The sequence below is a fragment of the Parasteatoda tepidariorum genome, chromosome 11, assembly GCF_982258835.1.
Source record: "Parasteatoda tepidariorum strain Cologne lab strain chromosome 11, Ptep-v5.0, whole genome shotgun sequence".
In the NCBI taxonomy this organism is placed as follows: domain Eukaryota; kingdom Metazoa; phylum Arthropoda; class Arachnida; order Araneae; family Theridiidae; genus Parasteatoda; species Parasteatoda tepidariorum.
In genome coordinates, this window is record NC_141765.1 from 41,528,391 (window position 1) to 41,672,569 (window position 144,179).

Genomic DNA, 144,179 nt, shown 5'->3' on the forward strand with positions numbered 1-144,179 from the left:
ACTCGCCCGTTGGTGAGAGCTCCAGACAACAACCTCGACAGGTTTGTCAAATTCTTCACCCGATGCTTTGATCCACCACTACATCCGTTTTCCTCTGACACACATCCCGTCTGACAGGATGCTCTAGTCTCAAAATATACTTTATCTGTCTTCACAGGAAGCCCATTTCCCTCGACGCACTCGCTTTTTCCTCACACACAGGACGTGACATTCGTCCTACCGGATATTTTTGCACCTTATCGTCGAGTGCTTAAACTCTTTCACTTCCTGGTAATGCTAAAAAAACAGGATGTATTGCGGGAAATGCATCCGGTGGCGAGGAGAATTTTAAACGTTTCGACTGCGTCACAGGAAGTTTTGGAGGTCGCCCACATCCTGTCTGATGAGTATAAAAGACTCGACGCGCAGAGAGCAGTCATTATTATTCAGAATGAATCAAACTCAACTTGTCGATTTTATTCTCACCAATTCGTTCCGAGTGACCGACGAGGAGTGGGAGTCGCGCATCGATAACACCCCATGGCACATTTTGCCAGCCAAAATTTTCAAATTGTCTCCGCCGGTTGAAAGGCGCGATCCTGATTTCTTTTTTCTAAAGTATATGGATTTGGACCTTTTTAAACGGCGCCAACAATTCTGGAACTTTATTGACCATGAGGCTCAGATAACGTATTTACACGTGCCAATGCACTGGAAGGCATGGAGACTCTTTGGCATCCGATGGCTTCGGAAAATCGTCAAGACTTGGTGGGACAGACATTGGCTCTTGACTGAGGATCTGACGCATCGGGTAGCTATTGAGATTCTCCACTTTATCTACATGGCAAACGTTGAAAATAGATATTTGACGGAGCCAGCAGAATGCTCCATATGTTTATCTCGCATCATTTCCGGTGCAAAATTAAACTGTGGACACGAGTTTCACTCGAAATGTATTGGTGAGTGGGAAAAGAATATTAAAACTTGTCCCAATTGCCGACAGAAATTTTAAGGATTCAATTCTGGACTGAGTAAAAAAATGGGACGAGCTCCCCTTATTGGGAGCTCGTCCCATTTTTTTGCGACTCTAGACCCACCAAGGTTGGATTGTTGGCGTCTCGGATCTTGTGATACCCAGACGCATCAGCACCTGTTGTTTCGATTCACATTTTCTTTTCCATACGTCATCCTACTCCAGCGCCACGGGATGTCCGGCTCCAGCAGTATATAAGGAGCAGCCTCCAGAGCCAGAGCATCTCATTTTTTCAAACAAGCCTCGAGTCAACACATCCATAACCATGAGCCTGTGTGGATTTTTGCATCTGAATGGATATGTCCTCAACGAACGATTTCATGTGCGTGAGCTCGCTGCTGTATCGATTCACGAGAAAGAGCCACCTGTGCACGTGACTTTCAAGGTGGAGGATCTCCCTCGCAGCGTCTCAGACATCCAATCTGCCGATTTTATGCTAAAATGCCAGCATGGACTTTCCTTGATCACTGCACCCGACGAACCTGCCCAACCCCAAGATAATGTCCGGTTCACACTGTTGGCTATCTACTTGGCATTCAAGAGGTGGCATCCAGCTGGCGACTACCTTGGCATCAGTGGCTGTCCCTACACGGCGGACATTTTGAATCAAGTAGCCATTCCCTACATCACCAGTACCCGTTGGGCCACTCTGTGTGAGCTCGATCCCTTACCAACAGCCTGGAGGTCCTGCGGATGGCATTCCCCTTCAATGATTCACGAATGCAGCAAGGTAAAAGTGACAACTTTCCGGACTTGGTACGACGAAAACATGAAATGTTTATAAAGTGCTTATGCGTCACGGACTGGTTTCAACTCTGTATGTATTGGACTCTGGATAGACACTCTATGTAGTTTTGATTGTCATCAGTATATTCTTTAATAAAAAATGTTAAATTGGAAATTTGTGTTTGTCCATTCATTTCCAAAGTATGTTTAGAATTAAATGGTTAAATTATCAAACTGAGAGAATACAAGACTCGCTCCAAAAATATTTTGATAAGCTATGAGGATTGATACTCAAAGCTCACCTTAAATGTACAACGTTAAAATTCTAAAGTTGAGACCTTGATTAAATTCTAAAGTGGCGAGTCCCAAGAAATTCAAAGTTGAGAGTTGGAGGGCTTTAAGAAATTTTGACGAGTCTGAGATTATAAGACTAAACGCCTGGCTTTAAACTACAACGTTAAAAAAAAAAAAAAAAAAAAAAAAAAAAAAAAAAAAAAAATTTTTTTTTTTTTTTTTTTTTTTTTTTTTTTTTTTTTTTTTTTTTAACGATGTCAATTTAAGCCAAGCTCCCAGTATATATAGTTTACTTTTTGGAAATTAATTTTTTATTGAAAGCTCTCTCTCAACATGACTGAGGCAAATGTCTTGTTTCAATATGTGGCTCGTGTGGAACCCAATTTGTATCAACACATGCTGCACATGATTCAACCTCATAGCATAGAAGCTGTTATTCATCATTTCCAAAAGCATTTGGAAGCATCATTGCCCGACTTGCGAGTGTTGAATGAGCGACAAGATGCTATTCCCACACTGTGTTTTGAATTTGTAAAGGCCATCATCAAGCGATTCCCCACACCCGGTGATGCTTTCGGTATTCAACTCACGTGCCGAGTGACCAAAACAGAAACCCAAGGCACCTTGGACAGCAAACATTTACAATCTTGCTCTTCAGTGGAACCCATCTACCGCGTGGATAAAATGATGCTTTATGAACTGTATTGTTACATCAATCACGTTCAAATTTTTGAAATGGCCCCACGTCGTGGAGGATATGCGACGCTATTTACGCGTCATATAGATTTAATGGATCGTCTTCCCGAAGCTGGTTTGTTGGAAAGCAATGGTCCATTCAATCAAGCCAAAACTGCGGATGGTTCATTCAAATATTTGATACATTTTCCATACATTGTCGTTCAGGATAAAGTCTTGTATCATAAAACACCCCTCCCTTTGCTGCGTCGCCTCAACCGCGTGGAAGGGTTTTCGGATATTCGTCTCGTTTTTCAAAAATGTGGTTTGGTGAGTTATTTTTTCAACGTGGCTTGCGTGGCCAAACGCCAATTGATTACCAACGACGTGTATTACAAAGATGTCATGACCATTGTCAAGTACCAATGCCGAACGGGAGTTCCCCTCCCCCTGACCCGAGAAGGTTTAGCCAGACATCCAGAACGTTCCCCCATCGAAGTATTGAGTTTTGAGGCTCCCAAGAAAAACATGGCTCGTATTTGTACCGCGGCATCCAATGTCTATCCTGTGGAAAAGTCTGCCGACAAAATCTTGTTTGGTCAACAATTTAACGAGGGAACTAGTTTTTTTGCGTTAAGATCAGAGGTCGATCGATGCCTACAGCAAGACGTTGAAGCACGAGTGGAGACACCACTGAAAAAGTTTTGTAAATATACCCGTGAGGACTCTGATGCTGGACTCTGTACATCCAGAGGATCCACGCTATGACTCTCTACAAGCATCCACTCGTCGATGCTTGACTAGAATATCTAAAAAAAAAAAAAAAAAAAAAAAAAAAAAAAAAAAAAAAAAAAAAAAAAAATTTTTTTTTTTTTTTTTTTTTTTTTTTTTTTTTTTTTTTTTTAACGATGTTTAGGAGATGCGTTTTTTCCTCACCAACAGGACGTGACGTCTATTCCACCGGATATTTTTTTGTCATATCGACGAGCACTTCAACTCTTTCACTTCCTGTGGACAAGCCCAAACGGGATGTACTGTGAGACATGTATCCGGTCGCGAGGAGAATTTTAGACATTTTGATTGCGTCACAGGATGTTTTGGACGACACTCTAAAAACTGCTCCTTGCTGCTACTTTCAAAATCCCAGCGCACATCCTGTCTCACGGGTATAAAAGCCTCAGCCCGTGCAGAGCAGTCGTTCATATTCAGAATGACTCCTTCTGAAGTTGTCGAATTTATCCTCACTCATTCGTCCCGTGTGGTGGAAGAAGACCATTTTTCAGCACTCTGGGGTGAGAGCGCTTGGCAGATACTACCCTTCCCAATTTACGATTTGTCTGCGCCGGTTGAAAGGCAGGAGCCTGACATCGATTTGCTCTTGGCCATAGACTCCAATTTTCACAAACGGGACCTACAGTTTTTCAAGTTTATTGATTCTGATTTGCCGACCCGGTATTTGCACGTGCCAGGAGACTGGCGATGGAAGACGTGGCGATTTTTTGGTATCCGATGGCTCCAGAAAATCGTCAAGTTCTGGTGGAGAAAGCAATGGATCTTGAGTGAAGAACTGACGTGCCGAGTAGGCCTTGAGATTTTGAATTTCATTTACTGGCAAGATGTTCAACCTCTCCCTTTTCAGGAGCCAAAGGATTGCGCCATATGCCTCAGTCGTATAGTGACTGGTGTAAAATTGGACTGTGGACATTTTTTTCACGCGCAGTGTATTTACCGATGGAATAGGAGGCGTAGCACGTGCCCCATTTGCCGACAGGAATTTTAAGGATTTGATTCTAGACTTGAAAAAAAATGGGACGAGTTCCCGTAAAAAATGGGACGAGCTCCCCTAATTGGGAGCTCGTCCCATTTTTTACGACTCTAGTTATGCCAAGATTGAATTGTTTAGGTCTTGGATCTCGTGATACTCAAACGTACAGGTGCATGTTGCTCATATTCACATTGTCTTGGCTTTGAGAGAGTGTCCAAATTTTTCATCCAACAAAATTTGTAAGTTTTGAGGGCTCCAAAAATTCCAATGAGTGTACCAAGAAATTCTAAAGTTGGGAGCTCCAAGAAATTCTAAAGTTGGGAGCTCCATGAAATTCTAAAGTTGGGAGCTCCTAGAAATTCTAAAGTTGGGAGCTCCATGAAATTCTAAAGTTGGGAGCTCCATGAAATTCTAGAGTTGCGAGCTCCATGAAATTCTAGAGTTGAGAGCTCCATGAAATTCTAGAGTTGCGAGCTCCGAGAAATTCTAAACTTGCAAGTTGGAGGGCTTCAAGAAATTCTGACGAGTCTGAGATCATAAGCCTAAACGTCTAGCTTTAAACTACAACGTCAAAAAAAAAAAAAAAAAAAAAAAAAAAAAAAAAAAAAAAAAAAAAAAAAAAAAAATTTTTTTTTTTTTTTTTTTTTTTTTTTTTTTTTTTTTTTTTTTTTTTTTTTTTTTTTAACGAAGCTATTGACGTTTAAACTTGAGTAAGTATTATCTAACGTTGTGAGCTCCAAGAAATTCTAAAGTTGGGAGCTCCAAGAAATTCTAAAGTTGGGAGCTCCAAGAAATTCTAAAGTTGGGAGCTCCATGAAATTCTAAAGTTGGGAGCTCCATGAAATTCTAAAGTTGGGAGCTCCATGAAACTCTAGAGTTGCGAGCTCCGAGAAATTCTAAAGTTGCGAGCTCCGAGAAATTCTAAACTTGCAAGTTGGAGGGCTTCAAGAAACTCTGACGAGTCTGAGATCATAAGCCTAAACGTCTAGCTTTAAACTACAACGTAAAAAAAAAAAAAAAAAAAAAAAAAAAAAAAAAAAAAAAAAAAAAAAAAAAAAAAAAAAATTTTTTTTTTTTTTTTTTTTTTTTTTTTTTTTTTTTTTTTTTTAACGTAGCTATTGACGTTTGAACTTGAGTAAGTATTATCTAACGCTGTGAGCTCCAAGAAATTCTAAAGTTGGGAGCTCCAAGAAATTCTAAAGTTGGGAGCTCCAAGAAATTCTAAAGTTGGGAGCTCCATGAAATTCTAAAGTTGGGAGCTCCATGAAATTCTAAAGTTGGGAGCTCCATGAAATTCTAGAGTTGCGAGCTCCATGAAATTCTAGAGTTGAGAGCTCCGAGAAATTCTAAAGTTGCGAGCTCCGAGAAATTCTAAACTTGCAAGTTGGAGGGCTTCAAGAAATTCTGACGAGTCTGAGATCATAAGCCTAAACGTCTAGCTTTAAACTACAATGTCAAAAAAAAAAAAAAAAAAAAAAAAAAAAAAAAAAAAAAAAAAAAAAAAAAATTTTTTTTTTTTTTTTTTTTTTTTTTTTTTTTTTTTTTTTTTTTTTTTTTTTCATTGTCAATGACGTTTTAACAATAAAGCATTATTCTAAATTTGAGAGCTTCAAGAAATTTTTTGTTATGGTAGACAAGACAATCCTGCTCCGCGCTTGCCGTTAAATGGACAATTTTTAATCAAAGCATAAGATGGAGTGTCGCAATAAGGTGGGTCATTTGCTTTATGAATGTGACAAATTCCCTTCAAAGCCTCAGATGGACACTTTTCAGGCATTTTAAATGTCCTTCCTCTGAAGTTCATTACTAGATGAACAAATTTTCGAATAAATTGATCGTACGTGACATCTCCAACATCGTCATTAGGTTTGATTTCCACACAGTAATTGTCGTATCTTGCAATAAAGAGACATTCATTCCGTACCATGAGCTTGGATTTGAAGAACAGACGTAACCACCATACATGCATTGGTGGAAAAAAAACTCTTAGAAATTCCATCCATACACAAGTCGTAATGAGTTTGCACTCTTTTGTCAAAGTATTGAGAGGCTTAAATAAAATTTGATCGCCTGTTACAAGATAGTCTTGGATAAAGTTGTGAAATATAGGAATCACTTCATCTAAAAACATCTTTTCAAGATCTGAGACGTACCAATACAAATGTCCATCTCCTCCCACGGCACACGTCAACGGCGGCACTCTGGAATTGGCGTGCAGTTTGAAAAACATTGTAAGCAGATGCGACTATGAAAGAATTTGACTTGAGACAGAGTACATCAATAATGTGAATTGTGTGGACAAACCCTACATTATAAACCCTAATTTTAAAAAAAAAAAAAAAAAAAAAAAAAAAAATTTTTTTTTTTTTTTTTTTTTTTTTTTTTTTTTTTTTTTTTTTTTTTTTTTTTTTTTTTTTTTTTTTTTTACATTATTTGGAAGGATGAGACATTGTTCAATACAACTTTTTTTATTCATCTATTCAAAATGATTTACAGCATCAATGATATATTGGTTTAAAGTACATATTCAGGTAGCGTGAAATACCACCCACTACTGCAATCCAACGGTGACACTCTTCTCGACCACAAGACTCGCACATTCCGATGGGCGGCTCAGGCAAAGTATCCAGAGTCACAATCTTTATATCGTGGGCTGGATGATATTTCGGCCACCTGCTCAGGATGTCGCTCCATAATTTCCGTGTCGTGTCGTCTGGTAAGACGAGGGTCGTTGCGTTTAGGCTCGACAGTTTATCAAAGAGCTCCTGCTTCGGAATGGATCCGTCGCCCGACTTGCACACATAACCATTGGTGATTGTAAATCCATCCGAGCGCAAGCACAGGACTGCAAACGCATTTCTGTGTTGGTAACGGTAGTATTTGGGTGGTGGCTGAGCACGAGGCGTCTCCCTCCATCTCGAAGGATAGCGTTGGAAGGCAGACTGTCTAGAAAAATCCAATCTACGAGGTGTGCATGAGAACTTTGTCGGACGATGACGAGGCGTATAGAAATCTCTGGGACGCTTCCAGCCAGAGGGATCAGAGTTTGAATTTCTTGGACGCTCAGACATTCTTCGCCACGTGCCATGTTGGCTGGAATCGTGTATCCTCTCCGTAGACTTTGTCGAAATGGGTGGATCCACAGGAGTAGGAGTCATGGGTGGCGAGAATAGTGAAATAATTTCAGTGTCCTCTTCATTTTGGTCACGAGCATTGGCTTGCACTCGAGCCAATGTGGCTGTAAATTCACTATTGTCCTCATCAGTTGAAATGTATGGATGATTGCTGGCCATGATGCTATTCAGTCGTCCAATTTCCACAGGTCTTTGGGTTGTGATCAAGTCAAGCTAAGAGTTTTTTCAGACTTTATCTCCGGATGCTGGAGCAGCAACGAGTGATTTTCAACTGTGTGTGAGCGCCTTTTATACTCGCTGCTCAAAAATTTGAACCAATCACAAGCGACTTTTAAAGAGGCTGGTTCCAAGAAATTGGCAAGGTGTGACAGCTCCAAGAAATTTGCAAGTTTTGACAGCTCCAAAAAATTCTGATAAACTGAGATTCTCAAGACTCTACGCATGGTTTTAAATAGCAGCTAAAAAAAAAAAAAAAAAAAAAAAAAAAAAAAAAAAAAAAAAAAAAAAAAAAAATTTTTTTTTTTTTTTTTTTTTTTTTTTTTTTTTTTTTGAAGCTAAAAAAATTTTTTAAAGTTGTGTTTAGATTTTTCAAAGTCTATTTTCAAGGTCATCCAAGTGGCAAAAAAAATTCACTAGATCCACACTAGTGAGGGGATGATGGGGGGTACCATCATCCAACTTAAAACTAATTGTAAATCTAAAACTAATTCTAAACAACGCAAAATTTTCAAAGTCCATTTTCAAGGTCATCCAAACGGCAAAAAAAATTCACTAGATCCACACTAGTGAGGGGGATGAGGTACCATCATCCAACTTAAAACTAATCTAAATCTAAAACTAATCTAAATCTAAAACTAAAACTAAATCTAAAACTAAAACTAAATCTAAATCTAAATCTAAATCTAAAACTAAATCTAAACCTAAAACTAAATCTAAAACTAAATCTAAATCTAATCTAAATCTTAAACATTCTATCCATGGATAGGGTCATGATCAACACATAAGCTCCAAAAAAATATCTCATAGGGGGGTGCAAAACCCCTACGGAAACGCTACCTCGGTATTGCCAAAGCAACTCCGACCTGCAATATGTGCATCATAGCCGCCGTAGCGACTACGGGTTTTCTCGTTGGGCCGAAGCCCCTACGGGAACATGCTCTTCTCGATGACATCGTCGTGATGTCACCATCCTCCCTCTCTCCGCTGGACCGCAGAGTCTCCCTCTCTAATGAAACATTAGAGTTTTTAATTCAGCTATTTCTCTCGATTTTTTTAATTCAGCTATTTCTCTCGATTTTTTTTAATTCAGCTATTTCTCTCGATTTACTCCAATTTCTCTCGAATTCTTTAAGGCAACGCTTCTTCTGTCATCTCATGGCTGGAACATTCCATCGGGTCGTCTCCACCTGAAAAAAAAATACTTACCTGCTGGTCTGGACCTGAAAAAAATAAGCTCTCCTCATAGCTGCCGAAGCCACTACGGAAACGCTACCTCGGTATTGCCAAAGCAACTCCGACCTGCAATATGTGCATCATAGCCGCCGTAGCGACTACGGGTTCTCTCGTTGGGCCGAAACCCCTACGGGAACGCTACCTCGGTATTGCTAATGCAACTCCGACCTGCAATATGTGCATCATAGCCGCCGTAGCGACTACGGGTTTTCTCGTTGGGCCGAAGCCCCTACGGGAACATGCTCTTCTCGATGACATCGTCGTGATGTCACCATCCTCCCTCTCTCCGCTGGACCGCAGAGTCTCCCTCTCTAATGAAACATTAGAGTTTTTAATTCAGCTATTTCTCTCGATTTTTTTTAATTCAGCTATTTCTCTCGATTTTTTTTTAATTCAGCTATTTCTCTCGATTTACTCCAATTTCTCTCGATTTTTTTTAATTCAGCTATTTCTCTCGATTATCTCCAATTTCTCTCGAATTCTTTAAGGCAACGCTTCTTCTGTCATCTCATGGCTGGAACATTCCATCGGGTCCGGACCTGAAAAAAAAGCTAATCTCGTTACGACAGACGTCCACAGCTGAATAGGATTGTTTCATCCGAAAACTCAATTTGCGCAGCAAGCAAAGAGACATGCAAAGAGAAAGACATTATCCGCTTCCAGTTGGCCAGGCTAGTCGCAGATAATGTTGAAAAGGAGCACACACATGCAAAAGGTATAAGATAGAGAGTAGCAGCGGCAGCGGTCCCTGCGCACAATCCTATTCAGCTGTAGATTCATCCATCGTAACGAGATGACTGTAGAGGCTCTCCAGGGCTGGTGACTGCTTGCCAATACAGTGAAGATCCCAGATCTCACCAGCGCTTTTAAAGCCCAATCTCAAAAAAAAAAAAAAAAAAAAAAAAAAAAAAAAAATTTTTTTTTTTTTTTTTTTTTTTTTTTTTTTTTTTTTTTTTTGAGATTGGGCTTTAACTAGCCAGCGAGTACCCAGTCTCTTCACTCCTCATTCAGGATTTGAAAGTTCAAGAAGTATTTTGTCATCAATATCATTATTCAAAAGTTCTTCCTCGAGTCAAGACGTGTCTTCAATTGCTCCTGGTCGACGGCAAAGGCTGCAGATCGTTCCGGCAAATATCAGAGAGAGCTTCGGCAAGGCAGACGGCAATCGTCGGCCAGTCGTTCATCTAGTTCAGACTTGTAAATTTTTCAGGCATATCTTCTCAAGGTGGAGTCGCGGCTGCGACTGATTTCCAACGCTGAAGGAGCTCCTTTTAAACCCAATTTTGAAAAGTTTGAACCAATCAGAAGCGACTTTAGATTATATAAGAGATTGATAGTCAATCTATAATTTGAATGCTCCCGGGTCCATCGGACCCCCATGGGACATTATTTAAAATTCAAGCAAAGTATATCGTGTGGGGTATCAATAGATTTGTCTCGATGAGCTGAAAATTTTGCTGGCCCCCGGGGTCGGATGGACCCCCCATGGTACAATTTGAAAAATTCAAGCAAAGTATATCGTGTGGGGTATCAATAGATTCGTCTCGATGAGAAAAATATTTTGGTAGCACCCGGGGTTGGATGGACCCCCCATGGTACAATTTGAAAAATTCAAGCAAAGTATATCATGTGAGGTATCAATAGATTCGTCTCGACGAGTAAAAAATTTTGGTAGCACCCGGGTCCATCAGACCCCCCATGGATAAGAGTTGGAAAAAATTTTCTCAAAGCATATCATGTGGGGTATCAATAGATTCGTCTCGACGAAAAAAATATTTTGAGGGCCATGAGACCCCCCATGGAGCAGACTTGGGAAAAAATTTTCTCAAAGCATATCATGTGGGGTATCAATAAATTCGTCTCGATGAGAAAAATATTTTGGTAGCACCCGGGTCCATGAGACCCCCCATGGAGCAGAGTTGCAAAAAACAGTTTCGCAAAGTATATCATGTAGGGTATCATGTGGGGTATCAATAGATTCGTCTCGACGAGAAAAATATTTTGAGGGCCATGAGACCCCCCCTGGAGCAGAGTTGGGAAAAAATTTTCGCAAAGCATATCATGTGGGGTATCTATAGATTCGTCTCGACGAGTAAAAAATTTTGGTAGCACCCGGGTCCATCAGACCCCCCATGGATCAGAGTTGGAAAAAATTTTCGAAAAGTATATCATGTGGGGTATCAATAGATTCGTCTCGACGAAAAAAATATTTTGAGGGCCATGAGACCCCCCCTGGAGCACAGTTGGGAAAAAATTTTCGCAAAGCATATCATGTGGGGTATCAATAGATTCGTCTCGACGAGTAAAATATTTTGGTAGCACCCGGGTCCATCAGACCCCCCATGGAGCAGAGTTGGAAGAAACAGTTTCGCAAAGTATATCATGTAGGGTATCATGTGGGGTATCAATAGATTCGTCTCGACGAAAGAAATATTTTGAGGGCCATGAGACCCCCCATGGAGCAGAGTGGGGAAAAAATTTTCGCAAAGCATATCGTGTGGGGTATCTATAGATTCGTCTCGACGAGTAAAAAATTTTGGTAGCACCCGGGTCCATCAGACCCCCCATGGAGCAGAGTTGGAAAAACGTTTTTGTAAAGTATATCATGTAGGGTATCATGTGAGGTATCAAAAAATTTGTCTCGACGAGTAAAATATTTTGGTAGCACCCGGGTCCACGAGACCCCCCATGGAGCAGAGTTGGAAAAACATTTTCGCAAAGTAAATCATGTAGGGTATCATGTGAGGTATCAAACAATTTGTCTCGACGAGTAAAATATTTTGGTAGCACCCGGGTCCACGAGACCCCCATGGAGCAGAGTTGGATTTTACGCAAAGACTTTCCAACGAAATATATCGAGTGAGGTATCAAACAATCGATGAGTCTGCCTAGAATAACCTGGAGGAACCCCTCAGGGATTCACTCTACGATGACCCACTTCCAAAGGTTGCATTGGAAACGTGTCTGCCTCCTCCTGTCACAGGGGGTCCACTGAAAAAAGGTCTTTAACAAGGCGTCAATGGCGGGAGCCGTCAAACCAGACCCCAGATTCGGTTTGACGGCTCTCCACGGCTCTGCGCCTACTCGACACGCAGTCACTCGAAAAAATAGCTGAGCACCGTGACCCTTGCAAAATAAAATTGGAAACGCAAAACGACACAATAAATAGTCTCAAGCCTCGATTCTCACTGCTCTTTTGTCGTGACACCATGATTGGAAACGTTCTCACTGCCCTCTCGTGAAGCAGTCCATTGTGTATGTGAAATGGTCCCCAGAAAGCCCTGTCCAATGCATTTTCAAGGGGTCTGCACCCAAACGCCCAATGTTGGCGTTGTGTGTATTTTAAAAAAATGGGACGAGTCCCCAATGAGGGGGACTCGTCCCATTTTTTTAAAAAAAAAATGGCTTTTGACACAGAGTTAGATTTCGTGTCGGCAAAGGGGACATGTCCTGTGTGGACGCGTGCGCAACCAATTGTCCAGACACTGTGCGTGAAACACGTGCTGGCAACGAGTTGGATGAGGCATTTCCAACATTTCCTCCAAACAAATCGGGCAAGGCTCGGGTGGGGCGTAATACCAGCTTTCAAAAGGTAACGAGAACAGACAATTTCGAATTTCGCTGGCTAAGCGAATCCGCAAATCGTCTGTCAAGTTGTAGCCTTTCCTAAACCAGTCACACACAATATTCGACAACCATCTCATGCCGAAGCTATCAAAGCTCCGGTAAGCTGGGCTCAAGTGACTGACATTATTCTCGAAACGCAACTCTCGATCGAGAAATTGCTTAAAAGCACCCCTCACCTGCCTCACATCGGAATAGCCTTCCGGGTCGAGGAATCGAAGCACTGGATGCGCCTCGTCCCCCAATTCCACGACCTCTGGCTCTCCCATCAACAACACCTCCCGAGGAAAAGCATAGCATGGAAACACCTCATCGGGGGATTTGAGAACGAGATTTCTTACAATAAAAAGATTTGCCATTTTGAATCGACTCTATGTCAAAAAATATAACGGCTCCTCGGCGTGCAAGCCCTTTTTATAGACACACAGAGGGCGCTCCAGTCGTCCTGAAATGTTTTAGAAAATGCCACGTGACCTGAAAAGAATCACACGATGCATTTCCAGAAAGTCACGTGATGAGATCCACCTCACAGGATGCGTTTCCAAGAAATCGAGCGACAAAACACATCCGCCAGATGCACTTTTAGAAAATCACCGGATGCATTTCCAGGAAGTCGAGCGACACATCACATCCGCCAGATGCACTTTTAGAATATCACCGGATGTAATTCCAAGAAGTCGAGCGACAAAACACTTTCGCCAGATGCACTTTTAGAATATCACCGGATGTAATTCCAAGAAGTCGAGCGACAAAACACTTTCACCAGATGCACTTTTAGGATATCACGTGACAGGACATGGGAATTGTGATTGAAAGGTCAATGACCCAAGGTCATTAGAATGTTTGGATGATGCATGGAGAGATTGTCTCGAGACTCGAAGCTCGGGGGCTCAGCTGAAAAAAAAATTTTTTAAACCGGAAGTGGGCGTGGCCAAATGACAACTCAAAACTTGCATTTCGAAAATTTCAAATTTTGTCTCGACCCAAATTTTGCTGGACCCAAATCTGAGGCCGAGTGAAAAAAAATTTTTTATAAACCGGAAGTGGTGAAAAGATAAGTGTCTCAAGGCAAGGGTTTTCCAAAAAATGTCACGCGATTCCAAAGCCCATTTTCACCAAAAACCCGCATCCCAATACACGTCAAACCTATCCATTGTGTGACGCATCCAAAGCAATGCGTCCATTGGTCTACAGTCCAATCCATCCATTGGCATGTGACGCTCGATGGCCATCCCATTCAGTCTCGAGAAAATTTTTGCTCAACCCAAAATCTCCGGACGAGTGAAAAAAAAAAAAAAAAAAAAAAAAAAAAAAAAAAAAAAAAAAAAATTAACCGGAAGTGGGCGTGGCCAACAACTCAAAACTTGCATTTCGAAAATTTGAAATTTGTCTCGATCCAAATTTTGCTAGACCCCAGTCTGTGGCCTCGAGAAAATTTTTGCTCAACCCAAAATCTCCGGACGAGTGAAAAAAATTTTTTTTCAATTTTGTAGTTATAAAAAATATTCTAATTTTTAATTGAATAAAAAAATTCTTATTTGTAATTAAAAAATGCTCATACAGCAAACCTACCTAAATGCAAAGTGATTTGCAAAGTGAAAATTTTCATTTTTCTCATAATACACACCTTCAAAAACCCACAAAGCGTGGGAACCATCGTTTTAAACGATGAAATATAATAGATGGAAAAAATCCAACCCAAAAATCTGCTCTAGGATGTCAGATCCAAGTGCTATGGATTTCAGAACCCCCCCCCTCCATGGATGACACTGCACCTGTCCCGTGTCTCAAAAAAAAAAAAAAAAAAAAAAAAAAAAAAAAAAAAAAAAAAATTTTTTTTTTTTTTTTTTTTTTTTTTTTTTTTTTTTTTTTTTTTTTTTTTTTTTTTTTGAATTGTGGTATATCTAAGAGAGCGTCTTGATAATTTTCCATTCGAGTGAAAGCGTTTCAGCCGATTCCATTGCTCCATCACTGAGAAGCATTTGACTATTCTGATTCGTATTGGGTACATTTTGGACACCTCGTCAACATCAGTTTGAATTCAGATTTGAGATTGAAATTGTACTGGGGGTACCGATATTGGGACAAGCAAATCATCACCTGTCCACATTGCGTAAAAAAGGTTAAAAAGTTGTTATTTAAAGAGTATCGGGAGACTCATTGCCGTTCCGAACATGGTTTAAATGAAGAAACTGAATGCATTTTTTGCGGAAAATATACATTTTCAAATTCGACTCAAGACGACTTTCACAGAAAAGAATGCTTTGAATCGTTCAAAAAGAGGAATAGAAAAAGACAAAAAAAACGCTTCATCCACTCTGACAACGCCACTGCTGGAACCAGTGCTGCCTCTGCAATCGATTCTGTCGAAATCTCCACAGCCTCTGCAATCGATTCTGCCGCTCCCGATTTATGTGAATGTAAATCTTTTGACCCTTCATTATTACGTCGTAAACTTAAACATAGAGTCCTCGACACAGATTTACAAGAAGTTGGATTTTACGACAACTACCCCGGCGACTTTCGAGCATTGACCAACACGGGTTCCCTTTACCCGTTCAACGACGAAAGCAATTTGGGACGCGAGGCCGCGGCCCTGTTTCGAATGTATTTTTCCAAAGCGTGGACACTTTATCACGTGTTTATTCGATCCTACGCCTTTGCCAGTTTCAAACAAAAAATGTCCGTGTTTGACGAGGGTCAACTGGTGGTGTCGTCCTTTTGGTGCTTGTGCGATGGTTGCAAGATTGACATACGAAATACCATAAATCCTAATAAACTGCATCGCCACTTGATTGTGGCTGTTCAAGATCGAGCTGCCTACCTGAAGGTTTGGAGGTCGATTAAACAATCTCGTGCCAACGAGCGCTATTGCAAAGGACATAAAAAAATTGTTTCGCCCATGCATTTGGCCAATGCCATTCATTATGTATCGAGCGAAAAATCCCAATGCTCCGGATCCAAGAAGCCGGGCGACGGGCGACGCGGACATTTTTACATCAATCGCCCGTTACACGAGCATTCCGTCATGAACATGGCCAGTCTCTTCCGCCACGGCGTGATGACATGGCTAAAAGGAAAACTTCGCGATAAACTCGTACTGGATTGGAAGTGTGAAAAGTTTGGTTCAAATTACAAAACGTATCGCGTGAAAGTGTCTGAGATTATGACGCTTCCAAACTGTTGCATTCAATTGCGATGGGATTGGGCGCCTCATCCAGACGGAGATTACGGAGCGTATTGGTTCGAGAACGACGTAATGCGCGTCCAGCCCACGGGAGGTGAACCTACATTTTCGAATCACGCACAAGCCATGATGTTTCAGATTCAAAAGGGAAATTCCTTGCGCCAACGCATGGCAAATGCTTATTACACGTTGAGTAAACCACAAGCCCGTCAGATGAGTGTCGTGGAATACATGAGGGAGAAGCAAAGAGTGGAGATGGAACGAATCAATGCAGAAAACGTATCGGAAAAAAATGTATTGAAACGACGGATTGACCAGCTGCAGACGGAAATTGAAACACTTTTGCGAAAAATTGCCACTCAGGCTGAAGAAGTGGCAAATTTGAGAAGACAAGTCGCGTCAACAGTACACGTCACTGTCAATGTAGCTGCTGGTTCAACACCATCACCCTAGTACTACCAAAAAAAAAAAAAAAAAAAAAAAAAAAAAAAAAAAAAAAAAAAAAAAAAAAAAAAAAAAAAAAAAAAAAATTTTTTTTTTTTTTTTTTTTTTTTTTTTTTTTTTTTTTTTTTTTTTTTTTTTTGAGACACGGGACAGGTGCAGTGTCATCCATGGAGGGGGGGTTCTGAAATCCATAGCACTTGGATCTGACATCCTAGAGCAGATTTTTGGGTTGGATTTTTTCCATCTATTATATTTCATCGTTTAAAACGATGGTTCCCACGCTTTGTGGGTTTTTGAAGGTGTGTATTATGAGAAAAATGAAAATTTTCACTTTGCAAATCACTTTGCATTTAGGTAGGTTTGCTGTTTGAGCATTTTTTAATTACAAATAAGAATTTTTTTATTCAATTAAAAATTAGAATATTTTTTATAACTACAAAATTGAAAAAAAATTTTTTTCACTCGTCCGGAGATTTTGGGTTGAGCAAAAATTTTCTCGAGGCCACAGACTGGGGTCTAGCAAAATTTGGATCGAGACAAATTTCAAATTTTCGAAATGCAAGTTTTGAGTTGTTGGCCACGCCCACTTCCGGTTAATTTTTTTTTTTTTTTTTTTTTTTTTTTTTTTTTTTTTTCACTCGTCCGGAGATTTTGGGTTGAGCAAAAATTTTCTCGAGACTGAATGGGATGGCCATCGAGCGTCACATGCCAATGGATGGATTGGACTGTAGACCAATGGACGCATTGCTTTGGATGCGTCACACAATGGATAGGTTTGACGTGTATTGGGATGCGGGTTTTTGGTGAAAATGGGCTTTGGAATCGCGTGACATTTTTTGGAAAACCCTTGCCTTGAGACACTTATCTTTTCACCACTTCCGGTTTATAAAAAATTTTTTTTCACTCGGCCTCAGATTTGGGTCCAGCAAAATTTGGGTCGAGACAAAATTTGAAATTTTCGAAATGCAAGTTTTGAGTTGTCATTTGGCCACGCCCACTTCCGGTTTAAAAAATTTTTTTTTCAGCTGAGCCCCCGAGCTTCGAGTCTCGAGACAATCTCTCCATGCATCATCCAAACATTCTAATGACCTTGGGTCATTGACCTTTCAATCACAATTCCCATGTCCTGTCACGTGATATCCTAAAAGTGCATCTGGTGAAAGTGTTTTGTCGCTCGACTTCTTGGAATTACATCCGGTGACCTTCTAAAAGTGCATCTGGCGGATGTGATGTGTCGCTCGACTTCTTGGAATTACATCCGGTGATATTCTAAAAGTGCATCTGGCGGATGTGATGTGTCGCTCGACTTCCTGGAAATACATCCGGTGATATCCTAAAAGTGCATCTGGCGGATGTGTTTTGTCGCTCGATTTCTTGAAAGTGCATCCGGTGAGGTGAATCTCATCACGTGACTTTCTGGAAATGCATCGTCTTTTCAGGTCACGTGGCATTTTCTAAAACATTTCAGGACGACTGGAGCGCCCTCTGTGTGTCTATAAAAAGGGCTTGCACGCCGAGGAGCCGTTATATTTTTTGACATAGAGTCGATTCAAAATGGCAAATCTTTTTATTGTAAGAAATCTCGTTCTCAAATCCCCCGATGAGGTGTTTCCATGCTATGCTTTTCCTCGGGAGGTGTTGTTGATGGGAGAGCCAGAGGTCGTGGAATTGGGGGACGAGGCGCATCCAGTGCTTCGATTCCTCGACCCGGAAGGCTATTCCGATGTGAGGCAGGTGAGGGGTGCTTTTAAGCAATTTCTCGATCGAGAGTTGCGTTTCGAGAATAATGTCAGTCACTTGAGCCCAGCTTACCGGAGCTTTGATAGCTTCGGCATGAGATGGTTGTCGAATATTGTGTGTGACTGGTTTAGGAAAGGCTACAACTTGACAGACGATTTGCGGATTCGCTTAGCCAGCGAAATTCGAAATTGTCTGTTCTCGTTACCTTTTGAAAGCTGGTATTACGCCCCACCTGAGCCTTGCCCCATTTGTTTGGAGGAAATGTTGGAAATGCCTCATCCAACTCGTTGCCAGCACGTGTTTCACGCACAGTGTCTGGACAATTGGTTGCGCACGCGTCCACACAGGACATGTCCCCTTTGCCGACACGAAATCTAACTCTGTGTCAAAAGCCATTTTTTTTTAAAAAAATGGGACGAGTCCCCCTCATTGGGGACTCGTCCCATTTTTTTAAAATACACACAACGCCAACATTGGGCGTTTGGGTGCAGACCCCTTGAAAATGCATTGGACAGGGCTTTCTGGGGACCATTTCACATACACAATGGACTGCTTCACGAGAGGGCAGTGAGAACGTTTCCAATCATGGTGTCACGACAAAAGAGCAGTGAGAATCGAGGCTTGAGACTATTTATTGTGTCGTTTTGCGTTTCCAATTTTATTTTGCAAGGGTCACGGTGCTCAGCTATTTTTTCGAGTGACTGTACAGCTGCTATAAAGACACAACTTCAATGAAATTTTACTTGAACAAACTGCTCTCTAGAGGGCGTGGATATAGAGTAGAGCTAGTTACCAGTGATGTCAAAGTTTACCGTGACTTCCGTTTGGTGAAGTGATTGATCTTTCTACCGTCTTTTTCTATGACCAATACTCTCATGGCAAATAGCACGTTTAGATTTCTTGAAACTTGCTGCAGAATTTAATTCTTGTAAGCAAAAACCAATTTGTTTTACATCGTCACATTTCTATATAAATGTTTCCTTACTGATACACTCGCTTACTTTGATCAAAGTATTTTGACAAATAAACAAAGTATTTTGATAAACGCCAACAGATCTTCAAGGCGCATGCCTGAGTGTTATTCTGGAGTCAGGGTCTGACGAAACTAATCACTCTCTCGCAAGCTGGTCTCGAGTAAGTTTTTGTAAAATTATTTCTTTTAATTATGGGATTAATGGGGTATTATAATTTCAGTGTTTTTATTTCTTCAGATCACATATTTTTACTACATATCTCAGTGTAGTAGTGCAATGTTCGTTGAAAAATTTTACGAAGCCCCGGCTACTAGATTGGGGCTGTCATGGACAAATTATTAATACTGTTATTATCTTGCGTTATTCATAAATGATTTTTTTTTAAATTAACGATCTAATCTTCTAATAACTTATGTTTTGAATATAACATTTTTAAAACATTACACAAATCTCCGTGTCGAAAGAAAGCCTGCATATGCAGTCATCTTTCGTTTAATAAACACTGCAGCATTTATTATTCTAACACAAGCAAGAATTCCTAGTCGAGATCAGCGCCAAAAAGTCGCTTTTAGTTTGACGTTCAAGTAATATTTGATAGAATATAAATGGATAAAACTTGTATGTCGAATTTTGTGTGCTATGTGTTATAATCAATTTTACTAGTAATTAAAAATTTTCTTAGATGTAATCAATAGTTATTTTCTATTTTAGTAAATTTTAAAATAATTTTTTAAGTTACAACACAGCTAAATATAATGGGGAAAAGTGTTATTTCTATTCTTAAAAAAAAAAACTTAGTTTGTGAGCTTTCGAAAATAAATTTTTTAATTTCAAAAATTATATTTCTAGCAAACTTAAATATTAAACTTAGTTTGCCAACGGATAATCAAAAGTTATTATTAAGTTTTTTTGAGGAGAAAAAATCTATTTGACTCAAAATTAATATTACATTATCGATGCATAAAAAGGAGTAATTTTAACTTAAAAAAGCTTTCATTTTGATTTTTGTTAATGTTTGGCGATGTTTATATTTCAGACTAAAGAGGACTCTTTAAAAATTGCCTGTTACAACCAATTTACTCTTGTAAGTAGCTCTTCTATTTATTTAGATTGGGGAATATTTCTGTGCTGTGATCTGTCACGTCAACTACCATCGCCAAAGTGCCAAATTTTAGATTTGCAAATTTAAAAAAAAAAAAAAAAACACCTAAATGTTTGCCTGGGGGTATCTACAGTTTATACTTTTTGAGTTAGTCTTTTTCTTTAATGGTTTTTTTGTTTTGTTTTTGTTTCTCGTGGGCCGCTGCCCGGAAGTTGCCAAGACTTGGTGGTTATTCTGCCACAGATCATGATATGGAAATCTCTCCTTAGATTGCTCATTACTTTTATTGATTATGTAAAGGAGACACTTTTGTCTTTCTGTAGTTAGGTTTTACTATTTGTTGTAATAATCTGCTTCTGTTAAATCTATAAATTGAAATTTTATATAAAAAGTCACTTCATTTAACTTCTTTATGCGATCATAACAACTAATAGGCAATTTCACTGTAAAGTCAACCAGATGACCAAAATTTTAAACTGATTAGTTAGAAATTATAACTTTTAACTTATTAATATCAGTTTTCACTAAGCTATAGGCTGTTCAATGAATGGATACATCATTTTAAATTTTTAGTCACCACAAATAAATCTAAGTGCAATTTTTGTTTTTAAATCACATTAATAATAGAAAATTAAATAATAATTAAGGTAAACTGTATTAAAACAGGTTATTTTGTACAAATGTGCAGAAACTTTTCACAAATTGAGTTACAAAAAAATTCCCAAGATGCACTTTTGATATTTTATTCTCTACATCTAAATACATAATTAATTGTACTGTACCACTATTATTTAACATAATAAAATTACTTTTTCAGTTTAAAGCAAGATCAATACAAGACTATACAAGTTTCGCTTTTGTAGACTTATTTTGATTTTGAAAATAATAAATATCTTTATTGTAAATTTACAACTATTTTTATGACTGACACTATTTACGATCGGCACCACTGCTTTCCTTTTCCTTACATTGGTTTTCATCTCATATTTTTTTAATGAAGTGAAATGTGAATGAAACTTATATGGCTAAATATTCTTTTAGGTTGATTTTGGACTATTGTATTTCACCTCAGTAGCCCTGTAACAAAATTTTTCTGAGCTATCTGCGACTGAACTCTTCAGCACTAATATTTTCTGCAAGATATTTTTAATAATAACATGCATATATATTACTAATTTGAAATAACAAAAGCTCTGTGTTTATAAAAAAAACATAATATATACATATATATATATTAATTGAACATGTAATAGTTCTTTATTCTAATATTATGGGTGATATTCTTGAATTTTATTGAGAGATAATCGCACTCATTATTTCCTTCTTCGCTTTTTGTAAATAATCATCACAATAAAGAAAATAATTTAAAGCCATGAAATCCATTGTAGCAATTGCCGAAAGAAAGAATCATGTAAATCGAACACCTCAAATGCCAGTTTCGCTTCAAGATTAGGTTGTTGTAATTAATAATATCGTATTAAAATGTCGGATTAAAAACTAAGGAAAAATCAATAGAAATATCTGTCGAAAATTCGACACAATTATTACCTTAAAGAGTAAATACTCAAATGCACGATTGGAATTTTCCATATTGCTTAAAATGTATTGGGATATTTTAAAAACATGAAAATCAATATTCCTGAATGCCGAAAATACCATCGAAATATTACACAGATTTATGATACTATTGGCGTAAATTGAGCGTGTCAAAAAGTGATTATTGAAATGCATGATTCAAATATTACGTGTAAATTTCTGCAGAAAAGAAATTTTTTTGCTTTTCCAAAGAAAAATCTTTCTGCAAGAATTTTGTAACACTCTGCGACAATGTCGCCGTGTCGCTGCGATTCTGCCACGGGGCTCGGTAGCCTTATAAAATCTGCATAAATATATAATCTGCTTAACTATGTAACTGTTCATAGTTATTTATATTATGATTTTAAAATTGATTAATTCATTAATTTTAAAATTGATTAATTAATTAATTTTAAAATTGATTAATTAATTAATTTTAAAATTGATTAATTAATTTTTTTAAAATTTATTTTGAGGTAAGCGACTCAGTTTCAATTTTTTGAGAAACAGCCTCATTTAGAAATTTTTTAATCAATCATTTCACTTAGAAGAGCTTGAAAAGTGTACATATTTAGAGCAAAATTTTTTTTTTCATCTCCGGAATGCTTAGTAGTTATTTATTTTTTCATACATATATATATATAAACTGCTGTTTGTAGAAAATGCAACACCATGAAAGAATCATCAGAATCAAATGAAATTTAATGCAGAAACGACTTGTACTGATACAAATAAATGATGAAATTTTCAAAACAAAAGAAACAAATTAAGCGTCCGAAATCAGTATTTGGTGCAGCCACCACGCGCTGCAATAAGTGCTGCTATACGACCTGGCATGGAGTCAAACAGATGTTGAATATCTGCTTGAGGAAGAGAATTCCATATCGCTTGTATGCGCAACCAAAGTTCGTCTTTGGAAACTGCAGGACGCGGATCACGAGTGAGACGCCGACCAACCATATCCCACACGTGCTCAATAGGCGACATATCCGGCGAATAAGCAGGCCAAGGAAGAAGTTGCATGCGTTGTGCTGAACAGAAGTCTCTAACAGTCCGCTCAACATGTGGGCGTGCATTATCCTGCTGAAAGATAGCTCCAGGGATGCCTTGAAGGAAAGGAACGACTTCGGGCTGTAGCACTTCACGGACGTATCTGTTGCTATTGAGATTACCCTCAATTCGTATCAAATTGGATCGTCCATGATACGAAATCGCACCCCAGACCATAACTCCGGGTGTTCGACCACTATGTCGTTCAATAATACACTCAGGAAGGCAGCGTTGACCGGCATAACGTCTAACACGAACACGGCCATCATGGGTCCACAAATTGAAGCGTGATTCATCTGAAAAGACAACTTGGTGCCAATCAGCTCGCCAGTCTCTGTGCTCAAGAGCCCACTGCCGACGCAGCCGTCGATGATCCGCCGTGAGGGGAATCCTGTGTAATGGCACCCTTGCACGCAATCCACGGCGCAGCAGACGACGAATTGACGAAGCCGACAATTGTACACCTGTAGCAGTAGACCAATGTGCTGCCAGCTGCCTGGAGGAAGCTGTGCGATCATTCACCGCCATGCGCAGCAGGTGTCGATCATCGCGCTCTGACGTCACCTTCTGTCGTCCAGTGCCTGTTTTTCGAGTTGTTCGGTGCTCGTCGGTCCAAACTCGCATCACTGTGGAACTGTTCCGCTGCATACGAGCTGCTATAGCGCGATAGGAAAATCCTCCTTCTCGAAGGCCGATTATCCTCCCTCGTTCAAACTCCGTAAGTTGCTTGAATTTCTTATTCTTCCGTCGTGGAGGCATACTCAGGTCTCACTAAACGTTTGCCACTAACAAATAATCATAGACTATTTTCAACGTCCCGCTACAGCACTTTATTTATACGCTTTCAGCATCAATTCAGAGGGCGCTGCGCGCGCCACGCACGCGCGATGGCTCTGAAACTTTATTAATTTGCATAATATCCTATAATTGACATTTGCTGCGAATTTCATTTGATTCTGATGATTCCTTCATGGTGTTGCATTTTCTACAAACAGCAGTTTATATATATATAATTTTTTGGGTGGTCGACAACGCGACTTGGTCCTGTATTCAAAAACACTTGAGGTTAAGTACATGTTTATACTAAGGTTAGCAGTAATAATTGCTAAAGGGTTGCTATATACATTCAGATGTAAAGTACCAAACCTTGCTCATACAAACAAAGGTGTTGTTAAGGCTTACAGCACTGGGGAAAAACTTTTTGTACCTCCTGACATAATAATAAGTATGAATGATATAATGTTAGACTTAAGGTATTTTTTGGGATTGTTATAAGTTAAAATTCTGTAAAACTGATTTCATAAATTAAATTTTACATTAAATAAGATTTCACAGCTTTAAACCAATGTAACTGGACAACGTAAGAACATTAATCTGATTTGGCTTAAGTTTGAACAGTGTACATTACTAATGCATGTATTTTTTATAACACTTTTAAGATGTTTGTTTTCGATTTAAGGATAAGTGTTTGCTGTTTCTTATTGTCTTGCCAATTTGCAAAAAATTATTTAAAAAGTTATAAGCTTACATGCAAAGCCAACTACAATAATAATACACGTCCTATTAAATTCTTAGGTAAATAGGATAAACTATTGGGTCCTAATTAGGAACTGAAACTAGGGGGTGGGGTATTTAAAAGAGAGGAAATAAATTATTCTCGAATTCATTTTTAATTACTTTAATGTATTTAGCACTTTTTTAAGGCCATAACTGGGGATTGTCTTTCTAATCCCCCGCTTGATACGCCACTAAATACAAGTAAAACGTATTGTGATTAATATTGTCTGCATTGATACATCAAATCAAATAGATTGTAAAAACTATGAAATGATTAATTTTAGGTAGGTGATAAATATAGCAATAAAATTATTCTACCCGATCATTTTTTTTTCGTAGAAAAAATTGTTGTGAATATAGTAAAAAAATAGTCTTTTTTTCTTTTAATGTACAGTAACACATTTTTTAATAGATTTTTTTATTTATTGTATTTAAAAATTGTGAACTTTTCTACATTTATTTTCCATTTTTTCCCTATGTTATATAGAAAAAATAGAAACATTTTTAGAGTTTCTTTTTTTTTAAATTTAATTTATTCCTGGATTTTTAAAATTATTAGATTTAAGGAAATGTTGCTTAAGTATGAGTTGTATTTACATTGATGTTAATATACTAATTTTAATTTTGCACAGTTAAAATTAGTGATTTTTTTTTTTTTTACTAACTTTTACAAGATAGAAAATGTTATAAGACACATTTATCCACCTATTCCAACAAGAGACGGAAGACAATTTAAATTTTAAGAAGCTCTTTAATGAAAAAATTGTTTATAGTAGTGAGATAAATATTAAAGTAACTTTCAGTTTTTAAAATTATGTTAATTTATATTAAACCTAAAGAATTTACATCTGATACCAAATATTTTAGATCTGACACCAAAGTAAAAAATTTCATACTAATTATACATCATATTTTACGAGTAAAGAATTGCATTGAATTCTTTATTCAAATGTCAACATCAAAATTCAGACAAGTTTACTGTTAAATTGCTAACAAATTCCCAGAGTTAAGACAATTTGTACATGAGTAATTATTTTTTCCTTTCATGTGATTTACGTCATACAATAACAATTTAATCTGTTTAATATAAATTATTAGTTTTTATTAAACAAATTGTTTTTTGATAGGTTATGACGTATTAAATATGTGATATAAAAATTTGATAATTTCAAACATTTATTATTTAAGAGAGAATTTTTAAGAGAAATTGATCTTTAATTTTTACGTCCTCGTCCAACATCATGGAATTGCCCTTTTGTTATAAATGACATTAAACTTAGCTTTCAGTTGTCAGAGAGCAATCATAACTTGTTTTGTTGTTAGAAAACTAGTTGAATTTGGAGCATTTCAGTTATATGGAAAGTGATCAAAATATCTATTGGTGATAGGTCCTATTTAGGTTAATAAATTCTGATTGTTGTGGTCAGCAAACTATTGAAACTTGTATTGTAGGTAAGCATGGTGTAACAGTAGAGATTTCAATATTCTAGCTAGTCAGAAAGTAGTGGAAATTTTTATCGCTAGTTACCATTGTTACAAACACGAAAGCAGGTTAATTTTGTTAATAATACTTCTAGTCACAGATTTCGCCAACATTCTCAGGGGTAAATAAAATATAAAAAAGATAGTTATTTTTATTGGTTATTAACTGTATTTTTATACTGTATTGAATTTTTATATTCTCTATAAAAATTTGCTAAAGTAAGATATATGAATTTTCTTAGATGAATATTAATTGAGACCCATAATTATCACTAAATTTTTAACAAAAATTTATAAAGCATATTAGAAGACATTACAGAACACCCAGAAAATTTGAATAAAAAATTAGGTTTATATTTTATCGATATTATAATAAAATAATAGCTTTACTCTTTGAAGGGCAGGATATTTTTTCAAAATAATGCACCAGAATTGTCAATATTTTTTATGATTAGCTCTAAGATATTTTGGCTCTAAGATATTATACATGAAAAAATATGCGTTATTGTTTAAAACCACAGCCTTTCAAATAGTTAACTGAAAGATTTTGATTTAATTTGTTTCTACCAAAAAGATTCTCTGCAAAAAGTATGAATTTGCCAGTTCATTTTTATTTTTATTTATTTTATTAAGTTTATTTATTTTTGTTAACTTTAATTTTATTTAAGAAAAATATATTCTTTTTTTGTGTTGATATTCTTGATTACATTTAAGGAGCATCAAATTCTTTTAGGTGCTTAAGGCCTCGGAAGTTTTTAATCCGGCCCTGTGAACTGCTATAAACATTGAAAATGGTTATTAAAAAAAGATATTTCTTTATTTGCAAATTTAGTTATTTTGATTTGAGAGGCCAGAAAAGAAATACTAAGGCAATTTTTTATTAAAACATGTCCTTAATTTCAGGCAGACATTTGAAATATTAGAAAGATATTTGTTTATTCATTAGATTTAAATATAATTAACATTTTAAAATAATTAATGGTTAAAAAAAAAAACTAACTCTGGGTACCCCTTTACTCTTCCACATAATCTTAGGGTTCTGCAGAACACCATTTGGGACTTGCTGCTATAGTCAGCCATCTAAATGGGTAATGAATCATAAATCTAGAACTTTTAATATTCTTCCTTTGTAATTTGCCAAAATTCTTTTATTAAAATAATCTCCCTGGTAGTTTTTCATTCAATGATTTTACTCTTTTATATATACATGTAAGTAATCTAATCTACATACTTTGAAACTTGGTATGTGGTCACAAGTTTTCATTTGGCTTTAGCATTACTATCAATGTTTCATGAAACATTTCCTATATAGGATATTTTCTACTTCTCTCTTTATACATTATTTTAAAAATGTTCATTCATATTCAAATATTTAAAATTAATATACAAGTGGAAGCTTTTTAACTGAGAGTGGTAAAGAATAGAGAAAATTACTTCATATGAATATTTTACATCAACTTTAAACAATTAAGACAGTACAAATAATGAAGATAGATAATGAAGATAGACATCGACCGTATTTTAGTACATTTCTGAACGCATTCCAAATTAGATATTAATATTATGGTAGTTAGTTCATATATAACGCAGTAATATAATCGCAAGCAATTTTATCGCGGTAATTTTAACTCCGACTAATCAGATGACTATACAGCAAGAGCAGCTTTTTAAAACAACACACTTGAAAAACGCGCAAAATTCTACATTGTGAATGCACACTTACTGTTCTGGTACCTACCATAGGTATGTATATTCTATGGCCAAGCTACCAAAGAGTGTGTAAAAATAAGGTTGGCAGTACTGGTTCTTTCGTCGCATGACTGGGGAATTCATCGATCCGCTAAATACATACGTTGTATTGTGTCATAGACAACATTTTTGAAACATTTTTAATGTAATCGTTGAATTTTCACTTCGTGCAATTTGTTTGCGAGTTTTACGGTTGTGAATGAAAAGAGAGTTTTACAGTTTGTGTTTCAAAACTTACAAATTTAGAGCTAAGTATTGGATATTTATTTATAAAGACTGCAGAAGTGCTTCGGGCTTCGAGAAAATCGGTGAAACGACGAGTAAAAATCCGTGTAGTGTAAACTGAAGTTAAAATTACTATACGTAAGCTTTATTATTTTTTACATATTTTATTACCTAATACAGGACTTGACAAATGTGAAGTGCCGTTTTATTATTCAATTACTAACATATTTTATTTAATTTCAACGTTATCAAATATTATTAGTTTGGGTGTTTATTATTAAGAAGGAAATTCAATATGTTTGAGCTGCTAAGGTGAAAATTTCATTTCTGTTTTAAACCGAAAGATTATTTTTTTCAGGAACAAAATGTCGGAGGTACCCGTAAAGAAAAAACACCAAAGTGGTTCAGAAAAACGTAAAAAGCGGCAAGAGCAACAAAATAAGCTTAGTGAACAATTGAAGAAGACACAAAACCTTTTCAAACTCGGATTTAGTCGCGAATCAAACGAAAAAATATATTAGGAAGTTAGAAGACGGTAGGGGTGGGGGCCCGAGACGAGCATTGCCTAGGGGCTGCGGCATGCATAAGCCGGCCCTGGCCATAGGAGTAAAAAGTATGTTAGTATGACTTTATTTTTAAATAGATTGAAAACTTTTAAGCTTGGAAACTATATGGAACTCAAAACTGCATTAAAATTAGTACTTAAAGTGAGGATCGAGAAAATTTTAAAATATTTTTTTGTCTATCTAAATGCGAAGAATATTATGTAAAGAGAAACTTTGTACAGTACAGAACCTCTTATCCAGAAATCAGAATACTGGAAATCCAGAAAACCTGCACAAAATTCGATACATTTACCCGCCATTTAAAAAAAAAATTTTTTTTCCTCAAAAGATTTCAGAATTCTTTCTTTTTTAAAAGATGTTTACCATCATTTTAGAAATAATCATTAGTTCCCCACACTGTCAAAAGAAGTAAGAGTTTTTTAAAATTATTCTACTTATATATATATTTTATTAGTTGAGTTTGACAATAAAAAAAAACTGCTTTTGTAGCGATTCAGAAAACCGGAAAAATCAGTTATTTGGAATAGCGATGGTCCCGATTGTTCTGCATAATTGGCTCTCTACTGTAATACATTCCCATACATCTGAGCAGTGAAGGAGATGCTCTAGTCATGGAACTGGTCTTCTTCCCAAATGGCATATTGACGTGTTGTGATCACTAATTAGCTTAAGAAATGTTTTCTTTTTTCTTGAAAGTCCAAAAAAAAAAGTACTAGCAAAAGAATTTTTTCCTTGTATATCTTTAAGATTGCAATAATATATGTACTTGCGATGTATTGTTAAAGTGTGTGCATATATAGTTCTAACACTGTCCTTGTAAGATTCTTGCATACACCACTCCTTCTTGGAATGATGCGACCTGAAAAAAACAATTTCTGTCTCATAATAGAAATTTAGATTAATTCTGTTCTTTGTCAAAACATACTTTGAAGAATTTGGTAACTGGGAAGAAAAAGTTTCAGAGAAGCTTTTACAAAGCATTTAAAAAAAAATGGTAAATCAGTCACTCTGTTTAAAAACAAAAAGATTAATTTAGTATTTTGTAATCCTTGGGGGATAAAATTTAGTTAAATCAATTTAAGGAATGAATAAATTTTTTGCTTTCTAAATTTGTTACGTTTATTATGGTATGCCAGAGTTAAAAAAAGTCTAAGGATGGCATATCTGTTATTATTTGAAACACATTAGCAATTCATGTTTAGGACTGGGTGATGTTAAGATTTTGGCATTGTAATGTGTAGTCTTTTAACGTTGCTGTATTTTAATACATTGTGATGTTTTATTTTAAAAAATGTTTTGCATTATATTCCACATAGTTTTTAATTCTTGCACTTTTTGATTGCGTGATTAAGGAATTATATTCTTGCAATTAACTCAATCCTCAGTTTCCTAACAAAAAAGTGGAAAAATGCTATAAGTTTGTCTAATTAACAATTTTTTTAAAAAAAATTGATGATTCATATCAATGACGTAACATGCAAATAAAAATAAAATTAAAAAAAAAAGCAGTACTACCTAGACCAAAAGGGAGCATGCTCTAGAAATTAACCTGCCTCAGACTATGTCTTCAAAGGAGTAATTAAAAATCTGAAATCAAAATTGAAACTCACATTAAGCCAGCATTTATAAAAATCTTTATAAACAGAACAATGAAAACTTTGCTGAGAAACATTGAAATCTAAAGAACATCTGACTCCATAAGGCTCGTGTAACTTCCGAATCATTGCCCCTCTCAGCGAAGATTTAGTACATTACTTTTAACATTTAAAAAAAAGGAGTGTGTTATAAAGTAAAACAAAGTAAATTGACTAAAAAAAATATTAGTAAGTTGCAATTTTTTATGCATTTATTAAATGGAAAAAACATGGAAAGATAACAATAATCACTGCAGCAATCATTGTTTACTTAGAATCAGAAGAAAATGTTCTTGTACTTAAGTTGCTTAGTTTGACAATGTAAATTCCATAAATGCAGCCTAGAAAAACAATTTTTTTCCCTAGTCGGTAATATAAGACCTACTTTCAACATTTAAATTTGAGGTTAAGAATGACGATCCAAATTAAATGTTAAAAATTTCATATCATTTGAATGAAGAAAGTTTTTTCCGTAACTCAATGGTTCAAATCTTTACTAAGATCTGAAATCTGTGTTTTGAAAACGCTGGTGCTTGTGATCATAAATGTCTGATCGGAAGATATGTTCTTCACACACACACTTGAAACCATCAATAGTGAGAACAATGTTCTTCATCATATGTGTAAACATAAATTTCTATAATGTTTCAGGAAATATCACGCACATCATGGATAGATCGTATTTTCCAATGTTTGCCCAGTCCTATTCATGTTTATTTTTATTTATTTATTTATTTATTTTTTTTATAAAATGTATATTTTTCATTTAATAGGTATATCAACATACAGATATGAGACATATACTAACACTGGAACAGAAAGCAGCAATAAATTATATTGTATTCATTTGGAAATTTGTTGACAAAAGACCCTCAAAAAAAGACTCTTGGTACCCATGTGATGTACAAATGAGATCAGCATTGATAAAATTACGTAAGATAATTTCTGCATCCAAGTTACCCAAACCGTTGATGCAATATGTTTTGTCCCCAATAAACGATTATGATATGTTGGAAAAACACGCCTTTGATTTTTATGGTGATTTTGAAGATCATCCGTCCGAGTATTTAGAAACTTTTATTCATGATCTAGAAAGAAAATATATCGAAAAGAAACTTAAGCAAAAGAAAAACAAAAAGTGAAAAGATTTATTTTCATTTCTAAAAAGGACATGTGTTAATGCATTTCTCACCTAATATAAAATCTATTCTTCATTATTTCTGTTACATAATATTCAAATTTTGTGTGTTTGGCTTCAGCATAAAATTTAACAGTGGTATAGATCATTACCATTCATTTTATTATGCAGAGGAACCAGTACCATAATATAATAGCATTTATATGAATGCAATTATGTAAATATACTGCACTTTTAACTCTCGTATTTTTATAAAGTGTACCATATTTCCATTTGTTAAGGACTTCAGATCTTTAGTATGCATGAATTTCTGTTTTCATTTCTATTCTGAAATTTAATATCTTTAAATGTAGAAATAGCGACAAGATTTGTGCACAGATCAAAATTTTAATATTATTAAGTGAAGTGTTTTAATCACATGGTGAAATCTTCATTTTAAAATTGTGTGATTAAAGTCTTATTTTTTTTCCTTCTGAAGAAGGTAGAAAAAGAAGATATTTGCTAACTGTAATATTGTGCAAGATTTTTTTTTTATTGAACGGTTTCTCTAGTCTTTATACTGCTACCCCTTTTAGAATAAAGTTTTATAATTAACTTTTAAGAGCAATTGTTGTAAAATGCTATTTTAGTTTTTATTCCAAATTCAACAAGAATGTATGTAATGAACCAATTTGCCTACTACTGAAATATATTGCCCTAAAAACTTGCATGAAAGTGAGTTTCATATTTATAATAATAATCTGAAAGTTAATTTTATATTAACTTTGTACTGTTTTAAATTTTTAAAGATTTTAAAAACTTATTGTTCTGTTTTTACCCTGTGCAAAGTTTTAAAAAGAAAGTATTAGATAATGTTTCATATTGTGTATATTACTATGAAATAAAATTTCTAAAAATATTTATCTGGTTATGCAAAGTCTTACTTTCTTACTCATTACTGAAAGGTCACTGATTCTCTAGATCATAAACTAACTCTTTTGGGTCATTGCTTATTTTGAGAAACAAAAATTTTTCAACACCATCCCTGCAAAAAATTCATTCAGTCTTATTTTCAAAATTCCATACAGTGACCTTTTTTAAGGTTAAGTGCCACTGCCCGGTATTCCTTACACTTATGTTTTTTGAGGTTGATTTTTTGACATCAATATTCGGACCTTCCTAAAAATAGTGTCACTGCCTGATAACAGATTTTCACATAAGCATTTTTTTGTTAAAATATTATTCTCATGGCTCTCATAAAATAGCCAATGCCTTAATATTTCATTGAACATAAGCTCAAGCTGTTTGATATTATTTATGTGATATATTTCTAACCATGCAAAATTATTAAAAATATGCTGATATACTGATTTTTTACAATGGTCTCCTTTTTGCTAGATATGTTTCTAAATTACTACATTAACTTTATTATTACCTATACCTAACTATACATTAATTTCATTAATGCTGGGGATTTATTTTTTTATCATTTCTGTGAGCCTTAATTTTTATAATTGGTTGGCAAAATTTAATCCGTCACAAATTTATCCTCCATGAATTGCGAATCGCATATCGCAACACACATTAGCATGTACATTCTTCAAATCCTTCACCTAATGACTTTTATACACAATGCATCATGATTCATATTCCCCTGGTTTATACATCACTCATCATGATTCATATTCACATGATTTGGAAATCTGACATTATGATTAGTTTTGCTGACTGCAAAACAATACTATCACTTCAATCTGGTAATTTTTGTTCTACACAGTATTATTGTTAGACCAAAATTTAAATTATCTTGGAATGCTGTCAAAAAAAATATTTCTGAAGCTGCTAAAACAGGGATAAATTGCCAAATTTTAAATTTTTCTTCATTTTTTTTAACAAACCAAAAGCCTTTATTCCATAATATTTTCAACTTTTTTGCATGATAGATTAATTGGACCAAGATTTTCACAATTGATTCATTCATTGACATAAAAGGGGAATCTACAAGAAATTTGAAAAGGTCATCTTATTATTCATCCCCAAGATTTTATTCTATTTTGAGTTACAACTGCAGTTATTGACAGTTTCAGAGAAATAGCAATTTTCTAAATTCAAACCTGAAAGTCACTTTTTGTACAATAACGGATTAACAGCCTGTCATCTAGTTACTATCATCTTCATGCTTTACCATGCTGAAATGTGCATAACATATTTCCTAACATTCAAAGACTAAATTGTTATTTTATTTAACCTTTTTCTCAGTAAATAAAAATCAATAATATAATGGGTAATCTTTTTATACCACTAAGTGTGGAATAAGATTTATTTTTAGTGATTCCCTCTACATCTGCCTAGCATATTAGCATAGAATTCAAAAACTGTTATATGGTTGCTAAATGTTTTGATTTCATTAAAATTTGTTATTATTTCTCACACTTTCTTTTTTGGCAACACAGTTGAATGTGTTGACAAATTCTAAAGTTAAAGAAAGAGCCTTGGCAATAAATTAAAGCAATTAATAGCCAATACATGTTTTTTTTTTTTTTTAAATTTTCCTTGGCAAAAACTATTCCAACTTATACGAAACGCTTGAGCTTTTGAATTCTTGATGGACAGGGGTGCCCAGTGGGGCTTGGTCTGAATCACACCCTACAGGCCATTTTCAGAAATGTATTATTTTACTAGTTAATATGCATATTAAAAATGAATATAAATTTTTATTTTGATGAAACTTGTTTGCAAAATTTTTTATTTATTTATTATTTATCGAAAATAATTTGTCACTAAATTAGTTTATCTTCATCACTCTGAAGAATAGAATAATTGGACAAAGGAATAATAATATTCTAAATTGATTCATCCCTATATTTCTTTCGGCACTTTTTCCCAGGAACAACCCATTCTTCTTCAACTAGTGTTAATCATCATCTTCAAGATAAATATTCTACTTATAATGCCTTCCCCCAAGATCTTCAAAATTATTTCTTCATATGCATGAAAAAATATTAAAAAGTTTACAAGAAGTATTTTCACTCCCGACAAAAATTTTTGAAGAGTGAAACTCAAGCTCGATGCTTTAAATATGTGTTTAGATTCATATTGAAGTTTCAAACATGACAGCATTTGTTTCTTAGTTGGTGTAATTTCTTCTTGACAATTTTTGTGTTTCAGTTCAGTGGTCTCTTTCAAGGTGGCCACAGCAGGGAATTTCATCAATCTGAAAAAAATCAGGGAATTTAATTAAGATACTTAATAAGTCAGAGAAAATGAATTAATTTTAAATACACTCGAAGTCTAATATTTTTGCTAAAAAAATGGTCTTGTTAATAATTAAAAAAAAAAGCTTTCTTTTCAACTTTTAAAGCAAGTATCAGTATTTCATAATATCTTTTTTGCATGAGAATAAGGTATAACTGAAAAATTAATTATTTATGCCATTTGTTCATAGTTACAATAATCAAGGAAATTCGATAAAATCATTCTGCATAAGCTAGGGAATTTTTTTCTGAGTGTTTGTGGGCACTTGTATTTAGTGTTCCAGTAATTTTTAAATTCATTCATTGATTTTAAGAGTGTTAATTTTATTCTCTTTAAATCTTCATTTATTCAGTTCATTAATTTTATAAATTTGAAAGGCTGATTTTTTGTTAATGATTAATAATGATAAATTCTGCAGATTCATGGATTTCTTTTTTACAAATTATGAATTGCACATATTTTTTGAAAAAAGTGTGGTTTACGAATTTAATGGCACAATTTGTGATGGCCCAATTTACGAATCACTCATTGTAGTTTGCATTAAAGGGATTTATGAAAGACTTTTCAATTTGGTTTCTCTCATTGCATGTATTACAAATTGCAATTCATATTTCGGTCATTTATGAATCGCATCGAGATTTGTATTTGCACGATTTTCCTATCAACATCATAATTCTATAGTGCTGATTTACCCATTACCAATCATTAAAAAAAGTTTTTTTTGTTTATAGTTAGGTCATTTACGAATCGCATCATGATTTGTATTTGCACTATTTTCCTATCCACATAATTCTATAGTGTTGATTTACCCATTACCAATCATTAAAAAAGTTTTTTTTTTATAGTATTTAAAAGTTTTTTTTTTATAGTGTGTTATGTTTCTTTTTAAACTTTGGGTGTGAAAATAAGAAATATGAAGTTTCTAGTAGTTTGACAATGTAAATTCCATGGATGCAGCCGAGGAAATAAATTTTTTTCCTAGACGGTAATATAAAACCCATTTTCAGCATTAAAATTTGAGGTTAAGACTGATAATCAAAATTAAATGTTAAAAATTTAATTTCATTCGAAGGAGGAAATTTTTTTTATCACTCAACGGTTCAAATCTGTGCCAAGATCTGAAATCTGTCGGTGTTATGAAATGTAGGTATTTTTATTTCTTTAAATGATTTTGTTTGTAGTTATGGTTTCTAGTCATTTTATGCATGATATTAGATTAAAATAAAACCTCAGCTCTCATGGTTAGAATTTTCAAAATGGATATCATAGTTATAATTTTCTAAAAGAAATCATCAAATTTGTCTACAATCAATGAATATACAATAATGACTACTACATAGTTTTTTTTCTGCTTAAATTTCAGGTATTTTATCATTAAACTTGTTACAATAACCCATGAATAATATAAACTTTTATTTAAATAAAAATATAATAGGAACATACATGTATAAATACTAAAAGTGCGCATCTTTTTTTAAAGGAGAGCTACGGGAGAAAATAATTTAGTGTTCAAGGACACCAATGGCAATTAAGAAGAATTTAATTCATCCTTACGACAATAAGAATAATTTGTTTTAAGTTTTAATAGACAAAGCAGAACAATTTATCTACATTTACAAGGTATATGTAGATAAAGGTATATGGATAATATTTTGGAAGTATATAGATATAAATAGCTGTTTTGAGCTTGCCTTCTTGCGTTTACATTTAACAAAATAAGGTATACTTTATGAATACTTTAATATTTAAATTATTGCAAATTTAAAAAAAATATTTCTGCAGAAAGGAAATTTATTTTTTACTGTATACAAACTACATAATTTATACTTTCTAAATAAATTCTTGCGCTCTTTGTGCTTTTTACATGCTTTTTTTAGAAAAGAAAATTGTTTTAAATAAGTAGAAAAATTAAAGAATAAAGCATTTTGACTTTCTCAAATGAACTGGTATCTTGCATTTTAAAATTATACTCTCTCTCTCTCTCTCTCTATATATATATATATATATACATTACAATAATGGTGGAAAAGGCTGTTTTTTTTTTTTAAATTTCTCAAGAAATATTTTAAGGATTATTTTGTAACTTTCAAGGTAATTAGTACATGCATTTTTTCCTACTTAGAAATAAGATTTAAAACTTCCAGAGGTTCCAGGGACTGACAATAAATTTAAAAAAAAGTACTTTTGAATACCCTATGCCAGAAAATCAACAATAAGTTTGTTATTTATACCAATTACTTTGGTTGTTATTTGCAGTTACTGCATAAAATTTCATATACCTAACTTAAATGTTAATGCAGTCATGGACATTTTTATAAGATACCAATTTTTTTGTGTTGTGTTTTTCTGCTATAGCTTTAAAAATATTCAATATAATTAAACAAAATTTTTAGAGCAATTAAAAAATAATTACAAAATTTTTGTTATGGAATTAAAACAAGATTCAATGTGATTATTTAATGTAGTTCTTTTATATTGCGCATGCATGTAAAAAATCTTTTAAATTTTATAATAAATCATATTTGGCAACTAATAAAAAAAAATTTGTTTTGAATATCTTAAAGATTTCAAGAGTTTCAAGGAATTTTCTAAGTAGTTCTTGTACTTTTTAGATGATACATCATAAAGGATGGTTTTCTTTTGCTTGTTTTCTTTCTTTATACCATCACAGTTTGGTGTTTGGATAATTATTATAAGGTATTATCATTTGTTATTGAATTTTGTTTTATGATACAAAAAATGAAATTTGTGGAAAATTCCTTATCATTTTGAGCTTTCTTTAAAAAAAAAAAAAAAAAAAAAACTACTTAGAAAAATATACTAAACTTTTTTTCTAAATTTAAATATTTTTAAAGCTATAGTCATAAGATTAAAAATTTAATTTTTTATAACCGTGTTCATATCTCAAAAATATTCAAGTTATGTTTACGAAATTTTATGCAGTTTTTTGAAGTAACAAAGTAATTGGTACAAGCTTATTGCATGATTTTCTGGCATAGGGTGTAACAGAATGCTTGTTTTCTTTCATAATTTATTGTCAGTCCCTGAAATCTTTGAAATCTTTAACTTTTATTGCTAAGTATGAAAAATAGCATGTACTAATTACCTCTAAAGTTACAAAGTAATCTTCTAATTATTTTTTGAGAAATTTAAAAACTGAAATCTCTTCCATGTAGTGTATAATATGTATACATTATTATATAGAATTCTAACATTTGAACTACAATTTCATAGTTTTTGCACAGGTAAAAATGTGTGTGTACAGTCTCCTGAAATTGATCATTGACTTCTTCATTATCATTCTCAGAATCAATATTGATGACCATTTCCACAACTGTGTCTATATTTAAAGAAATTTTCTGGTATTCAATTCAAGCTATCATAATTATTGATAAAATTTTTCAATTAAATCAAACCTACAGAACAAGATCAGTAATACGACCTGTAGAAGTGGCTGTTTCTTTCATGTGTTGTAATTGGCAATTAAAATGGGCTACAGGTGGTGCATAGCAGAACTCTTTATCTATGGCAACACTCGGCATGCTTTGACCATTAGCGTTTGGATAGCCATAGGAGTTGGAAGTACATAAATTACTGCCTTAATTTTTTAACCGATTACATTTTTTTTAAGCTTGGAATTTTCAAAGAACTCAAAATTGCATTTAACAGTTCTTAAAGTAAGCACCAAGGAATTTTTAAAAAATATTTTTGCCAATATAAATGCGAAAAATATTATGAAAGGGGGAAATTTCTTAACATATTCCCATACATTTGAGCAGAGGAAGAGAAGCTCTTGATATAGAACAAGCCTTGTCCCTAGATGTCTTAGTCGAGTGTTGTGTTTGCAAATTAGAAATGAAACTGTTGTAGGGTGTTTCTTTCAAAAAATTTACTTTTGACATTTTTCCATGTAACCTTCTCTATTTGATCCAACTAAATTAGCAATTGTTTTAGAATTAATTGACTGTGGAAACCTTGAAGCTTTGAATGGTGCTTTGAACCGGTGATTGGCAAATGGTCATTAAGTTGGGAGATGAGTCCCAGAGAGGGTTTTGGTTTACAAAGTAGAGTAAATATAAAATTCTGGAAGGATATCTTTTGGTAAATAAGGCACTGCATGACTTAAAAAGAAGAGCAAAATAAATGTGGATAATAAGCAGTAATATTGTACTGCGCACAAAGAAAAAAAAAGGACCACCCTGAGAAACTTTTTATATAATGATCAGATTTTCACATGCTTGGACTCAATCCTACTGGCTTAAATTTTATAATTGTGTGTAAAAAATTTTCAATTCTATTAAAAAGTTCTCGAGATGTAGCGAAATATGCAAAGAGTAAAATTAACATTAAGGGGTCCAAATTTTGTACTGCTCTCCTGACCAAACTATTGGGGCCATATTTCCCTGATTGCAGCTACCCGTATGTTTTGGGAGTCAAAAATCTGAATCCGGTGAAAAAAAATGGTATGTTCATTCTGAGAAAGTACGTTTTCGTGTCTGATTTTGTTACTTAAAATAATCGTTTGCACTTACTAATTAGCATATTTAAGTTCACCCCCTCAAGCCATTAAGATTGAGTCCTAGAATGTGAAGATCCAATCATTAGTTCAAGAGTTATTCAGGGTTGTCTGGTTTTTTTTGCGCACTGTGCAGTTTAAACATAAAATAAAGTGTACAATGAAGAAAGATTCATATGGCGCAATTAAAAATATACAGTATCAACATGCTTCTAGTTAATATATATATATATATGTATAAAGTTGAACAGTTGAAGACCAACGGGAAAGAACAGTTTTTGTCCATATTTCACATAAATAACGATCAGATCGCCATCTATTGCATTTTGAGGATTACTAAGTTTTGACAAGCAATGATGGGAAAATCAGTTTTCTCCAAAAATTATTACAGAGTTAAGATGGGCTGCACTATGCAAAAATCCTACCTGTCCGCACGCGAATTGGAATCATATTGTTAGAATCATAGTGTTCATGGACACGAACCATTCTTCTCCTTTGATCTTCAATTTTTATGCACACATTATTATATAATTGTTTTTTATGTTGCAGATCACTTTTCATAAATTGAATACTTGTTCAACATGTTACTTTACCGTTGGCCAAAGAAAGCTATCATTGTCATCGTAATCATATTATCTTTAATGATTGGAGTGAAATTTTTAAGGCATAAAATACTTGGAGTTGTTTCTTTTATTCATGGTCTGCATCCCGTGTCTTTACCCACACTTGTTGCTATCAAGAAACAATCTGAAAGAACAACAGTGGATTTTGCACCTTTATTTAGTCACTTATATTCCTGTCCTGTTTGCTTTGGATATGGAATTTGTAATCAAGTAATGAAAAGCTCCATTCTCTTTCATGGTGAACTAGTCATGCCTTATAATAATAGAATAGTTTGGAAAAAGGGTGTTTTACACACACAAAGAGTACTCATAAGCTCTCTGGTTGCTGAAGAGTGGAATAGATTTGATGAATTTATTTGTAGAAATGCAAGTTATTCTGTTCCTTGTGACATACCGGCTGCAATCTGGAAGACCTCATTGGCTCTTGATAATTTATTAAAGCCTGATAATTTTAAAAATCTCAATATATTATTGGATATACCTTTTAATCAATTTGCGTAAGTATTTTTAGGTCATTTAGATGTATGTTAGTCATAACATTATTTATTGTTGTTTTATATAATTTTTTTTATTTAGTTCTCTTTTGGAAGTGCAGCAAAAAATTTCTCTAAGTATCATTGACAGTATCACTCTCTTTAAAAATAGGCTTATGGACAATTCTCCTAATACAATTCCATGTGGACATTTCTCTCCATATGAATATGCAGTAGTACTCATTACTAAATTACTTTCAAATTATATTGACTTTGATCTATCGCAATTAAAAAAATATAGCCCCAATTTGGAAAATAGGATTCTATACTTTAGCAATGGCAACAGTCAAAATTTTAGTGGCATTAAATGTTATTTTCTCTTTCAGCTTATTTTTCTATGTTTATAGAACTGTTTAAGCAAAAAAAAAATATATTATGCACTCAGTTATAAAACTTCTTCATCCAAAAATGATTTCTTGCAAAATATATTTTATTACTTATATTATTATTGAGCAAAAAAGAATTGAATCGTTAGGTGAGTTTTTTTTAAAATAATTTTAAAGTAGTAAGTAATTTTAAATGATAAAATCTAACATTTGAGCAGAATTGGTCAAAATGTTTTGTAGTTGTCAAAAAAACTTTTCAAATAAGTCATGTTTTTATATTTTCATTTCAAGAAGTATAGAACTATTCAACCTAATCTGCTCAAATTTTTGATGTTGCCATTTAATGTCGCATATGTTTGAAATTAGGTGAAAATTTATATACTTAGCAATTACATTTTTTTAAACTTATTATTAAAATAAATAGTGATCAACTTTGTGAGACCAAACTTAAGGCTGCTTTCCAGCTATAGGATCCATATTTCATAAATTAATGCTACTCACCATTTTGAATGTTTAATATCCAAATCCATCGGAAAAAAGGTATATTTATTCAGCAAAAGTACAATTTTGTATTTGATTTTGTAACTTAAAGTATTACCACACAGGGCCGTAACTACGCCGGGGCAGTCGGGGCACCGCCCCGAGGCCCCGACGGTCAAGGGGGCCCCATATGAAGAGACTTTTTTTTTTCAAAATAAAGCACTCTAATTATATATATGTTGGAAAGAAATTGTGTTAAGATAGAGTAGATGAAAATTATCTTTTTTGTAATTGCGTACCCACTATAACAGTGTTTCCCAAACTTATGACTCTTGTGTACCCCTTCTAAATTCTTCTTAACGCTGTGAACCACTGATTAAAAAACGAATGTATTTTTTTCTATAAAAAAATTACACTAAAGTTAAAAATCACAACTGGCTGTTGACACCACTAAATATTAACTGTTGACTCTGCAAAAAGTTGCCAATATAAAAATACGTAATCGTAAATTTTCATGGCTAGCTTTGTTTTTGAATAAAATGTTTAAAAATTTTCGTTTGTTGCAAGATATTTCGCATAAGAACACGTACCCCCTCTTAACTGTTCCCGTACTCCTGGGGGTACGCGTACCACACTTTGGGAAACACTGCACTATAACATAAAGGGAAGGGTAAAAAACGGTAAAACACCTTTTCACAAAATATTTCCCTTTCTTAAAAGAACAAACACGCTTTGCAGAGAAGGGGAAAGGCCACAGCTGCATGTAGTTGATTGCGTCAGACCCAGTCGCGTGCCAACCAGGGGGAGGCAGAGGGCCCCTCTAAAATTTAGATGACGGGGCAAACGATGCGTTTCGCCCCTCCTGAAATTTAGACACTCACAAAAATAAAGTCAAGTAAAATCAGTAATTTAAAAAGAAAAAGAATTTCAATTTTGAAGCTATTTTTGAAATAGAAAACTTTATATTCCTCTAACATTTTTGTGCCTTGCCTCTTTTGATATTTAGTTATTCGCCAAGACGAAGTCTAGTAAAGTAGGTAATTTTAGAGGGAAAAAAAAGCTATTCTTTTTCAGCTTTGAAGATATACATCAAGTTATTCTGTTATGGGCGATTAATATGTTTTTTGACTTTTGGAAAAGTAAAGTAAAAGTAGAAAAAGTATTTTATTTCCAATTTTTACTCTATTTACTTCCGAAATAATAATGAGGGGGCGAACATAGTGTTTCGCCCCTTCTGAAATTTCAAAGTGCTCAAAAATAATAAAAATTGGTAACTAAAAATAAATGTCATCTTTGATTCTATTTTCCAAATAGAAAGCTTTATTTTCTTCTGAAATAAAAGTGAGGGGGTGAAAAATTTGCTTCTCATCTTCTGAAATTTAGACATTAATAGAATAAAATCAAGTAAAGTTGAAATTTTTAGAGGAAAAAAATTGTTTTGTTTCATAACTTCGACGATATTTTCCAAATAGAAAACTTCATTTTCCTCTTAAATTATAGTAAGGGGATAGAAAACTTTAATTTCCTCTGATATAAAGTAAGGGGGGCTAAAATGTTTTTAGTATCTTCAGAAATTTAGACATTTGAAATAATAAAGTCCAGTAAAATTGTTTCAAAAAAAAAAAAAAAAAAACTTTGAAGCTATTTTTAAAAAAGAAAATTTTATTTTCTTCTTAAAGTGAGGGGGGGGGGGAAGAATATACTTCACCCCTTCTGAATATCAGACATTCGCAAGAATAAAGTCGAGTAAAACTTATATTTAACTCTTATTTTCGACTTTAAAGCTATTTTCCAAATCGAAAACTTTAGCCTCCCCTTCTGAAAATTTGAAATTCGCTACAATAAAGTAAAACAGAATTGAGAATTTCAGAAAAAGAAACTACTGTTTTCCCAATTTAATAACTATTTTTCAAATTGAAATAGAAATCCCCCACCCCAAGAAAAATGCTTCGGTTTTGTTTCAATTTTTTACTACATATTACAACTTTTAATTTATTAAAAAAATTTGAAACAAAAACACGAAAAGAGAAGAAGAGCACATCATAAAAAAACATAACAAGTGTTTAGAAAACTAAAATAAGCACCACTGTTTTGCATCCTGAAAAATGCATTCTACACTGAGACTAATAGATATATTTGAAAGCATCTTTTGACTGTGGGTGGTATGAAGGTGTTAAAACCTTCATATCCCCCACAGAGTTGACCCACAGTTATCTGACTCCTCAAAAAATTGCCATCTCCTTTTACACCATGGGAAAATGACCTTTTCCTTCTTTAAATTGCCTAAATCATTTTTATGACCCTGGGCTCTTTTGTGCTTTTATAAAATGTCATATATTTACAGTACCATCTATATGTCCCTTAAGTTGTCTGAAACTAGCAATTATCTAGATGTTCTAGGAAAACGGATGTAAGCTTTTAAGGGATCCAAGGGGATGACTCTTGCTAACATTTACTTAGGTCATTTTGTCAAGAGATTTTTTCTGAGGCAAACGTAAAACGTTGCAGTTAAATTCCAGTTTTTAACTCATTTAATTGCGTCATTTAAATTAACCATTTTTAATTCAGATATAAATTCTGTTACCTTTTGTTTTGTTCAATTTTTGAAATTGAAATTTAACTTTAATTAAGAGTTTTTAAAATTATTTGCAACTTCATTTTTTCAAACATAAATCGTGATATCAATAATTCCCATTCTTAATAAAATTTTTCTTTGGAAAACAAGAAAACCAAATGTAAATTTATTTATAAGGAGGTAAGTAAATGTTTGCATTAACTCATTTAATACATTAAATTTTATATTTATATACTGTTAGAATTCTTTTATAAGAATGGTAACATAAAAATTGTTTTTCTTTATGTTCGTATATAAAATTTAATTTGCATAGTACTTTAATTGATAATTTTACTGTTTATTGTGTGCATGAATTTTGTTCTTATTTTATATTTTTTAAATTATTAAGACCTTTAAATTTTTTAAATTGGAACTTCGAATTTTTAGGGTTTTCAACAACTTTGTTTTCATTAAAAAATGAAATGCAATCTTTATTTTATCTAAAAATAATCATATTTAATTTAATAAAAAAAACGCATTTAATTTAATAAAAAAGCTATGAACATCAGCTTAGAAATCCGTAGCAATTAAAATTCATTGCCATGAGAAACCATTAAAAAGAATTTTTTTTTAATTAGCAAATATGCTTTGACTTTTTCTCATTTTTCTTTCATGAAAATATATATATTGCCCTTCGACACAATTTTGCCACATATCGTTGGTTCAAAACTAAAACGACACTTCTGCACTATCTTCTCATGTTATTTGAATGAGAAGTGAGTGCAGAAGTGTTGTTTTAGTTTTGAACCATCGATATGATTACAAGGCGTCATGAATACATAGGCCAAATATTCAAGAACGAATTCTTTTCAAAATATAGCTATATTTTCTAGGGACCTGACAGTATTGGAGTAAAGCAACTTTGTTTTTTGTTAATCGATGTATATAGAGAAAGAATTTCTGTATAATTTTTCAATTAGGACTTTTTAAAATGTGGATATATATGCCGATAGAAAAAAAAGTCTATAATTCCTTCAGTTTCCATAACGCGATCAAAAACTTTTAGATTTGAAACTAAAAAATAATTTTTATTATTATAATGGTTTTGTCTTGAAAAGACCTTTCTAACGGTATAGTAACCGGATTCAACAGGTCTATAAAATTGATATTTTATGATTAGCATTATATTTAGAGGAAAAGGAAGCTACTGTGGACATGCGAGACAAGAGGAGACAACATGAATAACTCCCCCCCCCCCTAGTCATATTTCCTCGGTGAGATGCCGTAAATTGGTAACATTTATGTGCAGTGAACAAAAAACGTACCACCCTGAATAACTTTTGATTTAATGATCGGATCTTCACGTTCTAGGCTTCCATCTTAATAATTCGAGGGTGTGACTTCAAATATGCAAATTAATTAGTGCACGATATTTTATTTTAAGTTACGCAATCAGACACAAAAACATACTTTCCCTGAATAAATATAACTTTTGTTCAACAGATTCGATTTTCTAACCCCCGTAATATATAGGAGGTAGCTGTAATCTGGGAAATATGATCCCAATAGTTGGGTCGGGTGGGCTATCCAAAGTTTGGACCCCCAAATGTTAAGGGAATTGAAAATTTTTTGCACACTATTATAAAATTCTTTTATCTAAAGATAATTCCATGCAAAAAATAACTTTTAGTAAATATTTATTATTTTTCATTTAATAATAGTCTGATGTTGTTGATGATTTACGTCGCACTAGTGCTACACAATAGGCTATTGGCGACGGTCTGGGAAACATACCTTGAGGTTTGATCCTCTGCAGAGAGGATGGCACCCCCGGTTCGGTAGCCCGGCGACCTGCACGCGAAGTCGAGCACTTTATGGTAGAACAGTTTAACGAGGACCAATACCGCACACCCTCGGTCCCTACGCAGACTGATCCAAGTGGTCACACACCCGCACACTAACAGCAGCCAGTGATGATTGACTTCGGTGATCTGCTGGGAGCCGAGTCTTAACGATCAGTCCACTACGGGACAATAATAGTCTGAAAACTTTTGAATCGTAAGGCATTTTTTTTTGTATCATTTTAAAGTATCTAATTTCACATGGAAAATACAAAATTTGAGCGAAATAGGTAGATTAGTTCTTGAGAAATTGAGTTTTATAAGTACGACTTTTTTAAAATTTAATTTCTCAGGATTAATCGATTTCGCTGAAATTTTGTATTTTGACATGTGGAAAACTTACAATGTTTTGTTATCCAATTTATATGCGAACAAATAACTTGTTTTCATAAACATATTCGCTGACATAATACATAAATAGCAAAAATGACGATTAGAGATGGAGTACTGAAAGTTTTTGAAAGGGCCTCCGCCAAAAATTTTTGCCCCAGGGCCCCGAGGGGTGAAGTTACGGCACTGTTACCACACTAATTAATTAGCATGTTTATCTCTTCAAACTATTAAGATTTTACTTTTGCAAAGGATAATCTGATCATTTGATTAAAAGTTATTAATGTGTTCCATCTTTTATTTTGGTCACAGCATATTTATTATACTATTAGTCTTCTTCTGGGACCACCTAGTTTCATATGAGTAAATGAACTTGCTGCTCTAGATCGGAAGGTGTGATACACATCCAGTGAGTAAAAACCTCCAGCAGGATTCATTGATACACTATATTAATAGATATGTATCATGATACCTACCATGACTAATATCCCATGTTTATTTTAAAATGATATATATTTATATGTATTTTTCTGCAAAGCATGCAAATTTTTTTTTGTTAAAAAAAGGTTTGCTTGTTAGATTGGTCCAAAATATCCACATTTTATCGTAACTAAAATTTTTTTTTTTTTTACATCTGCTCTTATCCACCACCCTACCCTTACAAAGATTTAAGAATATATTTGAAAAATAATTTTTGATTGCTAACTAAAATGTTGCTCTAAGTTACTTAGAAATCAGGTGAAAGAGAAAATATCCCATAATCTAATTAAATAAATTATCACTGTTCCTCAACAAGTGTATCTATTAAAAAGAATATTTTCTAGTACAATGGATTGGGAATTAAACAAAAAAAAGCATTCATTAATGATTTAAAGCCGGGCTCCCACGGCACCTAGAGAACCAGGAAAGTATAGGGAATGAAAAAAGTCATAAAAAACTGGGAATTGCAGAGAATTTCAAATCTTCTCTTAAAAACTGGGAAAATGCAAAATTTTTTTCTTCGAAAAAAAAACTGACGTCATTAAACATTGACAAAAATAAAGAGTGTAACCATAGCTCACATTGCAAAAGAAGAAAAAGCAGCTATGTCAGCTGCCCACCTACGGAAGCTCGTCAGTCGTCCATTTCTTTTTCTTTTGGTTCTTTTTATGCCCCCCTTCTAGGTAATACCATTATTCTCTTCCTGTTTTACTTCTTTCTCCAAGAGGATGACGTTGCTCATGCATCCGTATTCTGATGTATCTCGTCATAGGCATGGGAAATTTCTCAATACCTGTTCGGTTGACGGACTTAATTAGAATGAATTTTCTTTAGCGAGAAACAAGAATTGTGTTAATTTTGTTTAAAGTTGTTTTGTTGTAAATATGGGCTATTAAAAGCCTTAAATGCAGATTGGAGTGACTAAAATATCAATCCAGATTTTGTAGAATAGGTGCGAGATGAACCAGCAATCTATTTGCTGCTTATTGTTCTTTTTGCAGAGAAGTTATAAGCCTAAGCAACATCGAGAAACAGGCACTCATCAGCCATATTACGGATGAAAAGCACAAAGTCATGCTGCTTCAAAAAAGGAAAAATCTATCAGGAATTTTGTATAAAAAAATAATAAGGGAGAAAATAATATATCAAGGTCGCATTTAACGTCCAAAAGTAAACATATTTTGAACTTTTCAGTCAAGGTCCTTTAAAGTCCTTTAAAGCTGAATTGTTATGGGCAGTACCGTCTTTACGCATGGGCACACCCGGGCAGTGCCCAGGGGCCCCAGGCACTCGTGGGGGGGGGGGCCCTTGAGAATCTTACTTTTTATAAATTGTATAAAAAAAAAACAACTAAGAATAAACAACTTTGCATTATACAATTTTTAAAATAAATCCCAAATAGCAAAATATGGTTTATTTTAACTCAGCAAAAACCTTTTAATGTAAACCTAAAAAGGTTGGTTATGCGGCTTACGTGTAAATCTTCTAACCTTAAAATGAGATCTGTGGCAATCTGCTCTATTCTACGCACATTACCCTAGTCCAAAACCTTGGAAAACAACCTTCTATATAAAAACCTTAAATCGAGGTTGACTTAGAGTTTTCAAGCGTGAAAAAAATCCTTTAGTAAAGCTAGTCTCAAGGTGAAAATACTCTTAAACCTAGGTAATTATAAGGTTTCTTCTCACAAAGTCTTGCATGCTCAGCTAAAATCCACCTTGTCATGAAATTTTAATGAGCAATGCAGTTTGATCCTATCGTTAGTGTGACGTCAGCTAAACCGTCATTATGGACCTAAGTGACCATTTTACTTAAGTGACAACACTTATTTAGAAAAAAAGTCACACTTTAGAAAACACTTATTTAAAAAATAATTTGTAATCCTTTTAGGATGAAAGGTTTAAAAACTGCAATATTTTTGCCTTATTAAAAAAACGTTTTTAGTACAAACACTTTCGTTCGACAATAAGAAGAAAATTCTGACAGAAGGTAGCCGTAAGGTTGCATGCTTTCTGGGATATATGCTAGAGTAAAAAGTGCGAATTTTTTTCCTAAGAATAGTGATTCATTACCATGCAAACACCAATAGTTTGAATATTTTATCACTAGGAAAAATAAAAAGTCAGCCGAAATCTATTTTTCTTCGTTAAAATGAAGTTTTTAGGAGCTCAACTCCCTAAGTGATAATGCCTCTGAATATGCTTGAGATCACCGAAGTCAGCATCACTGGCTACGGTCAGTGTAAGGGTGGTTAACCACTTGGATCAGTCTGCGTAGGGACCGAGGATGTGCGGTATGGGTCCTCGTTAAACTGTTCTACCGTAAAGTGCTCGACTTCGCGTACAGGTCATTGGGCTACCGAAGCGGGAGTGCCATCCCCTCATCAGAGGATCAAAATTGTGATGGCATGTCTTCGGATCATCCTCAGGGTGTTTTCCCAGACCGTCGCCAATAGCCCGTTGTGCAGCTCCAGTGTGACGTAAATGAACTACAACAACAACTAAATATGCTTGACAACCACCAACTCTGTTTAGTATTTACAGGTAATTAAAGTAATAATTGAAAGTGTTTCGAATCATACGACAGCAACTTTTAAACTGGTTACGTCTGATATGCATTGAAAGATGTTTAAATATTAATGTTATAATAACTGACTTTTTAATAGTTTGACGAAACAATTCATACCTTTTAAATTTTTTTAATTGCTATACCCTAGCCGAGTTTCGAATAGTGTTTCGAATCATACGACAGCAACTTTTAAACTGGTTACGTCTGATATGCATTGAAAGATGTTTAAATATTAATGTTATAATAACTGACTTTTTAATAGTTTGACGAAACAATTCATACCTTTTAAATTTTTTTAATTGCTATACCCTAGCCACGATGGCTCAAGGGATAGAGCGTTCGCCTTCCAATGAGGTGAACCGGGTTCGAATTCAATGATGGCTGGTCGATATGAATCTGCATCCGGCTTGCACGGACCACAGTGCTGACGTGAAATATCCTCAATGGCAGACGAATCATGGGTTAGAGTCCCTTTGCCGTCAGACTAACCGTGGGAGGCACTCGTGGTCTTCATCTCCATGTAATGTAAATGCGGGTTAGTTCCACTGAAAAAGTACTCCACGAATGCAAAATTTCTCCCGATGCTTGATACAAGAGATCCTTTGTTTTCTATATTGAGTTCAAAAGTAAAAGGCTACAGAGTTGAACATTAGAAGTCGTAAACCTGAAAATTGGATCGGCTGTTCAATGACGGTTATATTTTATTTTATTTTATAACCGTCGTTGAACAGCCGACCCAATTTCATGGGTTTACGACTACTTACGTTCAATTCCGTAGCCTTGTAATTTTGAACCAATCCAGAAGACAAGGAAACTCCTGGATCAGTACCCCCAGAGGTATTGATTTGTTGTGGGAACATGGAGGACTTTGTGACTCGACAGACTTAACGTGCATCAGTCACCATTTACTACACGGGGAGTCTTCGGCCGGAGAGGATCGAACCCACGACCTCTTGGATATGGGCCCAGCGCCCTACTGACCAGGCTATCCCGGCCCCCAATGACGGTTATAATAAAAAATGAAAAAATTGTTTTACCCTTGGTCGGGATAGCTTGATTAGTAGGGCACTGGGCCCATGTTCGTGTGTTCGATCTCCGCCGGCCGAAAACTCCCCGTGTAGTAAATGGTGACTGATGCACGTTAAGTCTGTCGAGTCACAAAGTCCTCCATGTTCCCATAACAAGTCATACCTCTGGGGGTACTGATCCAGGAGTTTCCTTGTCTTCTGGATTGGTTCAAAATTACAAGGCTGCGGAATTGAACATTGGTAGACGTAAACCCAAAAATTGGGTCGGCTGTTCAGCGACGGTTACAATATAAAATACAAAAAAAAACAACAAAAAAAATTATACCCCTATGCTTTTTAATTTACTTACTTTAATTAGCTTCTTCGTTTTGAAAATTACTTACTATTTGAGGATTGCAATTTGTTAGCATCTCATTTTTTTAAGAAAAATTATGCCTAGTTTAAAAATGCTTTATTTTATGTGCATTGAGTTATTGGGGCTATAAAAATGTGTTTAACTTTGTTAAAATTATTGCATATCTTAAAAATGCTTAATTTTATGCATGTGAAGTTTTTTAGTTCTATTTTAAACAGTATGAAATGTAATAGGGACCCAAAACATTTCGTTGCCCGGGGGCCCTGCTTGCCATTAAGACGGCCCTGGTTATGGGCATTGAAGCTTGTTGCTTCACATTCTTCCTTTAATGTTGTAGCAAAAATATTTTCACAGATGTTTATGAATAGTGATATTGCCCTTGAAAAAGATTTCTTGCAAACGAAAAGTGGTATTGCGAATTAAACAGTTACAGAAGAAAAAAATGAAATGAATTACTGAAAAAACTGTAAGAAGTTGTTTAAATTGATTCTCAAATATATGAATTAAAGAAAAATTGTTAGTTTTGTTTTGAAACTAAATTTTCAAATTAAATTTTTATTATGATAGCAAGATTTTATTTTATTTCACCAGAGTTTTTAATTTTTTTAGTAGTCTAGAGGTAATTTGTAATTTTTTTCATTCTCTTAACTTGTGTTGTGTATTTTCAGGCCTTGCTATATTCTAGGTATAATAATAGTATATTCTTTTTGGTATGTAAATACGAACAATAAATATTTTGTTACCATAATATTTTTATTTCAAATAGTGTTGAATTGGGAATTGTTACTGCCCCTTATTCTTTCCAGTGATTAGAACAAAGAGAGTATTTTTATTTTAAGAACAACACAAGAACACTATAGTTGCATGTTTTTCCTAATATGCTGGGAAAACATGGGGAGATTTTTTTGCAGTTTTGAGTGGCAATATTGAAAGCAGCAATAAAAAGAAATCGAGCATTTGTGTCTTTTTAAGTTTTGGAACTACTTTTGGAGTCCTATTGTTGTATTTGAGTCCTATCTATATCTTTTAATAAAGCTTTGAATGATTATTATCATGGATACATTTAAATCTAAGAATGAGCTTTATTCTTATTAAAATATGTGATTTAGTTGTCGTGTAAAAAATTAGCTTATATAAAATTAAAATTTTAATTTTTTCACAAACAAATTTATTTATATATATATAATAAATATTTTCTATCTTTAAAAGAAAAAAAATAAGATGAAATAATTTTCCACAGATTTAACTTTCTATACAAATGAATATTTCTTACTAAATGGATAAATTAAATATTTGCAGTATTTGTATCACTCATTTACTAGATATTGTTTAAAAATTTCCTTATAAAGTTGTGTGTTTATGTGTTAAAATTTAGTTTTTGTTTATCATGCATTTTTCTTTTCAGCCTTCCTGTATGCTCAAGTAAAAAACTTCTGAAAGAAATCAAAAAAAGTTTTGATGAAAACTTTGATGGTCATATTAGTAGAGAGGAAAGAATTCAACTTCTTACGAGTCTTATAATGCAGCCAGGATATGTTGTGATGAAGGTTTGTTTTGAAACTCTAAAAAAGTATTTAAAACATTGAAATTATAATTAACAGGTTTATGATTGCTTAAAAAGGTAGACCACCTTTTTTCATGTTTAATAAGCTGTGTTAAGATTTTCTCCTTATCTCTCATTATATTTATCTTTAAATGAGTTCTGCAATATTTAACGACTTCTCGTGAAAAACTGCTTTGTTAAGTTTTCTTGTACCATATTTTTCGGCGGAAGAGCCGCTGCGCTATCGAAAAAAAGTTGTTTTTTCCCTACATGCGGCGCTTCCGATGTTCCGACGAAATATTTTTTCTAGCAAAAAAATTTGTCAAGAAAAGTTATTTAAGAAATAATTTTCTGAGAGAAAGACTATTAAAAAAAATTAATAACGAAGTCGACGAAATATTCGCCCGTATCGCGATCTGCTGCAGAAGATCGCCAATTCTTAGCAAACTTTCGGCAGCAGCCTGTAAGAAAATAAATAAACGAAATAATAATTTTAAAAAAACATCGCTTAAGGAGAAAATTTAAAAGGTATGATTCTTGCATCCACCCCCAGCTTAAGGAAAAATCGCAAGCTAGAAATCTATTTAGCGCCTTAGCAATTGTAATTTAAGCGAACAGAAAAGGAAGAATAGGACCCTAAATCCGACACTCACGGGACTGACGAAATGCCGAACTTCGGATCTCTTTCGGAAATTCCAATATGGCCCCCAAATATTACTATAATTCAATTCCACTGTTAATTTCAGAAAAACCAATAAATTTAGTCAAGTTTCGATCATAGATTATGATGGGGTGAATTTAAAACTGGCCCATTATAAGAGAAATTTTACTAATCAAAATAATAATCTATATAATATAATCAAGAAGAAATAATCAGAATCCTATGAGGAAGAAATAATAATTTCTTCTTTGGAGCGAGATCATAGTTTCGTTTTTTCTTTTAGATAACATTTTGTTTTAACAAAAGACGCTTACCTCGCAAGAAAAAAAAAAAAGCTAACAGGGAACTACAAAAATTTTTTCTTTAAACTAAATGCTAAGAAACTAACAATGAATAACAACAAAAAACAAGCTAAAAACTAATAACGATTAAAAAAAAGCAAGCAAGCAACAATTAACAAGAAAAAAGTAAAAAGTGGCAAAATAAAAAAAATTAATGAATCGAAAAAAAAATCGCAAAAAGGGATAAATTCATTTTATTGTCCATGTGGTAGTTTCAATGTCAACTGGGTGTGGCCAATTTATGGTCAAACAGAGGAGGGAAATTCGGGGGCAAATCAGTAAAGCACAGCTGTCAAGATTGATTGATCAGTTTTTTCCAACTTCCATTTCTTTATTTTGTTCATTGGAAATGCGGGTGTTTTTTCTTCTCACTTTATTTTAAACTGCTTTAGAAACAGATGTTTCTTTTGATACAGATTTTTTTTTTTCCTTCAAGCTTCTTTTTTATTTTTAAAAGATAAAATAAAGTAAGTTTTTTCAACAGAATAAAATTCAAAATAAAAAGAATATAGCTGATTTTTTTTGTCTTATCAATATAAATTTCTTAAAGAAAAAACGAAAGAGATTAGATCAGATTAAGAGCCGAATTTTGGAATGCTGGATTAGGGGTCCCATATCCTTTTCTTTTCCCCAACCCCTTTAAAATATAACTGATTGATTCCTCCTAAACAGCTCCAATAGAAATGACACGTGGAGGAGGTGGGGTACACCTCTCTTTTAAAGATTTTCTTCTCTCTGTCACATTGGGTTATTTCCATTGAAGGAGAGGGCATTCTACCCACTAAAACTCCACCCTCAAAGATTGTGAAAGTGAAACTTATTTCCCCTTCGCTCATTCCTTCAGAATTTTTTTGGGGCCTGCTTAGTTATTTCTTATTCTTGTTATTAGTTATTTCGTTATTATTAGCTGTTTCGTTATTATGTATTAGTTTTTCCTCACATTCTTAACGGTAATACATTTTAAAATCTTTCTTTTAATAAATTTTTATTTTATTTTTTCTTATTACATTGTTTTACGGATTTCTGAAATCAGTTCAGCCTTAATTCAGCTACTGAACATATAAATATTTTTTTGCTGTTCTTCTGTTTTTTGGTAGGAACTTTATTTTATATAGTTTTGTTGTTTTCTTTTCTTTTTTTTTTGCTGAAAGAGAAAACTTTTTTTGTTGCTTTTTTTGCTGAAAAAGAAATTTTTTATTATAATTTAGAAATTAAAACTTTACTTTATGAAATGCATAAAAAAATTAAATTTTTTATTATACAGATACTCTAAATGGTAATTTAAAGGTCTCTTCTAAAAGGATGCTGATATGCGCGGCTTAGCACCATTGCGGCGCTTGCTATAACTTTTTTTTTAAAAATTTCATTTTTATCGAGGTGCGGCGCTTGCAACGAAGCGGCGCTTTCGCCGAAAAATACAGTACCTTTTTTTTTTTAAATTTAAATCATTAAATTGAAATAAATAAAATAAATTGAAATTTAGATAATTTGCCATGTTTATGTCATACATGTCCTTACATAATACATACAAAGGTTATTTAATACATGCCATACATATAAAGAATTATTGTAGTTTATTAAGTTCAAAAATATATTTGCAATTTTATTAATTGATAATGCAAATAATAATTCATAAATTTTAAAGCAAGAAAAATGTGAGAACTTTCTGTTACTAAACTTGAAGCTATTGTAGAAAATTGAAGTTAGTAATTAATGAAGGAAAGACCAAATTTATAGTCATAATTGACCCAGATATAAAAATTTTACCTTTTATGGCTGAGGAACAAACTTTTGATGTCAGCCAGTTTAAATATCAAGGTATTATCATAACTAACAATAATGTTATCAAAACAAAAATCAACAATAAGATGTTGATAGGAAACAGGTGTTATTATGGTTTGAGAAATCAACTAAAATCAAAGCTAGTTTCCATTTGAAATCTTTATTTAATAAACCTTAATTTTTTCATTTAAATCACCTCAATTTTTCCATTCATGAAAAATAAGTTAAAGGGAAAGAAATATTCTAAGGATATTTTATTGTATGCTCCTAACAATATTCATTTGAACCTAAAAATATGTGCAGATTGTGAAAATTTATTGGAATAATTAGAAAGTCTTGTTTTTCAATTGTTTTAGTGAAATGTTTCACTATTTCTTAAAGATTGGGTGGATTTGTCAAGTTTTGATACTCGACGACTTCGTTAAAATATTTTGTTTAAAGAAATGTATTTGCAAATTTTTAATTTTTCTGTTTTTGTGCAGTTACAAGCTAAAACAAAAATGACTATGCCAATTCCAAATTTGCTTGGTGCTTGTGGACGTTCAGTTGTGCTGGAAGGAGGACTGAAGCCCCTAAAATCTTTCCTTTCGGAGTCATTTGATACAAGGGCTGGTTTAGCTATTCAGGTTTTGCAGCTTGTACAGGATTTTGAGGTGATTTTTTGTGTTAAGTGATTTTGTAGTTTTATTCTCAGTTAGTTTTTGAAAGCATAATAATAATTTAAGTATTAGTTGTAATTAAGCTAATAGATTATTCTGTCAACTATTGTACCTGTGATTGTGTCCTGTCATACATTTGAAAATATATAAACACACTCTTTGAAATGACAAGGCTTAAATATAATTAAGTGTTATTGCAACAAATTTATATGTTATCTATATTTTCTAAATGATTTCATTATAAATTATAATAATTATTTTATAAATTATAATTAGCTTATAATTTTATGATTATGTATGTAAGAATAAAATATGTATTAAAAATAACTGTTAAGAAATATCTTTATATTATTTAAGATTTTTTTAAGTGTTCATACAAGGCACATCTAGAAAGTAAGTTTCCCTAATTTATAAAAAAAAAAAGAACTCACACTTTCAGGAATATATTTATTGGCAACACGTACAGCAATGTTTCAGCTATTTTCCAACATAGCCACCACCAGAATTGAGACACTTGTCGTATCGTGGGATAAACTTTTGTATCCCTCTGTCATAGACTTAGACTTAGAGGTTGGGCAGCTCAGACGAGCAGGGCACATCGACCAGAGGTCTATTGTACCCAAACCCTAGTCGTGATTAGCAAGAAAGCCCTATAGCTGAAATAAAGTTCAGCAAGCACCTTACAGGAACATCTTGCAGTTCCCAGGCATTGACGCAATGCTGCCCTAGATGCTCAAATCTTTGAGCAGAATAGACATCACAATCACAAAGTATGTGTCGTGATGTCTCTTCTTCTAGATGACATCCCCGACAAAGACAATTGGATTCTATTCCCATAATGTTTAGGTGTCTCCTGAGGATACAGTGACCAGTAAGAAGACCTATGATGTTCCTTATACAGGGTTGCCACTCTACATGGAGAACAGGGAAAACCTGGAAAATACAGGGAATTTAAAAATCACCTAAAATAACAGGGAAAATGCAGGGAATTTTGATTTTTTTCTTGCAAACAGGGAAAATACAGGGAATTTTGTTTCTTATTTTTGTCTTTTAAAAAATGGTGCCCACTCAAAGCGTAATCTATGAGATATTTAGCCATGATATTTCAGCTATACTAAACTATTTCACTTACTATAACATTATTTAAATATGTTCAGCTGTTCTCCCACCAATTAAAACTAATAAATATAGTTAGCCCTATATAGCTCATAAAAGGGAACAGTAATTGTTGTTTCCTTTTAATATATTGTGTATAATAGTACAGGGAAAACACAGGGAATTTTTTTTCCAGATTTGAGTGGCAACCCTGTTATACTGTTTCTATTAAGCTTTAAGAGCTCCTTTTGACATACACTAGGACAGTCTCGATTCAGCTCCTTAGCTTGTCTCTGACTGTCAGCAGCGCGCCATTGCTCATGGGCGATTTTGCCATAGAGCTTGAAAATGGTTGTCCTAAATGAGGAGGGAGAAATCCCCAGCGCAGGTTCAGGGCCCCAGAAAATTGCATTAGAGCCAGCCCATGCTGCTTCATCAGCTAGCTCATTTCCACCGATACCCATATGTCCTGGTACCCAATGCAGGTATACCCTGTTATGAGCGGACAGGTCACAGAGGACCGAGAAGCATTCCCACACTAACGAAGAGGTGAATTTACACCTTGACAGTGATAGGAGAGCAGCCTGACTGTCAGAACAGAGGCAGATAGTCGTATTTTGATATCCCTTGTCTAAGCATACCTTGCAGCACAAGATAATGGCATAGACCTCAGCCTGAAAAACGGTGGCATAATTTCCCAGGGGAAAGTGAAGTTTGGTATCATCATTGGAGCAATAAATTCCTGCTCCTGATTTGGCATCAATCTTTGAACCATCAGTGTACCATATTAGGCATTTGCCTTTAAGCAACCGAGGAGAATTAAACCATTCCTCTCTAGTAGGAAAATGGATCTTGAAGGGCTTGTGAAAAGCGTATCTTAGTGACATATAGTCACTAGGCATAATAAAAGAGGATAAATCCATCACTTGTGAAACAAGATGTCCCCATGACAAGTGTTTGGAATGCTCTTTCCATAGGCCAAGGTACATAAGACGCTTTACGCCTGTCTGAGCTTTAACTTCAATGCGTAAGTTCAATGGAAGAAGCCCAAGTAAGCTCTATAGAGCAGCTGTAGAAGTGGTCCTGAGACAGCCTGACCGGGCTACACAGACCATTCTTTGTAGTCTGTTAAGATTAGACCTTGCGGAGCTCAATCTAGTCCTCGACCACCAGACGATTACACCATAAGTGATGATAGGACTAATAATCATTGAGTATATCCAGTAAACTATTTTGGGGGACAGTCCCCATGTTCTACCAATAGCATTTCTGCAAGACAGAAAATTTTTCTGGCCCTGTTGGTACAGTATTCAAGTTGAAGACCCCAATTTAGTTTGGAGTCAAAATAAACCCCGAGAAACTTGACTTTCTCCGTGAGTTCCAATTTATGGTCCAGGTAGTATACATTACCTAGATCAAGTTGCCTTTTTCGTGTGAAGGCTACATAACTTATCTTGGATGGATTGACAGATAAGCCTGATTCAGAACACCATCTAGCTACTTCTAGGAGTGCATTATTCATGATATTAGAGACAGTTTTTCCATGTTTGCCTCTGACAACAATAACACCGTCATCAGCGTACCCGATACAGGGAATGCCAAGAGCAGTTAACCGAACTAACAAGGAGTCCATTACCATACACCATAGGATAGGGGACAGAACCCCTCCCTGGGGGCATCCTGCGGTTGCATGCACTTTCATGCTTGCACCCAATAGAGAGGAACAAACATACATAGAGGATAGCAAATTTGCTATCCACCTGGTAATTATTGAGTTTATGCCTCTGTTCCTAAGTGCATTAATGATAGTCTCAACAGGGACTTTATCAAACGCACCTTCAATATCAATGAATACCGCGAGAGCCATCTCCTTATCTTTGATAGATTTCTCAAGCAGGTAGGAGAGCTCATACAGAGCGGTGTCTGTAGACTTGCCTGGTTGATAGGCATGCTGTGTGTAGGACAGTGGCCTTTCTATGAGCACAGTGTCTCTGAAGTGTCTGTCGATTAGCTTTTCAATCGCTTTCAACAGACAGGAAGTGAGGCTGATTGGTCTGAATGATTTAATCTCAAAGTAATTCTCCTTACCTGCTTTTGGTATGAAAATCACCCTGGTATTCCTCCAGGAGAGAGGTATATACCCAAATGCTATACAGGATCGAAAAATCCTACATAGAATAGGGGCCAGTGTATTCACCCCTTGGATAAGCATCATTGGTATGATGTCGTCCATGCCTGGTGACTTGTAGGGCTTAAACGACTTTATGGCCCATACAACCTTCTCATAGGAGACCACCATTATGGCGGCTTCCCAGTCATTCCTACTACAAGTAGTTGTGGTAATATTGTGTAGGTTTTCATTCTCCACAGGATGAGATCCAGGGAAGTGTGCTTCAAGTAATTCTCCAAGAGCCTCTTCCCCTGATTCACTGTATCTTCCGTTTGTAAGACGGATGGCATTTAAACTGCAATGAAAGTTTTTAGTAAGAATTTTTGAAATCTTTGCGGTAGCAGAAGTTGTGTTTATGCCATTGCAGAAAGTCTGCCATGAGTGATGTTTAGATGCTCTGATCGCCTTGTTATAAGCAATTAGAGCGTTTCTGTAGGACTGCCATTCTCTAGATTGCTTTGCTCTGTTAAATAACTTCCTACATTTTTTACGTAATTTACTAAGCTCTGAAGACCACCAAGGAACTCGCCTTGGGGAGCTAGTAGACGTAACCTGACAAGAAATATGATACGAATCAAGTATGATCTGTTGCACTTGGTCAACAGTCCACTCCACATCATTAACATTATTGTACTTACCAGAGAAGCTCCCAAACTTCCGCTCCAGAGCTGCTCTAAAGGAACCCCAATCACCTGTTCTGGGGTTCCTCCTTACAACCTTCAGTCCTGTGAGGCCTTAATAGAAAAAGTAATTAGTTGGTGATCTGAAGCAGTAACTGCCCCAAATACCTTCCAATCAGTAACATAATCTACTGAACTAGAGTTACATAAAGTAAGGTCAATGACTTCCCTTCTGTTACAAGTAACAAAGGTAGGTTCATTGCCTTTATTATGGACATATAAATTAAAAAGTAAGATATGTTCCATAAGTACATCCCCCCGCTGGTTACAATTACTGCTACCCCACACTGTGTGGTGAGCATTTGCATCACAGCCGAAGATGAATCTACAGCTTGAACTACAGTGGGCAATTAGGGCCCTAGTTATGTCAGCTAATGGTTCCTTCTCCTCATATGGGAGATAGGCTGAAACTATGACAAAACTAGAGATTGTCTTATTGTCATAGAATTTTAGCTTTACAGCAACTAAATCCCTGTTAAGAAAGTTAACAAGATTAAGGGCATTTAGATTAGACCTAGCCACTATGCAGGTTCTGGGAAGGTCACAACAGGTATCATAAAAGATATTAAAACCTTTAACATTGAGACCCATTGTTCTACCCTTGCGGGTCCAAGGCTCTTGTATAAGAGCAATATCTAGTTCTCCATCATTCAACCTTTTGGCCATAAGGCTTGAAGCAGCAATGCTATGATGGAGATTAATTTGACAAACCTTGATTGTAGTCATTGGTTAGCAGTATGAGTGAAACCAGAATGGCTATCTATCCTGGTTATCTTTAGAAGAAAAATCTTCCTTTAACAGCCCCATTGCTTCATCTATACCAAGCATAGAAGCTGGTGAGTCAGGTTGTAATTTTGCATCTGACCCTGAGTCCAACCCAAGCTCTGAAAAATCAAGAGCCCCAATTGAACTTACCTTTGAATCAGGGGAATTGGCCGGCCAAGGTTCATTCTCCTGTTCCATGTCCTCTTGAACATCAGGTTCTACAGAGAGGTCCGATGTTGTTGGATCCTCAACTGCTTTTTTCCTGTTAGGATCGTGGATAATCTTAAAGACACCACGATCCACTCCAGTTAGTGCGCAAAAATTTGCCCTCACAATTGCCTCAGCGTCTTCAGGGTCTACCTCAAAGATCCATCTAGAGGTGCCCGGTCCTGCAGCACTTTGCAGAACCATCCACCCCATAGACTTCAACCCTGGGTTTAGTCTCTGAAGACGCCATAAAAAGGTGCTCTGATTGGAGAATTGCTCCTTTGTTTTGAAAGCAACCTTCACGGGCTTGGGTGGCTCGTTTGCACCTATGACCTTGAGCATGAGGTTACCCAAGGCTTTATTGTTGAAGTGGCCTTTGATCCACCCTACAGTAAATTCATTACATTGTAAAACCAGCGCTCCTCTTTGGAGGTGGTTGCTGTAAATCTCAGGCAGTCTTTCGCCACCAGGAATGGTGTCAGTCCACTCTAAGATTTCTTTTAAGATGTTATTAGAGTCTTCCAAAGAAAGCTTGTCCAGAGAAAAGTCCTCCAGGACTGTAGTGATCTTGGTGGACTCGGTTGCACAAGCAAAAGAGACACCAGATTGGAGGCCCCCGGTTGGATCTCCCTCTCCAGCTCGGCTCTGCTCCGCTAGATTGGGCTTTCCTCCCAGGAACAACATCCTCCCTGGGCTTCTTTCCTTTTTGGGTTAGCGCATTGGGAGATGAAGTTGCACCAGAAGACCTAGGTCTCTTAGCTCCTCCATACGCCGCCATGGCCCTCATTTTCCTTAACTTCTTTTTCCGACTCTTGGACAATCCAATGGTACCAGACACACTGTCCCCTGAGTGCCTCTGGGGACCAGAGACTCCTACATAGAAAGGGCCTGCACCTTTGGACGCCTCACCAGCTTCCGAAGTAGACTGCAAAGCAGCAGTATTAGCACTGGCCTTACCCGAGGGCTTACCATATGCTACTGGAGACTGTATAAGACTTTTCGAACAGGAACCTCTGCCTAATTCCTGAACGCATCCCTTGTTCACCAGCGCGACGAATGATGCCGTATCAAATGCTTTTTGATTACTCATCATGTGTGTTTGCCTACCATTTAGTTACCCAGTGAGGGGTATCCAGGGGGCACCACATGGAGGCGGCAGGCATTACCCCCATCCCTCTGTCATAGAACTCTGCCGCTTGTGAATGGACAGACGTCTACCGTTACTGTGAAACAATGCGGAAATTGTTACGTGCCATTCAAAACAAGAGTCGTGGAATGCTTACTGCAGGTGTTGCACTCCTCCGTGACAATACTTGTTCACATACGGCACGACACACAGCAGCTGTTTTGACGGAATTTGGCTGGGAGTTGTTTGATCATCCACTCTACAGCCCTGGTATTGCTCCCAGCAATTTTCAAGTTTTCTTGCACCTCAAGAAATTCCTGTCCTCCGGTGAACGTTTTGGAAACGACGAAGAGCTGAAGACGTCTGTCACACGCTGGTTCCATTCACAGATGGCAAAGTTCTATGACAGAGGGATACAAAAGTTGATCCCACGATATGACAAGTGTCTAAATTCTGGTGGTTGCTATGTTGAAAAATAGCTGAAACATTTGCTGTACTTGTTGCCAATAAATATATTCCTGAAATTATGAGTTCTTTTTTTTATAAATTAGGGAAACTTCTTTTCTGGATGTGCCTCATACTTAGCATTTAGTTATAAAAATTCGATGCTTTTTTATAATTGTGAATGTGATTTGTAGTATAGAGATAGAACATACAATGCAAAGTCCTGTATCTGGATGTCTGTTTACTGGAAATGTCTATTTTCCAGACACTTTTTAACAATCAAAATGAACAAATAACTTTTCCCCTTAAATTTTTTTTGTACTTGCAATCTATTAAAAAATAGAATTAGTAAATTATTTTTTTTTATTTCTTCTTGCTTTTCTGTCCTGATATTAACTGGTGACATTTATGTTGTTGTTGTTGCTTATCCTCTTCTGGTCTGACGAAGTCAGACCAGATCTATGAACCCGTTGACCTGAAGAAAATCAAACACCAAAAGAGGAGTAGAGTAAATGTCTTCCCAGAGAAGACCAAGACAGTTCAGGATGTGATCGGCTGAAGTCCGGTGTAGATGGCATTTAGGGCAGAGGGGGTAGGTTTTAGTTCCCTCAGAAAATAGTAAACCTTTAAGATGGCCGGTAGCTAGGCGGCAGATGGTGGTGCAGACTCTCCTTTCAAAGGGAAGGGTCAAAGAAGCTCCAGGCTTATTTCCCTTGTACCAATGGTGGGTGGGGGGAATCAACCAGTCTCTGAGAAGCTGGGATTTCTTCAGGGAGTAAAGTTCAAGATAGGTAAGATCATAAGAGGTAGGGTGCGGTTGGCTGCAACCCTCTTTAGCTAGGCTGTCAGCTAAATCATTACCATAGATACCAATGTGAGAAGGAACCCACTGCAGGTGAATATTATGTTGGAGGGACAAGAGTTTTAGGTTGTTTACGATGGAAATACTGGTTTTGACGCCAATTTGGGTCCGGTTGTTGAGATGTTGCAGGGAGCTGCGGCTATCAGAGAATATCCAAAGGTTTTTTAAATAAAGGTCATTTTGCATAACAAATTCCAGACCCCTGTTGATAGCCAGAAGTTCACTTCTGAAAACGGAGCAGAAGTCTGGGTTACGCTGGCAGAGAGAAAATTTTTCATCAGGAGTCTCAATGTAGACTCCGCTACCAGCAGGACTATCGATTTTGCTGCCGTCAGTGAAAATTTTTGCGTCTTGTTTTGGAATAGAGTGAATAATTTCGAGAGCCAGTTGCTTCAGATGTTCGGGCAGGAATTCCTTCTTATTGACAGGAGCGGGAAGGTTGAAATGGAAGAAAACTTCTGGAAGATCTTCAGAAGGGTTCAAAGAACTGTGAAGGGAGTGCGGCTCTACATTATCAACAAGGAGGTTTTGAAAAACTATTTGGCTAAATGGACTGTTTTTCCTGAGCCTTTGGGAAAAAATCCAATTACTGAGGTATTCGGAAGTCTTGTTATGTTGTCCAAAGCTGAGGAGCTTGCTATAATATTTTACCAGGCTGGCTTGTCTTCTGGTATGGAGACGCAAAAGGTTAGCTTCATAATGTGCAATGTTGGCTGGGTAACTCTGTTTCAAACTTGCGATAATACGGGCAGCACTAAGTTGGACCTGTTCAAGTTTATTTAGATTGGTCTCAGAAGCACAGCAGAAAATTGGTGAACCGTATTCGAGAATAGGCCTTATGAGAGCCAGAAAGGTAGTTCTCAGAGTGGTCGCATCCGCACCCCAGTCTCTGCCAGCAATGTACTTCAAAATGTTCAAACGCTTTCTAGCTTTCAAGGTAATATGTTCAATATGCTTATTGCTGGTAAATTCAGGGTCAAGAACAAAGCCTAAGTATTTTGGATGTTTCTCATAGATAAGTTCCTGGCTCTCAAAGACCAGTTTTGGGTGATAATTATACAAATGCTTATTTGTAGTGAAGAAGGTAGTTGTAGATTTGCTTGGATTGAAGTGAAGTTTATGGTCAGCGGTGACATTTATTGTCTCAATATGCACATTTATTGTCTCAATATGCACAATTATTTATTGGTGACATTTATTGTCTCAATATGCACACTAAAAGAGAAGAGCAGAAAAGAACATATTATGAATATTAATGTAGCTGAATATTAATAGTGTTTGAAAAGAATGCCACCGGACACTTTTTTTTTAACTTCAAATTATAAAACTTCAAATATTCATTCATTAAAAAATCCATTGGATTTTGTTTCTTGTTTTAGATTATTTTTTCTTTTATTTAATCAAATTGATTTGCTTTTGAAATTCAAGACTCATTTTTTATGTTATTTCTCTCTAATTATTTGCACTACTAATTTTTTACATCAAATGGAAAAAGAAGAAAAACTTGTCTTTTCATGAAAAAGAAACGTCAAACTATAGTCTGCTCACTTTTATTATTTTTTTTAGCATATATTTTATCATTCTCAGTTAATTAAGTGTCATTCAACATGTAAAAAAACGTTGTTGTATAAAATTGGCTATTTATTATTTTTATTGAATAATGTTTTATTTTGATCTTTGTTTACCTTAAGGACCCATTATGTGGAAAAATCTTATTTTGTTGAAGATATGGGACTTTCCAAATATAGGACTTTTCCCTGTGTAAATTGAGCACCGTATTTTAAAAGTTCTTTATATAGTTATAAAGTTCTTCTATACTTTTGGTGAAATATTGAAAGAAACAACAGTTGTATTAATTTCTTAAGAAATTAATAGAAAAATGTATTTTTCAATTTTTACTTTCTTATTTTCATTTATTTAAAAATGATTCATTTGATTAATTAAATGACTTGAAATTAGCACTATTATTTAAACTAGATTGTAATTATTAAATCTTAATTTTTTTAAATTTAATATTGCTATTTTATAAGAGTTTCTTCATTTCTAATGGATTGAAGAAACCTATTTCTTGCTGGGTGGTTTTTTCCACTCAATATTCTACTGTATAAGAAACTTGCCATCCCTGGTTGTAAGTTTATGAAAGTAATTCACAGGAGTTGAGTTTTACTTAAATCATTGAGGTTTTGGCTATAGCATTTTTTTAAAGATTAATAAAATCAACAAAACACTTCTAAATACTTAAGTCTTTATCTCTCACAAATAAGAAATGCTTGAGACCAGCCAGTTGATAAAAAACAATAAAGTAGGTGTTAGACCTAGTGTAGTTTCAGCTAATAATGATTAATGAGTAACACAATGAATTGGAATTATTCAGGTAAAGGTCACTGCGGCAGCTATGTATATGTCCTAACTCACCCTATACTAGGGTGTGCACCCTTTTCTATGGTGGTTAGAGCAACCAACTTTGATCACAGACATCTTTGGTTTGAATTTTGCTGGCTGCCAACAAACATCTTTTTCTTACACAGTGGAGAACACTGTGGCGACTAGAGATGCTCAAACATGCAACACAACTATCTCCCTCCTCGACAGATGGCAACATTACTCATGAAATGCTCTCAGTTGATAGGGAGTCAGACTTCTTGTTCACTGGAGGGGGAATGTGTGGCAGCCACTGCATCTATAAAGCTTTCTAACTCACCCTGGACTGAGATTTACACCACATCCTTTTCTATGGTGGTTAGAGCATCTTACTATGACCCCAGAGGTCATTGGTTCAAATCTGGCTGGCAACAATACATGAATATAATTGCTAATGAATGATTATAGCTTTCCAATTAGTTCTTTACAAGGCATGTTTGTTACCTAGATTTAGTTTAATACATGCATGTATTTATTATGATTGAGAAGGAGTTTATATTCTTTAAAGTTGCTTCAAATGCTAAATATTGATTGTTAAATACTTGTATGTAATTTACCTTTATCTGTATTTTTTTTTATTTTTTAAATATATCGAACAGCAATTTTCAAATCTAACCTCAATATTTGTTTTGTGTATTAGTTTTTTAGATTTTATTTTTATTTATTTTTCACCATCTTTTTCTTTCAGTTTTATTTTCGTTTTGAATTACTATATTATTAATTGATAGAAAGCTTTTAATTAATTTTTATTTTTCAGAAAATGCATGATTTATCTTGTCTTTTGCGTGACATAAGTAAGTTTATTTTATAAATATTTGAAATTAGATAAATTGCTTGTATTTTGCTTTGAAACAAACATTTAATTTAAATATGTTGTTATTTCTAATCATTATAAGTATTTTCATTAAATTATATTCTTACATTTCTTAAACATCCATTCTATGTATAACCTCTGATATATAACTCTCAAAGTTTTCGAATAAATAATAAAACGAGTATATTTAGTTTAATCACCCAATTTTTAATATTTTACATTTAACCTGCAGGAAGAAGATCCACAGTGGTATTTTTTATTAGTAGATTTTTCGCTTGATGGAATTGTTGTAACTAAAGATGGAGAAGTTGTTGTGATTGACTTGGACAATCTTGTTGTTTTAGATAAGGCTACATTTTTGCCAGGTATTTAATAAAGGATTAAGATTTTTTTAAAGTAAAAAATTGGATATAAAATTACAGATCAGGGCTTGAAAAACCGCACGTCCTCGGCGGTCAAATATTCCCCACGGACAGCGAATTTCTTGAATCCGACGTCCGCATGGACTGCCATTTTCCCATTAATGTTCGTGATACATATTCAATTTTTGTTATCTTACTAGAGTCTAGCGCCTCACTTCTAAAATGACCCTCTAATCTAGAAATACAACAACATACTGTGTATGGTGGAATTGATGTTTTCTTTGTCTGGGAGTACTGCAGCGGTTGAAAGGGGCTTTTCAGCAATGAACTTACAAAAAAACACATTACGTACTGGTCTTAAACAAGAAGCGTTAAACGCAATTACAGGGCTGATTGTGCTCCGGAAAAAATCCGGATTTTCAGATTTTTCGCTAACAGTGATCCGGAAGTTTCCGGAGATGGAAGGTCCAGGCAAAAGGTTCAAAAAATCATTCATCACAGAAGTTTCCAGAAATCAAATTTTCAAAGGTGGACCTTAACACAGTTTATTTTATTTGTTTGTAAGGGAAAGCCAGAGAGATACTTTATAAGCTTATATTCATGATTAATATTAATTTTTTTTATCTGTAAATAGTTGTTATAATCATAAACTCAAGAAAGAAATACATATTTGTGAATTTTAATTACTTCTCCAGGTAATCATAGGTATGTGTAAAATTTAAAATATATTTTAAGTAAACTAAGAAATATTGAGAAAAAGGAAAGAAAAAAAAAACTTATTTAAAATTTTTCAATTTAAACCGTTTTTTTTTTTTTTTTTAACTGAAGAAATTTTCCGGAATTTTGACTTGGGCTCACAATCACCCCTGCAATTATGAACATCTACCAAAATGGAAAACCCCTTTCAGATTTCTGTGCAGAAACCTCTGTAAATCATTGGCTTGATTGTGGAACTGGCAAACGTCATATTTGATTCATTTAAAAAACGCAGTACCCTCGGATAAATTGACATTCCAGATAACTTGACCTTTGTCATTTAAATTATTTCATAAAAAAAAAATTATTTCATAAAAGAAATATTAGGTTACTATTAGTAACCTAGTATTTCTTTTATTACTGTATAATTTTATCCCAGTATTTGTAATCCTAGTAACTATTAATTCATTATGCAATTTATATAAATGTTTGTAATAAATAAGAGAAAATTATATTTTTATTTATTTAAAAGCTAGGGGTTAGTTTCGAAGGAGGAGGGGTAAAATTTCTGAGTTTTTTCGTGCCCTGTTGCAGATATTGTATTATATTACAATAGCATTCTATATTAATTAAATATTTAAGGTTGCTTTCATGTGCATAATTATTGAGCATTGAGCTGTGAAAATTTTTCCACAACAGTTTTAAAATTATTTTCATAGCTTGAAACGTCACATGCTAAAAACCAGTTTGTTTTATGTCTGGATTATTTGTTGTTGTGTTAAATGAAGAGGCAGTTGTCTCTGTCATCTTCATACACTTTGTTATAAGTTCTATATACAGGATGCCTATTAAATAACTTTGTTGATATGACCTCCTGACGAGCTTACTTTAAAAGTGAATGAAATGAAATTTTGTATATCCAGATTTTAAGAGATGCTCTTAAAGTGCTAACAATGGTTAAGATTGGTTCTTTCATTCCACACATCTCTTTCATGGTATGGTTAGAAATACAGAATTTTAAATAGAAACACCTCCTTTTTTTTACAATAAAAAGAAAACGTTATTCTTACACTAAAAAACTTATGATGGAATGATATTTTAACGGAAAAGGTTTAGAAGCTATAGACAGATATCTAGAAATTCTGGTAAAATACAGTAGAGAACCAATTATCCGGGATGCTCGGGACTATCGCTATCCGGATATCTGAATTTCCCGGTTTTCTGGATCGACCAAAAAGTGTCGTTAAACGATGTTTTATCGAACCCGAAGTACAAGGAAAAAGTGTAGTGCATAAAGTAAGAGAAAAAAGAAAGGTACTCCTAACTTTAAAAAGGAAAAAAAAATGGTAGAAATATAACATTTAAAAGAATAAAAAAATTTGCAAGTTTAGACAAGAAAATCAAGTTTAAAAAATACAAAATTCTCATATTTATTTTTTAAAAATAATTACAATTCCTAAATTAAATAATCTAAACAAAACCAATGATTAAATAACGCAATATATTTCATACCTAATTATACGGGGGGAAACAATAAAATAAAAGGAAAACTTATTAATCTAAATAAAAACACTTGAAAATTATCGAACCGAAACGATAGTTAAAAAAGGCACTAGCATAAATATTAAAACCTGGAACAAGGCAAGATCAACGGAATTCAAAAAAAAAAAAAAAAAAAAAAAAACCTAATGATAAAATTTATGAATAAAAAGAATTAATTTATTGAGTGCGAAATTTATCGCGAAAAGAAAAAAAATCAAGCGTAGTGGAATCAGAAAAGCAAAACTGCAATCTGCTTCATAAAAGAATCCTATGTTTAAATTAATAAACAATTCTCCTTTCATTTTATTTATTTTTTTTTGTTGATAAAAACAAGATTTTTAATTACAGCAGATGTGATTCCACACCAAGAAAAACTTGCAATTGATACCGCACTTCCAAAGAATGAGAATTTATTCAAAAGAAAAAGATTTTATTTTTATTAGTCGATGTCAAATAAATATATTTTTCCCTTTTCTTTTTCTGTTCACTGATATGCATGCAATGCATTTTCCCCTCCCCCCTCGTAAATCAAGCAGAAAACACAATCAGCATGCCACACCCTTGAGTTTGATTGACGGCCTAAAGGAAAAAATAAAGCATTCCTCCCTTCCCTGCCTTCAAGGTCACGGAGGAAATGACGTTTCTCTGTGTAAACGGGGAAAGAAATTTCCCCTTCCTTACATTTTCTTCTACTCAACTTCAAGGATGAGTCCAATTTCCGCTTTTTTCGTTTTAGCTTAAAATCGTTCTAGTTTAAAATGGCGGGAAAATCGAGCAAAATTTTTCCCGGTTTTCTGGTTTCCCGGTTATCTGGATACCGGATAAATGGTTCTCTACTGTAGAATGTGCAAACACTTGCAGCTACAAAATCAACAAATAGATTATTAAAAGAAGTTTATTCATGGATTTTATCATAGTTAGTAAGCAAAGAAATGAATTGTATATTTGCATATACAGTTGAAAATACCATAACCAGAATTGTCAGGACTTAGGACTTATTTATTCTTTTTTTTTCTAGTCAGGAAGATATATTTTTCTCAATAATAGGTTTTTAAGGTAAACCAAAACAAAACATGTATTATTTAATAAAAAAAAAGATAATTTTGTGAGAATTAGAGGTCAATTTTCATAAAATACATTTTATTAACAAAAGAATGTTTAGTGTGATAAAGTAAAAGTTTTGGATAAAATATTTAAGGGAAATAAAAAATTAAAAGGTCAGCAGATAAGTTTAACTTTCACTTTCTTGACTAAATACATGTTTTTATCCTTTTTTCTTCCTTTTTTCATTTCTTTTTTTTGTGATTTGATTTATTTTAGTGAAAAATTAGTTTATTTAAAATTGAAATAAAAATCATATTAAAAAGAGGAAGTTTCAGATAAGAAAAATAAATCTTATCTCGTAAAAAAGTATTAAATAAGGAACAGATTTGAGTTGATTTTTTATGAATCAAGTTTATAGTTTAATCCAAAACAAATCCTGTTCGATGGTGTTACACTATTAGAGCATTTTTAAAAAGTGCTTAAAGGTGCTTATTTTTTAATTTTGTTTTTAAAAGCCTTTAAAGGTGCTTTTTTCATTGAGTGTTTTTAAAGAGTGCTTAGTTTTCTCTTTTTCAAAATGTGATATTTTTTCTTTACTGTGTCAATTTTTGCTAAGAGTTATGAAAAACTGGGGTTTTCCCATTGTTCCATTCATTGTTTTCATAATTTATTCCAGCACGTGATCCATTTTGATGCACCGTCGGCTTGTAGCTTATGAAAGAGCCAATAATTTTAAATGTTTGGTTTCATCATGAGCTGGATGAAGTACTTAAAGGTTCGCATGTGCGTATACTGAGTTGGATTCGGTAGAAGGATTCTTACGCTCGCATGTGCAATTCTGCTGCATTTTGCATGAGATTCTCAATTTCAGGCTTCATTTTCTGCCCTTTGAAATGGAACAGATAAAGTATCTCGAATTTTTGCTGATCATGGTGACCAACTAAACATTGACAAAATTTTTCCTAATAGCAAAAGAAAATTCTATCCACTTTGTTAATTTCATCTTTGGTGAAGTGTCATCATCTTCGTCACAGGCGAGCCAATGGCCTTCTCTGGTTTTTCTAATCATAGACCAGTACCATAATTCTTGGACTTGACACTTAGAAATCATTCACTATAAGTATTTTCATGTGTGTTCAGAATAGTCCACTATCACAAAGCTTCATCACCTCAAAATTTCCATCTTCTTGTTATTAATTTAATTTAATAAAGATAATAATTAAATGAGATGTTTAATCGTAGGATTTTTACCTGAGGGAATGTACATTAATTAAATAATTTTTTAAAATTTTTTTTTTACTTATTACAGTACAGAACCCGTTATCCGGAAATCAGAAAACCGGAAAACCAAAAAACCGGAACGAAATTCGATAAATTTTCCCGCCATTTCTTAAAAAAAAATTTTGTTTTCCTCATAAGATTTTAGGATTTTTCTTTCTTTTTTGAAAGATACCATCATTTTGGAAATAATCATTAGTGTATTACTCCATCGTTTTTTCTTCTTTTTAAGATTATTTCCAAAAAAAAAAATTTTTTTTAGTTGGGTTTAACAATAAAAAATACGCCTTTTTGTAGCGATTCAGAAAACCGGAAAAATCAGTTATCCGGAATAGTGATGGTCCCGATCGTTCCGGATAATCGGTTCCCTACTGTACTTACTTTTTATTCTTTTTATTATTGTATTATTACCATACCCTCCAACTTATGAGGATTTTGAAAATAATTCTTTCTAGTGGTAGCGAACCAAAGTAGAAATTTTTAAAGCAAATGGATCTCTCATAAAACTTTTATCAGAACTTAAGAATCTAGCCATATGGCCTGCACTTTTATAAGTAATAGTGGACAAGTTACGCTAAAATATTTTTTTTTTAAATATTAAGACATTAATTTTGCTACCGTCTGAAAAGAAGATTTCTGAAACTACGGAAATTCCGTAGCAGTTGGAGGGTATGTATTACTTTTAAGATTTTCTAAACTCTTAATTTTTTATTAAAAAACTAATAATATTTTGAGTCAAGATTTTAAAAAAAGTATGAAATAAGATTCTCGATTTGAAATGGAGCAAAAAAATCTTATGTTATTCAGTTTGTCATTCCAAAGAACTTTAATTCATCTTTTAATGATTTCATTTGAAAGTAATAAAAATAAAAAATTCAATAATCTTAGATTTGTTAATATGAATGTAGGGACCATATAAAAAATTAATTTCTCTCAAAATGTTTAGCTTCAATACTCGTTATTTATATTTCAAAATTATTGAAAGTTTTTTTAAAATTATTTCATTAACAAAGTACTCAACTTAGTAACAAGTTTTAATAAACATTTAATGAGGGCTATTCACTAATTTACATTAGTTATATAAATTTATTAAAATTTCATTAGTTTGCTTAACTCTTTGCATATTAAATTCAGTATGCTGGTATGATCAACAATATTAATATTGTTATTGTTTTGTTGCATATGCTTTTATAAATGACTTTTATTTAAATCACTCAATAACTTTTTATTATTAATTTAAAAAATAGAATGAGTCATTCAATATTGAATATATTTAAAATGGAGTAGAAATCGTTTTTATAAGGGCTAATATAATCAAGAATAGAGTTTTTTGTGAAAATAATTATTTTGTCATGATCATGTAAAGTTTTTAGTAATTATTTTGCACTTTGTTAAGTTTATATACACACATATGTATATATATTTAAGCCAATCCAAGGTAGCAAACAAATCAAACGCACTTTAGTGCTGCAGTAAGAATGCAGCATAAAAAATCCCTCTATTTACGATTCTTACTCTTTGTGCTTCTGTTTTCTTTTAAATCATTCTTGAAAGATACCGGCATGTGTAAGTTCGTATGAATTTGCTATTCGCTTTATAGATTTTGTTTTGTGTTTTGTTCTGTATTTTCTGTTTTTTGCTTGATATGCTTATTTCATTTATATCTTTTATTTAATGTGTTCTATTTTCATTTAAATTTTTTTGAGTGCTTTTCATGCTATTGTATTGATATATTTTGCTTTGGCTTTATTGTTACAATGTTAGAAAGCACTCTTTTTTTTGGATTTAATAGTGTAAGCTGATGAAGAGATTATATTTTTCCATTATTTTATTTTCCAACTTTATAATTTTTTTAGTAAATGTTTACTTTTTTTAAAAATATTTTATTATTTTTCATTAATCTTTATTATTTTCCATGTTTTTTCTATATTTTTAGCTAATATTGTATTAATATAGCCAAAGCAATATTGATTGCTAAGCAATTTTGCTTTGGCTATACTAATACAATATTAAAAAGCACTTTTTTTGGATATATTATATTTTTGCCTTTTTTTTTTTTTAATTTTTGAATATTTCAAACTATTTTTTTCTTTTCTTTTAAAAAAATCGTTAAATTTTCTCATACTTTCAGTATTTTTTAAAACTTATTTTATGAGTTATATTTACTTTCGGCTTATGCGCAGTAAATAGCACTTATTTTTCTTAAACAATAGGAAGAAGAAATTTTTATTAGTGCACATATCCTAATTATGATTTTTTTTTATAAAAAAGTGCTTAAGTGCTTTAAAATAGTTTTTGAGTGCTCAAAAGGTGCTTATTTTTTGTTAAAAATTTGGCTACTCACCCTTAATATTCAACTTTATTAATATTTGTAGTTAATTCCTCTCACTGAAGCTTGTTTTTCTTTAACTGCTTACCTTTTTAACAACCCTTTAGGGTGTGCTCATTAAAGCAGTATAAATGTTTAGCTATTCTAAATGCAGCAAGAGGAAATATTTTTTTTCTTAAACATTTAGTTTTGTAAAGGTCAGGAACAGTATAAAAAATATATTTTTATGCGACAGTACCAGAAAACGGACATCTGGATGTGGGACTTAGTGTTCTATAAATACAGTTAAATTTCCAAACAAGGGTCACATACAAGATTGTTAGTGTTAAGAAGTGGCTGCTATTCAGAGTTATCAACAAATTGATTGTTCAAAAAATAAAGAAAAAAAACACAAACAGTAGATTGATTTATTTTACTAAAATAATGATACAAACAGTATTGTAGTGTAGCTAATTTTTACACACATTTCTGTTCTGTTTTGCTTTCAATTATTTTGTATTTAACTAGAAAGGAACATGAACTAAAAATTAAACTAGTTAATGTATTTGTGTTCCTTACTTTAAGAGTAGTAAATGACTGCTAAACATTCCATAAAATTAGTAACTGATTTTAATTTCCTACTCACTCATGATGAAGATCATTGCCAATTGATTTTTAAATCAGTGGAATATCACTTAAAACCGTTAAAAAAACTTTATGTAACTCCAGAAGGAAAATTATTTTGTAAATAATCATAATCATCATGATTACTATTGATTAGTATTAATAAAGCATAATAGCTTATAATTTGCTTGAAATCTTGTAAAATTCGAAAAAAGTTAAAAAAAAAAAATATCATGTTATTTATTTTTAAACATATAAGAATGTGTGTTACATAAACATTTTGAAGATGTCCATTATCTTAAACACACTTTTCAAACAACGTCCATTTTCTTGAACATGCATGCTGACTTAGGTCCAAAATAAAAAAAACTCACTGACCATAGATTATAGAAAATAAAATGTCTTTTAATCAATCAAAATTAAAATACAGGTTTGTGCCTGTTCTAGAAACCATTTATTTTATCTTTAACATAAAATTATTAATTTAAAGTATTATAAATTAGTATTATAAATTTTTACATCCATGTTTCTAAGTGTGAATTAAAGAAAATTAATAAAAAAAGTTTTATCAAATCAACAAACGAACATTTAAAATTACTGGATCATCTTTTTTTATCTAACTTATAATTATGTATAAACACATTCTTATAATTATTCATTTAAATTAATATAAAATAGTTTCTAGTTTCATAATTATTAGAAATCACTTAAGTTATTCAAATCAAGAAAACAATTTTTTTCTCTTTTCAATTTTACTGTAAAGATAGAAATATATTTTAAAAAAAGAAATTTTTTTTTAGAACTTATATGTCAATATTTTTGCTTTTATGTGCCTAAATTGCTGGTATTGTGCATATTTAGGTAAAATTTATGGTGACTTTTGTTTCTGACGCTTAGGAATTGCAATTTGAAACTTTTCTTCATGTAGCACCTTTCTATATCTCAGAACTTTTCTTAGGATACGATTATTCATATGTTTTCCTGGTAATCAATTGTCTGCTAAAAATAGATTACTACTTAAAAAATAAACTTATTATTATGATGCATAGCATTGAAAATTTACTTTCTTTTAGGCTCATCTGTTTCAGATACAGCATTGTGTAATGAAGTGTGCTTTCAAAAAATTACTATTGAAATGTTTTATGAGCCTAGCAATTCATCATCATGCAGTCACATATCAAAATATGGCCAGTTAATGTATGCTTTAGTTTGCAAAGATGTTTTATCAAATATTGAAGATCATAAAAGTGAGGGTTTCTTTAATTTTGATGGTCATCGTGTTCATAAAAGGAAAAAACACCCAGGTTTGTTATTTATTTTACTAAACTTCATATTATAGATTTTTAGGAAAAATGAATCATTTAGTAATTACTTGATTGCTAGTATCCAAAACAAATTGAGTTTGTAAATAATAACTTTCATAGGATAAGTATAGATATTCTTTATGTTCTGTTGATGATAGAGAATATTATTTATTTTTGTTGTTGTTTTTCTTTGTTTGTTGACTTTGAAGTTTTTTACCAATTCATACTATAGCAAATTTAAATGAAGTTACAGAAAGTAGATATTTTACTTTCTGTTATATGAGTGAGATTTTTAAGCCCTAAATATATTTAAAAAAATCAGAGGGTTTGACCTAAACCCTGAATGTAAAATAGGTAATTTGTGCAGTGGTGCTATAGAGGGTAGAGTACTGGGTGGAGGCCCAGCTCAATAGGAAATTTCCTTCTAAATGGGATTTACCATCAGCTTACTGAATAGTTTGAAAAATCTCTAGGGGTTATTTTTTTAACATTCTGTAGCATTTTAGTAAGCATCTGTGGCAAAGTTTAAATCATAAGGAAATATATAAATGTATATATTTTTTAGTTATCATTAATTATGGGATGGGCGATTTCGTTTTTGTCCAAGCTTAAGATGTAAACGAAGGGTTATCATGCCGAAGCTTGTTTAGAGATATGTAAGTTTTTTTTATGTTCCTATTACTACCAACATAATAAATTTAATGTTATATTTTTTAAATTTGTATGGAAAAACATTACATACTAACAAGTTTATTTTGAAAAGATTGTGTTGTTTTCGATCAAGCTTTTATAACTACTTTAATTTGTTTTATACTATGATTTCATGATTATCAACACTAATTGCTACTGAAGTTGTTGCTCAAATGTTAGTTGTTTCCAATAATTAACATAATCGATCAAATTAGACTCAAACAAGCATGCAACCACTGACATTAAAAAAGTGTTGCTAATTTTATTTTATTTGAGTGCTTATAAATGAGAACTTAACAAGCCCATTGCTGATACTCCTGTATTTTCCTGATATTTGTGTTAAAGAAACCTGTGATTTAGATAGCTTGGGGATGGGGGTCAAAATCATCTACTTTGAAAATTTTCTTGGAATCTTAATCTACGCATGCTTATAACATTTGCAGAGATCCAATTGAAGAGGGGAATCACTGATGCTCTTTCCAACTTTCAGGCAAATTCAACCAAGTTTTGCTATAAATGTTTTCTCAAGCTTCCTTATCCTTCTAGGATAAGGAACAGAAACTCACTCTCAGCCCCCCTTCACCAAAACTTGCTACGGTTGAAGTTTTTACTCTAGCTGGTAGATAGAGTAAATCACTGCTAGACTTGCTAAGGAACAGCTGGCTTATGCAAACATTCATTCCCGACAACTGACAAACATAACATTCCCGACAACTGACCAATATAAGTTAAATCAAGTGCATAGGGCGTGGTAGAGAAGTATCCATTGTTTGCATAAAAGGCCATATACAGTAGAGCGCCGATTATCCGAACTGCTCGGGACCGAACGTGGTTCGGATGATGAAAAATTCGGATAATTGGAAAGTTGTTCAAAATCTAGTTTAAATGATTATTATTTATGCGCCAACTTCCCTTCACACTTTTTCCAGGCTTAGGACAGGCAGTACTATCTAAAATAGCTCTGGCATGTTTAAAAGTTTTTTTTCTTCTTTTTTTTAATTTTTAAATTTTTTTAAAAACTTTTTTTCGTTTTCAATTTTTTTGGGTCTTATTTCAGCTTTTTATAAATTTTTTGTCAATTACTGATTTTACTACATTTATCTTTATTTTCCATTGCCAAAGAAATCCAGCAAAGACTTGTTTCAAGGAAGATACTCTTTTTTGAGCAGCCATATCCCTTATTCTTTTTAAATAAATCAACTGAACTGGATCAACATCATTTTGACGTTCTAGCCAATTCATTGCAATATCTAATGCATTGCATGCTTCTATATGAGAAGGTCCACAATCTTGAACTTGGTCACCTACTTCTTCCTCTTCGTCGGTGGAGTTCCGATTTTCATTCAAAATTTCAGTAACAATTTCATCATCATTTAAAATTTGAAATCCTGGGTCATTTTCAGTGTCTTGACACCAGTCTTCGATTTCTTCTGCTGTATAACCTGGCATCTTTTCATCCGGAAATTCTACTGGCTCAGAAACTTCAGTTTCGTTTGTTTTTCTGTTAAGAATCTTATTCCAAGATTTTCTAAGCGTCGATGTTTTTACTGAATTCCAGGCATCAGCTATCATCATGCAGCAATCTTTTAAATCAATAGCTTTGATTGAGTTTCGAAAATCCCCCTCATTTTGTTCATCCGAGAGTAAAATCTTCCTCAAAAGTTGCTTTCTATAAAGACATTTTAAGGTTTCAATGACACTTTGATCCATCGGCTGAATCAAAGGTGTCACATTGGGTGGCAGGAAAACAACACAAAACATTCCATTCTCCCGATCTAAGAGATCTGGATTTGGATGCGACGGAGCATTGTCCAAGATGAGTAACACTTTTCCTGTTTTTCCCAAATTCTTTTGATATTTCTTCACATTTGGAATGAAAGTCTTATCATACCACTCAATAAAAATGCTGGTGTTCATCCACCCTTTGTTTTGAGACGCATAAATGACAGGTAGTGTTTTAAAATTTTTGAAGGCTCTTGGATTTTTGGATTTTCCAATCATCATTAAAGGTATTTGATGATTTCCAGTTGCATTTGCGCATACGTTAATTGTGACTCTTTCTTTAATTATTTTGTTCCCGGAAACACGCTTTTCACCTTCTGAAGCCAAAGTTCTTTGTGGTAGAGATTTCCAATTCAGTCCACTTTCATCTGCATTATAAATAAATTCTTCTTCATATCCTTCAGTTTCAATAATGCTTTCTAATTCCTTTACAAAATTTGAAGCGGATTCGGTAGATGCAGAAAGTTTCTCGCCATGAATTTCTGAGTCGCGTATTCCATGTCGATGTTTAAAGTTCCTTAACCATCCTGAACTAGCCTGAAAAGTACCTTTTCCACCAAACTTCTCATGAAAAAATAAAGCCTTCTCGCATAATAGGTTGCCAGATATTGGTTGACCTAAAGATCTTTTTTCTAGGAACCACAAATAAAGTGCTTTGTCCACTTCATCGTTGCTTGACTTTTTCATGCATTTTCGATCCAAATTTCCATTGTTTTTGTCCATTACTGAAACATAATTCATAACCAATTCTTCATTTTTTTTCAATTCCGATACTGTCGATTTTCCTACGTCATATTCTGCCGCTAATTTACTGCCACTTTCTCCATTTTTCAATCTTTTTAAAATTTTCGTTTTATCACTTAAGGAAAGATAGATTCTCTTACGTTTGCACAACATCTTTCTAGATTCTTATGAAAAGCACTTTTCTCAGGTAACTCTACTTTTCAACTGATTGTAATCTTGACAACAGAAAACCTGTTGTCCAATAGTGCATTTCGGAAGTGACGTCATAAAAACATGGTCATTCTACTGGTCATTTTCTAGTTTACATGATGAAACCAAATTCTGTTAATTTCCTCGAAAAGTAACCAGCTGTGAGAAGCGCACTGCAATCACTAATCATTAACCATAAGTGACAACTACCCATCCCCCAATTGTAGAACTTCAGCACTTATCTATTCATAAACTCCTTCCGCATTCCAACCATTGTTGACTGTCAAAATGAAGCTCACATTCTTGAAAGATAATTTTCAGTTGAAGGGGGCTAAAGGGGTATGTGGGTTTAACTGTATAATAATACATGCATGCACAGCTACTTTAAGAAAACTGCTGAAAAAGTTTGTAAATTAAATATGATCTTCAGATGTAGTAGATCTTATTTATTCTTCTAAATTTAGAAAAATTATCGATAATTTAAAAAGTATTCTAAACTCGAAGAAAAAAAACGAATTCGGACATGGTTCGGATAATTGGACATTCGGATAATAAGGGTTCGGATAATCGGCGCTCTACTGTATTTTGGTAAAAATCCCGGGATCAGCCTATAAACCACAATTGTCAAAATTTTTATTTTTTGGTGTGTTGGAATTGTAAAAAAGTGGTAGGCATAATCTTTTTCTTTAAATAGTGACAATCTTCTCAAGAAAATTGACCACCATTTTTCTATTGTAATACCCTTTCCTACTCCTCCTTTCTTTAATGTTTTTATAATGAAAAAAAAAATTTATATTATGTGTGGTAGCATTTTTAGTACCTTTAAATTCATTCGTTTGATGATAACCTTTTCACACTCCAGTGTTTTTTTTTGGCGGGCATTTGGGTCTATTTCCCATTGGCCTCAGAAATTGCAAAATTGCTACTCTCTTATCATTACCCAGTGAGCACTTATGGCTAAGCTACACCGTTGGAGTAGCGTCACCCACGTCATACAACCACAAACCCGTTTATAAGGTGGGTTACATTCACACAATCACACAGAAGAAAGAACATAGAACGCATAGAGAGAGAAAGAAACATCCATGCCCTGAGCGGGATTCGTACCCGCAACCATCGGCTCCACAGTCAGGCATGCTAACCACTAGGCCACCTGGTCGGCCCATACTCAAGTGTTGTGAACACATTTTAAGTAATTTAACGCTAGCGTTAATAAGATCTTGTCTACTGATTAATTTGTGATAGTCTAATTTTAAATTCATAGTCATCTCGAGAGACATTTAAGCAAAACTAAAAGTATTATAATTATTATTATTATTATTTTTGATTTTTCAAAAGATTCAGCATCATTTTGAATTAGTAAAAAATTCCTATAACACATTTTTGTTTAGTTCAATGAATCAACCAAAAGTATTAAAAACCTAAGAATCTCTTCAAACTGAAGAGTTTTATAAGTGTATTAGTGTTTGGTTTTCTTTTCTAAAATACTAGTGTAATTACCTAGTAGTTTTTATAGGTTAAAATAAAAACAAAATTATTTTTTGTTGGCCAATATAAATGTTATAATCAAAATTTCAGAAAAAAAAACTAACTCCAGAAATGATTACATACGATTTTTTGATTTGAATTACTTCTGTTTTCAGTAAAATTTATAATCTCTTTTTCTTTTACAGGACTTTTACATAAAATCCCTTTAGTAATAGAGGATTCAGTGGAGAGTTTACTACGAGAATGTGTGCAAGAAACCAAGCCAAATGGAAGATTGAAAGCTGTTACGCAGTTACGAGATCTTTTAGAAAACTATGTGAATGTAAATAATTTTGAAAGCCATGTTTTTTCCAAGAATACTTTTAAATTTTCAAAAAAAGTGTAGATTTGTTAAGATTTGATACATATTATTAAAATTTGAAAACTCCTGTTTTTAATTTAAATTTAGAACAGGAACCAAATCTTGTACATATATAGCATTTTCTATTTTTTTTTATTTCTTTGTGTTGAGATTTATTCTGTTGTAAATTCTTTGAAAATGTATATGTACTGAAAGTTTTAAAGAATAAATGAAAAGTACCTTATTTCAAACAAAATATCTTTTATGGCTAATTAATTTGCATTCTGATACAATAACAGTGTGTATTGGTATTTGATTAGGTATTATATATTAGTTCTGTATTTGATTACTGGTAATTAGTCTAGAGATTATAGAATTGGCGATTCAAAAACTATTTTGATTGTGACTTAAACTAAACTTATGTTTTGTAAGGTACTTGTTTTACTTTTCAGCATGCTGCAGCTGAGTGCCTGTAGTTCGTTCTGTAAGAATTAACCTCCTTCTTAACATTGTTTACAACTCACATCTGATGCATTATACAGGAATGATTTTGTTTATGTATAACACCATCATCATCATAGTTGGCCAGACAGCTCGGGATGAGCCAGTGTCATCCTTTGAATTCTATTCCATTGTGTTCTATTTTTGACACATATGCACCAGTTTTTTTCACTAAATAGTAAGAAAGCCAATCTTCACTGACTCCATCCATTTTAAAAGTTTGATATTTTCCTGTTTGTTTATGGTTTATCTTAAAGAATTTTTTTTGTGTAAAATCATCCATTCTAAATGTTAGGACTGCCCTGTTTATTAGGTTAATTTTCATTTTTATTTATAATTTCTTGCTCTCTGTAAGTTGTTTATAATTACATACTTAGACTCTTTTCATTTTTTGACTCATAAAAGATCTAGCCTACTTCTTCATGCCCCCTCAGGTTTGGTTAGACTCTTCTCATTTTTTGACTCATAAAAGATCTAGCCTACTTCTTCATGCGCCCTCAGGTTTGGTTTAGGATCTTGCTTCCTCTGATCTTTCACGTTTTGATCTTTTAATTTCATTTCAACTTTTATTTGTCTCTGCCAAGTCATTCTTGGTCTCTCTCTTTTTCTCTTGCTATCAGGGGCCCAAGGGTTCTGGGCAATGACATCGCCGACACTCTGGCTAAGGAGGGGATGAAAGAAAATCTGATAAGTCCAAATTCCCTCACCTTCATGGAGCTGGCATCAAAAAAGAAAAAAGAAGACCTCGCTTCCTGGCTCGTACCCCCCAAACATCACTGGTACCAGAGCACCAGTCCAGGAGGTGCACTCAACATTCGGTGCAACCGCAAGGACCAGACTGCACTTACCAGGCTTATCAGCGGCCACCTTAAGTCCCTTTCTTTTGAGGGTAGTATTAAAATCTACCCTAACTGCCCCAGGTGCCACAACATGCAGGCTTCCCCCCAACATATCCTAGACTGTCTTGGTCTGGACAAAAGGGACATTCTTAATAACACACTTATGGTGGCTGACTTCCTCCGGGTGATGAATTTCATGGACATAGTTTAGCCCTGCTAATTTTGGGGATAAGGAAGAAGAAGAAGAAGAGGGGCCCAAAAAAGAGAAACACATTAATTTTTATCTGGGCGTCCCCAGTACATGTTCTGTTCATCTCCACCTTCTCTTCTTGATTTCGTGTTCTAGTTTAGATAGGTTTACTTTTTCTAATATAGTTCTGTTTTTAATCTTAGTAGGTCAAATAATTTTGAAAATTTTTCTAAGACAGTTATTTTGTAAAAACTCTAGCTTATGAATGTCTGACTCTCTAAGGCACTATGTTTCAGAACTATATAATCAAATTTCTCTGTTGTTTTTTTAGATATATATTTTTGTTCTGCATTGAATGCTTGTTGATTTCCAGAATTTTTGGGGGCTTCTACAAGATGTTCTTGCAGGGATAACTCTGTTCTTAATATTATCTTCCACTCTTCCCTGCTGTCAAGAGCAGAACCATGATATGTGAATTTGAATTCGTTTATAGTATAATTTTGAAATTTTTTTTATAGTATAATGTTATGATTACAGAGTTATAATTTTGCCAATAATACTTAAATATTCCTTATTTTTATTTGATTAATAAATGTGTTAAGTTTTTATTTAATGTTTAATTTCATATGGATAATTTTTTCTATTAATAAGTAATATTTAATTGTTTGGATCTGCTGTTTTTGCCTTTATTCTCCAAAAATTAGAAGTTATTTAAAAATTATTCATCATGATTTGTAAAGATATGGTTTATGAATTGCACTTCCTGCTTCACGTACACACAATTTTTAAATCATACATCGCAATTTACAAAAAGGAATTAAGTCACATGCATATTGTAACTTATTTCTTTATGCATTTTTTTAATGATGCTCTTGGCTATTTATGTTTCCAATTTCGAAGTAATCCATTGCAGTTCAAACCCTCTTTGAAAATCTCTTATTGTGATTTTTAATTTTCTTGTTTCACATTCAAATTGCAAATAACTCATCACATTATATATTTGTAGTGATTTAAAAATTGCACACTCCCATTCATTAACGCATAATTTAAAAAGACCACATTGTTTTCCTTATTCATAAATTTGAAGTAAAATTGAATTATTCCATTTAAAGCATGCCAAATTGGACATTATTAATTCTATGAATGCAGTCATTTTTGGAGGGAGTTACATTTTTTAAATATTAAATACAATTCTGTAATTTTAAAACTGTAAATTAGATAAAAATTTAAGATTATTTCATGAGAAATTTTTTAATATTTGGGAGGTGGATAATTTTTAAGAACTTTTTGGTGGTGGGCATTTTTCCAGCCAAGTTTATTTTATCATCAATGCACAGCTATGCAATCACATAAAATTTCAAAAAAAGAGAAGAACACATCTAGTGGTTTAGTTTCAGAGGAAAGGGAACTTTTCTTTGGAGGGGGTTAAATTTTCAAAATTTCGTGGGCATTAATTTTTCTTGCAAAGATTATTATACTTTAAACTCAAAATTTACGTTATAAGTGAAGCACTTATATAACCACCAATAATTAGTTGATTGAACTAAAACATTAATTTTAAATTTTGTGGGAGTTTTTTGCTTGGGTTGTTATTTTGATAATTTTTATTATATCTCTTTTATATCTGAAAAAAGATGTTGGACCTCTCAAATTAATCTAAGTTTTTGCACAAAAAATCCTTATTTCTTGTGACTACAGTGTTAACAAGATTCCTTTCAAAAAAAGAAGAAATTTATGCATTTTGATATTATATGTTAAACTCTTTGATATTATATGTTAAACTCTTCAGTTTAGGTAAGAGAATTAAATTCCTTGCTACCAGTTTCTAAAGCATTGGAGACCAAAATATAAAGGAGAAGGAGAGTTCGAAACAAAATAGAGGGACTTATGGATTTCGAAAGTTTTATATAACTGTTACTGTAAACTTCCAAAATAAAATTATATTAAGGCATACTACATACTTTTACCAAGCCACTTGCCTGGGATTTACTAGACTTCAGGCTCTTATCATAACATTATCACTTTGCTTAGCCAACCAATTTTTTTGTTACCCAAATCTTTTGGATTTTATCCACTATTAATAATTTAAATATTAACTGTTATAAATTGTTTTGTTGCAAGGCTATTAAGCAAAGTTAAACTTCTAAAAGACTGGATTTCTCATGGGTTAACAGAAAAAAGGATTGGAAAAAAAGCAAAGAGAAATAAAGAATCAGAATAAAAACATGATAAAAACATTACAATGAAAAAGTGAGCTTAAATTAATTAATTATTTTTTTAATTAATTACATGTTGATAAATTAACTCATTTTTGTAAATTTGTAACTAATCATAAGATTGAGAAAGTTTTGGGAATTGATACATAATATATGATAATATACTATAATAGTTATATAATCAACAAAATATAAAATTCCTTTCAGCCAGACTTCAAATTAATCACTATAGACAAATAAATGTAAAATTTTTTTTTAAATGAATTTGAATTAATGTTTAGTTACATTAAATCTGTGCTTAAAGGCCTGAATAGAGTTGGTCATTTATTTGATATAACTTTACTTATTGATTTAACTTTGTGCATCACCACTTTGTGTGTCAGTTGTGCTTTGTGATCTTAAACGGATTCTTTTTTTTGTGTTTTTTATTTTTTACAATGTTAATTTCATGTTTACCCTCTGAAAGTAATGTCTTACAAAGTATTTCTTAGTGAATCTAATTGAGTGAATCTAATTTAAATAAAAATATTATACTGTTCACTGTTATTGATATGTTTCAAAGAGCTCTAGTTAGATTAGACCATAATATGAACATAATGATTCAGTCCATTGTTAAAGTTTTTGTTTTCAATATAATTTTAAAAGTAATATTACTGATATATTTACAATAAATCACATAACAGTATTTATTAAAAGAAATGAAATATTAATGTATATAGTAGTTTTAATTTGCTAAACCAGGTAGTTTTTCAAGTAATAATTGTCTCTTATGTGAACTGAGGGAAAAAAAAATTTCCAGCTTTATTTTTTCAATTGGTAATTTTTATTTTCACTAAATGTTAAGTATCAATGTAATAATTTATATGATAATAGATTAGTACACAATTGTATGTCAACACATTATTTATTACCTTAAACTGTCTGGAATTTATTATTAAAGGGTTGCGCTTGCGTGAAATTTACTATCGTGGAAATGCAGCTTTTTTGCCTTTTGGCTAATCTCATAAGATTGAAAACACTTTATATTCTTTAGTATTTGTTACCTTAATCATATCTTATTCACACATTTCTCTTCTGAGTAATTCATTTTTTTAATACATTGTAACTTTTAAGTTCTTCTGTGTGTAACTATAATTTAGCACTGTTAATTTCTTATAAACATAAATATTATTACATAAGATAAACATCTATTTGGCATTTGAAGAATAATATTTTTAAACAACAGTATTCCTGCAAGCATTTTCATATTCATGTGAAAGTACTTTTTATAGCTAATACTTTGATTGTAATGTTCTTAATACTAAGAGCATTATAAAGAAAATGATTAATGACCTAATTTCCATAAATTTGCTCAATTTTTAAAGAAAGATACAATTTTGCATGCAGAACTTATTGTTTTTTTACTACAGTGAAAGATCTGAAGCAAACCAAAATTCACAAATTTGTTGGATTTTATTTTCAACTCTGATATTTTCAATATTTTATGCAAATAATGAATACTTAAGTGCATATTTTTGTATTTTAAAGCATTTGTATTTAAAAATTATTTTGAAGCATTTATATTAATCTACTCCAGACATATATTACCATGTTTAGAAGGTAAATTGAATGATATGTGAAATGATCTTTGTAACACAAAATTCTGTATAACTCAAAGTCTCCTGTTTCAATTTTTGCATTATACAGATCTTCTGTTTATGTCTTTCTTATTGTATCATCATCAGCATTGGCACGAAAGCCCTTTGTGAGCCTGGGCCTCTCTCAGAAGCTTTTTCCATTCTGCCCTTCTCCCAGCAATTAATTTCCAGTTCTTTACTTTCAGGATGGCAAAATCCTATCCACACAGTCATTCCATCTCTTTTTGGGCCTTCCTCTTGGCCTTTTATTGGAGGGGGTTGCATTAAAGACTCTTAATGCTGTTCATTCTGGGCTCATTCTCACTACATTCCCAGCCCATCTCATTCTACTTATTGTATAATTCAAAAAATTATTAAAGATAAGGAATTTCTCTGTTGAAATATAAATTAAAATAATGTTAAAGCGCTTAATTCGAATTAAATATACACTGAAGAGCCAAAAAAACTGGTATACCTGCCTAATATCGTGTAGGGCCCCCGCGAGCACGCAGAAGTGCCGCAACACGACGTGGCATGGATTCGATCAATGTGTGAAGTAGTGCTGAAGATAATTTACACCATGAATCCTGCAGGGCTGTCCATAAACCAGTGGGAGTAAGAGGGGGTGGGGATATCTTCTGAACATCACATTGCAAGGTATCCCAAATATGTATGCGATGTCGTAGATTTGATGCTTTACCGGATTTCTGATACTCACGGTATACTTGTGAAATGGTCGTACGTGAAAAGCCAAATTTCATTGCTCAGGGCTGATTGTGCTCCGATAAAAATCCGGATTTCCGGATTTTTCGTTAACAGTGATCCGGAAGTTTCCGGAGATCGAAGGTCCAGGCGTTTCAAAAAATCATTGATCAAAGAAGTTTCCGGAAATCAAATTTTCAAAGGTGGAACTTAAAAACACAGTTTATTTTATTTGTTTGTAAGGGAGAGCCAGAGAGATACTTTATAAGCTTATATTCATAATTAATATTCATTTTTTATCAGTAAATAGTTGTTATAATCATAAACTCAAAAAAGAAAGACATATTTGTAAATTTTAATTACTTCTCCAGGTCATCATAGGTATGTGTAAATGATATAGGTATGTGAAAAATTTTAAATATATTTTAAGTAAACTAAGAAATTTTGAGAAAAAGGAAGAAAAAAACTTGTTTAAATTTTTTTCTAATTTTTCAATTTAAACTGGTTTTTTTTTTCCAACTCAGGAAATTTTCCGGAATTTTGACTTGGGCTCACAATCACCCCTGATTGCTATCTCGGAGATGCTATGTCCCATCTCCCGTACGCCGACTATAACACCACGTTCAAACTCACTTAAATCTGTATAACCTGGCATTGTAGCAGTAACCGATCTAAGAACTGTGCTAGACACTCGTTGTCTTATATACGCGTTGCCGACCGTAGCACTGTACTTTGGCTTCATACCCCTTTATTTGCATACTCATGCCTGTACAAGTTTTTTTGGCTCTTCAGTGTATTAAGAATATCAAGTGAATTTATTTCTTATTTAAATTTAAGGCAACTCTGAAAAAGTTCATTCTAGCAAAAATGTGTTCTTTTTATTCTCATTTCAGCTAAAAGAGTTTATTTTATGTTTAAAGATATTGCATAATGTGGTTTTCTTTAATAATATTTGGTTATGAATAAAATTAATAATCCTGAAATTCTTAACTTAAATTTCAGAATAACATGAACTGAGAGTCCTTAAATGCAACACATGTTGCTCAGTTGTTAAATTGTTCAATTAAATAATATTTTTTAAAACTAATCTATTATTTCTTTTCTTTCTCTAAACCAAGGCTCACAATCTTTATATGTTTAAAAAATATACTAAATTAATTTGAATTTACTTTTTTTTCATAAAACTTTGATGTCAACTTTATTTTGCGAAATTATTTGTTAAATCTTAAAATATTAAACTTGATCCTTGATATCAAAGATTTTTAAAACAAAAGATAAATAGTTTACTAAATGAGTTTCTTAATTCATTTAATCATTTTATGTGATATTGAAGTTAACTCAATAGTTCCTATAAAAAATCTTTAAATGATACTCTAATATTTCGATATTTCTGTTAGTAGTAAACTTTTTAAAATAAAAATATTTTTTAATTAAATTCTTCATTATCTCAGCAACTTATTGTCTCCCTGGCAATAAGATATAAAAGTGATTGTTCCTTCCCGTTATTCTCCCAGCAGTTATTCTCAAAGAAGAAAAAGATTTTTATTGCATTTCTTTCTTTTATAATAAACAGTTTTTAAGCTATTTCAGGAACATGGTACATTTAAATTTATCCCTTTATTTCATTCTATTACAGATGAAGTTAGATGACAATATATTTTATTACTTCTCCTATTACTCATAGTAAATAAACTACAAAATACGTATAAATAAACTATATTTGTTACAAATGATCTTTATTCACTGAATATTTTTATATATTCTTCATTAGCTAAATGTGGTTAAATGACCAACTCTGCCATAAAGTGGTTCTTCGCCTAACATTCCGATGGTTTCAATGCCACCTGCTTACTTGTTACATTATGTTGACTCCTCTGTATCTATATTTAATAGGACAAACTTTAAATATTTTAATTAATTAGGGCAGACAATATTTTAAATAACAAAGTCAGATGCAAAAACGTAATTCTTTTAAATTCTTCACCGTAAAAAAAAACATAATTTTTATTTTTGTAGAATTTACATATTTGACATCTTAATAGCCACAATTTAGAAAATAGGGTCCCATTAGTTAAGTCAGAAGAATGTTCAGAAGTTTGTTTCCCTAAATGTTAATAGTACTTTTTGACTTTTTCCTCATAACTATGTACTTTTGAAGTACAGTGGTACCTCGAGATACGAGTGCCCTAACATACGAGTTATTTGAGATACGAGCTGTCGAGCGAGCGAAGTTTTGTTTTGAGATACGAGTGACATTTGAGATACGAGGAACGGCCAGGCAAGTCCTTCTCATCCTCGACAATGCTCCTGCTCACCCACCGAACCTCGAACATGACATCCTCGAAGAGTTCAAGTTTATAAAGGTTCTCTATCTACCACCACTCCTATCCTGCAGCCCATGGATCAGCAGGTGATTTCTAATTTTAAAAAGCTGTACACTAAGCACCTGTTCCGGCGCTGCTTTGAGGTGACAGAAAACAGAAACCTCACCCTTCGAGAGTACTGGGAGGACAAATTTAACATCGTGATATGCCTCAGAATTATTGATCAGGCCTGGTTGAGCGTTGCAACGAGGACCTTGACCCCTGCATGGAAGAAGCTGTGGCCAGAGTGAGTCTGTAGCCGAAAATTGTGCTGTGACCTGAGTCTATAGCTTCGAAGGATTTGAACCCAAAGTGCCAGTGGAGGAGGATATTGGGTCTCTGGGAAAATCCATGGACCTGGTGATGGGTGAGAGAGACGTGAACGAGCTCATCGAGGAGTACTCTCAGGAACTGACGACAGAGGAATTACAAGAGTTACCGTCGCAGCAGCATTCGGGGGTTCTGCAAGAAATTGGTTTCGAGGAAGAGCCAGAGGTGGAGGAGGTTATCTCTACAAGTGAGATAAAAGTGTTCTTGGGAATGTGGGCAAGAATTTCACAGTTCGTGCAAGGAAACATCCCGAAAAAGTTGCATCTGGTCGTGCATCGGAACTATTTCATGACACCCGCCTAACTCATTTCTGCAGCATTCTGAGAAGGAGGAAGAAACAAACCTCCTTGAACAGTTTTTTTTAAATCCAGCTAAAAAAGCAAAGACCGGTGAAGAGAAAAGCAGTGACTAAAATTAAGCATACAGTAGCATTTAAGATGTGTGCAACTTGCATTTAAGTGATCAAAATACAAATATGTATGCACACTTTATAAAACCAGTTTTTTTTTTTTTTTTTTTTGCTTTACATTTTCTTTTATTATGTTTTTATACAATATTTGTCATTTATAAATACATTTTTCTTATTCAAAAACACGTAACAAAAACAATTGGGGGTAGCATTTTTGGGGCTGGAACGGATTAATGGCATTTCAATTAATTTCAATGGGGAAAATTGCTTTGAGATACGAGCAAATTGACATACGAGCAAGGTTACGGAACGAATTAAACTCGTATCTCGAGGTATCACTGTATATCTTTAATATTGTAACTATTAAAGCTTATAAAAAAATGTTTGCACTCAGTTATGAAACTAGTTTAGCCTAGCATGATTACAGGCAAAATATATTTTTTTAAGAAGTATTTTTTACTAAATAATCCAATAATGAATACAAAAATTTTGAATTATGGGGTGAACAAATTTTTATACTTTTAAAGGACAAAATCCTAAACTTCAACATTATTTAGTCAAATAGTTCTTGAAAAACAAAAATCGTATAAATACGACTTTCATTGCGAAATTTTATCATTTAGAAACTATTGGATCAATTCTGCTCAAATTTAGATTTGTTTAAATAAAATTGGAGTCTAAAATTATTGAAAAAAAAGGACTTTTTTAAAATTTTATCATTCGAACACTATTTGATCGATTCTGATCTAATTTTGGATTTTGTCTTGTAAAATTATACAGTTTAAAATGTGTTTTTTTTTTTATTTACGTTGCACGAAAGATACAGAAATAGTTTAAAATGATGTAAAAAATTGTGTACCTTACAATTCAAATTTTTTTGGTCATTATTAAAGCAAAGAAAAAAAATAAGAAATTGAATATTCTCGCTTCCAGTAAACAAGTTTTATAGATATGCTTTTTTTTATTCCTTTTTTGATAGTTCCCTAGATATAGGAAAATAGATACGCAAAGTTATGTTCCCTTGATATGCAAAGAGTAAAATATGCAAATGACAACTTCTTATGAGACTAAACAGCTAATAGAATCCGTCCATAAAAAAGTTATGTCTATTCAGGGAAAGATGTTTTAGTGTCTGATTTCGTAACTTAAATATTGTCTGCATTAATCAATTAGTAAATTTATTTAAAATGACCTCATCAAGCCATTAAGATTGCATTCGAATGCATGATAATCCGATAAATTGATCAAAAGATATTAAGGCGTTTTATTTTGCGTACTTTACGAAGTGTTTTATGAATTACGAATTTCAGTTGTTATAACGTTAGTTTTAAAAATGGAATAAAATAATTTGCTCACTTTCTTAAACGCACATTTCAAGCTGCATCCATTTTCTCAAGCATGCCTTTTGAGTAGTGTTAAAATAAAAAGCTCTCCGATAAACTACAATATTGAAGCATCCTAGTGATATTTCCTCTTTTTCTATTTTACTTTTGCATCAAACTTGGTTTATAACTCTATTTAATTCCATACCTTTAGAGTGTAATATTATATTTTTGCTGAGTAAGACCAATGCCAGCTTTCATACAGTAAGCTCTACTTTCAACACAATTTTAAATTTTAGTATTGTATTCTGGTTCAAAATCCTTGTGAGACATTTCTGCTTTTAATGGTTTTGAGCCAAATCACATACCTTAATACTTCTGAATCAAGTTTCTTTGAAAATACTTAAGGAATATTTGAAGTGGCCTCAAAATGAATAGATGAATTAGAGCTAAAAATCTGTAGGTAATATTTAGTTTGATATTTTAGAGCAATAATGCATTGGTAGAGATGGTAAATCTATTACGCAGTCTCTGAAAACTTTCGAACATTTCAATTACCGACTCCACAGCTCTCGTTTCGAGAAAACAAAAACCTGTGCCTTTTTTTTTAAATTTCTAACCTATTCTCTTGTTTGTTTTCATAACGTTTGTTTCATTATTCTCTTGTTTGTTTTCACGACGCGTCTTCTTCCCATTCGTGCGTTTGAAACATAGCGACTTTTCTTTCATTTGAATTATGAAGTAAAAGAAGTTTTTTTTATTTTATTTTATTTTCAAGTATAGATGCATTTTCTTCAGTTTCCTTGGGATTATTCGTTTTTACTCAACATTTTATTTTATGAAAATTGATTGTTACAATAGAATCTTACAAAACACTTTGTAACAACAGGATCTCTAATTTTAAGAAATGAAGGAAAATTAGTTTGGTAGTGGGCCATTGGAACAAACCTTATTTGAATTTCCGTCTTTATCTTAACCTTTTGACGCAGATGGGATGGGACTCCAGTGTCCCTTATATACATATTTTTTTCTGACGCTCTAATTACAAGTAAAAATATATTTTTGTAGATTTTAACTATAAAAAATTGTTTAACAGTTATTCAAAAAAATCTGTTGGATTATCGAAAGTGTATTTGTACTAAGATATAAAATCTTAAAAAAAAAAAAAAAGTAGTTTTCTCTAAAACTGTTTCTCTTAGATTTAAATAACTGCCAATTTGAAAAATTAATGTTCGGAAGTGAGTCTTGTTTGGAAGATTTTACCATTAATGTAGAGAAAAACACCGGTGTTTAATACTGTTTTTATAACTACAAATTTTTAAAATGCTAAATATAATATTTTTTCTTTCATTTTTACTTTAATACAAAATAGCTATAAAAGTATGAAGAATAAGTTTAATAGAAATTCCTGGTTAAGGGTTTTAGTCTTTTTATTAACCTATTTGTGCCTTGCATTCTTTTAAAAGAACGGTTCCTTTTTAATAAAGAATAAAAAGTAGTAGCATATTCTTTTTTTCACTATTAGGAATTATTTTGCAGAAACACGATAATTGTGTGTGTGTTGTCTACCATAATATATTAATAACATAAACATATATACTTGGATTTGAAGTTATTTTAAGCTAAAGTAACAGAATGGAATATCCACTTTGTATAAACAAATATGCATTTTCCCTTTTTTCGAATAGGTGAAGTTGTTTTTCATATATAGACCGCATTTAATGCAGCTGGGCATCAGTGGGTTGATGCTTAATATTAAATAGAGGAAGATATCTTCATAATTAGAACATACCATCGGAAGGGAGACTAACCAATATTTTTAATTAATTGGGAATTAATCCTCTATAATCTGACCCTTGGTCTTCCGTTTACTAACGTGATTATAAAATTTTAGCAATTATTTAAAAATGTTCAATTACATATTGCACTGACAGATTGTTTTGGGACGAACTATTAAAAACTAACTTTTGTTTAAAATATTAAAAAACAGCAGCGTTTCCAAGCAATTTTAACTAAAATCTGTTGAAATTTATTATTTAATAATAAGTTTTAGAATGTTTTCAATCAGCAACGTCCATTTTCTAAAAAACTGCTTAATTGTTTCATATTATTTTTGATACAAATCAGGACAAAAAGTTTTTTGCCATTTCAAAAACAATTCATGTAAGAAAAAATTAAATATCTTACTTTTGGTTATTGATTATGTGCGCTTAGTTTTGTATACTTGAAAGTCGCTCTTTATTATAATCACACAAAGGATGATTGCTTAGCTATAGTGCGAGAATGGAGAAGGGATTAGAGCTACTTGTGAATTAGAACCATGTAGTATTTCTTTTATAATGTCACTTGTTACAGTATACATATATATATATATATATATATATATATATATATATATATATATATATATATATATATATATATATATATATATATATATATATATATATATATATATATATATATATATATATATATATATATATATATATATATATATATATATATATATATATATATATATATATATATATATATATATATATATATATATATATATATATGGGTTGTTACATTTTTTTAAATTTATATAATTGGAAATGTTTACGGAAACTAACTGATTTTAGTTGCATTGTTTTATTAGATTTTTTATAAAATAACATTAATTGCAAATTATTATGGAACAAAATTATTTTGTAATTTAAATAATATTTATATTATAAATTAATCTATTAAGTAACTGCCATTTTTTACTTTTTGTTATAAGGAAATAGAAATTATTTTAAAGGAAGAAAAAAGTTAAACAAAATCAAGACAGCAATTTTACGTTATTCATTTTTGTTTTTTTTTACGATTAAATAAAAGTATTATAGTAGTAATTAACTGTTTAATGCCCTTCTCGTTGAGGAGTGAAAAGTCCATTTACACATCCCTTTGACTTGACGATGAATAAGAAGAAACATTTTCTTAGCTATTCAAAGTAAATGAAAAAAATAAACAAATAAAACATTTCTAATCTTGCTTAAAACTGAAAATGTAGCGTAAGTAATTTTATAAGATGAAGAATCCGAACAGAAAGGAGATTACAGCCTTCAAGATGATCAATCTTCATTCTTTTTTTCATTTCTTGTGCATTAATCCGATAAAAAATAAGAGCAAAAAATCTTTTCAGCTGTAAATCATCAAATTAACTAAAGTCTTAACAGTAAAGCTCTGTAATTAAAGAGTATGCCATTAAATATACTGTCACCCCGGGAGCAGCGCCGAAATGGGGTAAAATGTTTGAGGTAAATAAATGGAAAAGCTTTAAATAATTTAGCATCTGCTTTTGCCAAGCTTTATTTAACAAAAGTTTCATAGTGAGTTTCTACCCCCATATTATGATTTCATTATCTAGGGAAATAAATATTCCCTACGAAAAGGTTATGACAGAATTTCTCTAATCGAATTCGTCGTTTTATACAAGCTAAAAACGAATAGCTGAATGACTGAAACAATGATAGTTTCCCATACAATTGGTTGCGGAAACAAATGTTAGTTTAGTTTTCAGAATGAAAACAATTGATGAGATTAGCGATAATATATTTATATTCATTGGATTATTCCAAAATATTAAAAAAATATTATATACTTTTTTAAAATAATATAATTTTTTTTTTAAATAATTAAGATAATAGCATAAAGTTTATTTTTAAGATAAAATAAGGTCATAATATAAAATTTTTTGAACAACATAATTTATTAAAATTTATTTCAATCTACATAAATGCATTATAATCTTGATTACAAAGCACTTGATATGCCTTTTACATGGACACATTTAATTTTAAATTAATAAATTAAAAAAAAAATAACTGCTTTGACATTTTGTTTGTAAAACACTTTTTATTTTATTTACATCAAATATTAAGAGAAGTGATAATCAGTCTATAATGGATGTAGCAGAAACTTAAATTTCAACAAGTTCAATAAGTTTTGGAAAATGAGGTTTTGCATTTCAAGGTGAAAAATAAACATTTTATCGATCAAGTTCTAGATTTGAAATGAACAATTTTGGATATAGAGTTGAAATCTGTTGACAGTAATGCTACCAATTACTTATTTGACCCATCCTAGATAACAAAGTAAAGTTTTAGCTTCACTCGGTCCCGATAAAAACTTTTTCATGTAAACCTAAAAAGGCTATGTTATACGGTTTGTGCTTAAATTTTGCGAACCTTAAAACTAAGTCTTTGATCATTTGCTCTATTCTGCGCACATTACTCTAATCCATAACCTTGTGAGAAACAACATTATATAACATTGATATAGCAACCTCAAATCAAAAATGTCTTATGGTTTTCAAGCGTGAAAAAATCCTTGCATAAAGCTTAAAGTGAAAACCACCTTAGATCTAGATAATTACGTTTCTGTTTACAACGTTTTGTAAGCTTATTTAAAATAACTACAATTAAATTTTAAATTAATCTTATTTAAATTAACTTTGCCATAAGATTTTCGTTGACAATGCAATTTGATCCTATTGGTAGTGTTATGTCTGCTGAAATGTCATTCTGGACGTGACGTCATTTTCATAATTGTATAACAACACGTATCGTACTATTATTTGTTTTATCTTTTACTTTTTGTGGATTTTTATTCCGTGAAAAAGTTCTATTTTTTTTCTTAATTTGATTCTTAATTTGCTTTATTTAATTCTTAATTTGCTTTATTTAATTCTTAATTTGCTTTATTATTTTGGGGATAAAAATAGCATTTTTTTATAAGTCTAACTTGCTTACAAAGTAAGGTAAAGCAACGTTTAAGAGCACAAAAAATATATGATCCTCTGTTGCACTGATGAAGGTCGCCCTTTGAGCATCCGAAACAGCTGTCTCATTTTCATATATTTTTTGTGCTCTTAAACGTTGTTTTACCTTACTTTGTATTTCAGCACAAAGGTCGCCCTTATGTGTATTTTCTAACTTGCTTAGCTGCAAAGAAAAAAAAAAAAAAAAAAAAAAAAAAACGATTTATAAGAAAACATATGGTGTTTAAAGTTCAACAGTTATTATTTTATTTTTATTATTATTAAAAAAAAAACGAAATAAATAAAATATAACTTGAACTAAAAAAAGAGAGTCTGCCTATTTTTTCATTCTTTGACTAGGAATTTGTATTGTAAGACAAGTCTTAATGAGTGCGAAAATGTTAATGCAGTTTTTTGTAAAGGGCAAACTAGCATCTAATATCGTCTTATTTTGTCAAAATAAATGAAATGGAACTGATTACTTAACTCACATTGAATATGCATAATATAATGAATGATGGGAATTCAATAACAAAAATTTCTTTTTTAAAAATCGTGTAATGAATCCTGCAATTTCAAACATATTTTGTTAATACTACATAACAAAAAATAATAAGTACACACACACGTACAGTGCGCAAAAAAAGGGAGAAAAAAGTTATCACTATTAATAGCTTTTGATCTAATGATCAGATCTCCACGTTCTAGGATTCAATACTAATGGTTTGAGGGCGTGACCTCAACTATGCTAATTAAATAGTGCTGACGATATTTAAATTTACGAAATCAGACACAAAAACTTTTTTTTCTTCTGACCAAACATAACCTTTTTGTTTCGATGGATTTGGATTACTGATCCCAAAAATGTAGGGAGTTGCCTCAATCTTAGAAGTATGGTTCCAATAGTTTGGTCAGGAGAGTGGACCAAAGTTTGAATCTCTTAATGTTAGTTGTACTTTTTGCGTATTTCACTATATCTCGAGAACTTTTTAAGCGAATTGAAAATTTTGGCACACATTTATAAAATTCGTTTATCCAAAGGTAATTTCATGTAAAATATAACTTTCAGTAAATATGTATTTTGTTTTTATTTAATAAGAGTCGAACAAATTTTGAATTGTGAGATATAAAATTTTTTACATAATTTTAAAGAATGTAATTTTGTAAAACAAAATTTGAGCGAAATCGGTCGAATAGTTTCTGAGAAATAGAGTTTTGAAAATATGACTCTTTCAAAAATTAAAATTTCGCCGGAATTATTTGACCCATTTCGCTCAAAGTTATGTCTCCTTTATGATAATTTAACTTTTTAGTTATTTTTTTATATCTCCGAAAATTTTTAAATCGAAAATTTTTGCACACAATCTTAAAATTCATTTTCCCAAAAGTTGTGATAAGTAAGCATGGAGGGAGATGCATCAGCTCAGGCGCTGTCTGCGTCATCTAACGGAAGAGAAGCATCAGGTGGCGTTCCTACCATGGGAAAAGAAAAGTTTCTAAAGAAGAATAATCATATTTGTTGTGTCGACATTTTCTTAAAAAAGCAAAACTCGAATAGTGTTTTAGTATACCATGTCATTACAGTGTATCGGTTAAGTCGCTGACCTGATTATGCAGGTTAAACAAAAATATTTTCCTAACTTGTTAAATTCAATCGGTGATTACGTGAAAATCTTCAGAGACGGCTTTCAATTAGTACTTTCGCAGGACCTTAGAAAACAATCCAAAAACAGAGTTTTATGTTCGTATATTTATAATAATAATAAGAATAAAGTTCTAAGCTTCCTTTCCCTAGAATAATGTTTTTTATTCCTCGTATGATTTTTTAATTCTTCGCATATATTTTTTTTTAAAAATAATTTTTGTCCTAGTCATGTGATCGTCTATATCTTATTCTGTTGTCTACCTTTTAGTTTGTAAATTTAAGTTTAAAATTTTAAATTCTGCTCAAAATAAAGACTTTTGTATGTTTCTCAACTAGTGCATCCATGGCCTTATATTGATTGTAAGATGTAGTATTTGCCATCATGAAAGATGTACAAATTATTATTATACATAAAAAGATTAATACAATAGCTTAAAATAAATAATTATTCATATGTGTTGAAAATTAATAAATATTAATTTTTGCTGTTAACTGTAATTCAAGCGTTGGAACAAATTACATTGAAGATTTAATCATAAGTGTCTGGCTTTTGACAATCTTCCAAATCATTTGACATATATTAATATTCGCCATTCATTGAAAAACAAAATGTTCTTTTTCCATTAAGCTTATTAATGATACATAGTCTGCAGAATGTATTAGATTAAGCGTAACAGTTGAATTAGTAAGGTAAAGAAAAGTACAGCAGGGAATTTTTTCTGTCTACTCTAATTTGTTCTTAGGTTATCTCTTCCATACAGGAGTAGATCACTCCTTTCATTCACGGTAGTCTAAGTAAGACTTATTGGCATGTTCTATCGCAAATTATTCTCGGTCCGAAGAACAGCCAATGAAATTGTTTCGTGCAAGGAACTCCTCTTACTTCATAATTGGACTCGATGACAGCCAGAGTGAAAGGTATTTGCTCTGCTTTCCTTGCAATTTGTTTTGTGAAAGAAGTCTTGGACGACAATAAACCGTAGAGACGAAAAAAAAAGAAGCATAAACGTAAAACACTATGAGGAAAAAAGTTTAAAAGGCTCAGAAGCTTATTAAATCATTTTAGTAAAGGTTTTGTTTAAAATGAGTGAATATGTTATTTTGCAATAGTGAGTATCTTGTATTGTTGATATAGGCGAAAGAAATTATAAGCAATGCAAGGAAATATAAGCAATGTTTAGTTAAAATTTAGTAATCTCGAAAATTACAATTCTCTCCTCATAATTGGACTTGATGGCAGCCTGAGTGAAAGGTATTTGCTTTGATTTCCTTGCAATTTGTTTTGTGAGAGAAATTTTAAATTAGAATAAACGGTAGAGATGAAAAAAAAAACATAAACGTAAAACACGATGGGGGAAAAAAGTTTAAAAGGCTTATTAAATCATTTTAGTAAAGGTTTTGTCTAAAATGAGTGAATATGTTATTTTGTAATAGTGAGTATCTTGTATTGTTGATATAAGCAACAGAAATTCTGAACAATGCAAGGAAATATAATTAATGTTTAGTTAAAATTTAGTAATCTCGAAAATTAAAATTCTCTCCTCATAATTGGACTTGATGGCAGCCTGAGTGAAAGGTTTTAGCTTTGCTTTCCTTGCAGTTTGTTTTGTAAAAGAAGTATCGGACTAGAATAAACCGTAGAGACGAAAAAAAAAGCATAAACGTAAAACACGATGGGAAAAATTTTTTAAAAGGCACAAAAGCTCATTAAATCATTTTAGTTAAGGTTTTGTTTAAAATGAGTAAATATGTAATTTTACAATTGTATGTTTCTTGTGTTGTTAACAGAGACAAGAAAAATTATTAACAATGTAAGGAAGGATAAGTAATGCTTAGTTAAAATTTATTATACCTGAAAATTGAAATTTCAGTAATTACAATAAAATGTTCACAACGGGTATTTATAAAACTGTACAGGATGCACACAAATATAAATTAATTAAGAGTTCATTTTATTTAAATGATTATTTAGTGGAGTTTTTTTTTCAAATAATTTTTTTTTTATACATTTAATATGTTTACGTCAGGTATTTATAAAACTGTCAGAATGCACGTAGATAGAAATTAATTAGGGTTCATTTTAATTGAATGATTATTTACTGGAGTTTTTTTCATTTAAGACTATTTTTATGCAATTTTATTTTGCAGTTGTAAAATATAATATTTTTAAAATAAAAATAAATTGTGTTCTTTAAAGAAACTATAATAATATTAGGAATAGTGAGAAATGTCTAATTAAAATATAGTCCTAAAATATAACTTCAGTTGTTATAATTAATATGATTATGACGGGTTTCATCTATATAGGTATTATATGAGAAGTTGATCCATTTTCCGACTGGTTATTTAGCACACTTTTAAATTTTTTTTTATTAATATTATAAAATTTTTTTTATACAGCGAGAACTTGATCCATTTATTTAGAAAAAAAATATAGGTGAAATCAAAATGTAGGACAGATGAAAAACTTATACTTAATTATTCTATTCTGCTGCTTTAAAGCAGTTTCAGGAAAAAGAGTTATTAATAATAAAGCATTTAACGAAAAAGAAATGAGTGTGAAATAAATACATACACTAAAAAAACTGTGGTGAAATACCTATAAGAATTTGGTCTTTATTGAAATTTGTGTGATGATTACTTTGTTTCAAGTCGATACTGAATCGAGCGTTCCTACGCACTTGAAACGGCGTATTAAAATCTTACCAACAATTGATAAAGCTCTCACCAAATGGGCAACAGCTTGTTGGAAAACGTTTTTTTACGGAGTTCCATAAATTTGATAAATAATTATGGTATATTTAAACTATTTAACTTAATTCTTGTGGAAAACGATGGTAGGGAATATTTTAAATGTATAACAAATGATTTTGGACTATTATTAGAAGTTTAAAGGGGGATAATCGTGCAATTTTAAGATTGTGACAATATGGTGGCCAAGATGGCGGTTTGTTCATATACTGTGTACAGGTGAAACATGAGTTCTTGTCGGATAGAATTAGCAAACTGTTCATAGGGTTCTGGGTTAAAAATACCAAATATGTTTCAATCCTTTTTACTGATTGATCAAGAATATTGATTACGTTTGGTTATTTGTCAAGTAGTTTCAATCTTTATGTCGGATTGATTTGACAAACTATTCATACAAATTGTTATAAAATTTATAAATATTTTCAGTTTTATAATAAAGATATTTATGCTTTCATGAGATTTACATAAATGTATCAATTGAATTTAATTATTTCATAATATTTAACTTCTATTTACTTCGATTTTGTTAAGTCTAGTAAGAATTTTTACTAATATTCTTTCTGTGCTGGGTATATGTTTAAATAACAAACTAATTTTGTTTTAGAGTTGATTGTGTATATGCATCCTAAGTAAATGATTCTTACTTTATATTACATTGTAAAAGTAAATTTTACTTACTCTTATGTGTATCATATCTTACAGTAATTATAAATTTTAATGTTATTGAATAGCAAAAATGGTCGCAACTACTTTACACCAAGTAAATTAACATTCTCGGTGCTTTACTACACTAGAAATTGTCCTTGACTTGTAGTGTATTGTATCACCACTTTCATGTAAAGTAGTTATCACTATTTTTGGAGCTGATGTACACTACGCAGCTAACAGAGTAGTGCTTTAATGAATGTATGATATTTGTATTAATTTGAACCATGTATCAATGTATTCTAACAATATTTTGAAAACTTAACAACTGGGGCTATTTTGAGAAATAAGGCCATTAACGCGAAATGAGAATTGCCAGCTGTAAAAAATTAATATTCTAGTTTACACTATGGTTCAATTTTAACAGAAATATAGTTCAATTTTGCGCCTCATAATGGTTTCATAAAACATGCATTGCATTAAAGTTTATGAACCGATGTTTTGATTCCACAATGAACTGAGTTTTCTTAACATATATGTTTAAATAATGTTTCTTCACTTCGAAATAAAGTATACATTTTACATATCAGGAAAATTTAATCTATGCACTGCTAGAATTTTCATACTGAAATTATGATAAAATAAACGGCATCAGTTTGTCCATCCAATTAACCATACAGTTTACAGAAACCGTTTACTACTTGTACGGTTAAAAGACCATGAATACAAAACTATACTGTTTTGTAACCATTTACGACTAGCATAGTTTCTAAACTATAAAAATTAAACTTAAACGGACATTGGAGCTCTGTGGGTGCGGCGCCATTTATGCTTGAATGATAATTCCCTATATTTTTTTAGTCCAGGGTCACAGAGTGAAGAGTGCAGGACAACGGAAACTCCTCGTGTGTGGAAAGAATGAAAGAAATGTTGCTGTATCAGCGCAGCAGGGATTCGAACCCCTGTTCAGCCGGGCATGAGATTGAGCTATTAGCCCTCTTAGCTTCAAAATGTAACCAGCTGCACGGTACAAAATGGCTTTATAAGGTGAGCCTAGTTGGAGCGGATAGGATTTTGGTTATTTAACCATATTAGGAAAAAGAAACTATCAATAAACGTTTTTTCTCACTCTTAACAATTGAATATCACTTTTTTTTTATGGTTATTTGACTGTTTTGGTTGAATATGGCAAAATAACAGTTAAATAAATTGCTATTTATCCATTTTTACAGAGAAATTTCTAACAGCGTGTTTAACGTAGAGAATTAAAGACAAGCTGAACGTTAAACTTTTCAAGAATTTATTGATTAACAAGGAGTCAATAAATGCCGTAGAAAAGTTAATTACGTTTGAATTTATTGTTAATTTAATCAGTTATTAGAAGATTATTATCAACAAGAGTTTAGTCGTTTGAAATGATGCTGGAGTTTAAAATATAAAAGAAACAAAATTATTTCGGTCAAAACTTAGCAATAATGGAATAGTCATTGAAGTTTTGATTCAGCGTGATAATGAGTTTATGCTTTAACTAATAGCATTTTAATTGCATTTTATGTTTAAAAGAAAATTTGACTTAATTATGTGTTGAAAATGGGAAAGCTAAATTCATTCAAAGAATACAGTGATAATGACATCAAACATTTTTTTCTTGTGAGTTTTCTAATTGCATTTATTTTACTTTTATTAGAAAAATTCCTTGTTGGTCTCAAACTCGTTCTTAAATTGTTTGCTTTTAAATGTTTGTCATTAAATGCAATTTTTTAAAAGTGATAAAAGATTTAAAATGAAATTCTTAAAACCAAGGGACACTAATTTAAAATAACTATATCATATATTCGTATAATTGTATAAATTATTATTTAATATGCGAAAATAAAAACAATATATTCTTTATCTTGCATAATGTCAGAAAAATTGTTTTTAAAGGGGACTCTTTTACATATTTTGGAAGGGGATTTTAAATTTAAAATAAATAGATAAGTAAATAAATAAATGGTACCAAATTTGTTGTAGACAAATTGCAAACTTACTACTTATGTCTGTTACTTTTGAGTTAAGTTCCCAAACATCGCGTTTGTTCATCTATCTAAGAGTTAAAATATGATGAGGTGATAACTATTATGTTATAATACTTTTATTCCTTTTAAGTTTATATCAAAATATAAGGGATACATTTATAAATTCTAAAGAACTGGGTAAAAGTATTCTTACAATAAACTCGTTTTTAAAACTGTTTTAAACTAATTTTTAAAAAATATGATGAAACCATTTTACTTGTTCGTACCTTTTATTCAGAGCTTCACTTTCTAAAAATCATAAACATTTCCATTTTTTTAAAGAAAATATCGTACAAGGACACATGAAAAGCGTTTCAGAAGCGATTTTAGGGGGACATAACTATTTATAAATTAATTATAATTCATAAAGTTTATTTTAAAAATGGGAATAATTACGAAATTATTAAAAAATTAACACTTTGTAAAGTCGATTTTCTTTTATTAATAATATTTTTAAGTCTCCTTAATAGGGACTAAACAAGTTTTTCCAGTTAGTTCAGGACTAATATCTCTCATTCTTGTGATAGCAATTCTTTTAAGTGGATTCTTTAGTTATGTGGTGTTTTCCTTTTCGTTTTTCTAATTTGTCATTTGCTTAGTGGTGCCTGTTGGTTATGGAGGTGATAAGGTGTGTTATACAAGATTCAAAGGTGCACAGTGTGCGAAAAAAAGGATTACTTTGAATTTACCACCTTTCTATATTCCTTGGCACTTATGTCACAAATAAGCCACAACGCTTTATATCCACATACAGTGCACAAAAGGAAAAACGGACCCCTTGAATGACTTTTGATCGAATGATCAGATCTTCAGGTTCAAGGATTCAATCTTTATGGTTCGAGATTGTAACCTCAAATATTCCAATTAATTAGTGCTGACGATATTTTAAGTTACGATATCAGACGCAAAAGCGTACTTTCTTTAAACAAACTTACCTTTTTTCTGACGGATTTGGAGTTTTGACCCCCAAAGTATAGAAGGTAGCCGTAATTTGAGATCCCAATAGTTTGGTCAGGACAACGATCCAAAGCTTGGACCCCTTATTGTTAATTTTACTTTTTGCTTATTTTGCGATATCTCAAGAACTTTTCAAGCAAGTTGAACAACTGTTGCACACAGTCATAGAATTCGTTTCTCAAAAGGTAATTCCATGCAAGAAATTATTTTTAGAAAATATTTATTATTTTTTAATATATTTTATTTAATTATAATGGAAAAAATTTTAATTGTAGGATTTAAAATTTTTACGTCATTTTAAAGAATGCCGTTCTACATCTCAAAATAAAAAATTTGAGCGTAATCGGTCGAATAGAGTATTTATTATTTTATATAATGATATTCAAGGAAAATTTAAACTGTAAGGTAAACAAACTTTTACATCATTTCAAAGGATGCAATTTTAAATAAAAAACTACAAAATTTGAGAGAAATCGGTGGAATTGTTTCTGAGAAATCGAATTTTAAAAATCTGACTGTTTTAAAATTCAATTTCCCAGGAACTATTCGACCGATTTCACTCAAATTTTGCATTCTGTCGGGTGCAATAACATTCTTTAAAATGTTGTAAAAATTGCATACCTTACAATTCACAATTTTTTCAATATTACGTAATTAATATTTTATTTAATTACTTACGTAATTAAATAATATATTAATTAAACTAATAAAAAATGATGAAAGTCTCTTCTTATTATTGTCTGAAAAATCTCGATTAAAATATTCTGATAGGTGAACGACTATTTCCCAAAAAGCTATTTTAGGGTTCTTTTTTGAAGAATTAGTTAGTTATTAGTATCTTTGTTAAATAATTTTGTCAGTTTCTGACAAAAACTTGATGTCTACGAATACTTTTTCTGGCAAATAGTAGCGAAAATTTACGTTTTTAAGAATATCGTATATTTAAATAGTTTTAAAACACAATGTTGTATGAAATTAAAAACATAAGTAAGAACAATGGTTATGAAGAATTTTCCAGAGAGATCGAATCAATATTTTTTTAAAAATGTGTAATATCACAACTGCACCAAAACGTTGTCCATGTCTTTATATGCATACCTGCATGGATTCCACGGCTCCAAAGTACGCTGGTGAGTTTAACTAATTTTATTTTGTTTAAATTCAGTTGTCAGTCTAATCTAGTACATAGCACTTCTTCATAGAGTACTTAATAACATTTGAATTTGTCGCACTATGTCTTTCAGTCTTTTTTGAAGCTTGCAACCACGTTTGAAAAAATTAACGATTTATTCTTGCTGCGTATTATGCAGCATTTTTGAAAAAAAAAAAAAATACAAAACGCAAATATTACAATCACAAATGTAAAATATGACAAATTTACAAAAATTAATTATCATTATACAATTCATAGTTATACCACTATCATTATACAATTATCATTATACAATTCATAGTTATACACTAATTATATTGTATTAATATAAAATATTACAAATTAATCAAATTTGGAAACATAAATCACATCATTTTGAATGAATTCCTGTAGTATCCCGTAGTTTAAATGAATTGTGTCCGCAGAAATCACTTCAATTCAATGTATTTTTTAAAAGAAAAATGTTTTAAAATTATTTACCACTCGTGTAATGTTGCTATTAAATGTTGCGATGCAGCTTACACCACTTTTTCTGGAAACGATTCCCCAGAACTCATTTATCTTGAAGTGACATCCTGTTAATGGTCTAAGTTTTCGATTTTTGCTATTTAAACAGTTTGTTGATTTTTTTTTAAAATTTGACATTGTTGTTATTTATTAAATTCAAAACCTTAAGCATATTATCATTAAAATTTTTTTTATTTCAAGCTGCAGTATGATTTTTGTCTTTCCTGCCTTTGCAAAATGAAATTCTTTTCAATACTCAATATTTATATTGGTTATTACGGTATAAAATTGAAACTCATTAAAACGTGTGAGCAAGGTTACCAAACATGAAACAATAATTATCCTTCAAAACTGTTTTACACCATTATTAATTTTTTTTTGTAGTTAAATAATAGAATGCCTTCTGTCATATGGGGAATTTTAGAAAACATGGCATCATATTTTGTGAATGTTCATGGAAAACAAATTTATTTATCATACTGAACAGCTTAAATTTGTAATTTAAACTAAACTAATACAAGTTTAAGTCACTGTTGAGAATGAGAGATAATTCAGGTAAAATTTAGGAAAGCCAAATAAAACGACTTCCAGAAAAGCAATTAAATATAAATATTTGGTTCAGGCGTTATCTTGCTTTTTAATATTGATGGCCGCCAAAATTTTACATGAATTGGTTTTTCGATGGAGATAATATAATTAAAATCATTTGTAACCAAAAACATTTAGCATAGTTTCAAAATAATAAAAATGAAACTTAATTGCACATTGGAGTTAGGTTATGTTAGGCTTTTCATTAGATGTATATTATTGAGTAATATTTTATTAATGAGACAAAAATGTCCCTTTTTTATAAAATCTTCTTCTTCACGAGTACAACAGTCATTTACAGGATCTGGTTGCCTCAACTACATGCAATTTCAAGACACTTAGGGCAACGTTGTCTAACCATCTAGTTGTCGATCTTTTTTTAACCAAGACCACATTAAATTTTTTTGTTTTGTTGAGGTGAACTGTTTTGAATTCTCTATCTTGACCTATTGTTTCAGGTGATATCTGTGGCTGTCTATAGAACCTATAAGCTATATCGAAATCGTCATCAGCCTCTCTCTAGCAGCGGTGGCTCAGAGGATAGAGCGCTTGCCTCCCAATGATGTGATCCAGGTTCGAATCCAGCGGTGGCTGGTTGATACGAATTCTGCATCTGGCTCGCACCGACCACTGTTTTGACGTAAAATGTCCTCAGACGGATCATGGGTTGGAATCCCCTTGCCATAGGGCTAACCACCGGAGTTTATCGTGGTTTTCCTCACAATGCAACGCAAATGTCGGTTAGTTTCATCAGAAAGTTCTCCATGAACGATAGTTTTCCCCAACTCTTTATCTAGGTGTTCCCTTGTCTTCTGGATTGGGTTCAAAATCAGAAGGCTACAGAAATGAACATTCATAGTCATAAAATCGGATTGGGTCGGCTGTTTAATGCCGGTTATAAAATATGAAATATAAAACAGTCTGTCTCTTGACCCGGGCCAAAAATAGCTCTTTCAAAAATATATAGAGTGTTCTGAGTATCTGAATTAAGAATCGAAGCTTCACTTGCACAGAGCAAGACAGGTAGATTTATAAATTACTATCAGTAAAATACTTTTGAAATAAGGCTAAAGGCAAATAAAAACGGCTGAAGGCTAATTTTCTTGCCACTTGAAGTTAATGGGTTAATACTTACTGAGTTGAATAATTTTTGAATCTGAATAATTTTTTAATAAAAAAAGTAAATTAAAACAAAACATATCTATGATAAAAAAAGACAGATCTATTTCGATAGTTAATGTCAGCTAAATAGGAATTTTTACGAAATTAATTGTCAAACACAAACAAAATTTCTTCAAAAAAAAGTAAATTATTTTATTTCTAATTTAAATAAATGAAGATTTTTCTCTTAAGTTTAATAGAAACTAGCTTTTAAAGAGAATGCTAATAAAATAAAAGTATCTAACAGATCTGTGAAAACTATCCATGTTAATGAAAAATAGTAGCTCTTGACTTTCACAGCTGTCCCATTGTTCTTTATCGAAATCCACAGTCCAACCACCAAAGCTTGATTTCTTATCTACCGAAAACTCCTCATTAATCTCTTTCTATTTCCTCTTTCAAGTAGATTTGGATAACTCAGAGAATATACTTTGTTAAGAGAAAAGGCGGCTACTATTCAAAAGAAGATAGATATCTATTTAACAAACTATTAAAAAGAAGCAAAATGTTCCAAAAATTCAGTTTTCAGAAAACGGTATTAATTTATTAATTTAATCATTCTACAGACAAATTATTAGACTCCTGGCTAAATTATTAGACGCACTAAAGATTCTACGAAAAATCTTATTTATCAGGTGATACTACGTATTGTAGCTTTATTGCTTCTACACGACTGAAACCGGTTTGCACTTGTTTACGTTTGTGTATTAATTGGCTAACATTGTAATGCAATACGTTAAACATAAATACAAATAAGAAGTATATATAAAAAATTTCCTGAATAAAAACCCACTACATGAATGTTTAAATATAAAAGTATTGCGTATAAACTCATGCAAAACATGTAATTATTAGAACACTACAATGCGTCTAATAATTTATTCGAATTATAATATACTAATATACCCTATATCCACAAATATTTTGTTTAAACCTTTTCTATCTTTTTATAAGGTAGTAGCTGTGTTTTACGATGTTTTATTTCAAACATAATGTCTGTTTCGGACTAAATGATTCGGTAATTATTTGGAATTTGAAAATTGTATCGAAGAACTGGGTTAAAACAGTCTAATGGAGTGATAGATAATAAACCAATTTAAATGACATTCTGTTTTAAACATTTATTTAAGATTACAGTTTAGATACCCAATTAATGCTCAATTAATGTGCTAAAAATTAATGTTTTTTTGCGAATTTTTTTTTCCATTTATACAGAGCTAGCAAATGAAATAGTTTGTATTTATTCAAATTTTATTTCCAGTTTAATATTATTTTTTTAAAAAAGGCATTTTTATATTTATTTATTGCTCATTTTAATGAAATAATTATTAATCAACAGTGGATGCACACCGTTTGAAATTTTAGATCAAGTAGAATTTCCTCTTCAATGGCATGACAATCCTAAAACAGATTTTAATTTGGACCTATCTGATGCACTATGCTTTCTTGCTCTTAACTTTAAGTGTTTTAAATTCTTGTTGAAGGCAATCAATGTATCGCAATTTTATTAACATTTCTGCTTTCTCCCATTTTGACAACTCTTCCCACGATATTTGCATTTAAACGAATTCCACAACATTTGGATATCTATAGTTTTTATAAAATTGTGAATTGGTTCTTCTATTCTGTTCTAACTCTGTTTGAGAATCTCTGTGGGACATATCTGTTTGGAGAATTAAAAAACATTTCTGTTAGTGGATTTTGGTAAGGCAGCTCTGCTCTGAGATCTTACAGATAAAGCGGTGAGTTTTGAAACACTTTTTAGAACTTTTATTAACAGTATTTCAGTTTTATTAGGATGATGGCAAGTTTAACCTTCATATTGTGCTAAGATAAACCCTATTATATGACTTCTTATATCTAATTACACGATACTATGTACGGTAAAAGCTGTGGTGTTATATCTCCATAAAATTTTATGTTGAACAACCCAGAAAATTGTGTGAAGAAACACTTTATTTTAAGCTAATTTCAAGCTGTCATATATAACTTAAAGGGTGCAAATAAATCTAAATCTTATAATGGAAAAAGCTTACACCCACCACGATCCCGCGCATTCACACCATACGGGAATTATTTTCGCTTCTAAAAAAAATGTTGGCGCGCTTTGGATTTAGTTAGTAGATTTTTGCAATTCAGCTCGAGTTTGCTATTGTCTTTTATGCTTCTGATCTATAGAAAAAAAATTTCGGTGTTAAAATGTATTATAAGTTTATTTATATTTTAATTTTTAACTCTCTGTGAACAGTATTAACTAAGAATAATGTATAATTTCTATCCTCTTTTGTTTTGTTAAACTTAGTTCAAATTCGTCTTAATATTCATTCTGTGCTACGCGTATGTTTGATTTGTAAATTCATTTTATTTTAAGAATTGTTATGAATATGCATCTGAAATTAATGATTCTTTTTTTTATATAGTATCGTAAAAGCAACTTAACTAATTCTTATGTGCGTCTTATCTTACTGTAATTAAAAATTTTAGTGTAACTGAATATCAAAAATGGTAGCAGATACTTTACCTCAATTAGTATAAAAGAATATTCAAGAAAGAATTAGAATTTCATTTCACCAGAAATTATCTTTGGTTCTTGTTCGTGTAATGAAACACAATCACTTTGGTGAAAAGTACTTGCCACCATTTTTTGGTGTTAAGATTTACCAACATTTTTTATGATGTGGTTTAACTTAACTTATTAAGGTTGCAACAAATTTATGGTTCCTGATGCTTCCAACCATGTTATGGTTCAACGTAGAATCAATTTTACTGAGATTGTGGGTTGACTAAAATTCTCGAGTGAAATGTTCCTCCCTTAAAGCTGTTAAAAAAACAGAGAAATATCCATTTAAAACCACTTAAATTCACATACTACTGTGAAAATAAAATTTTAATATATTTCTGTCTATCTATTAATTAACTAGTGATAACTGAAAATGCAATTATAAAATTTGAAAAAAGAATAAACAAATAAAATCTGTTTTCAGTCTCTGTAAAAAATAATTAAAAACTATTTATGGAACAACTCTTGTTAAAACTAAAACGATTAGTTGCGTCAGTAAATTAAATTGTCGAAGTAAATGTCATAATTTACAATCAATTTACACTTTTAATTAATAGGTTTTACGTTATTGACTAACTACCATTTGTCAACTCCAGATGATTTCTCCATTTTTTAGTTCTATTAATAACCTAGAAGTTATACGATCTTTCTATTTTTAATTATCACATCATCATTTCTCATTTTAAGTTTGTCGAATGCTCTGATGGAAAAACATAATCAATTTATAATTGCAGTATGCAAAAATAAACAATTTGAAGTTAATCTCTTGAGGACTTTATTCAGATACGAGATTAATTGGCGAAAAAATTCAATAAAATATCGAAAATGAAGTAAAAAAGTCTACTAGTGAATTGCAGAAAAAAAGTTAATGCATTAATGCTTTTTATCCCTTACTTTCCAAATATACATTTTAATGAATTTCCGATTTATTGTGTTAGCCTTTTGACTCAGATGGGACACCGGTGTCTCTTTTATGTAGGGGAGAGTCGGGTCGCCCCGCTCACTTAAGGAGTATTGCTTATATTTCTGTATAATATTGAGTAATAATCAATATTTTTCATCTAATTAAATAATGCAAAAAAAAAAATAAACCAAAAAAAGGATAGTTTAACTTAAAAAAAATAGAAAGTTAAAAAAACATGTTTTTCAGCTCTTTTTAAAATTTGTCGGGTAGCCCCGCCCATTTACAAAAATTAAGTTTTTTGACTGTTTTTTCAGGTGTAAATGAAAATTACCAATGTATTGACAATAGATAAACCTCATTTATCATTTTTATCGCAAAATTATTTTATTTATTACATATTTACATACTTTTAGTGAATTCTATCATTTAATGACAACAATATTTGTTGATAAAAATGCATATAACATTCAAATTTGAAGCAATAAAATAATAATCTTTGCAACCGTACATTTATCGACGAAATAAAATTGGGCGGTGATACCCGACATTCATGTGAGCGGGGCTACCCGAAATCCAATTTTTTTGTAAATTTGTAATTACTCGAACAATTTTTCACATATAAACTTCTTTCTTTGTGCAAATTAAACTTAAGACTACATACTTTAATGCTGTATGTATAGAAAAAATTATTTTTTTAGTACAAAAATGAAGTTTAATCGAAACATTCAACCAATTTTTCTTAATTTCATGACTACTGTATTCAACATATTTTCAAAACTATTGCTTACCGTGTTACCAGCTGCATAAATACTTGAAACTTTGAAAATAATCTTTTTTTAATACAACAATTAATGTCCGATGGCCCATTGGCTTGAAAAAATATTCTATACAAATGAAATTGACAGTGGGCGGGGGTACCCGACACTCCCCTATATATTTTATTCTGATGTTCATATATTTTGGCAAACATATATTTTGGTATTTTTTAATTATGAAAACAGTCTAACAGTTGCTAAAAATCTGTTAGATTAACGGAATTATATTTGAACAAAAATCCCGAAAAAGTAGGATGAAATTTTTTTTCCCATTCATATTCAAAAATTTATCAATAATTGATTGTGTAAATTAAGATCTAATGTTAGATCTCTTAGATCTAAATAACTGCAAATTTGAAAAATTATTGTTTAGAAGTGAGCCGTACTTGGAAGATTTTACTTTTAAAGCAGAAAAAGATACCCGCGTTTCATTTAAGTTTATAATCATAAATTATTAAAGTGCTAAATATAATATTTTTCACTTTTTTTGACCTAAATTAATGCAAAATAACTGAAAAAGTAAAATAATATGTTTAATAAAAATTCTGCATAAAAGCATAAATGATACCCTTTTTATTTAAAAAAAATAATAATTTTCAGCTTTTGTTATTCATTACCATTAATTAATAGTAATATACATAGGGGACTCTTCTAACTATTTAACTCAAATAGCTTTTAATTTAAGATACAATATACTGCTTTAAAGATTATTAGTTAATGTTAAACCCCATTATTCATATATGCTATTATAATTTTGTATTGTCCGCAAACCGAACCCCCCCCCCCCATTTACGCTTTGGAAATAATTTAAATTTGTTATTATGCAATTCCAGTTACACTGTATGATATTGTTCATTGTATTATATTGAATAATTGTGATTCATAGAGGATATTTTGTCATGTAAACTAAAAATAACACATTTTGGATGTAAATGAAACTTTTCTGAAATAATTTATTGTATTAGTAAGCAAGGTTTTAAAAAGATATTTGCTCTATAATAAAGTAAAGGCTGAATATCGTTAAGCTAAGCGTGAAAAATTAAAAAAAAAATTATTTTCGTATATTACCTTTCTGCTCTTTGAAAGACAAATCCAATGGACTTTTCTGACATGCAAGCTTTTCTAATCGAAGGAGCCACTAAATTTTGGAATCATCTATGCTTGAAACGTCTTTGCAAACTTTTTGTAACGTTACAATTATTGTATTTAAGAGATACAAATGAAGTGTTTTAATAATGGTTTTAAGAAAGAGGACAATTTGTGTTAGGGAGTAAATAAAAATGGTTTTTATGGATTTTTCTGAGCATTTTGTACTGTTGCAAATGTTTTATAGAAAGATTTCTGAAACAGAAATGGAACTGTTTGTGTTACATCTGTTAAATTTGCTTCAACACTTGTAATGTATGCAATTTTTATTACATTTGAATAATTTTTCACTTTCTAATGCAAAGACATAATTTAATTTGAACTGCAACATAAATAAATTGAGCAAATTATTGTTAGTGTTATTTTTAACGTAATGCAAATTTTATGCAAAATCTTTGTAATACGGCTCAACTTAGCACCATATTATGATTGCATCAAACTTGAATGATATTAAGGTTTATTATGCTCTAAAATTTCCAACGGAATATACACGTAAACGCTCTAAAGAAATTTTTTTTAAAATTATTATTATTGTTTAGACTGAAACTAAGCTTTACTTCCGTTAACTCTAGGTTTCACAAATTTTAGATGAATAAGAATAGATATATTTATTAAAAACTTTGATTATGGTCTTTAAAAATGAGCTGACACTTTTGGCATAATGAATTGAAAACCCGTGATGGATGGAGTCTTTTAACTCTTTAATTTTATATTTAAACATTTCCCTCAAATTTTATAGCTAAGAAAGAGACTCGACCGGCTCTGAAATATGATGCATTTGTCCTTTTTTTGTGAAGAAAAAAATATCAGTCTCACAAAAGAGGCTTTTTTTTTTAATTTTTAGGAGAACTTGGACTTTGAGAGGAAGCTGGAGAAACTTTTCACGACAAACTCTGTTTCCTCTTCATTGATAATTTAAAGCAATGTGTGTTCAAAGAGTGAAAAAGTGAGTTCAGTTAAACCATAACGTTTCTAATGTTGAAAAAGTATTTTTAGAACATTAAAATGCAAACAAATTATGGCAAGATTACTCTCCAATTGCGTAATCTTGAGTAATCCTTCCATAATTTGTCTACACTTTGATGTTTTCAAACAAAAATTTCAGTATATAAAACTTCACGGTTTACTCTAGGTTCACTTGAACTTGCTTTGTTTATACTTTAAATTTTAAATTGCTTGCGTTTACGAAAGATATTAAGTGTTTCTTCCATGCTATAGCGTACTCTTAATAAGTTTGAGGAAAATATTTATATTTTGGATATTTTTTTTCTTCCAATGCCCACCTGTGTTAACATCTGTCAATTCAGGCATATATAGGGTGATTTTGTTGACCTCTCTTTCAGGGGCACCATATTAGGTGGGCCAACGTCACTTCCACAGTGAGGACAGATAGTACAGAGACGGAAAGAACATCCATGCCTTACCCGGCATTCGAACCCAGAACCTTTCTGATGCAAGGGCGGTTCCCTGCACCCTACACAGGCCGGACGGCATATTTTGGATATAAGGTCGGTTAATTGTTACATTTTCTACATCACAAATTGAGAAAATTTCGCTTCTACGCTATTAAAAATAGAAAAGAAAACTTTTGAGATTTAAAAGTTTATTTATGACAGTTACCGCGAGATTTATTCCATGGTAAAATCTGTAGTGAGCCCCAAAATATTTTATTTATCTATTATATAAGGGTATATTATTTGAATTACTATTCTTTAAGTTTCAAATAATGTGTTTATAATATTTTTAAAATAGTATTTTCTCTTAACATTTTGAGCAATTCTTATATCAATTAATTGGCAAAATCTCACTGTATTTAAACGTTTCTAAGAATTTAGCGATGACTCTTTAATGCATAAAAAATATCGTAAGCTTCTTTTACAAGTTATACACACATGACTAAGCCGCAATATTTTTAACATATAAGTAAAATTTTTGAAACGATGGAAAATTAACGCTTTTCTCACCACTCATCTTAACATTCTTAATTAACTTCACTTGAAAAGAAATATTTTTAGGAGAAAATAGCTCTCATTAGAGGGGTGTTAGATTGGATAAAAGATTAAAAATTTAATATATTTAAGTTAGAATTGGTAAGTTCAAGAGTGTTTATTATGCTTATAAATATACATTTAAGAAAAATGTGTTTATTTTTAATTTTTCTCTAATCTATTTCTGAAAGAGGTGGCTACGAGCTATTCAAAAACTTTTTGTAGTTTTCAAGCAAAATAAAATGCTTTTTTGTTCCTGTTATTGATGTAAAATATTTTCAAGTTTAATGCTCTTAATTTAAATACGATATATGATAAAATTGTAGGAGGAATTAATTTTGGGAAGGAATTTTCACACTTTTAAACTCGGCGTTAAAAATGCTATTATGCCATTGAAATTGGTGTTTTTTGCCGTAACGCAAAATATTCTAAGTGTTAGACAGTTAATGGGTAAGGGTTATTTTGGGAATATTAACTGACGCTAATAATAATAATAACAATAATAGAAACTCTTTGGACTGTAATAATCTTACTTGGGGTTATTGTAGGAAATGATATTACTTTCGTTATTTAAAGTTTGATTACTTAATCCTGTGATACGTTTAATTATTTATTCTGCGACAAGGTTTCATTTATATTTCAATAAAAACCTCGTTAAAACAATATTTTGAAGACCAAATAAATATATTGGAGGGACATATTGCTATATCGAGGGACATTATGGGAATACAACGAGTTTATATTAATGTTATGTATATGTAACGGTGAAACACCGAAATCTGGCGAATGTCAACATTCACGTAGTCGCTTGGTGTATGCCCGAAATATTTGCTAAATACCCTTATTTCTGACTCTCACCGATGAATGTCAACAATCCCATAGTCGCTTTGGTGAATGTCCGAAATATTTGTCATATCCAATTTTATATTAATTTATTCGTTAACATTATAATATTTATTTGATATATTTATATTTATTCTATATTTTAATGCTTACTGACGAACATCAGTGTTTGGAGTATCGGGCAAATATATACCGGGCAATGGCACTTGATCTAAAAAAACATTAGTGTAGGGCATACCGGGCAAATGTATACCGGGCAATGGCACTTGATCTTAAAAAAAATACATCAGGGTATACCGGGCAAATGTATACCGGGCAGTGGCACTTAACCTTAAAAAAACATCAGTGTAGGGTTAAAATATCGAATAAATGTAATTATATCCACGAATAAATTCATATCAAATCGAATGTAATAAATATTTCGGACATTCACCAAAGCATATCTGTGATTGTCGACATACACCGGTGAGGGTCCGAATGTACAAGAATGTAATAAAATATTCGATCTTTCACCGACGTATTTGGTGTTTGTCGACATTCAAAAACAGTGAAAGTCAACAACCACCGATTTTGGTCTTTCGCCGTGACATATATACTACCTAAAAATATATTTGTATATAGTATGAAATAAATTAATTTGTATTATAGTGTTAATAGTGTTTAAATGCTATCAAAAATTAATTAAATTTAGAAAATAAGTAAGCAAATTACTTTCATACTTGAAAACTAATTAAGGAATGACAATAAGGATTGTAAAGGACTGGTATCATAATCATTGTCATCAAAATAAGAATTCTCTTTTTTAGCATTAACTCAAAATATCATAATAAAGGCATAACATAACTTTGGAGTTAAAATAAAAATAGTTTTACAGGGTTTTATTGCTTTAAAGAATATCGCAATATTGAGAGGAGGATAACATTAATTCCTATGCAATTTCACCGGGACCATTAAATATTATTGTAGTGAATGGTGTTATTATCGGATATTGTTGTAGTGAGAGTTCACAGTTTGTATGAGAATTCGATTGTTTCTGTTTCTTGCATGTTTTGAAAGAAAATTTTTTTATATTTCTTAGCCCTTAAATGGAACGCGAGAAAAAAAAAGGTTCAGAACTGTCACTCAATTCACGTGCTTCCTTTTAATTCACATATAAAAATATCTATGTAATTGAATACTTTTTAGATAGTCCGTAATAAGTTTAATAGTTTCTTGGAATTAGCAAAATAATAAGTTTCTAGATAACAGAGCTAACAAGTTTCTTGAAATTAGCAAACATTTTACTTTCTTCTTTTTTTTACATAATGTAGTATTTCTTGTTTCCTTGTTCAGTTTTACACTTTTTGGAACAAATGACCACTGTGAAGCTCTTTTACTGTAATGCAATCATAATTAGTGCCATTAAAAGGCTAGAACTCACCTCGCAAAGATGGCAGAAATTAGAGTCCTTCCGAATACAAGAGTTTCGCCTTAAAGCTTCGATTTCAACTGCGCCCTTTACTAGAATAGTGCAATTAATAAAAGCTTATCGTGAGACGCATGATAATTTGAGAAAGCCTTTCAAAAGAGACAAAGTCAAAAACAGCTTTAAGAAAAAGTTAATGCTTCATCGCTCATGCTAAATCAAAACTGTTTGAAGATCATGTAAGGGCACAGTCATATTTTCTTGATTTTTTGATAACTTAAATTTTCTGCATTTCTCCTTAAAACACTAACTGTAAATTTAAGAATAAAAACTCTGTTGTAGAACTAAACTTTTGTGTGACTAATGACTAACTAGAAATGCTGAACTTGTTTAAAAGAAAAATAAAGACTTAGAAAGAATAAAACAAGGAAAAATAGTAAACAAATCTCGAAAAACCAATTCTATTAGGCGAGTCAGTTATAAATGTGTGTCCTAGAAAGTCATTTTATGAGACATTTTAAGAAAGTGACCGCCTGTTGCTCCGACATTAAATCTCAAATGAGATAAAGTTACTTGTAACCGCCGTAATGAGTGAAATGTTTAGAATTTCTGACAGAGCAGCAGCTGCTGTTACGTCTAGCAATTTCAAAGATGTTGGACTGATTAGTGAAAAATATGCAACCCTAATAATTAAACACAAACTTCGAAATAAGCTAAAATACATCAGTGTGGAAGAAGTATACATCGGTAGATGAAAAATGTAGTACTTGTTTCGAAAAAAAATTTGGTCAAAAATGTACATACGTACGATACAGGCCAAGCACGTAAGCATAATTTATGAACTTCATAAAATATATCTATGACACGCAACACTGGCAAATGTTATTGAAAAGTAGAGGAAAAAATTTATCAGTATATGAGAAAAAAACTTCGTTGATGTGAAGTAATTAGTTGCTATTGGCTCTGATGGTACAACTATAAATATGGTCAAAAACGTTGAAATGAAAAACTGGTTAAAATGCTCCTTTGCCTCCTCCATTTTAATGAGCTTCCTTTTAGACATATTTTTAAACATTTAGATGGTGTAACTGCAGGTCAAAATATGCTTTCCTAAATTATTGTAAAAGCCTTAACCGGTTGTGAAAATATACCTGTTATTTACTTTGAAAAAGTTCAATTGGAAGAAATCGAAATACCAAAAATATTCATTTCATATTGTCAAGGCAATATGTGACTCTGATTTTGCAGTGAGAAATCTATTATTTTCAAGTTTCAACATTTGTAAATTGAGCTGTATTGCGTGCCTGCGGCTGTATATTTCGCCTACCGAACGTACTAATGAGATGAGGATACTTGTAATAACTCAAAAAAGCATGCTTCGATATGAAAAACAAACATTTTGCGAAACATGGGCCTTTACACTTATTAAAAATTATATTGCCTAAAAAAATTCTCAAATGACTTCCCAAAAATTATATACCCAAGATTTAAAAAAAAATGGGTACTTTGCTAGCCATGAGAGCTTGTTAACTTACTATTGGACATGGCAGAGTGTATAAAATAGTTGGCCCAAAGAAGAATACTCAAGATAAGCGTCAGATCAAGAAGAGATACTTCTATATTTAAAATACAATTTCTTCTTCCAATTTTAAATTTTAAACTTCCAACTATGAAGAGTCGATAGTCTGATCAACGTGTTCACTTTCGTTATCTCCAAATCACGGAAAATGAAATAAGGAAATTTTGTAATTTTTAGAAACAAAATAATCTTCAAAGTTTAAATCTTCGTTCTTTAAATCTTCATGTCACTATCAGGCTGTTAAAAGGATTGCGGAACTGCTCAGTGAATCCGCAGAAAAGGCATGGTATTTAGAGAAAATGCAAGGGAAAGATTTTTAAGAACAAGTTGATGCATGCGACTAATAAAGATCTAAACTGTGTCATAAATTCAATTTCAAACCTAAATCTAAAAGTAGATTCTCGTTTTAAATCATACAGTGTTTGGAATTGCAAAAATATTGTAAATAACCGTCTTTTCTGACAGGGTAGATTGGAGGAACAGGGCGAACCTTGCAGTGCCACTTTCACCTATGAAGCGTCCACCTATGAAGTTCTAGCTCTTTAATGAAGTAAATTTTGAGTAATATAGTAAGCAGAGAGCTTCACAGTGCCCATTTATGCCGAAAGATGTAAACTTGGACTAAGAAAGAAGAAATACTGCACTATAAAAAAGCGAGGAAAATAAAATTTTTGCTAATTTCAAAAAGCTTTAGGGCTTAAAAACCTATTAAAAATATAATTATTTTTTAAGATGCATTATATGAGCGTTAAAAAGAAGCGCGTGAATAGTATTAAAACAAAAGTTAATAATATTTATATTTTCATAAAAAAGTAAAATTTGACCTTTTTTTTTGCCTTTTTGTCAAACTTTGAAGGTCATGTGCTACCTAAAGACCTAAATATTTTTATCCTAAATAAGGATACCAAAGCACAACTGTTTTTGTTATTACGCATCGCTTTTCCAAATTATTTATTTTCGACCCACTTTATTATATACCCCTCGTTTTCCTTTCTCAATGATAGCTAGTTGACTTGTGTACATTTTATGGTTTGTACGGACTACAATATTTGCGAAAAGTAATTACCTATGGTAGATAGGTTATATGTTAAAGTCTATTTAACATCGAGCTAATTAATTTAGATTTCCTTTTTTTCCCCTGCATTTAAAGTAAATGTGGTCGAATTTGTCCTACTGCCTTATCTAGGATTTTTTTTTCTTATATGGGTTGAGTACATGATAACTGGACTACAGAGTTAAACATTCTCTATAGGGAACTGCTCATATGTGATCCTTGTACCACCCTTACTAAAATGGAATTCCAAAAATATTAAATATTGCTGAAATACGCATTAGTTATTTTTTCTTAAAAAATAGAAGTTTTAGACATATTTTACGATTCTTCATTAAATTTGAATCCTCATGGATTTTATTCTAACTTACCAGTATTTTCTGACAATTGTTATCTAAACTCTAAGCCTGGTTATAAACTCAAATCTGAGCACACCTTCAGGCTTAATCAAATTGTTTCAAGCAGTCCGAACACAGTAAATGTCTCAACTCAAACTGAGAGATTTCACAAAGGATAATTTCAACCTTTCTTGAATCCTTGCTTTATCCAACAACTTCGAAATGAGAGGTATTTTGACATAGAGGATATTCTAGAATCCACTTCAGATTCTCTGTTTTGAGGATTGTCGAATATAGAGAACTCATCGTCGGTAATGTAGCTTTGGTAGTTACAGATTGTAGCAATCCTTGCACTTCATTTTACTCGTGTGTTAGAGTAGTAATTAAGGAATTTTCAACAACCAAATTAATGTAATGCGCCTCGTCATTAATGGGTAATATCTACGCATTTTAAAGTAGGCTTTTAATTATGACATAAATGGCTATTTATTAGTTGATTTATATACTCATTATATATTGCTCATGACAAGTGCTTATTTTGAAATGCGCTATAAAATTACAGATTAGAATAAGGATCACATTATTAAATTTACGAAAAAAGTAGAAACGAATTATTTCGCAACATTTTCTCAGAAGACCATGGAGTGAAGTTTGTAATACTTTTTTAATGAGAGCATATATTTTGCGCTAAAATAAATGAACTAATCGAGTTATTTTTAAGTTGATAAAATATGACTTAAAAATGCCTAAGCATTTTAAGATAGGCTTTAAAATTATGACATGAATAACCATTTATTAATTGATTTATATTACTCATGATATCACTCATTATATATTGCTCATCACGAATGTTTATTCTGAAATGTGCTATAAAATTCCGGATTCGGAAAAATATTCAATTATTAAATTAACAAAAAAAAGTAAAAACAACTTGTTTAGCAACATTTTTTAGAAGATCACAGAGTAAAGCTTGTAACGCATTTTTAGTGAAAGCATTTATTTTGTGTTGAAATAAATAAACTAACAGAGGTTATTTTTATGTAGATAGTAAAAATTTAAAACACACTTTCCTCCATAAACTTATTTCGAATAGAATGCATTTATCAATATTTTAGTACAAAAGAATACATATTTTAAATAATGGATCCATCAGAATTCTTTTTCGTTAAACGCATTAAATAATGATAAAAACAGTTTGAAATTATTACAAAGTTCTCAGGAGCATAAGGATGTGATAATGAGCTTCATTGCAAAATATTCTTAGTAAAACAGCAATTGCAAGTGTTTACAAATATTAAAAACATTTTTAGAAATTTAGGCTGTACTAAGAAATTTCTTACTTCAACCTAGATAAAGAATATTATTTTCCCCATTTTTATTTAATTATTTTTTTAAAGAAAATTTGTAGATATTTTTAAAGGACGTCACTTCACTGTTTTCAGATATTTGATAACAAAGAATCTCATTTGTCATTCGTCAATCATGATGAATTTCAGTACAAATTTTTTAATATATTCTCTCTCCATATAGATACAAATGCAATATACTTTATAGCATCAACTTTTCACCTTTTGTAGTTTCTTACTAAAAGACGCATTAAATGAGATTTTGATAAAATGAGAAAGGTATTCATACACATACCTGCAAAAAAAAGAAAAAAAGAAAAAAAAAATCGAAACTAATAACTGATTCTGATAGATTTTTGAATGCTTTTAATAAGCATTCATAGTGACAAAATTCTATATCTTACATATAATCAATAGATTGTTTACAATCGATTAGGAAAAGGCGTAAATTTGTTGTTATCTTGCACGCGGCTATAAATCTACAGAGACAAAGTTCACCATAACAAAATGTATGTTTGTTTTCAGTTGTGTAATATGAATAATTATTCTTTAATTTTTTAATATCTGTCAATTGTATTAAATAGTTTACCAATAATGAATTTATAACCTCTTTTTTTCTGTTGTTTAATTTAAATTCGCCTCGACATTCTCTTTGCTTTACCAATGTTTGATTTATAAGTTAATTTTATTTTAAGAATTTGTGCATTCTAAACCAACTGTTCTTACTTTTAATTGTATTATAATAACTTTACTGACTTTTATGTGTATTATAACTTATTGTTATGATAAACTTTAGTGTTACTGAATACCAAAAATGGTAGTAACTTTTTTATACTACACTATAAATAAAGTAGTTACCCTCATTTTTGGTGTTGAAATAAATATAACTTTTTTACAGCACACCAGACCTCACACCAGAAAGGACTGGGTTTGAATCCCGGACAAGACAGGGATGTTCTTTCATTTTCCGTACCATCTGTTCTTACTGTGAGAGCAACATTGGCCCAGGCCCACCTAATAAGGTGCCCAGAAAGAAGAGTGGTCAACATATCTGCCCAACTGATACTTGAATGACGGATGTCAATCGGATGGGCATTTTTAAAAAAAGTTTAAAACCAGTCAATTGTACTTTTACATTGCTTTAAAATATATCGGTGCTTTTTAAAAAATGCTAATTTAATGTTAAAATGTTAACTCAAAATTAGTTGATGGAATTGTTAAACTTTGGGGTCAAATATCTCCATAACCATAATAAAGTAGATAGAATTACTTTCATATATCGTAATAGTACGCCTTATTATTCTAGGAAGCATATATTGTTTGCATAAATAAATAAATATATATATATATATATATATATATATATATATATATATATATATATACTAATGTTACTTAAGAGAACTTTCTTGAAAATGAATATTTTTCATAGTAAAATTCTATTTTTTTCCACAATGCATACGAGGAGAGCATTTCCTCTCCTGTATTATACCCGAAAAAATATACTTTATTAACAAATCCCCATTTAGACTAAAGTAAAAATAGATTGGAAATAATTTTGAAAATACATATTTGTGTGATGCAATAGCCCACTACAGATGAAGATTGAGTTTATTTAGATGAATTTATTCCATTTGTAAAACGTACATATATGTGAACGAAATGAAGTTGCTAAACTGAAAGCAAATTTACGAGCAAGCATAAAAATTAGTTGCAAATGAGCTGGAAGATTTTCCACGACATTAATTTCGCTTATTAATGAGACTTTTTAAAGTTAATGATTCGAAGGTATATATTCCTTGTTACTCAAGTTAACTTGGTTTGCCTAAAGCTTTGAAATAAGTTTGGAAACAGGGAAAAATAATTTTTCAATAGAAATTTAGAATGGTTTTAAATTCTAAACACTTGAAGACATTCATTCTTAAATGAAACCTTCATGCACAACTATTTGCACGTCTTTTGCATTTTATAATTGGAATATAATTGCTGCATGATCAATATCTTTTTCTTTCGTCTGTATGATTTTCAGATGGAATTTTCAACCTAAGTGAATAAAATACAACTGAAGCATAATTATAATATTAATCCTAAAAATATTTATTCAAATAAATTTGCACAGAAGGCAAAAAACTCTGAACTAGTGTTTTGAATTCATTTTCACAATTTTAAAATAAGTGAATCTGAAACTTGCAGCATTTAGCTCTAAATTTAGTTTAATCCGCGAGCTTATGGATTCAATATTTTTAACAATTTTATCTATCATTATTTATTTGGATATATTTAGCATCTGGACTGCTTAATTGTTTCGTTAGTAATGCAATAACTTTTTTACATCAATTAACATTTAAAGTACAATTGAACAAGAGCAAAAATAAAATTACGAAAATCTGTGCAAGTACGTCAATATTTTAATGGATATATGATGTTGTGTGACAAAGAGAAGATTTAAATTTCTTTTCTTTAAAATTTAGACTTTTCCTAAAGGAGACATTTTTATATCTAACTGTTTCTTCGTTTTGTTTCTGAATTGATAAGTTTAGATCCAAATTTATCGAGATTGAAAATTTTATTCTTGAAATCTGAGTTATTCGTAATATTGAGGTCAATTTTTTTTTTCTGCACTAACATCATAGAACTGCCTTAACATGCAATTACATGAAGCATATTCATAATTGGAAATAGCAGGCTTTTTATTCTACAGCGAAAAGAATAAAATTTGAGTGCACTAGATCATTCCACTTGTGTGCCTCAAAATTTCACTTTCAGGAAGCAATTTTTTGATATATTTTTAGGTAATTGGATCTAGCTCCCAAAATATAGAGCATCCAAGAGCTCTGCACTATACCTTTTCTCCGATGATAGAACAATGATAGAATTTTTCCCATAAGCAACTTTCTGTTAAAAATTTTTACTGAACGAGTGATACCAAAATCTAGTCTTTAATGTATACTAATGCCATTTCCAGGAAAAAAATATAGACTTTGAAGTCTTTTAAATTGCAAATTAGAACACGAGCTGTATACTGACAAAAAAGGGGATTTTTCTCTTCTGTGTGTTCATAAACGTGTATAAAGATGTCAAAATATTGAAAAAAATTTCCTCAAAAAGACAAAAAAAAAAAAAAAAAATCTTTTTTCAACTGTTAAAATAATTCATTAATTCGGGATTTATTTTTCATAAAATAGAGGTTTTTGTCACTATTTTAAAAAGGAAAGAATTTGTTAAATCTAAATAGAGGTTCATTTAATCAGAATACAACTGTAATTCTTTAGTTTACAAAGGGAAACTTGTTTCTTTCTTGCATATCCCGATTATTTGGTTTTTGTGTTGCTGAAATTTATTTGCATCCGCTTATGGGGCTTGATTTCGCCAGGATACTCATGGATAAGATGTAGTTGGCAACGATCTGTTAGACTAGCTGGATCAGATTTAGCTGTTAAGGAATGGTAGCAACAACTCTAATTTCCAAAATTTCCACACTACCCAAAAACATTTTATTTTCTTGATAGAAATCTTGGTGTTTTTCACCCAAACGCTTTCAAGAAGAATTTCAAAGCGTGGCTCATCATTATTTCCCAAATCCTTTCAAGATTATTGCCATGGCGTGTCTTTGTTAATTAGGATTTAGTGACTAATGTTAAAATAATAAAGTTCAATTTAAAAAAAAATATTTAGAATTGCGTACAATATGTGAACTGTAAAAAATTTTGTATCAAATTACGGCAAAAAGTATTGACACTCTGATTGCAACATCCATAAAATCTATTTTACCGTAAAATCCAGTTTAAATGCAAAATTTTATACTGTAATTTTGACAGTAATATTTATTTAATTACAGTCATTCAATGACTTAACAGTAATAATACTGTAAGAGTTACAGCATATCAGATTTTTTTTTGTTCCGTAAAACTGTGGTAAAAATGAATTTTATGGTACAAAGAACTGAAACTATGATTTACGGTGCTTTTTTTGAAGTAGTTTGTAACACATATATTTTTCGTTCACATATATTTTTACAGCGTATAAAATGCTTTCTGCTTGAATTATAAAAAATACATTATGTAAAAATTTTACAAATACACTTTGAATGAACCGAGATGGCTCAGGGGCTAGAGCGTTCGCCTTCCAATGTGGCGAACCGGGTTCGAATCCCAGTCGATACAAATTCCGCATCCGGCTTGCCCCGACCACAGTGCTGACGTGAAATATCCTCAGTGGTAGACGGATCATGGGTTAGAGTCCCCTTGTCGTCAGGCTAACCGTGGGAGGTTCTCGTGGTCTTCCTCTCCATGTAACGCAAATGCGGGTTAGCTCCATCAAAGAGTCTTCCACGAAGGCAAATTTCACCCAGTACTTGATCCAGGAGTTCCCTTGTCTTCTGGATTGGGTTCAAAATTACAAGGTTATGGAGTTGAACATTAGTAGTCGTAAACCCGTAAAATTGTGTCGGCTGTTCAACGGCGGTTATAAAATAAAAATAAAAATGCACTTTGCACAAAAAGTAAAAGTTCTTTCGACGGTTTTATCGATAGGCATTTAAAACAGGAATTTATGTTTTTATGTTTATGAAGCATAGCTTTCACTATTCATTCAGTCACAAAAGAAAAAAAAAATATATTCAGAAATGTCCTTACACTAAACGTTGTTTGAAACGAAATAATATTCATGTTCAAGTTTAATATCTACTTTTCGGAAAATGCGATTTCCATATTCGAAAAATAAACTTTGTTTATTACCCAGCTTTTAGCTTTTATAGTTTTCTAGTTTTCAACACATTGCGATACTTGAAACACGATGAACGAATGGAAAAAGATTATTTTCTAATGTTTTGCTTACTCTTTATCAGCGACAGGTTTCATTGAGTATCGTTTATCTCTAAGTTCATGGCCTTGCTATATTGTTACAAGCGCAATTCTTTCTTCATGCATTATTTTCTTTCATTCTTCGTTAGTTAATTTCTTTACCAATTCTGAGAAACAACTTTCGCCTCACAAAACACTTTTTCTATCATGAATAAAACATTTACCTACATCGTTTTATGGTACATCAATACAATCATTTTATTCATTTATTGAATTATATGAAAAGAAAAAAAAAACTGTACAAGCTGTTCAAATGTGGCTATCTTTTCGAAAAGGAAATGCAAAAAAAAAATTATGTGAAAGGAATATAATTTTAACTAAATATTAATTGATCCATAAAACATCAAATATTAACAAAAAGAGAGTACATATCAGGAATATTGTAAAGTTATATAATTTTTCTCGTTTAGAAAAAGTGATACACAGTTTCATTTACACAACTCTTTATTTAGTTAATGTATTTGGTACGGATATTGTTTCATTTAAGTTTTGGAGAATATGATAATCACTCTTTAAACAATTTACAATGCTTATAACTGCATTTTCTTTTTCTATCATACATTTATCACATAAGTCGAGTTATTTTAACAATATTTTTTACAGTTATCCTCCAGTATTCTTTGTGGTTATCAATTAATATTCTTTGCAGTTACCCAATAATATTTCATTCAGTTATCCATCAATATTCTTTAAACTTGAAATTTATGGTACACCAAAGGAAATATAAGACACATGTTTTTATTTTGCTTCGTTTATTTAAGAAATAATTAAAAAATATCAAATAATTAAATAATAAATCTTAAATATACAAGTCGGAAACAATTTTTTTTGATAAATAACATTTTTAACGTTAAATTTCAGACCAATAGAAATGTTACACAAACGTTACATTTTTTTCATTAAACTATTGTACAATTTTACAAAATTAGTGACGCGTCTTGTCAAAAATGTACATGATTGCTTTATGAACCATATATTGCACATGATGTTCCATTGTAATCTGCTGTTGAAAAAAAAAGAAAAAAGAACGAACTAATCAAACAGCTGATTGATGTACGAACTAGGTTATTTATGTGTGATATTACTGAAAAATGGGGAAAGAAATTCTATCATGTACCGTTTTTTCTCAAGCTGAAAATTTTGATTTTCGTCGCTTACATTAAATAAATGTTAAAGTAGTGAGTTGGTGATATTTTTCCTTCACTTTCTAGTAAAAACATTAAAAGCCAAAGTTCTCTAGTATTTTTCAAAGAGATAAAGATTGATAATACAATTAATTTATTCTCAAAATTTATCTTTGAGAAACATGACATTCCTGTTCATCAGAATATGCTAATTATATATATATTTAGATTTTGATCTTAAATTAGGTGATTGTGATAGTTTCAAATAACTGAGATAGTCAATTTAGCTGTCGAAGCATAAGCGCCATACAACGCTTTTTCACAACATTATTATATATGACATTCCTGTTCATAATAGTATATTACTAATGTAAATATCTAGATTTTGATCTGCTGGCTAGGTGAGCGAGCTGTTTGCGTTCCTGACGGCGAAGCCAATGACTGCGGTCTTGAATCCCGCTCAGGGTATGGATGCTTCTCTCTGTGTTGTCCTCTGTTGCGTGCGAATGTGGCCTACCCTATCTATGGCACTGTGTCGTGGGTAATGTTGTTCGCCTCCGTGACTTTGGTCACCTGGTACTCACCAGGCAAACGCAAAATGAGCAACACTTCCAGCACATTTCATAGCGAAGAACGATGAGTTTAGTGCCAGCCATTAACCCCTTCCTTCTCGCTCCCGTTAAAATGACGGGACGAGGTTTCGACCTCTATTTCTCGCTCCCGTGATATTTTCGGGCTGGAGTGTTCAGTTGTAACGCGATAATGAGAATAAAACTAATTCATTTCTTTCGCCCGGAAAACATGTTATTTCTCATTTTACACACCAGATGACAGTACCAAGATATTTTTATGGTAATTGTAGTTAGTTAGTTTATTTTTCAGGGATACAGGGATAAAAAAATAGGCACTTTTATGATCGTTTCCTCGGAAATTAACCGATCGTTAAGGGGTTAAGAAGCAAAAAAATTGACCTGAAATTAGGTGATTGTGATATTTTGAAATGACTGAGGTAGTCAATATTAGTCAAGTTAGTTATCTAAGCATTAGTACCATACCACGTTTTTTCATAAAATAACTCCTTGCATCGCAACTATATGTTGCGTTTTCTCAACAGTAGTTTTAAGAGGGTTAAGCCACTCATATTTTTCATAATGTCAAAACTTCTAAATTGTTTACTTATATATTTTTGTTTACAATATTTTTATGCTTTTAAATTATTTATTGTTTTTTTAATAGTGTTAGTAAGTATTTAAAACCTGTTTTTTTTTCAATATTGTAAAAGTTTAAGGTCCAAGTGAGAGCGAAAGTCACACGCAAGTTCTCCGTGTCACACTATTATAATATAATAATATACTAGTATATCAAAAATTATGTATATAGCACATTTTATATACGTTTGTGGTATACGTTATTCACATATAGCAATATTTCATACATTTGTTGTAATATTTGCCTCATATTAAAAATTGAGGTGATTCAAATTTCACCCAATAGTCAACATACATAAATGATTCACAAACAAAGAAATATTGATTTTAAATGCAGTTATTGTTTTTCATAAGTAAAATGAAGATTTTAATTCATGCTTTAAAAATATTTTAATAGCATAAAAAAATCAAAACGCCATTAAATCAAAACTATCTATGATTTATATTAGAAACTTTTTTACTACCCAAAGAAAAGAATTTCATCAGGGACTCGTAAAGCAATCTTGCGCAATTAAACGATTTCATTAGAGCATTAAAACGTTTTATTGTATCTTTTATGCAGAAAACTGTTGTCATACTTTCATGCCAGGCAATTAAATACAATGATTATTAATAATGACATTAAATACTAATAGTGATTAATGGTGCATGTAATAGTGATTTTGACAAATCTTCTGAAATTTAAGCCACTTTTTTACCATATTTTTTTTAGTCTTGAAATATTTATATTTTAATAATAAACGGTTATTATACGCATATTATTAATTCGAATATTTCCTGATTCTCTTGAGCAATTATTAAATTTTTTCCTAACACATTCTATTATACACATTTGCACTATAAATTCTCACTACTGTGTGATTTTGTTGCAATTTAGTCTTTGTAAATATACAATGTGATTCGGAAATATTGTTCAAAATCTTCATTCCATTTCATGAACATGATAACAAGCCAGAATTATTTCAGATATTAATAATCAAACAAAACGAAGAAGGGGTGTTGTAGTGTTTACTACGTTCACAAGATCTCTCTCCTACTGATTTATTTGTTTGGGGTTACATGAAAACCTTAGTGTATGAAACTCTTGTGGAATCGTTTTAGATTTGGGTGAAATAAGATTTGTTATCGTGAATCGTTGCTGCAAGGGAAATTATTACAGACACAAAAGGCATTCGTCAAATGATGAGTTTTCATTGCTTTATGTGTATTAAGATTTAAAACCGAAACTTTTAACACTAGTTTTAAAACTTTTTTTTTAAATGGAAATTTCTGCTGGAAATATCCACTCAAATGTATTTTGAAATATTTTATTTTAGTATTTGTAAGAAGATAACTAAAAAATAGAGCATTTTTAGTGGTTTTACGCTATTTTATTTTCACAGTAATAAAACCATCTGTAATCGTTTCACAATATTGCTTAAAATGCAAAGCTAGAAAATGATTCTGCATAACTGCCTTTTATGGAACCATTTACTTAGAAAGTGTATTTATTTTATTAAGGTTTCAGTTTAGGTTTTAAGTATATTTGTTTTGTTGTTGCTACCAAGTTAACTCTCAGGTTACATATTTTCTAGAATACTAAATAAATTCACCAAATGAAAAATTAGATGTAACAAATTTTGCATGGAAACCATAATTGCAGTATTTTTTCTATACTTTTACATAAGAATAAGAAGCAACCTTTTGAACAAAAATGGAAGAGAAAATTCAATTTTCCACCTTTACAAGTACTTTATTTCTGTTTCTTTAACAAAGTAGTTTCTTACTTATAAATTTAAAATATTTTGAAGGGGAAATTATTATGAAACACTTCAATTTAACTTTAGAATAAGAAATAACTACCTTAATGGAATAAGTTGGAATAACACCCTTAAAAAGGCTGGAATTATTATAAACAATATAACTTAATAATAGTATTGTACCTAGTGTTTTGTTTGTGTGCAGTAGTTGTATAATTTTAAGACAACGTAACGTCGAAATTATTATAAAACACGGTGTTCTCAAGTAAACTTTAAAAAGGTGAAATAAATTACAAGGTATGCACTGCTTAATGCGAAAGGATCATAAAATAAGCAATTAAAATAAATAATCGTTATTTTCATTTCATTTTTATTCAATATTTATTTAATGTAAAAAGGATTATTATTAAAATATTTGAAATAAGAAATATTTATAAGAAAGCACAAACAAACACACGTAATAATTTTATTCAGAGGTTTCTCAATCATTGGTTTTAAAGGGTCATTATCAATAAAATAGTTAGAAAAAGTAGAGACAAACTGTTGAGAAAGGTTTAAATGAGAAAGATTGCAATTAACGAAAGGTTAATCGATTATGGATTAGGACGAAGATTAAGCAAAGTTATCTCCTTATGTATATAATTACCGAAGCTGTCGAAAGGTTAATTACAGTTAATTCTTCTTTAAAGCTTGCTTCATCTTATACCGGGGATGAGTATAAAGGTGATCTGCCGTTTTTATTTATTTTTTTATCTCTTTTTCTTCTTTTCATTTTCTTGCTTAATGAGAGTTGTTTGCATACTTTTCATCATTTAAGAGTTGTATAAAAAGTTCAATTTGTACAATTTTTAATTCTAAGAATATATTTGCATAAATTGATCAGATAAGAAACAAAAAAGAATTTCCTATGTCTAGAAAAGCACACAAAAAATGTAAATTTCGCACAGTAAAAAAAGAAGAATAAAAAGAAAAGTCTATATTAATAACTTTTTATCTAATAATCGGACTCTCACTAAATAAGATAATAGAATATTAATATAATATTAATGCGTCAAAGCACGCATAAAACTGATTAATGTAAATAGTTTAGATACTAGCAAACCCGCGCTGTACACTGTAGAAAATTCCAGACAAATTGTACAAATTAAGGTAAGGCTGTACAAATTAAGGTAAAAAATGTGAAATCCATTTTCACCGGAACATGTTGAGGAACAAAAATATCTGATATATCGTAATTTTTACAATAATACTTTCCGTAAAATCACTGAATCACTCGAAATAAATAAATATTATTGTAAAAATTACGATATAATATTTTACGGATGATGCTCTCAAAGTGTCGGTACTTTATACCGTAATTTTATCAGGAATTGTTTACAGTGTATGTATTTTAAGAACGCTATGGATGAAGGGTTATGAAGGCTACGAAAATAATTATTTATGGTAAACATATTTTGCAAATTTGCACCTTGAGATTTATATTATGACGAAAAGCATTTCTATGAATTTCATTCTGTAAAATGGGGTCGATTGCTTTAGAGCTAATTGTTATATATTTTTTGCATTAGATTTCGAAACTATAATTATATGCATAAAATAAGTTGATTTAAGTTACTTGTTAAGTAAGAGACGTTTGAGTTTCTGCATTCATTCATAAAAATATGGGTACATTGTTTAATATTCCCAGGAGCAGTTTAGAAGTTTATTTTGTAAATTTGCTGCAAACATATGCATATTTTTTTTGGATATAAATAATTTAGTGCGATTATTATTCTATAAAATGGTTCCTCTTACTCTGGAGCAAAGCTTTAGCTTTCTGTAATGAAAATGCGGCTATACCTTGAATATAAAGTAAGGTTAATAATTAAGCAAGGCTTTTCTACACTGTTAAAATTTTTATTTTAAAATTATGGTAAAATAACTGGCAGCTGTCTGTCCATCCGATTAACCGTAAAAATTACGGTAAAGACCAATTTTTTCCTTTATGGTTTTGAAAACATCTACAAAAAGTACAGTTATAAAACCATGAATACAAAACTATACAGTTTTTTTAACCATTTACAACTAGCATTTTTCATAAAAGTAAAAAATTATTAATTATTTAACTAGACATAGGAGCTCGACATTCCGTAAGGTAATAGGCATTGAAGAGTGCCAAGCACTGAAAATTCCTCATGTGTTGGAGGGAATGGAGGAAATATTGTGGTGTCAACACTAGAACTCGAACTCCAGTTCTGCCGGTCATGAGATTGACAAATAAGCCCGCTCGGCTATGATATGTATTCAATTGCAAAGAACTAATTAGCTTCATTAGGTGGTAAGATAGTTGGTCTAGTTGGCGAGATAAGATTCTGGTTGTTTAACCGTATTAAGCGAAAGCAGTTAATAAACAGTTTTTCTCAAACTTAACTGTTTGATTACCATTTTATTTATGGTTATTTGACTGTTTTAATTAAATATGGTAAAATAACCATTCACTAAATTGTTATTTAGCCATTTATTTCGAGAAATTTCTAACAGTGTAGAAAGCTGAAAAATGAATTGAAATAGATGAAGATAAACAAAATTTTTTTGGTTAAAAAGGTGTATTTTTCATTTGGGAGCTCAAAACTTTTCAATTTCCTAAGATTGAAGGACTGTCCTCAGTAGTTTTAAATTAAAACGTTATTGGTTACTCGAATAACATATTGTGTTACTAAGAACAAGCAGATGTTAATTTTCAATGTGCATATTGTAAATTCATTTGTTTTAAGATCTGTAAAGGAAATTATTTTGTAATCTACTTCCTAAGAGGCTGTTGAGAAATCAGGTTTTAAGTGTTGCAATACAATAATGAATTTGAACAGAAAAACAATATTTTTTTTAATAAACAATATTGATAAAAAAAAACTGAAAACTTGACAGCATTAATCATTTCGCTATTTATTTTCCCCAAAATTCTTACTGAGAGCTTATATTATATACCATCAAGATTTCAGTCAACATATGAAGTAAATGTTTCTGTCTGTAAATACCTTTATTTGCTACGGTTATATACTATTGAAGGGGGATAAAATGTCACATTGTGAGGGGTTATTCGTACCGCAAAGTGATGTCCAACTAGCAAAGTGGCGGTCATAAAAAATAGCCGGTGATTCTTCGAATGACATCCACGAAGGACAGCAATAAAGGAGATGAATTAAGATGTTCACTTCAAGATCCCTTTCTTGTGGATTAAGTTGCCTTCACCCAACTAATGCACATGGTTATGTCACTTGCTATTTCTCTCTAAGGAACAAACTCTCTGATGATGGTAATGATAAACGAGTAGCTTTCAATGTCAAGAAGATAATACGTTTGCATGTTGCTTTCTTTGGCTAATAAACCTTAGCTTTACTTCTACTAAGGACTTCATACTTCATTTGTTGGACGCTTTATACACTAATAGTTTTTGGCTAAAGGAATGAAATACTTGTTGAAAACATTGAATTGCTTATAAGAGCGCATGATTTTCTGTAGTAAGTTTCAAATTTCATGTATTTTTAACGCTTTTATTCAGAAACGTTTATATTTTTGCTTTTTATGAGTTACACTAATTGCCTATCAAGGGTGCTGGCAGAATAATATAATAGGAGGTGCAACCCTCTAACAAACTACTCCCCCCCCCCCACCGAAAAAAAATTAAAATGTTCTGTTATTGCATTTTGTTTGTTATTACATATATTTTCGTCTGTTAATTTTTTTCAAGATATATTTCTTCATCGTTAACAAGATATTTAAAAAAAAGTACGACTTTCTTGTACTTGCAAATTTTGCCACGAGAAACTGTACTGATGGCGCTGGCATAGCTACTGACTTTGAAACACAAATAACTACAAACAGTAGTTTCGTATACTAACGTGTTTGTGCACGCTTAAGATTGGTATTTATTGTGTTGATGAAGTTTTACAGTTGTGAGAAATCAGTTTGTTATACACCTTTGTTAAACTAAATAACAAATAGAAAATATAATATTATTTATATTTTAGACGCCCGGTGGCTGAGTAGAAGCGCTTCGCACTCCCGTGCCACAGGTTCTGGGTTCGATCCTCGGACCGGGCAAGGTTGACTCAGCCTTTCATCCCTTCAGTGGGTTGATAAATGAGTACCAAGCATGCTTGGGAACTAAACACAGGGGGTTTCGCGTTCGGCTGACCACCTAACCGGAACATCTGCTCCTGCACCCTGGAGCCCAAGGTCTAGAAAACTGAGATGGGCACAGTAGGCCTTGGCCCTCTTTGGGCTGTCATGCCAGTGAGTCTGAGTTGAGTATTTATATTTTATTAAATGAAATTTAGAAATATAGCTTAGATATCTGCTAAGTTAGTGCATGCTCAGTGTGCATAAGAAAAGAATCAAAGATGACTCAGAATTCATTGAAAAAGTTATAAATAGATTTGGACAGCAAACAAGACGATTACAATTCTTGTTTGATTAAACAATTTTTTAATTGTTATGTAACAATTATTTAATTATTTGTTTTGGAATAAAAAAAAATTTTAAATAAAAAATTTTTATAACAAAATTATTTTTCTGTATCGCTTTAATTGCTTTTTAAAGAAAGCCAGGAGGGGGGGGGGTGCAAGTGCACCCCCTTGCACCCCGCTGCCGGCGCCCTTGTTGCCTATATTTGCTGTTTTTGATTTTTCAATTTTTCTAACTTTCCAAAATGATACAGTTCATGTCAGGGTTTAAGCTGAGTCTAAAAATTCATTAGCAAAAAAGCTAAAATCTAAAAAAAAGTTTTAGCAAAATGCTAAAATGCCATTAGGCTTATAAAATTACTTTATATCAAACAAGTACTGTAAGTTATCTGACAAAGAATAGCTTAATGTACAAGAATATCAAAAAGAATACCTATAACAAAAAAAAACACATTTATTATTTATCAAAACATTTTGGTTTATAATTAACAATCTTCCTTTCTTTCATGTTTGCCCATTTTACAAATGCTTCTTGAAAGTTAAATGCACTTTTAGGGCCCTCAATATTAATCATTAACAAATTGTTTACATGGTTGATTAACAACCTGTTTCGAATATTAGTTGTAATCAAATTAAGGCAGCTAAAGCCCCTTTCACAGTCAACAGTGTGCATTGGTATTGTTGCACAATACTCCATAACAGAAGTTATTAATGGGTACTGTTCAGACACATCATTGGTATACAAAAATAAAAGTAATTCATTAAATGACATGTTTTTACATCGTTGCATTAAGATGTGTTTAACTAATCCCCATTCACAAAGTAATTCAGTTTCTGTAAACTGAAAATCTTTTCTGGGAGATTCCGAAAACAAATTGAAAATGCAACGGATTTCCTTTACACCATAATGCTGTAATTCTTCCGAACTATGGGGCATCCTGCTAGGTATAAATATATTGAACATTTCGATTTTATCCAAATCTCTCAATCTATCAATAATATTTTCAATGATACAGTTTAAAAAATTGTGCATCAAATTACGGAATCTTTCCCTCTGTTTCAGTCCATCTAAAATTATATGGCCCTGAAACTCAAATTTTTCACTTTCCTTCTTAGGCACATCATCTAAAAAACTCATATAATGAGTGCCGGTGCCATTTTTTATTTCTTCTAAACTTGAAATACAAGCCTTCACACTTGATTGAACATATTCAAAATTTAAATTAGATATTTGAAATATGAGGCTTAATTTATTAATGTTGAACATGATATCATTCATGATGGCAGTGGTTGCTAAAAACAAAAAAGTAGTTATACTTTTTAACAACCCTTGAGCAACAGGACGTTTGTCTTCCATTAAAACACTAACAATAGCTTGCCAGTTGCAATCCAGAGCTGTAACTGAATTCCCCAAAGACAACCACCGAGTTGTTGATAACTTTATGAATTTCCTTGATTTTTGTTCAAGGATATCTTGAAGATTCTTCAATCGCCTGGTATTTGCAGGGGAGCATTGAAAATAAGAGTGAATTCTTTTTATTATGTCCTGAAACTTTACCAGGTAAGCATTCTCAGACGCTGCTTGGCTCACGGCTAATGCTAGCCTATGTGCCACACAATGTACTGAAATTAAATGCGGATTTTGGTTTTTGAACAGAGCAGCAACACCAGTCATAACTGAAGGTCCATCTGTACCTAAGGATGAGCATTTTGTAACATCTATTTTCAAACTCTCAAGTGTCTTTATCAAAGAAGAATAAATAAAATTAGCACTTGCACCCTCCATTTCTACTAAACTTAGATAATGTGTAGACAATCTACCTTGATGAAGCACTTTTATGTAGATAATTAAACTTTGATCTATGGAAACATCCGTACATTCATCAATTATGACGGAGAACCATCTTGCTGAATTAACTTTATGCAGTATTTTTTCTTGAATGGTCATGGCAAGAGCCATTTCCATGTCCCGAATGCTGTCATAACTTTCATAAGAGGCTGTACCTATATTCAATCCACTGAGACTGGAACAACCTAAATCCATGCACAAATCTTTTATTGAACTAAACTTTCTAGTAGCCAAATGTTCCTTTGCTTGCATATAGACTATTTTCATTGCTGAAATAACTGATTCATTAGCACTGGAAATTGATTTTGCAACAGATTTCCCCCACGCATTGCTCTCCATCAAGGCCTTGTTTTCTACAGCATGTTTATGGTCAATGCTCAGTTCATGCTTTTTCAATACATCTACTTCATGGATGTTAGCGTCATGGTTTTTCGCGGAAGCCTTTTTTTAAATGGAATTTAGTAAAATCCTTTAGCAAAAATGCGAAAATGCTTTGTTGAATTTTAGCATTTTTGAGGGGTCTTTTCGCATTTTGCGAAAAAAGCTACCGTAGCGGAAACCCTGGTTCATGTCTTATTTAGGTTATGACAATATCATGAGTTTTTTTTGTCTAGAATACTAATTAGGCTAACTTACTTTTTTTATTCATATTTTATTTAATTTTTTGTATATTTCCAAACATCTTTGAGTTGGAAATTCAACCAACGATTAGAAAAACAATGATGAAAATGATTTTGAGCGTAGCAATAAATAAATAATATATTTATTTATTATACATTAATCTTTTCTGGGAAATCAATCAGAGTGTTTGATAAAAAATAGCAGCTTCCTGGTGTTTCTTATTATTTTGAAACTTATTTTCCTGAATTTAGTAAAAGTGAGATCAAACATGAACTTTAGTTTTTCTGCAATAGAGCAAATGCTGTAAACGTAAAATTTGAGTTTAAGTGATGTTTTGCCGTGTTTGGCTGAAACTGATTTTCTCTTGAATAAGAATTTTAAATGTTTTAAAGGTTGAAATGCTAAACAAATACAATATTCAATAACAAAAGCAAATAATAACAAATAATAATAACAAAAACAAATACTAAACCAATACGGAGTTAAAATACTAAACAAATCTGTTTCCTACTGCCAAATTTTAAGATCAAACTTAAGTTACAACTTTCATCTTCGATATATTAGTACATGTATAGAACCAAAAATAATAATAATGATAATAGTAAAAACAGAACATCTTAACTTTTGATCTAAATTTCAGATTATCATGTTCTAAGATGCAATCATAATGGTTTAAAAGGCTAATTTAAATCTAATTTAAATAATCATTATATTCTTAGACACGAAATTGGACACAAAAACGTACTTCTCTAATTAAACATACCTTTTATTAAAAGATTCAGATTTTTGTTTCGGTTCTTAAAGTATGGGATGTAATCTTAATCTGGAAGAATAATGGATCTTAATATGGCCAGTATAATTTGAGAATAAGTCAAAAGTTTGGATACCTCACCTAAATGTTAATTATAGTGGTGGTTCAGGGAATACAGCATTCGTCTTCCAATGAGGTAAACCGGGTTCGAAACCCTTTGATGGCTGGTGGATACGAATTCCGTACCTGGCTCGCAACGACCACAGTGCTGACTTAAAATATCCTCCGTGGTAGACGGATCATGGGCTAGAGTACCCTTGCCGTTAGACTAATTGTGGGAGGATGTCGTGGTTTCCCTTTCCATGTAACGTAAATGCGGGTTAGTTTAATCAAAAACTCCTCCACGAAGCAAAATTTCTCCCAATTCTTGATTCAGGTCTATTAGATGGTCTATTAGATTGGGTTTAAAATCACAAGGCTACGGAGTTGAACATTAGTAGTCGTAAACCCAAAATTGGGTCGGCTGTTCAACAACGGTTATAAACTTTCATATATTTTGCTATTTATTTTGAAAAAAAGAAATTAGTGAAACGCTTTTTGCACACAATTATAAAATTCATGAAAGCAAATGTTTTATAATTTTTATTATTTAATTTAATAACAGTCGAAAAAATTTTGAATTTTAACGCATAAAATCAAAAAATCATTCCTTTGCTTAAAAAAAATTGCAAAATTTAAATATTATCTAACTTTAAATGATTAATTACGAAATTTGAATTTAATTGGCGGAACTGTTTCTGAGAAATAAAAATTTATAAATACGACTTTTTTGAAATTTTATTACTCAGAAACTATTTTGCTCAAATTAATATTATCATTCGACCAAAAGTTTTCAAGGTGTTCTGTTTTTACTTTTCACATTGTACATAGCATCGACATTATTAAGCATATTTTTCGATAACTATTACTATTATTAGAAATTAACAGTGAAATTACGAATTGTTTTGCTTATAATTTATCGACAGCTTACATTTTTAATTAATCAATGCTTATAAAAACGATTGATTCAATTATTTCTCACACACTTCTTTAAAACCACAGTATCACTAAATATTATGATTATTATTAATTATGTATAATTATTATAATTATTAATAAATATAACGTTTATTTGGATATTATTATTAAGTTTCTAATTAAATATTGCATATAAAAGATAACATTCATTTCTGAAGCATGTATATTAAATAAAAATAAATATAATCGTGCGTGTACCAAATTAAAGATCCAGTATTATATCATAATTGTATTATTGTATTAAATTATTTCTCATATACTTCTTTAAAGCCACTGTATCAATAAATATTATGGTTATTATTAATTATGTATGATTATTATAATTACCAATAAATATAATGCTTATTTGGATATTATTATTAAGTTTCTAATTAAATATTGCATATAAGAGATAACATTCATTTCTGAAGCATGTATATTAAATAAAAATAAATATAATTGTGTGTGTACCAAATTAAAGACCCAGTATTATATCATAATTGTATTATTATCTAAACCACAATTTTGTAATTTATCGCTATTAGGTGATTATTTAAGAGATAAATCAAAGCAAAATAAAATCTAGACACTAAATGAAAGAAACAATTATCAAAGCAGATTAGGCAAGGGGAAAAAAAGAGAATAAATGTCTTCCAACCACATTACTCTCTCTCTGTAACATAAAATGTTCTTGAATCACATCATTCTATTTCGGAAATGCTCAATCATTTCTCCTCCTGCGGAAAATACTTCACTTAGCTTCGCGTCCTTCTGATTTGCATCTCTTTTCGGGAAAAATGTTACAAGATCTATTTATCAAAATGTGGCTTGACTTTTTCATTTGTAATCCTCGTGTCCTTCACTGTACTTTCAAGACAAATGCTCCTTCTCTATTGATCGCCAACTTTGGCACTCTACTTTATTTCCCTTGTTTGATGTGTCACAGTTTTTTCGTTTTTTTTTTATTTTTCTTCTTTTTACCACAATGTGCTTTTTTTTTCCTTCCAAAATTTTTTTTGAATCTGTTTATGACCAAAAATGAACTCAGTAGTGCGTTGTTTAAGCAACACAGTTTTTTCCCCTTTTCCTTGAAAAGAGTTTCAAGAGCTTAATTTTTTTTCAGTTTTGAATAATATGGATTTTCATATTGGTGCTTCACATCTTTTTCAAAAGTAGGCATGCATTTATTTTTTTCTTTCAAAATCTGTATAATCGACAATTGACATGATTGAGTTAGACTGGGTTTATTTTTCTGTAATTCTTACTTCGCTTTTAATATTTTTTTAAGGATGTGATTTATAGCTGAGCAATCAGCAGACTAAATAGACACTGAAAATAAAAACAGAAAATCTATGCTTTTTTTTCTTCACCAGTATAAAAGTATAAAGTTTCAACTTATTTTTCTTAAATGTGCCAATTTCTTTTTCAAAAATTCTATGTTTTTTCAAACATTTTTTTTATTTTATTTAATGTTCAATTATTGTATTAAAGTATTTTATTCAAAAGTATTTCTTCAACTATCAGAATTTTATGAAATTTTTAAAAAGATTGAAATTTTTTTATATGACCTTTTAATATTTTAGGATGCTAGCCTTTTGTTCAAAAAGTATATAAACAACAGAATAATTGATATCAATGACACTGGAGAGGATGTTTTTGCTGTATTTATACAAATACTTGCTTAATTCGAGTGTGGGGATTTCAAATCTAAAATTAGTTTTGTTCCTAAAGCTAAATTTTTTTTTAAAACATTAAATTTTTAATCTTCTTTTTGTCGAAATGTACAAGTTTAAAAACGTTATGCATAACAGGGTGTCACGTAAATTGTGTGACAAACTTCTAGGAGAGTTAGGGTGCGTTATTAGGATTAAAATTGCATAGGCACCCATGCCAACAACATTCCCAGGCATGGGTTCTTATACAGTTTTAATCCTGATGATGTGCCCTAACCCCCCTAGAAGTTTGTCGCAACATTTATGTATAATGTTTTGTACAATGTTTTCGAACTTGTACAATTCGAAAAAAAATAGACTGAAAATATCATTAAAAAACTGTAGTTTGGAGAAAGAAACCGATTGCAGTTTTTAAATTAGGGACGGGGAAATATCCAAGAAAAATTTCAAGCAACAGTATGAAAATTGTTCCTCAGTGTAATTTATCGTTCGTTTGAAAATAGGTATAGGAGAGAGGGGGTGCCTTTGAACAAGGGGCACCAGACCCTAGTGTGTACATATAATGTGTACTACACATTACGTTAGAGAGTATCTACTTATAAACATAAGCTAAATCTTACTAAATAAGAAATATTTTGAAAAGAAAAGGTTTAATAAAAGCAAACTTTCAATTGATGTGCATAAGAAGGAAATGAGCAACTTTCAAAAGTGTATTCACAAATCTGTGCTTTATGTATTAGTAGGTACTGTATAGAATTCAAAATAAAAAAAGTAAAACAACTTACTAACTTTTGATCTGATGATTGCAGTTTAATGTACTAAAATGCAATCGTATTGATTCGTCAAATATGATAATTAATTTATGTAGACGATATTTTAAGTCACGAAACTAGGAACAAAGTCATACAACTGAATAAAAATACCTTTTCTCGATAGAATTTGCTTATTGACTCTTAAAATATGGGAGACACCTTGTAGCTAATTGCAACTTCACTTACCACTAAGGAAAGATAATAATCATGTAGAGTATCAATTTTTCACTATAGTCAAATCATTGTTTAAGTAAAGCAAGAGTAATTAAAGAAAAAAAATTATAAAATGATTTAAGAAAAATATAGTTACAGTATGATAAACAAAGCAGTATGGCTTAAAAAAATGAGTTAACAGATTTGATCCCTTTATATGATAAAGGTGAAAAACAGTGGAAAACCTTTCCGTAAACATAACTGCCTTAAGAGCGTCAAATGTACTGTGAAAGTCCGAAAAATAAATAAATGAATAAAATAAAATAAAAACAAAGTTGCTATTACAGTGTATTATGAACGGGACGCCAATAAGTTATTCAGAAGAGATTTCCGAAGAACAATCTTTGTAATGATTGCTACTTGTTTCGTTATCTCCAAAACTATACTGTAAAAAATAACTATAACTTCTACATAAAAATTATTTTTTTCACAAAAAAACTGTTAAAAGAAATATACAGATTTTTTCTCTTTTCTGCGAACTTGGTATATTTGACGGTTTAAGGCTGTTTTATTGAAAATATGGTTTTCATCTGTTTTCACCCTAATCATTAACGGATTAAAATCGTCAGTTCAAAATCTAGTTTTTGCCATTCAGTTTTGCTTACCGTACGATAAAATTTTTTCGAATAATTTTATGAATATTGTCTATATTTTTGCTTAATTTTCAGCAATTATTTTATGGTTTCTAACATCGTATAAATAAAACTATGAATCGACTTAATTGTCAAAATAATACTCAACTGGTTTATCATGTTTCTTTAGATATAATTGTTTGGTAAGTTAAGTTGTAAGGAAATTTTATAAGGGTGGTTAACTATGATTTTAAATATTTTTACACTTAAATATGATTTCAACAAGACTTTTAAGATAAAAACAGTTTAAGATTTTTCTTAATAGTGAAAATTAGAGCTTCGGTTTCTCAGGGGGTAGAGCCCTTTTCCCCTATGACGTGAGCTAGGTTCAAATCCCAGCGTTGCCAGGACATATGAATTTTGCTCGTGGCTCTCATCGATCACAAAGCTGATATACTTATTTTATACAGATTTTTGTTAAAATAACACAGCCTTTTTCTTAAATTAACAGAAGCTTTTGTTAATATAACATAGTTCGTTTGCTAAAATAGCGAATTTTGTATGTTAAAATAATAGTACTTATTTGTTTAAAAACAGGTGTCCATTTATAAATAAAAATATTTTTCTGTGAAATAACAGAATTTATATCGACACATATGCTAACAGATTTTACCGTAAATTTAACAGATTTTGACAGTGAAATTAAGGATGTCTAACACTATTTTATAGCTTATTGCTATTTTTCATTTTGCTACTTATTTAATTTCAATGAATAAATTAAAAAAATAAATTATCTGTTATTATTTAATTTATTTACAAAATTCTCAATTATTAGAGGCTGTCCTATATCATAAATATTGGATTTCAGATCGTATAATGTTAAAACTCTAAATGCATTTTTACATTTTGCTTACTTTTAGATTTCCTTGCACGAAAATTCATTAAAGAAGTATTACGATCTCGAAAATGGTGTCTCTTTAATAAAAATGAATTAATCTCTATTTTAAAATAGGATTTTTTAATTGAGTTTTATAAAAAAGTCGTTATTATTCAATTTAAAAATTCTTCTTTAAAGTTTAATTAAAAAATAATATTCTTGATATTCAAAATTATATTTTTGCTGCTTTATTTCAAGAAATATAGCTCAATTTTAATAAGCAGAAGAAGCTAAACACTTGTATTACCCGAGCAAAATAATTTGACAGAAATCAAAAGAGAAAATTTTAGAATATCTGAATGAAGAAAACTAAGAAACAAAGTTAAGACAAGTATGATGTATTTATTGTAAACAGAAAATGGACAAACTATTTTATGGGACAAATGTATCCTTCCTGCAATGAATTTTTTGAGCTTTAAATAAATAAAAAAATGTCAGCGTTTACCAATCACTGTATATTTTTCCTAAAAAACTCCCCACGAGAAAAAGTCGTAAATCTCTAAAATAGAAAGATCACATTTTAAACTATATCTTTAGAGAATTGTTTTCCCTATCATTTTAAAACTTTTTATTGATAAATAGCATAGTAAAAAGATTTGATATACCTTTAAATATAATAAAATTTTAGAGCTTAATCATAAAAGCTCTTTTCACTTAAAAGATCAGAATTTCAAATAGTTTTATAACCTTCGCAGATGAAAAACTAGAAGAAAAATCTTTTTCTCCATTTCAACGGCAGTAAAAAATAGGAATTGAGTGCTCTGTGCATTATTCTGAGCAATGCTACATAGTTCTAAAATTCTGTTGAAGAATTTTACATGAATTTTATTGTTGTTAGTACTTTTTACCTCTACTATTAAAATGTAAAAGCTTATTTATGAAAAGTTGGAATAAAAATGTCTTTGATTTACATTTTTACAACAACGAAATAATAGTATCTCTTTTCCTTGTTTAGTTTATCGGGACAGTAACTACTGAAAAAATTACAAATATCGCATCAAGTTTATAAAATGATGAATATTTTTTCCATGGAAACATTTTTGCATTATACATCTTTTTGGAGTAAATTTGACATGAAAGCAAATAAGATAAAATTTAATATATATATATATATATATATATATATATAAAATTTTGTAAATATATGTACAAAAAAATTCTTAAACCTATTCTAAATATTCAAGATATGGAACAAAAAGAAGATATGGGCATTATTATAAAAAAAAACTTATTAAAAAGTTGCAACATGAATTAAGCTTTAAGATTTTAAGATTTAGATGAAAAAGTGAGAATTGAGAAAATCTAAACGCAAAGTTTAAAAATTACTTTTACTAATTCACGCTGCGATTTGTTTACATTAACGATCTAAATAAAAGTCATTTTTCAAAAAATTAGTACACAGTCTCTTTTTAAGTTTTAATAAAACAATTTTCGATCATATTCAAATGGCAGAATATTGAATGACTACACTAGAATATGGTAAATCCACCGTGTTTCTGAATCTATGGGAACACTAAATAGCTCCGTAATTTTTATCGAAATGCTTTGGTAATGATTTTGGAAAAATTCTATATTGTTTTATATAAGATAAAATTTGGTAAATAAGGTAA

At 31.6% G+C, this 144,179-nt stretch overlaps 1 protein-coding gene across 6 annotated transcripts; it reads left to right on the forward strand.

Annotated features, from left to right (window-relative positions):
- Positions 1-18,727: 18,727 nt before the first annotated feature.
- Positions 18,728-80,250, forward strand: LOC107448564 (divergent protein kinase domain 2A). 6 transcript variants are annotated; one of them, XM_016063812.4, is made up of 8 exons: positions 18,854-19,187; positions 20,064-20,111; positions 39,405-39,975; positions 51,439-51,580; positions 54,843-55,013; positions 65,836-65,968; positions 74,531-74,761; positions 79,840-80,250. In XM_016063812.4, exons 3-8 carry the CDS (start codon positions 39,437-39,439, stop codon positions 80,037-80,039), a joined length of 1,416 nt encoding a protein of 471 aa, XP_015919298.1. In that variant the 5' UTR covers positions 18,854-19,187; positions 20,064-20,111; positions 39,405-39,436; the 3' UTR covers positions 80,040-80,250. The 6 variants fall into 6 exon arrangements, 5 of the variants coding, with proteins under 5 accessions (XP_015919298.1, XP_015919300.1, XP_042904641.1 ...); XM_016063814.4 differs by lacking the exon at positions 65,836-65,968 and adding an exon at positions 65,547-65,583 and having other exon boundaries at positions 18,867-19,187; XM_043048707.3 differs by lacking the exon at positions 20,064-20,111 and having other exon boundaries at positions 18,892-19,187.
- Positions 80,251-144,179: the final 63,929 nt, after the last annotated feature.

Coding starts and splice junctions, on each gene's coding strand:
- LOC107448564 (XM_016063812.4), top strand. CDS start 39,437: ATGTTACTTTACCGTTGGCCAAAGAAAGCTATCATTGTCATCGTAATC. Junction 39,976..51,438: donor ATACCTTTTAATCAATTTGC/GTAAGTATTTTT, acceptor TTTTCTTTTCAG/CCTTCCTGTATGCTCAAGTA. Junction 65,969..74,530: donor TAAGGCTACATTTTTGCCAG/GTATTTAATAAA, acceptor ACTTTCTTTTAG/GCTCATCTGTTTCAGATACA.